Consider the following 144179-nt stretch of genomic DNA (forward strand, 5'->3'; position numbering starts at 1 on the left):
AGAATGGACAAATGGGACCTCATAAAATTACTAAGTTTCTGTAAGGCAAAGGATATTGTCAATAGGACAAAATGGCAACCAACAGACTTGGAGACCTGGGGGTCATCATGCAGAAGAATGCGAATTGATCCATTCTTATCTCCTTGTACTAAACTCAACTCCAAGTGGATCAAGGACCTCCACGTAAAACCAGACTCACTGAAACTAATAGAAAAGAAACTGGGGAAAACCCTTGAGGACATGGGCACAGGGGAAAAGCTCCTGAACAGAACACCAATAGCGAATGCTCTAAGATCAAGAATTGACAAATGGGACCTCATAAAATTACAAAGTTTCTGTAAGGCAAAGGACACTGTCAAAAGGACAAAACGGCAACCAACAAACTGGGAAAAGATCTTCACCAACCCTACATCCAATAGAGGGCTAATATCCAAGCTATACAAGGAACTCAAGAAAGTTTTCCTCAGAAAACTGAATGTGACACTACTGGAGGACCCTGCTATACCACTCCTGGGCATATACCCAGAGGATTCCCGGCATGTAATAAGGACACATGCTCCCCTATGTTCATAGCAGCCTTATTTATAATAGCCAGAAGCTGGAAAGAACCCAGATGTCCCTCAATGGAGGAATGGATACAGAAAATGTGGTATATTTACACAATGGAATACTACTCAGCAATTAAAAACAATGAATTCATGAAAGTTGTAGGCAAATGATTGGAGCTGGAAAATAGCATCCTAAGTGAGGTAACCCAATCACAAAAGAATATACATGGAATGCAATCACTGATAAGTGGATATTAACTAGCCCAGAAGCTCTGAATACCCAAGACACAAGTAGCATATCAAATGACTCCCATCAAGAAGTAAGGAGAGGGCCCTGATCGTGGAAAGGCCTGATCCAGTATTGTAGGGGAGTACCAGGACAGAGAAAAAGGAGGAAGGTGATTGGAGTATGGGTGTAGAGAAGGCTTATGAGACATATGGGGAGGGCAGAACTGGGAAAGGGAAAAGCGTTTTGAAATGTAAACAAAGAATTTAGAAAAGAAAAAAATAAAAAAAAAAAAGAAAATATCCAAGAAAAAAAAAGAGAAAGAGGCTGAGAAAAATAATTTATTACAAAATCCTAACATATGGTACATAATAAACGTCCCCCATATTCTGATTACATAAGTACACAAATTTCAGCTAAAATAGTCTTGGTCTTGCAATAAATCAACACAATCACAATATAAATCAGGATTTATATTGACTGAATGGCATATTTAATGTATATAATTTCCTTGCAACAGTCCAAAGTTAAAGCCAGCTTAATCAGTCCATTTCAACTTCTGCTAGTATCTCAATTCTTTTTCAAGGCTAATGTACAGGAAGAGACTTTTTACTTCCAAGCGTTTGGTGAAGCTGGTAATTTCATTTTAAATATGCAAATATTAATTGTTAGAAATTTGTAATCACATTTTACCAAACATTATCAAATTCAAAGCCACTATAAATGCCTTGTGGCCAGTGCATAATTATTTGAAAATGCATTACCTGGTGCCTATCATTTTTCAGTAAAGTCTAGCAAATTAAATTTAATTAACATAGAAGATTTAAATAACAAATAAGAAAGCTTAATAGCACATTTAATTATCCCTATAATATTTAAGATGAGAAAATATTTGCTCCACCAATATTTTATTATGACTTTACCACTACTGGAAACATGTGAATGTGTTGTGGTAAAGAATATATTTGATGTTTTATTTACATTTTTGTCTAAATGAAATTTTCTTTTCAGTGTTTTTTTTTTGTTTGCTTATGTTACACTGTTTTCAAATTTATACCTTTAATACTAAAAATGGCAGATTTGCCTATATGTTGACTGTGTGCATATAGCATTAATTTACCAACTACATTTTACTCTTTTGTTTTCAGACAAGGCTATTGAGAATGTAGCCTAGGCTGACCCTGAACCCATGAACTTTCTACTTCACCTGTAATTGCAGATATGAAGCACCATGCTTGACTAGAAAAGAATATATTCTTTTACTTGAAGAAAATGTAAATCTCAAGAGAAACACCCTCAACCTAGTTAGTGAGAATAGCAAGTCTCCTTTATATTGGCCTACTAGCATGAACATTTTTCAAAGTCTATGGCAAGAAAAAGTACTATATGAACTTCCTTAGTTCTGCCTTGTTTGACCTGAAAAACCATAAGGAAATTATAACCACTACCTCTGGCTATACATGGCCCTGAATCTTCCATGTTTGTTTAAATGCCCTCCAAAACGCAAGCCTGATGGTCCAAATAAGTGAGAAGAACATTACATTGCATATCTTATTGATACATTTTATGAAATGAATATTTAATGAGAAAAGTCACAAAGAATTTAAATATTGAAAAATGTAAGCTTAATCAATTTAGTTATGGGTTATGTGCTTTTAAATGTATTTTGCACCACAAGTCAATGAGATATTGTCTTTCAGGTGAAAAAATCAGATTTGCAGAAACAAAAACTGATCAAGTAATAGAGCTTACATGAGAAGCCATGGCACTTGATCACAGCTAGTCTTGGTGTGTTATTTGTTTGCTCTTTAAAACTACAGCATTCCATCAAAAGAAATAGTAAAAGTTTAGTATTGAGAGGAAATCCACAGAGGCTATGAAAATATTTGTTTTCCTTTGTGGTAAACTCTGAGCATCTTGAAGACTTCAGACATGAGGTCATGGATGTGTCCCATTACATTCATCCCATTTAGTTGAAACTGCTTACAGATTTCTTCCTCAGTGACAGAAAAATTCAGAGAGCTAGCTAGATATGTATCTGCCTGTGTACATGAGGCTGTTTTTACAAATATATGTTTTTCAAAAGCCCATGTCTTCTATATTTTCAATTGTCAGGGTTCTTATTATGGTAAAAATTAAAGGACAGAAATTTTACTACTTCAGCTCTTATTCCCATAATTCTAACAGTTAAAGTACTCATTGACTGTGTGTGTGGGTGTGATATCACATTAACACGTATAGTAATAACTAGAATGTAAGCAAAGGTTGTATATATAAGGAGCTTGTAAGGAGCTAGAATTTGATAATTATAGCTAAGTAACTTAGCTAAGGAAAAAGTAGTTTTGAGTGTGCAAGAATAAAACACTTATTCCAACTCAAGGTTTTTTTTTCTAAGCCTTCCCATTGAAACAATTGTTGAATGGAGTGAAGATTTTTAGAGAAATATCCATTAAGGATAACAGGTAAGAAATATGACATTTGATTTCATAGGCATTACCATGCTTCAAATGTGAAATGCCTCCTACGTGCCTAATCTGAATATTTCATTCCCAGTAAGAATGACTATGATCAAAGTTACGGAGCCCTTAAGGAGATAAGCTCCAATTGGTAAAACTTATCATTCCATGGTCTTTGAAGGTTATCCCAGACCCATGTTCTCACCTGCACTTTCTGATTCCTGAGCTGGGACACCTGAACCGCTGCCAAGGCCAGTTCAGACACCGCTGATGTAGTCAATCCTAGCACCAAGCCTTCCTCCATCACGATGAGCTGAAATTCCCTAAAAGCAATGAGCCAAAACCAAACTCCTTTTCACTTTCATTTCTTCTGTAATGTAATTTGCCATACGGATGCAAAACAAATTAATTAATACATTGCTTTTCAGAAAAGTTCTACCCAAGATCATTCATGAATGAAATTGGTATTTAATATAAAGTTTATGCTCCCATAACTATGTATAGCAGAATTTACAAGTTCATGGGGAAAACAGCAACAAGTTCATCCTCATCATTTCTGAAGGCTAAACAGAAAGCCAGAGACAAATTTCCATTAAAAGATCCATTTATGACCTAATACAATTACTACTTCTGGCATAACTAAACAGTTTCAAATATTTCACTTGTATTAATTTATTCATCCTCCCTTCAAACTCCTAAAGGTTATCAGCCTATTCTTTCCAGACAAGGAAGCTGAAGGACAAAGTTTCAAAACCATTCCCAAGTGTAACTAGTCCCTCTAGTTAGACTTCAAAGCCTCTGAGTCACAAATATGGATTCACCATCAGACTTACTATTGAGAAACACGTATCATTAAGTTTCATCTCAAAAGTCCTACTGCTTTAAAACCAAGATAAAGAAGATTTAAGGAAAGCCCCAGCTGTGCTCCAGTGTTTTGCATACATTACAGGTATCCAAGAGGACTATGACTGTAAGTCAAACAGTTTTCTACCTGACAGCATCTCAGACTCCGTCTGGAATCCGAACATGGAGATTCATCTCCCTCCTGCGCTGTCATCATTTGTCATTGAGAGCTTTTCTTTTTTTTTAATCTTTTTTTTAATTTTTTTTATTTTCTTAGCCTCCAGGACAGTGTGGGAAAATCCACAGGATAATAGGAAGACACCATCTTATTAGGGGAAAGATGTGGATGGTCACACTGATGTTAACTTTTCCCAACACCTTCTGGTTTAGCAGGGGTGTTATTTTTGCTTTGGGGTCTTTCTTCAAGCTGTTACAAGTGAGAGTATGTCTCCATAGTACTATGTGGATGATTTCTTTTTCTATAGTGTTCACATTCAGCTTTTGCCCATCCCCTTTGTCTCAAAGCTTGGATTTTGTCCGTCCATTTATCTAACTCTGTGTGTTGTAACAGATTTCTTATCTAAGGAGTATAGATTTAAAAAAAATAAAAATAAAAAAGAACATGCCAGAATGCCGGACAAGATTGCCATAATGGCCACAGTATGCAAAAGAGATTCCTAGAGTACATGCAGCATTTACAAAGTGATCCCTCAGTAAAAATAAATACTTGAATGAATGAATAAATAGATAAATATTAAATATATGTACTTAAGTTGGAAAAATCAGGTTTAGAAGTCTAAACAGCCCTGAACATGAATACTAATCATTCTTGGAATTATTGCAGAGGTTGAAGCAGGCTTTCATCCCGTTATTCCATTGAAGACACTGAGACTTAAAATAATCACCTGGGAGTAAAATGTGACTTGTATTTGAAATGTCCCCAGCCAGCGTGCTCATGAATTTATAAATCTCATGTTCTAAACTTATTTATTTTATGTTCATGAGCATTTTTGTTTACATGTATGTGTGTGCCTGCATGTGTGTGTGTGTGTGTTGGGGGATACCCTCAAATGGTCAGAAGAGGATGTTGGATTACTTGATCTGGAATTATAGATGGCTATGTGTCACCATAGGGTGTCAGGAGCCGATCCTGGGTCTTCCGGAAGAGCAACAGTATTGTAAATCACTAAATCATCTCTCCAGCCCTTGGGTCACTTTTTTAGATACTTTACCTGTGTAGTAATGTTTTGTAAGGCAGGAGAAGTTTGTAAAGTGGGATAGAGCTTGGTCAGGACTTTAAAGGCTCCATCCTGCCCCCTTCTTTTAGCAAGTCTTTCTTTCTAGTCCACTGTGATATGAGGAATCTCCTCCATATGTGTCTGTATCTGTGGAGTCTGCTGTGAATTCCCATCACAATGGCCTGGGAGCTTCAGAATCCATGAATCAAAATAAATGTTTCCTCCTAGCATTGGTTTTTGTCAGTGATTTTGTCGAAATCACTTAACCAATACTGTAGGATATACTGCTTTGAACTTCAAGGGAACTGCACCCTATCAATTTCTACATATAGTTGCTGACCAGTATGTGCTGCAATTTGCTTTCTTTGATGAGAAATAAGTGTCATTCAATCTTGGGGAGTTTATATTTTGAAGACATTGATGTCCCTGATCATTTTATAGGCATTTTCCCCTTCTTCAGAAAAGAAAAGTAGATTTGGACCATCTAATGTAAACCCTAACTTTATGATTATCATCATCTGTCTTTAGAAGAGAAAGTTCATAGAGCCTTGACTTTGGCAATTAGAAGTGCCACGACAGCTTCCCCTACTCTACTAGAGTCAAAGGATGTATTAAAGTGCTATTATTTCAATTTGCCTGGTAACAAAGCATAGTCTTTTTCTTTCAGTTGTTTTTGTAAATTCTGCGACAGTCTGAGATAGCTATGCTACTGTAGAAAGCTCCAGTTGTAAAACTATTTGAGTTGGAGTTCAATCCTTGAATCCCTCATCTCCTGGTTAGTCTTGTATCTTTAGAGAAATTATTCAATGTCCTTGAACTACAAATTCCTTGTTAACAGTCCATACCTCATATGGATTCAAGAGCAGGTTGAAGTCAGAGTGCCATAAACCTCCTAAACCTTAGATACTCTGACTCTAAAAATCCCTGAACCCAGACATAGAACTTCCTCTTTCAATTCACAGTGTAGTCCTAGTAGATATAATCCAAGTTCTCTACCCTGTGTATATAGGATTCAGCTGTGCTCAGTCAATCATAAGAACTTAGTAATTTCAGCTGAGGAAACTGATAGCATTATCCCAAATAGTGTATATCCCAAATATTGTGCCCACTGGATTTGTCTCTGCTGACAACTTCATGTACTGGAAACATTATACCCGCTTCATCACTAAACTGAATCTTGACAGGTGGACCAAAAGCAACAAGTATCTTTTTATGCTAAAATCACATCTTTAACATAATTGAATTTGCTTAAGCATTTTTGGATGACATGAGGAATGTCAATAATGGTTTGACATTCTCTTTCTATTTAATATATGTGGTACCCAGAGTAGGAGGAAGAAAGGAGCACTTCAGGGGTAGATGTGTCCCTTGGGAGTCTTCTTGTCATTTTTAAAACACACAATAGCCAATATATTCAAATCCCTCTGCTCAATGCAATCAGACACTGGTACACAGAGCATGCTGTTCTGTTGGAACAAAACCCAGGTATTTCTGCCTACTTATTTTCTCTAGGAACTAAATTTTTAAATTTAAACTTCAAAGGAAAAAGTGTAAGAAAATAATTTGCTATGCAAGAGAACAGTTGAATATTAGTTGTCAATTTCTTATAGAACTGTTTTCTGATAATCTCTAATGCTTGATCATTTATTGCTTTCATTACAGAATGTCACATGGGAAAGGAAAGGGGGTCTTCCTTAATTCCAGTGCTGACAAGATTAGCATTAGGGTAATTGCCTATCCACTCCTCCTCAGTTCAGTTTTAAATAGCATTAATTCTCAGGTGTATCGATTTTAAACTTCCCATCTTCACAATAGGGAAGGAAAGAAAGGAGAAAGGAATAAGGGAGCTGGGAGGATGGAGAGTCAGCTGTGCTGAGTCAGGCATCAGGAATTTCATAACATTGTTTCATGTTTCCAAATCTTAAAACATTTCTTTATATTTACATCTTCCAATTGTGAAACCTAATTTATTCACACAAGGCTCAGAGAGGTAAGGTTCTCATTCTCTCCTATTCATAATGTTTTTCTTTGTTCTTTTCTATTGCCTTTTATGGTGGCCATGTACATAGAGATCTGAATACAGAAACTAGCATTCAGAAAATGGACTCAGTCAATGACTCTCCAGAATCTTCCATGGAAATGGAGGGGTGTTGTTATACCATACTCATAAACTATATTCCTTTCTTTGGAAATAATGTCTAATAAAATTAATGCTGTCTAATGCACAAGGACAGATTCTTGTAAGATGATCAATCTCAAACTCCTTTTAGAACTTTGAATAATTTTATACACTCAAGACAGTATGCTAGGAAAGTATCTTCCTAAACAGTACAGTGATTAGACTGGCAAAGATCTTAACTTTCCTGATTTTCATTTAGATTCTTAACATTTGAGTTGACTGAGGCTCCAGTTAAAACCCAGCTCTTCTGGAAAATATCACAGGATTTTTTTTTTAAAAAAAAAAATATGGCTACAAAGAACAAGAGAAGATTTGTGTCTCAAGAGAAAGTTCTGCAGACTGAATATTGCAGAGAAAACCACTTATTCACTTTGTAAAGATGAAAAGGTAGAAAGGCCCTAATGGGTAATAAAACATCTGTTGGCAGGGGACTCTAGGGGCTGTCATGTCAGACCACGTTGTTGGAAAAGTACCTACAATCTCAAAGAATATTCTAAGTATTTTTCAAGGAACATGTTTAAATCTATCTTAAGAAGACACTGGCTTTTATAATTACTTTTTTTTATGTTCAGAGAAAGTACCCATCCATACTGTTTTACTTAAGAGAAATCCATTCAAAAATATAATATAATATAATTAATATAATATATATATTACAGACTTTGTTCTTTTTACTATAACCTTATAACTTATCTTAAAAACTGATTATAATGTAACTGTAATGTACTGAATTGGTTCAAAAAGAAGACCCTGATTGACATCTCGGGAAATGTATCTGGTTAGTTTAAGCACTACATTTTTGCTTCTGGAAGCCTCTCCCACTGAGCAATGCTGATAAGTAGTAAAGGATCTGGTCATTTCACCCATTTTACATCATGACACAAAACTAGTCCATAAACATTTAAATGCTAAAGAGAATCACATGGCTTCCATTAGGGGGAAAAGAAGAGAGGAATCAGAATAAAATATAGGTGTTGAAGAAACATCATGGGTAAGAACGTGAGGAATAAAAACAGATTTTCAACTAAAATATGAGGAAAATAATCCACTCTATGACCATAAAAGTCAAGTTATATTATACTGAAAACAAATTGTTCCTATTATGCTTGTACAAATACCCCACTTAGTTTATAGGAGAAGAGTTCAAGGGAAGGGACGGATAGCCTAGAGAGCTGTTTGCTTACTTTAAGGTTCACGTCAATTGTGAGGGTAGATAGCAGAATGGATGGAACCTGGAATATAAATGATATTCTGGTGAGAAGTCTCTTGGTACTTCAAAATGTTAGCAATGCTAGGAATACTAGCCCATCCAAGTCTTGGCCATAATGAAATGATGTGACGTTCGGGAACTTAACATTAAATAAATGAGGTACTTATGGCTTAACATCATATCCATTTAGGTGTTATGAAAAGCATATATTCGCATAGAACACTAATATGGCAATGTTTTGGTTCACATTCAGAGTTGTAATCAGAATATTATAACAGCCATCAGTCAATGTCAGAAGTTAGGGGACATGAATGAGCACTTTGTACGTGACAGCAGAGGAGGAGGGCAGAGAAGATGAACAGAACGTGCAAGGGTGATTTTGTAGGACATACAACTATGTAGATTCTTTCTCTATTTGCAGAATATGTATTTACATAAGCAAGTGTAGGCCACAGTGTGGATTGATAGTGACATATTAGCATACAGCACGTAGACAAACACAAACACTGTAGAAAAGGAGGGAATTCCCCACAAACCCATTTGCCAGAAACATTGTGACTGAAGAATGCAGCCAATCTGTGGGAACTAAAGAAGTATATGTACACATACACACTCATATACACATGCACCCACTCAAAAATACACACACACACACACACACACACACACACACATACATACACATGCATATATGTGTATGCAAAATGAAACATCAAGAAACTACCTTAATAGAAGACAGCATTTCACACACCTCAGCCCCAGCATCGCCAATGTGAATGCTTGGGCAATTCTGCTTACTAAAGATTTAGGCAGTACCACCAGTATTTCCACAGTAAGTGGTCCCCTCCGGCTGCTGTGCATAAGAATCCCAGCATCTAAAGATCCACAATTAATTCATTGGAGCTTGGGACTAAGCATTGACATTTCTAGGACTCCAGCACCTTCAAGTTCAGAATCACAAATGTGAAAATGTTTGTGGGAATACATTCTGTGACAATGACAATCAGTCCTGCAGGCTGTACTTTGGCCTTTTGTAAAAGGTGTTTGTAATTGATGGCGGCTTCAAAATCCATTCATTCAATGCTAGCTCACCATCAGCCTTGCTTTCTTCCCTCCTAATCTGTTCTGCTTTACTTTAATATGTTGGCTCTCCTGTGGGTTCCCGCCCCGCCCCACATGCTCGCCTGCCTTCCAGCAAGGAGTACCAGCACTGCCTCTCTCTCCTTGCTGTCAGGAATCACTCACAGATGAGAGCAGCTTCAGTGGTCATGCAGCTGAGGATAATTGGATTTGATGCCACCAACCATCTAAATGCATAGAGGCCAGAAAAGCTGCTTCATTCTTGGCTACATCACAGGACAGAAATAGCAATTATCATAGTGTGAATTTTATTCTGTTGCACGTAGAGCACGCAGCCCCCCACCCCAACTCTCAAAGCATGCAACTCTCCTGCATAGGTGATTTGCTTCCATTCTGGTTAAAAATTAGATAGGTATGTAGGTATTAGACAGATGGTAGAAAATAGATAAAAGATATTAGATAGGTAGATAGTAGATAAATAGATGATAGACAGATGAAAGACAATTAGATGACAGATGATAGATAGATAGATGATAGATAGATATATAGATAGATGGCTATTGATAGATGCTAGACAAAGAGACATACATACATACATACATACATACAGACAGACAGACACATAATAGATACTTCACCAGTGAGTCTACTTGTACAAAACACATAAGCTATGAAGAAAAACTAATCTCTCTTTAGTGCTCAGTGAAAGTGATAAGAGAGAAATGGGCAAAGCAGGGGCAGGGAGAGGCACAGAACGTGAGGAGGGAGTGTTACAGATAAAGCCTCTTGCATTTACCTGGAATCCTGTTAGTAAATAACTTTATAAGTGCTCTCTTTTTACCTCATAAGTGCGTCTTTATGTATGAAGCTTGGAGACAGACAATTTTGCTTAAATCCAAATAAAGTGATTTATTTAAAAATGCTTCTTTCCTGCAAATCCACAAAATGGAGTCAAGTGTTCCTCTCTGCACTCCCTCCATCAATTCTTGTTATCTGTATCAGCAAGTAGGTGATGTTTATGCTGCTCCCCCTTCTGTCTCTGCTATAGAAGGAAGAAATCTGGCTTTTATCAAGCTCGCTGACTTTTTTGAAAAGTACAATAGGAAAAATATCTACATAAACTGAGACAGCATATTTATATAAAACCATCTCTCTATATGATAATTACCTTGACATAACTAAACAAACCCCCCCAAATCTTAGGAATGACACCACTACTTTTTCTAGAACCTCTGAAAGAATACTTAGATCAGCTGATATATTTCAGAACTGGGTCTGTGTCTCTTAGGTAGCTTGGTACCAGCCTCTAAGCCAGCAGAGAGAGCTCATAATGGCTCTTGCTATGATTTGAGTACGGCATGTCATCTCCAAAGGTTATATATGGTAAACACTTGCTCTCTAGTTGATGGAGCAAAAGAGAGATGGAAAGCTAACCTTGGAAAGGGATTCTTCTTTTGATGGTAGTATCAAATGACTCTTCTTTCGATAGTGGTGTAACTTAGTGGTTTGTGAAGATGTCTTGAGTAGATGAAAGACATTAATTACTGTGGTTGTGCCTTTGAAACGTGTCTCTGTGTGTCTCTGCCTCTGTCTCTCTGTGTCTCTCTGTGTCTCTGTATCTGTCTCTGACTCTCTTCTCTCTCCATCCTTCTTCCTTCTATTTTTTGGGGAATGGCTGCTAATAGGGTATGTAGGTTTACCCCAAGTTATGATTTTCACTGTGATACCCAACCTTACAACAAGCCCAAAGAGAGTAAATAAACCCTGCCCTACTTGCATTGAGTTTCCTCAGATATTTTCCAGTGTCAGGAAGGTGTTATAGTTGCATACACTTCTTTCACTACCAAAATGTCCCCATCTGAGTATCTAGAGCACATGGCATAGCTGTGCTCTAGATCATTACCCCTGAGTTCAATTAGCAAGTAACCCTATTCCATACAGCTAAGTAAGAGAATAAAGCTCCCAAGAGCATGCTATTGTTACCGACCAAATACGTTGTTCTGAAATGAGTCTGGATTTCTAAGAAACACAGAGAGGAAGCCATTGCACTGAAAGAGATCTAAATTGGTTCTCAGGGGTCCTGGAAGGAGCAACAGATGTCTTAAATACAAAAATTAGATCCTTTACTCTCAGCCACTGATAATGAAGAGAAATGCCTGAGAGCAATAGTGACCTTCGAAAGCATGAACAGACTAAATCCATCAGAGACATAGGAAAACCTGATCCAGATGTAGGAGAGCAAAGGCATATGACACATTAAGGCTGAAGAAAGAGGCATCCAAACCCAAGGATATCCAAGGTGCTGTTCATTGAAGGCTGGTGGAACAAAATGGTACCTTGGCAGGTAACAAGATAGGAATGTGGGTATGCTCCAAACCAGGAAACAGAACTTATATGCTGGCCTAGACAGATTTTATTTTTAAAGGTGATACAGAATCAGAGTATACCTGCCCTACCTTTGAAACTTGCAGCATTTCTGACATCAGTAAAAAATAGTCTGAGCTCTATTTTGAGGCACATGCTAGGGGATTCTCTGTGTCAAGATGAAGTTGAATATCTCCTTCCCAGCCCCAGACTGAAGCAGACAATGAATACAAACTTAACAAGCTCAGAGCCGCAGAAGGAGCTGCTGGAGCCCTAGGTGAGAAGTGGAAAGGTTACGTGGTTGAAATCAGTGGTGGGAGCAAAAATCACAGTTTCCCCAGGAAGAAATGTAAATTGATTCATGGCAGAGGGCATCTGCTGTTGAGGAAAGGGCTTAAAAAAAAACTAAAAAGAGAAAATGCCAGTTTGTTGAAGAGGAATGTATTATAAATGTATTGACTGTTCTCAACTTGGTTATTGTAAAAAAACGGAGGGGTGGATATTCATGGACTGACAGATATTACTGTACTTTGGCCTTTTGTATATGGTGGTCATGCCCCAAAGAACTCTCAAGATCTGAAACGTTTTCAATTTCTCTAAGAAGGGCGTTGTCCACCAAAATGTTGTTAGAGAGCCCTTAAACAAAGAAGGTTAAGAAGCTCAAGACCAAATCACCCGAAAGCCAACATCTTGTTACCCCATGTATCCTGCAATACAAACACCGGAGTATTGTTCTAAAGAAACCATGCCCTATGAAAAATAAAGCAGAAGCTGCAGAATCTGCTAAACGTTGACCAAGGAAATGAAGGAAGCCAAAGACATGTGCCAAAAAGAGATGGCCATAAGGCACAAGGCTGTCCTTGTTGAGAGCATCTATTTCTTAATCTGAGTCCAGTCAAAATTGTCTTTACGAGCACCAAATCAATTATCAGATCTTAAAAAAAGAAAAGAAAAGAGTCTGGGAAGGAATGTCCTGTGCCACATGCTCCCGAAGTAATTGACTATTCAATTAATGGACAAATACTAGCATCATCTGGCAGGCAAAATGGTAGCTGTGGCCAAGATGGTTGTAGTCCCTCTAAGCTGGATCATCAAAGAAACCTAGGCACAATTTTTATCCTGATCATATCCTGACTTAGATCTCCTCTGTATTTTATTGAAGATATTTTCCTTGTGATTTCTTGTAACAAATAATCAACACCATATAAGTCCCCATTCTTTCCCTTTCCTATCTCACTTCCCTTCACTGTGTGGTAAGAAATTTTGTGAATGCAGGGTTTTATCCACCATTTTTGCTGCACTGGGAGAGGTAGCTATGAGAGGAATAGAATAACCCCTTGTCTGCTAAGTTCCTGTTTTTCATAGTTCAGAAAACTATGTGGCTGTATATGTCAAATGAAGTCCTACCATGCCTTCCTCTACTGGCCTATATGCTAGGTTTCCATGTCCAGGTATTGTGGTCTAGCCCTTCACTACACCTACCTTGTTTAGACTTCATGCCCCATCACCAAAGATGGTAACTGCTACTCACAGTAAAGCAAATCCTGAGATGTGGAGCATCTTCCTTTCTAGATGATGTGTGGCCAGAATATAAACACACAGAAAGCAAAATATAAAAAACGCTCTTAAAAAGTAAAGGGGAAAATGCTCTTAAACAAGAAATTAAAAATATGATTTTCTTCTGGAAAAGTAACTTAGGAATCATGTTTAAATTATAATGAAATGTGAAATGGTATTAGAGACAGAAAATAATGAATTTTGTCTTCATATGTACAAATAAAATTCTAAAATGGAGATGAGAAAGCAGAAGAGACTAGACAAATTGGGATGATCTCTAAGAGAGAAAATACTCTGTCAAAAATTAAACCGATTATATTTGAATAATAAAAGACAGGCATTTCAAAAATGGCAGCAAGAAAATGTCTCTGAGATGCAGAGAACTTTGTTACTAGAATTGGAGAAGTTTGAAAAGACAGGCGGTTTTCTGGGTATATAAATTTGATTGCAGAAACACTGCATTATAAGAAAAGGCATGACATTCCCTACCACATTTTCTGTATCTGGTCCTCTGTTGAGGGACATCTGGGCTATTTCCAGCTTCTGGCTATTATAAATAAGGCTGCTATGAACAAAGTGGAGCACGTGTCCTTATTACATGTTGGAGCATCTTCTGGGTATATGCCCAGGAGTGGTATAGCTGGGTCCTCAGGTAGTACTATGTCCAATTTTCTGAAGAACTGCCAAACTGATTTCCAGAGGGGATATAACAGCTTGCAATCCCATCAGCAATGGAGGAGGGTTCCTCTTTCTCCACATCCTTGCCAACATCTGCTGTCACCTGAGTTTTTGATTTTAGCCATTCTGACTGGTGTGAGGTGAAATCTCAAGGTTGTTTCGATTTGCATTTCCCTCATAACTAAGGAGGTTGAACATTTCTTTAGGTGCTTCCTCAAGTTTCCTCAGTTGAGAATTCTCTGTTTAGCTCTATCCTCCATTTTTAATAGGGTTACTTGGTTCTCTGGAGTCTGACTTCTTAAGTTCTTTGTATATATTGGATATTAGCCCTCTATTGGATGTGATATTGGTAAAGATCTTTTCCCAATCTGTTGATTGCCATTTTGTCATATTGACAAAGAGGATGTGGTAGAGGACATATGTGGCAGAGGATAGCCTTGTTGGACATCATTGGGAGGAGAGGCCCTTAGGCCTGAGGGTGTTCTATTCCCCAGTGTAGGGGAATGCCAGGGCAGGAAGACGGGAGTGTGGGGGGAGCACCCTCACAGAGGCAGGAGGAGGGAATAGGGAGTTTCTGAAAGGGAGACCTGGGGAGGGGAAAACATTTGAAATGTAAATAAAGAAAATATCCAATAAAAAACACATTAAAATAAAAGAATCTAATGGGAGTCCAGTGATTCTGAGTTCCCTGACATGGGTAAGAAGTCAGGACTGGAGCAGGAGATGACAGAGGCAATGATATGTAAAGGTGATCCATGAAGCCATGGGCTGGTGGACATTCCCAGAGGTGATTGCTGAGGGCCTCTTAAAGTAGACATTCCAGTGAAGAAAAGAATCTAGGATGCAGTGGAAGATGAGAACAGAGATAAGGCTGAGCAGAGGCCCACAGGCAGACGCAGCATGAGTATGGGGAAGTGTCAGAAAAAATGGATGCAGAATCTGTATTTTGATTCTGGATCTAGTAATTCTAACAAACCTTCTTGGGTGCAGAGTTTTATATGTTTAATAGTGTGTAGAATGAGATCTGCATTTACCACAAGTTGCTCCACATAAGACTTAAATGTAAACAAAATATCCTGTGTTCAAATATATTTAGGAAATGTTTGCTTAGACAGAGTTAAACAGATTTCTGTTTATTCCAGAACTTGCCATTTTTATAACATTGTTGTATATCATGAATCTCCAAGAGGGGAGAAATAGTTCCCGATGTTTCCTAAGCTATTTGCTGAAGGAATATTGTGTATTTGCTCCTCTGTATGAGTTTGTTTATATGTGTGTCTGCTTGTATTCCTATAATGTGTGTTTTGTGTATGGGTGTCTATTTGTGCCTGTGTGTTTATGCATGTCTGTGTACCTATGTTTATGTAAATTTGTGCATATATTCCTGTTTTTCAGTGTTTGTGTGTATTTGTATGTGTATGTCACATGTGTGTTTATGTAGATAAGTCTGATGTATGTGCTTGTGTGTCTAGATGTGTGTGTTCTTGTATATGTGTGTGCATGAATGTATATGTATATTTATGTGTCTGTGAGTGTGTATCATAGGCCAATGTCTAGACCCATATTTATTACTGATATTATACACTGCCCAAATGGAATGTTACCATAGTCCCTAAATGAACTGTGTTCTTATGCAATTTTGTTAGCTTATTTCTAACAAATGTAAGATTGTTGCACATTTTTTGCAAAAAAAAAAGTTTTACATTTTGAAACTTACAGAGGACCAGAACTATACTATATGTTACTATTACTTAGAACTAAGGAGAAATGTGCCTGTAGTTCTAGATATAAACATGAAGGCGGTCACTCTTGCCTGGCCCACATTTGGGTCTGGTTTGTTTTCTTTGACTGCTCCAGTAGATGCCCAGCATGTCTTCTTTTTCAAAAGCATTTCTGTTTCTAAGTGGGATTAAAGGTTCCCCTGTTAGGGACCCTGCTCAGACTGCATACCAATGCCAAATCTCTGGCAACCTCCCCAGTAACATATTTCCAGAAACAATTCTTTGAAACTTCAAAGATTTTGAAAAATTGGGTTAGTTAATTTTTTATTCAGTTAGTTAAATTTTTACATAGGAGTAGACTTTGTATAAATCCAGGAATTTTGGATTCTTTTGTCCCTCCAGTATGGAGGTTAAAGGCTAGTCCTGTCACATTTGCATAATTGGGTTATTTTTCAAACAGAGTTTATATGTTCTGAAAAAAAAAAAAGAAAGACCATTCAAAGCTGGAGGTGCGGCTTGGTGGAAGAGCCTGTGCCTATTATTGATCCTAGTTCCAATTTCCACTACACATATAGAATGCACAAACTTTCAATATTTTCTATATGTGTGTCATTTCCATTTCAAAGATGCATTATTCTATAATAGTAAAAAATATAAAGGCTTTGGGAGAGGGCTTATCACCATCCACGCTATAAAATAAGTTATAATGTATATCTGGGAGAAGGAATGGACATTTAGAACCAGGTGGTCAAACAGCAGTGCAGTCACATAGACAAGCTGGCATTTTCCTTGATGAAAACAGAGCACATTAAGAGCAAGCTTTCCTGTTGGTGTGCATGTGCCTGTTGAACCCTGGGACTGGAATCCTGGCAGTGCAAGCCACCCAGTGTGGTTTCTAGGAACTGGGTTTTCATGGAGACAGTAAGAACTCCGGGAGGCTGGGCCCTCTCTCCAGATCCTGAAGGCATGTATAGATCCTAAAGGGATATATTGAAATCTCTAAATACCTTTACTCCAAGCAAGGAATATGAGTCCTCAAGAGAAAGACCAATTAAAGAGATGTAGCCAGAATGTTAGATGATACAGACACGCATAGCATATTTTAGGAAAGTTTAATCCAGGATAATAAAAATAAACACATGAAATGGTTTGGCACACAAAAGGGTGAGCTGGAGGTAATTGGAAACTGTCAGTGAGCAGAGCCCATTACTAGAATTCTGTAACCATGTACTAAACTGTATAACACATGAGCAGATGTGTTTCTATTGTTTAGTTTTTACAACACACAAAATAAGTTATTGTCAAAGATTAATAAATTTTGGCTGCCTAATAGGATATTTTTTCTATTTTTCTAAGTGTGTGATTTGTGCTTTCCAATCAGGGAAAAGGATGACCTTTTCTACCATGTGACCACATGGTAAGCCATCTGGCTATCTTCTGAGAAACCTCAACTCCAGTAGACTCTTTTTGCTGTAGGATTTCTTCCATTTTTTCTAAAAAGATGTAGAGGATAATTCACATAGAAAACCTGTAATCATGTTTTTTTTTCCTTTAATTCAAAACAACCTTTTATGTAGAGACATTAAATCCGATAGACACTTGAATTCCCCTTGTGGTCAGAACACACACTGTTTTGAAGTCTAGATGTTACAGCTGCATCATGCACAAAAACACAGGTGCCTGGGTGTCCTTGCCTTGTGGACTGCGCAGGTCTCAGTTTACCAACCAAAACTGCCATATTCTGTCTAGTTTACAAAGGAACAAAAACAAAGACCCTTTCAATTGTCTCATAAATACATGCTTTATGGTGAAGAAAAAGATATGTGCCAAGTGCTGCTTAGAGACACTTCATGGACAGTGGTCATTCTTCACCTTAATTTACCCCATGCAACCTGGTGGCCATCTTTCAACTGTGAGATGATTGGACGAATATACTCTGCTGTGGCTAGTAGGAGTAACTCTGAACAACGAACACCTTCACATCTATACTGGGCTTCACCTGAAAGGAAAGCCTGCTTGGTTTGCCTTTAAAGAACACAGGGGAAGCAGCAAAGGATCTCTCTTAGAGAAAAATCTACTGCTTAAGAGGGGAGAAAAAATGTATTTATGGCGAGAAGTCGCATGCATCATCTCAAAAAGCAGTTCGCAAATGCTATTTAAGAAAAGTGCACTACAGTTTTAGAGACTCTGCTAATGCTTAAATCCAAATGAAACTTTTGCATCTAATTCAAGATGAAAATACCCTATGTCTAAAAGCTTTTAATGTAGTGATGCCTTCCCAGTTGGTTTTCTGAAAATTTTGCTGCGCTTTGTCCTCTATTTCCTTCCTACAAACATGTTAAAGCCTTCCTAATCTCTCCCAAGGCCCACCATTCTCCGTGAGGTACACTTTTTGTGCTTAAATAAGGATCCCTCTTTGCTATCTGGAGATGGACTGTGAGCATGAGTGACCTGCTCTATTGGTAGACAAAGCTCTACAGTTCATTCAGGGGAAAGTTACACAGCAATCAAGAACTGAGTGGAAACTGCTTGTATGTGCTGTCCTTCACAAAAAAAAAAAAAAAACCACATAAAATCTTCATTGTGAATAGAAATGAAAAATCTTATTGTTGAAACCTCATTTTCCTAGAAAGTGTCAAAGAAAGATTATACTCAACTGAATTTGGATATTTGGGAAATTAATAAGTATGTGCGATTTGTGACAGCAAGAAAAACATTCTACCATTAAAGGGAGGAATTACGCTGTGTGAATTTAACCGTGCCTTATACAAATAAAGTAAAGGAAACAATTCTAGCACATATTATGCAGAGAATACTCTCGTAAACTAGGCCCCTTAAGTATGGCTTTCTCTGCATCAGAATCTAGTCCTACAGGAACACCACAGTGGTGTGTCATACCAATGAGCTTTTACTTTCTGATAAGATGTATGAGGAAACTGCACATTGGATTGATTGATGGGCTTCTATGCGTTGTTAAAACAGGTCTCCTTTGTTTCTTTGTATACTATTCCATTTTTCCATTACAGTAGTCTGTCCCCTTACCCAAGTCCTGCCATTAGCCAAATATTCAAATATGTGAATTGCTTTTTCCTGTATCTGTATTTCTACTGCTACTCAATTACACAAGCCTGATATCCCTAAATACCTTTTACAATTAATTTGTCAATATAAGTTAATTGAGTGAACTGAGGCCAGAATAGTAAAATAGATAAAGGAATTAATAGTGATTAAGGACTTAAACTAAGTCACATGCCTAGTTTTGTATTCCAGTTTCAGAGTTCATTTTACAGGGTCAAGCACGTGATACCTAGCCCTTGTCCTTGGAAATGAAATACATGAAATTATATGGAGGACTTGGCACTATGCTGGAGAGTGTTTAATAAATACTGAGAATACAATAAACAGTCCCAGGTTTTAGTGAACAGCAAGGCCAGTGATAACCTCTGTGAACAGCAGTCAAGGGAGTGTTGCAGTCCTTACATCTCACAGCTCTTCCTAAGACCCTGAATCAGCTTTTCTATGGAATTCCTTTTCAATTTAACAACACAAAAGTACTGAAAATTTACTATTTACTCTGTGCTGGATAGTAGAAAACAAATAATGTAAAGAAAAAGAAAAAAAGAATAATCATTTCTGTATATCTCAAAGGTATCAAGCTCAGTGTTTTAAACCTCGTGAAGCCAAGGTACTGAAAAGGTTTGAACTCGAATCCTTCTTACTCAGACTCATGTTCTTTAAGAAGAAAACCTAGCCGTAAAGAGACAATGCAATATGATGGGAGACAGAGTGGAGAAATGAATTCCAATTGGACGAAATTAGATTATGCAAACTAGAAAGGAAATAAGAATCTCTGAGGTGCTCAGCTCTAAATGGGGCAGTTAAATCACACGCATCCTCAGGGATCGGGGCTCTCTTCAGAAGACAGAACAGGAAGCGTTCAAGAAGCAGAGGTAGCAAATGACATTGAAGAAACTGTATTTTCAGGTCACAACGAGCCAGATGTGCATATAAGCTCATAGTGGTTGTGGTTGCATGGACAAGGCCTGTACATGCTTAGGCCAGGCAAAATCTAACATGGAGGAAGGAAGAAGGGTCTGAAGTGCTACCCATATCTGAGGCACTATCATAATGTGGTTGATGCAAAGAGAAAGAAAATCAGTTGTTTTTAATAGTGCGACTCCTTGTGTATCAACCACACTCCAGGCAATTCCAATGCACACAATTAGCCAGCCAACAAGCCAACACAAATTGGGCTGGGGGATAAGGAACCTGAAATTGTGTAGGTAGGAAGGTAGAATAGGATCTGGGAGAGTAAAAATAATCAAAATACATCGTGGAAATTCTTAAAAAATTAAAAATCCATTGTTCAAAATAAAGGGCTGACAATGGGCTTGAATATTTAATTATAATAAAGATAATATTTAATAACAAATTAATAATATAGCATATGTAACAAGGGAAGAGAAACATGTTGTGGCAGCAAAGTCAGGCAAAATCCAGTACTGGAATATCAGATGGAAGGAGCTCCTCCCTGTCCTGCATCCCAAGTATATGGGTAAGTACCAAAAGGATGGCATCAAAGCTAGATGTGCAGGTTAAGACCATGCTTTGAGAATTTTCAAGACAGTAAGAAATTTAGAGGTTATCATTGAACTAAAAACAGATTCTGTTGTAGTATTTCAGCAAAATGATGTGATCATGAACACAGGATAAAATCAGTGGTTCTGAAGTAATTTTCAAAATACATAAATGACTCAAATGACTTTTTGTTTCTTCAGTTAAGAAACAAAAGGAAACCCCAAAGAGCATCTCTCATGCCTACACTTGGGAGAAGGAGCATTGTCACCCCAAGGGATAATTTCATTAAAACAATGTCTATACATGCTCTTATATTATTAAATATAATTTTAGGTAAATAAAATAATAATTCTTTATAGCTTTTTCAAGCATCCTTAGTGTTTTTGTCCCCTTACTCTCTTTCTGTATTGACTTCTCTCCTCCTTTCCTAAGCTCCTCCCCATTTTATTTATTTATTTATTTATTTATTTATTTTGGTTTCCTCTTTCATATCAGCTCTCTTCTGCTAGTCACCTCACTAGCACTCCTTTTCTCATCCCCCCCCATGCTGCCGTTTTACTTTCCTGGTTTCTATAGTTACTCCAAGTTATGCATCCAACTCTAAGATTTTTGAGCTAGGAAGCACAAATGAAAATGAGCATGGAGTTTTCCTTTCTGGGTGTGGGTTACCTCGATCAATGCACTATTCTCTAGTTCCTTCAATTTACCTGATAATTTCATGATTTGGTTTGTCTCTAAAGTTAAATAATATTTCATTATGTCTGTAAATACCCCCATTGTCCATTCATCAATTTAAGAACACTTAGGTGTTTTGATTATTTTTGTATAACTATTGTGAACAGAGTGCCAACTAACATTGTTGAACAGGTATCTCTCAGGCAAGTTCAAGAGACTTCTGTTGCCTCCCAAGGGCTGAAGGTAAGTCTATATTGCTGAAGATAACAGGTACATCAGAATTGAGCTAGATCCTTCCTAAGGAATAGCTTTCACGACAACAGAAAATGCTACCCAAGCTGCCAAGGGAGGAAAGCATTCAACAGCCCTACCCAGTTGTGACACTTAGAACTACAGCAGTAAGACATCCCTAAGGTGCAATAGTGACACATCCTGGTAGTAACCAGCAGCTCTCTAATTGGACATAAGGTCTATTAAACAAAATGGAAGCCATGCCTGGTACTGAAAATCTAGGCAATAACCTGTAGCTTGGGAGATCATCTCAGATGAAGACCTACCACCCTAAACCAGCAAATACCTGTTTTCTAAATACTTACACTCGTAAGTGTAGCTCTCATCCATCATCAAATATGCTTTTTGTCCCAGAAGATGGAGACCATCCCAGAAATATTCAACTAGACTGCATGCAGAGAATAGACTATGGAGTTGGGGTCAACCAGCTGCAAATGACACATCTAGAACTAATTCCCATACCTCAGGCCTGGAAAACATCTCAGAAGAGAGGACAAAAAGATTGTAAGAGGTACAGGGCCAGTCTGCTGCAAGATTGGGTCTTCTAAATATGATAGGGAATCTACACTTATCAAATCTCAACAATATGGCTATTTTTCAAAAGTCTGAAATAATGACAGTATGAGTTGACATGCCGATGTGTCAGGGGCAATTGCACAGGGCTCCACCACTAGAAGAAGAGCTATAGGCGATTGAAAACTGCTGAAAGAGGGAGAATTATTCTGCCCCAGGGATGAGCAACTTAAACTGTTACCTAATCCCAAGTGGTCAGCCTTAGCAATGCAAAAGGTACTCAGCAGGTTGCATTTATACATTTATTTGATAATAACTAAATAATAAGAAGCCATGAGTTTGAAAAGAAGAATGGGAAGGGAAAGGGGAGGGGTTTGAGGTAAGTAGGGAAATTGTGTAATTATATTTTAATTAAACATTTTAAAAGAAGTGAGAAAAATAAAAGAAACTGAAACAGTTAAAAACGGGAGTATTAAAAAGATAAATGGGAGTGTGGATGGATCTAGGTCGAACAGATGTAAAAGCCCATGCTGATAATTTGGGAAGGAGCCGGCAGGGAAGTGGGTAGTAATTGTAAGGCCAGGAGACAGGCCTTCGAGATACTACAGTCTTGCCGCCTTTCCATTTTTAGAAATGTGTGCTGTCATTCCAATGAGAGGAGAGAACAGAGTCAGCGACAGATGACAAGGAGCTGGCAGGCCATCAGCAGATGGAGTTCAGAGCACAACCTTCATTGTGTAATCTTAATTTGCCCTCTACAAATGCATATTCTATATGGTTATATGGAGTGAATACATTTCTTCTCTATGAAAATATATAAAAGGTCAAACCAAATGAATAAAGAACGGATTTTTTTTTTAATGGGAAGAAAAGATGGAGCAATAGAAAAGCAGACCTTTAGAAATTCATCTTCTCATAAGGTACAGGACCGACTGGAGGACAACAGGGTCTTCAGACAGAGAAATCAAGAGTCAAGACCCGGGAAAGAAGCACCTCCCTGATTCCTGGAGAAAGGACTGCAAGGATCCACACTCAGTCCCCAGTGTGGAGTACACTGAGTGAATCAGGATGGTGACAACCAGGACGAGGACACTGAGCAGGCTGCCTGAGAGAGCAGAGGTCTAAGAACAACCTCAAAAGCAGGAGGTTCAGTCCTTCCCGCTGAACTGAACAGTGAAGAGAACCATTGCTTAAAATGAAGAATGTGGTTCTAATTCTTTTAGGTGAGGGTAAACATTTTTATATGTAGGAGGAAGAAAGTCAAAGGAAGGAGGGTGTATTTTAATATAATAAGAAAGTACAGAGCGATATAGGAAGGAAATGAAATGGGACAGCACAGCAGGAGAGAAGCAGAGAGCATGAGAAGGAAGGCTTCATCTGACATCAGCAAAGGGTTGCTGAGTGAAGAGAGCAGTTACTGCGATGGATGCAGGAGAGAGACACGGATGGGATTTTTAATTGTGTTAAGACTGGAGTAGGAGAGAAGCAGATTGAATAACTTAGATAATTTTAAGGCAAAGCAAGAGATAAGGTCATATTAAAAGCAGGAAAGTAAGTCAGGGTCCAGGTTAAAAGGGGCAATAAAATTGACAAAGAGTTATCACTTGGGAGGCAGAGAACTCAGTTGCCGAGAGATAAGCCAGCCATCTGGACGGTCCTGCAGGTCCATTTCAAATAAGGGCAGTTCAAATCCCAGAGATTAACTTCTGGAACAAACCAGGATTCAAGGCTTGGCATTGTTTTAGATGAAAAAACAAACAGACAAAAGAAACCAAAATGTTGTTAGCACGGTTGTCAGAATAGCTGGGCTAAGAATCTGTGTTACTTACTATACAGGTGAAGGAATCCTGAAGAAGGAAGAACTTACACATGTTAACCCTTCAGATCCTTGGACAGCTGAGCCACCACCTACATCCAAACTCAAGGAACTTCACGCTCACCCCCTCTCTCAAACTACTTTCTTTGTAAACACATTTGTATTTAACACATCACTTTCAGCACACCGAGGCAATTTGTTCCCGACTTTGGTAATTCATACTCTGGCTGGTTCTGGTTCAACCCTAGAACAATTAGCTCGTCATTTCATTTGTGATTTATGAAGTCAGCAGGAATTGCAAATAAAAATCCCGGTGGATGTTCTGTTGTTTTAAAAACCCAATCCGAAAGGTTCAGTAATCCTTTAAATCTGCAATCACTAAAAGAAAGCCATTGTTACTAAGTCACAGGGAGTTTCAAAAACCACAGAAGGCAGAATTCCCCTCATGCATGATCATCATTAAATGTAATGATGAAACAGGACTGATATATAATGGCAGGACAACTTGCAGATGAGCATCATTTGATTTGAAGTTACTGAAGCTTTTCGTCTCCTGTTTACAATGGTGTGATAGAGAAAACTAATCACATGCATAAAGTTATCAGAGGTGGACAAATGTGAATGTTATCTAGTATTACAAAATGTGAATGTTCATGACTGCTCATAAACAAGGAGACATGGGAGTGAAAGCCTGTCTGTTCACCCACAAATCAGCTCATCTAAATACTTGTTTTGCTGCAAACACTAAATACACATTTGGTTTCCATGTTTGATATTAGTTTCATAGATATATTATGTTGTTTTTATAACTTTTATACTTTACTCTGACCCTCAGAGAAATTTTACTTAGAGTAACTACTGATAATAGTTTAAACTAAGCTCCGTTGGGATGCATGTTTCTAATTGTGCTTGTTCATACTTTTTTAATGGCTCCTCCTCTAATAACCTTTCCTGTTCCAATTTCCATTGTGAGAGAATTTTATAATCTGGATTCTATCAGTAGAGTCTTTGGGTTGTTGTTTTTGTTTGGCTGATTGGTTTAATTTTTTATTTGGTATATTTTGATTTTCAACAACTAAGCTCTCCAGAGAGGTATTCTATTCAGATTTGTCATAGTACAGCTTGGCCTTAGTAACAAGTACTGTTTCTGGTGGATTTTATAGTCCTGTTACTAACAGCATTTCTATTTTCATGGGATCAGGAGAAAAGTAAGGAAGAAGAGAAGGCACAGACAGGTTAATAACTTTCCCAGAGTAGCAGAGCACAATGCTTCAGAATCAGCCCTTAGATGTCCATCCCCATCCCTTTAAACAATCTGTCCCCTTAAAAGGCTTTTTTCCCCTTTCTTTCTGGAAATGTACTTGCAACTGCGGGGAATTTGAATGGTCTTGGAACAGAAAGTTTTTGGGTACAGACATCTATGGAACAGACACGGTCTGTAGTGTGTCAGCATCTTTCATCTTCAGACATCTGCTGTGTGCTAACATAAATTTCTAGGGGTGAGCCCAATGCTGCAAAGCTGAGGACAGCAGCAGACAAGAATGCGAGACAGGAAGATTCCTCCAGACAAGCGTCCTGAGCAGACTGATAGCACTTAAGGGTTTAAGTGACATCTCTTCTCTAAAATCCCCAGAACAAAAACCTGAGAAAAGCCTTCGGATCTCACTGCATCAGGTGTGAACTGCCAGGCATTCATCCTTGGAATTACACCACATCGGCCTGTAAGCCCCTGTTAACAAATCATATAGAGCAGGACTCTGATTCTCTTCCTCCAGAAAGTGATTAGGAAAAACAACATAGCTTGCTGCCAAAATTTTCCCATGAGATATCCAGCAGAAAAAAAAAATGCCTTTCTTTTTATTTCAATTAAAATATAATATTTCACATTAACTTTTGGGCTATATGTTTAATGAAAATACTAAGACATGGGCTACTAGAGGAAATTAATATTTATGCATGCTCTTAGTAACTTAATAAAACTAATAAGTCTATTTGTGTATGTGTGTGTGTGTGTGTGTGTAAGAGAGAGACAGTGAGACAGAGAGACAGAAATAGAGATAGAGAGACAGAGACAGACAGAAAGACAGAGAGGCAAAGGAGGCAGGCAGACCGACAAAGACAAGAGACAGAGAGGTGCGAGGAATAAATAGTATATGAATGTACATGTGTGGCCACAAGAGCATCTAGTGCCCTACTCTATCTATGTTTTGTCCTCAGATGGTGTCACTCATTGAACCTGGAGCAAGATTGGCAGTCAGCCAGTTCCAAGGATCCCTGAATCTCTACCTCTTATTGCCCTAGGGTTGCAGGGATGCTCATGACCACTCTTGACTTTCTAAGTGGATGCTAGAGATTTGAACTCAGCACCTCATGACTTAGCAGCAAGTTCTCTTTCTTACCTGAGTTAGCTGCCCAGTTCTGCACGAACCTTCAAAGAATGAAGATGGGACTGTAGATCCCATTGAAAGCCTTTTGTAATCAACCCCCAGGAGGCCTAAGCTCAAGGCCCATCTCTCCTCTTGAAGATGTTCCAGATTTAACATGACTTTTAGTTCTTGTGTGCTTAATAATGACCATGAAGAGCTAGATTATTTTTGTCCCTGTGTTGTATGTGCAGAGATAACATTCCTGAATATTAATACATAGCCAGCTGTGGAAGGAGGAACAGCCTTCACACTCAACTGAATTGGTAGGTGGCCAGAGTTTTGGCTAAATCATCTCTGGCCATATGGGGATTTTATGAAGAATTTATCTTGCCTTTTTCGTTATTAAAGGGATTCCTGGACCTCCAAGCTGAAGTGTTCTCTGAACATACTGCAGAGAGCTATACACACACAGAATAGAAACATGTGGGTTGAATTTTTCTAGGATATAAAAAACAAATAAAGAGTACTTTATAAAATAATTTTTTAATTTTATCAAAGCAAAACATGTAATCATGCAAGTGTCTCTGTGGATTAAAGAAGCCAATTGGCTCTTAGCTTTTTGACAGTATATATCCCATATCCTCTCTCTCTTTCTCACACTGTGGATAGGGATTGAAAATTTACTTGTGACCTCACTTCACTAAGAAAGCAACATGTCAACCAGTTAGACAAGACTCACCTACCCACTGAATCCAAGAAACATACCTCTCTGAGACATGGACTCAAAGACCAAGAGTCAAAGCTTAGAAGTCAACTTAGAATGAAAACAGGCAATGAGACTTAAGTTCTAATTAAGGCTCCAAACAAAGAAAAGGAGGGCAGAGCATGACCAAACTTAATCTATCACCTGATACCAAAGCCAGATAAGATGCAGTAAGAAGAAATCCATAGACTAATGTTCTTGATCAGCAAAGATGCAGAAATTTTTAGTAAAAGAACATATCAAGAAAATCATATACTGCTTTTCCTTCCTCCAAACCTTCCCATATACCGCTCTGTGCTCTTTCAAATTTATAGCCTCTTTTTACTAATTTTACTGTATGTATGTATGTATGTATGTATGTATGTATGTATACACACACACACACACACACACACACACACACGCACTTCCCCATGTATAACCTGCTCTGTCCATATAATACAAATTGTAAGTATGTTGTCAGGGCTGGCTGTTTGATACTGAGTAACTAATTGGTGTGCTCTTCCATAGGGAACACTGTCTCTCCTGCTCCTGGCTTTTCTCAGTTGTCTATAGCATCTTAAGAAATAAGAGAAATAAAAATAATCAAAGGAGTAAAAATTTTTGTAATGAAATTTTAAGACACTAAAGAAAGGAGCAGAAAGAGAAAATAGATGCAAAGAATCCTCATGTTCACAGATTAGTGAAAAAAAACGCTGCAAAACTCACTGTATTACCACTAGCTACCCCTAAAATCAACATATTCCAATCAAAACTCTAATGGCTTTCTTCATTGAACTACAAGAAACAGTCCTAAATTCATATGGAAACAGGCAGGATCCTAGTCAAGTGACTTTACTGGGAAAGGGTAATACCCTCACAATGTCTGATCTCAAACAATACTATAGAGCCATAGTAGCAAAATGCTAATATTAATGCTATTAATGAAGAAAGGAAATACACAAAAAAAAACAAATAAAGGATTTGCAAATAAGCCAACATAGCTATTGTTAAATAATTTTGTACAAAGATTCAAAAATATGTATTTTTGAAAAGACAGCCCCTTTTTATAATATGCTAGAAAAACTTAACATCCATCTTTAGAGAATAAAAGTAGGTTCACATTTCTCATCTGTACTCCCCTCCCACCAAAATAATGATCAGTTCAAAACAGATCAAAGACTTGAAGATAAGACCTGGAACTTGAAACTGCCAGAGAAAAACTAAACTACTTCAAGGGCTAGGCATAGAAAGGGACTTTCTAAAAAGACCTCCAAAAGCCCAGGAAACAATCCTCAGAATTAACACATGAAATTACATTAAATAAAAAAGCTTCTGCATAGCAAAAACAATAAAACAAACCTAGAATATATAAAGAACAATAATAACTAAACAAAAAATAGGTGGGACAATAATAAATAGACAAAACAAATGACTATACAAATCTGAAGAAAAGACAGACAAGTAGGGCCAGTAGGTGTGTGAAAACACCTCTGAAATCCTTGAAATGCAAATTAAAAACTGTTTGAGGTTCTATGTCACCCCAGTTAGAATGATTAAAGCAGAGGGCACCAAGGACAAAATGTTGCGGCAAGGGGAAGGGGAACACATGCACACTGCTACTGGAAATATAAACTGGTAAAGCCACTATGGTGGTCAGGGTGGCTCTTGCTCAAAAGCCTAAGAATAAAATTTCCATGGGACTCAGCTCTCTGAGTTCAGGATGCACACATAGAAGACTCTATGTCAAGACACTAAGTCAACACACTCGATTTGAACATCCATGTTCTTTGATGCATCCTTTACAATAGTTAGAAAATGGAAGTAGTCTAGATGTCCATCAATAGATTTTACATGTGTACAATGGAATTTTATTCAGCGCTAAAGAAAATGACATCAAGACATTTGTGGGAAATAGGTGGAACCAAAAATGGATGAATGGAACCAAAGGTCATTATATTCTGTGAAATAAGACAGACTCAGAAATACAAACACCATATGGTTTTTCTCATATGAAGATTCCAAATTTAAATGAATCTCTATCCTCTTTATGTGCGTGTGTGTTTATGTATGTATGTGAGAGAAAGAGAGAGGGGGAGGGGGAGAGGGAGGAAGAGAGAGGGAGGGAAGGAGAGGGAGAGAGAGAGAGAGAAGAGGGAGGCAGAGGGAGAGGGAAAGGGAGAGAAAGGGATCATAGGGGAAGGATGATATCGTCATGGTTGGGGAAGTGGGTAAAGGGAGGTTAGTGGAACACTTGAGACATGAAGAAGGAAAGTGTGAGTATTTGACAGAAATGTGGTGACCCACAAAATAGGTAAAAGAAACAGGTAAAATAATGAGGAATGGTTCATCATTCTGAAATATTTCCCAGCAGCAATTGATGGGTACTATAGATAGACAGCAGAAGCCAAGAGCATCACACTTTATAGAGCAACCTCTGGCTTGGACACAATGAGAAGTCAGGTCATCTTGAGCATGTTTTGTAATCTCTTTTGGTTCCAGTTTCCTTATCTGAATAATCAGAATGCTTTTTTCCACAGAATTTAAATTAATTAACAAAAACAAATTCTTGAGAATAGTATCTGACACAGTAAGGGTCCCTTGGTTATAAGGGCCCCTTGGTTAAGGTTTCAGGTTATTGCTGTAATTGTGATCATGTTAATGAGAATGATAGATTCCAAAAATGACTTATTGTCAAAGGTGTTCCCAGGTGACCAAGAGCCTAGTATCCATACTTTTTTATCACCCATTTCTCACTGGATACTGTGATGTCTGTCCTTGGGAGTTAACCAGAAGAATCAGTAAATGTTACATCACTGAAACTTGGGGCCTACAGTCTTTAAAGAGCTGGCCACTTGTCTTGCACTTCTGGGAACTCATTAGCCATCCTATCAGAAGTAAAACTCACCAACAAAGAAAGAACAGGGAAAGCTTATGTGGAAAGACTGCCAAGAAGTATAGCCTTAAAGTCTAAACAAAGATTTCATGAGACCTGGCCTGCCTAGCTTTTCAGCTCTATCCAACTGACATCCATTCCTTCCACAACTAAGAAGCCATCAGGATGTTCTAGTGTGGCAACCATTTACAACAGCTGTAAGAATGATGCTAAGTGAGACTAGCAGAAGATGGCCACCTGAGTCCTAGTCAATTCCCAGATACACAAGAAACAATTAGAAACACGCCTATTAATTGTTGAACAGTAAGGTGATTTGTTATACAATTTGTAAACAAAATTCCTCCTATAAAAGATACTTTCAAAGACATACAGTCAAAGATAAATTTAAAACCTAGTCAATATCGCATATACCACATCCTTATATTTTCCTATTGTAGAGTCTTTACCGTATTTCAGCAAGTCTATTTGACTTGCCATTCTTGTAACCTTTGATAATCTTGCTTGGTAGAGCTGTTATTATTATTTTTATCAAGGAAGCTTTCTTCAGTTCTATTTCTGCTCTTTCTCAGCTCTGATGATATACAGAACATTCAGGGATTAGTATCGCTTTTGCCTCCATCCACTCCCCTCTCTCCTTTTCCTTTCTTTCCTTCTCTCCAACCCCTTACAGGGTTTCTCTGTGTAGTCCTGGCTTTTCTGAAACTCTGTAGACCAGGGAGGCCTTGGCCTCAGATATCACCCTCTGCCTCGCAAGTGCGGGAACTAAAGACATTCACAGCCACCCAGCTCCTCTTTCCAGAGTGCTGATGAATTTGCTTTCTACTCTCATTCAATACTTAGTACACTGCAATATTCCACATTTGGCTGCCTCCCCTCAGGCACATTGATATCACCAAGCTCTGGAAGCAGCTAGCAGAAAAACATTTGTCTCAGTTCACTAATCTGTACCAACAATGGCAACTTGCAAGTATGTTGAAGTCTACACAATAGTTTGTACACATGACATTTTCATCTCTGTGCAATTGGCATAAAAGGCAAATTATATTTTGAGAAAGTAGAGGCAGGAGGATCAGGAGTTTAAGGGTAGATTGGGCTATGTAGAAAAACTGAAGTCCATCTGGACTACTTGAGACTGACTCAACAACAGAAACAAAAGCTTGATCTGGAACGGATGTCACATACATGATCTGAATGCCTAAAGGAATCTAAAAGAATCTCATGATCCCATACACATAACAAACATCACCAGTTATACCCACAGCCAAGCCCGGAATGGCCTAGGGCATCAGACACACTTTCTCAGACTGTGCTAGATAAAACCACTCCTTCATCAAAATCTCATTTACTCAGAAACACTTACCAAGCATGCACTGCATGAGAGCTATTAAGAAGAGAACTAGAGGATGTTATATTCTAGGGAAGGCTAATAGCTTACAGTTAAACTCCCTATGATAAATTTTAAAACACAAAGGATATATTCATAAGGATGTGGATATGAAAAAAATCATAAATTCTTCACTTTCAAATTGTGAATCTGCCATTCCATTGGTAATCAGCAAACAAGTTGAGATTAAGAACTGTAAATTGCCAGACATATAAAATGTTAAGCCATGCATGCTGGTATGTGAGTTCTAAAATATTAAGTCCTTTTTATGAGTACAGAATTATTAAATCTCAATTTTCAAGCAGGTCTACTGTATATTGTGTTCTTTGCTTCATTTTATATGAATGTTTATTTCTCTACAACTTCCTCAAATACCTAAGAAATGAAGGAGAGTTTCATTTGGTATACTGTAACAGACAGTCACCATCCCCCATCCCTCAAACTTCTCAAAAACCCTCAGTAGTGTGAACCCCATCACCACCCCCCAGGAAGCACGCAGCATCTGCATTTACGAGCATAATGGCCCAAGAAGTGCTTTCTATATATTTCTAAAATATATAAATTTCCCTGTTAGAAAACGCATCACCCTCCCCCACTCCAACTCTCCTGAAGTATTTAACCTTCAGACATGCAGTTCCAGTGACCTGAAAATGTCCATAAACACATTTTCTTCTGCTTATCTAGGGCTCCACTCAGTTCATTGGGATCCATGTTTAGATTATTTCCAGAGAGGGGACGAAACCTCATCAATGCCTGCAGAATGTCAAGGGGTCATCTGAGCTTCTATCCAGCCCTGGAGCCTGGAAGGAATGCATTTACTTTTAACGGGCTGCAGCTTCAGCCTGGGAAAAATTAGTATGTCAAGAGATAGCCACTTAAGGGGTGACAGCAGAGTAGTTGTAATGTTCCTCTTCCATTTGGCCCACTGGGGAAGAAAAGTCAGGACTTTAAAGAAGTTTAGGAGTATTACTGGAAAGGAAATGATGGCATCATTGAGGCAAACAGTAAACAAACCATCAGTGACAGGAGAGGTGCAAACAAGGCACAGGGACCAGGACTGCAAGGCTGTGAGGCTGGTTACCACTGCATGAGCTTCCTGAAACTCCATTGTTGTAACACCGGCTCTCCATAGTTAGAGCCCCAGAAGTACACAGAGACTACACTAGCATGTTTTTATTAGCACCTAGAATTTTCTGTTTTAAGTCTACAGCGTATTTTAGTGTCTTTTAATTTGTGTCTCAATTCTGCCCCCTCCCCTGCTTTTCAGCACAATTGTAGAACACGATTTTCTTTGCTGAAAGTCTTTGGCAGGTGTTTTTTTTTGTTTGTTTGTTTGGTTGGTTTTTTTTTGACAGTTTTTTAAATTCGATATATTTTTTATTTACATTTCAAATGATTTCCCCTTTTCTGGCCCCCCCACTCCATGAAAGTTACATAAGCCCCCCTCCCTCCACTGTTCTCCCACCCACCCCTTCCCACTTCCCTGTTCTGGTTTTGCCTTATACTGCTACACTGAGTCTTTCTAGAACCAGGGGCCACTCCTCCATTCTTCTTGTATCTCATTTGATGTGTGGATTATGTTTTGGGTATTCCAGTTTTCCAGGCTAATATCCACTTATTAGTGAGTGCATACCATGATTGATCTTTTGAGACTGGGTTACCTCACTTAGTATGATGTTCTCTAGCTCCATCCATTTGCCTAAGAATTTCATGAATTCATTGTTTCTAATGGCTGAATAGTACTCCATTGTGTATATATACCACATTTTTTGCATCCATTCTTCTGCTGAGGGATACCTGGGTTCTTTCCAGTTTCTGGCTATTATAAATAGGGCTGCTATGAACATAGTGGAGCATAAATCCTCATTACATGCTGGGGAATCCTCTGGGTATATGCCCAGGAGTGGTATAGCAGGATCTTTCGGAAGTGAGGTGCCCAGTTTTCTGAGGAACTGCCGGACTGATTTCCAGAGTAGTTGTATCAATTTGCAACCCTACCAGCAGTGGAGGAGTGTATTTTTTTAAAAAAATGTCAGAGAGAAATAACCTCATTTTAAGTTATGTCTGCTGACCCTGTGGAAGAAGTTATCCTGGGACTCAAGAAAGCAGAAGGGAGGTTGAAAAAAAAAAATCAAGCCTTTGTTAGCTATTTCTCATTAGATAGATACTTAACTCTTATTTCCTCATCCATTAAAAAAGTATCACAAGTGTTACTTCAGAAAGTTGTTGGCAGGCTAGTGTGGAGTTAGTGTGGAAGTCACCAAATCCACAAAGGTAAGCCCACATTTATTAAAAACCGTATCAAAAGACAAGCTATTCTAGCACCTAAAATACTTTCCCATAATGAACACCAAGAACACACAGGCTATTCAAAAGATTTCCTCCAGTCTCTGCCATGTAGATTTTTGTGAAGTACCCTAGGCCCAGAGGCTAAATACCGGTTTGATTAAACAATTCAAAGGAAATGAGACCAGAATTTTTCACAAAACAGAGGGTCAATACAGGCTTTTATACCGGAAGCTCTCTGGCCCTCTCAAGCAGCTCCTGCAGTCTCTGAGGGGCCATGCCCCACCTACAGGACTGTTTGTCCCTGAGTTACAGCAATACATTATAGGATGCATTTTCTGTGAGTATCCCTGGATTTGTGCAGCCAAACAGGGCTCAGAAAGGAACTTGAAAGCCATGAGAAATCTACAGACAAGAGCCAACCCCATTTCTGGCTTGGGTTTTGAGCAGGTTTTTACAAAATTATGGCTGTAGTTTAGCCAGCTTTTGAAGGGCAAAATCTAATATGAAATCTTACTGTTAAAGTCCTTTCTACACTACTTCCATGGAGAAAGAGCAACTCTGCCTGAACAGGTGAGTTATTCCCAGGGAAGAGTCACCAAAGCAAGATATAGCAAGAGGATTAGCAGACTCCTGCTCAGCCCTGCTCCACTTTATTGGGGCTCATGAAGACCATCTGCATCTCTCCACTCTAATCCCAGGATATTTCTCCTTCAGAATCCTTCCTCTGAAATGCTCAGTCCCTTTCCAGTCATTCAACTTGTCAAAGACCTGTTGTTTTGTTTTTTTAAAAACAGGGTCTCTCTGTGACCCTGGCTGTCCAAGAGCTTGCTATGTAGACCATGCTGCCCTCAAACTCACTCAGATCCACCAGTCTTTGCCTTTTCTGGGACAAAAGGCAGGCACTACTGCACCACACCACATCACACCTGGCTCATCAAGAGCCTTTTCAAATACAACCATCCTCTCTAGAATCACTATTGAGGTGTAGTCAAAACCCCTCCTAAGATCTCCTTAACTGGAAAATTAAATTGCCATCCAACTTCACTAAAATATAATTATATCTTATATAAAGATGGTTATGGTGTTAAACATATTTACTGCAGACAGTAAAAGGATGCCAGGGTATGGTTGTCTTTCCAAGAGATTCAAACCCCTCCATTCCTGGGTAAGTCAGACATGTAGAGACAACCACAATTATAAAGTAGGGTATCCAGAAGAGAAACTGAGAACAAAATTCTAAGGGAAACTTTAAAGGAAGATTCATTAGGATGGCACTGAAGTTGAAAGGGGGGAATTTAAATGAATAGAACACACCTAGCAAAAGCATAGTGTTCCATATACTTCCCAGTTTATATGAGAGGGACCTAGTGAGACATCATACAGGGAAATGGACTTGACTCAAACCACAAACCACATTTTATACAAGGTCATGTTGGAAGAAAAAAAAAATCCCACAGTTTGGCCAAAGTGCAGAATCAAGTTCAAGTTCAGAGGATGCTATTAACTTTCACTGGTAAAGTTTCTCGTACTCCTTTCTTCAGCTATAAAGCAAGAATTTCAGTATGCTTACCCTCAAAGCATGTTCAAATTTGTTTGACCAGGCATGTGAGGTCATTGCTAACTCTCGTCGACATAGTCCCAGGACAGTCAGAATTACATAGTAAGAACCTATCTCAGAAACAAGCAAACAGGACCACAAACAAGATCTAGTGGAGTCAGTCAATGGTAGCTAGAGTCTATTATTAATGAAGGTATTAAAATCCAATTGACAACAAACCATTAGGTTGAAACTAATCACAATAAGATCATTGACACACAGAAAACTTACAAATTATGTAACTTTATGTTTGAAGAACCAGTTGTTAATTTAATGTCACATCACTGGTCTCTGAGCTTGAAAGCCAACTGCATGGTATTAAACAACAAGGGACTGGGATGGTGGCTCAGACAGCAGTGTGTTTCCCACATAGAGATGAGGACTTGGATTCCGATCCAGCACCCACTTAAAAGCCAAGAGCAGCACATCTGCAACCCTAGCACTGAAGAGAGAGGGGTGGATGATCTTGGGCCATGCTGGCCAGCCAGGTCATAAACTCAGTGAACTGTAAGATCAATGAAGGAGTCTATCTCAGAAATAAGATTGGGAGAGCCTGGGGAAGATGCCTAATATCAACCTATGAACTCCATACTCCTCATATAAACATGCACACACACAGAGAGAGAGAGAGAGAGAGAGAGAGAGAGAGAGAGAGAGAGAGAGAGAGGAGAGGGAGAGGGAGAGGGAGGGAGAAAATATTAAGCAATACAAATTCTTTTGTAATGTTTGAATTGCTATTGGCTCTATGATACATGTCATTATGTGTGTGTGTGTGTCACTAAACATGTATGCCATTATATATGTATGTTTATATGCATGTCAGTATGTATGTATGTCAGTTTGTATGTATGCAGTGGAGTGTAACTGGTTTTGAGAGCAATTCACAACAAATTGAAGCAATGCATAGGAAGATATCACAGATAACAAAATTTCTACTCTTGCATTTCATATTTTCCATATTGTCACAAGATACTTTCAATTTGTGTAGAGGAAAGTGAACGGGCCTTCATTCCATAGCCCAGTTGGATTCGAAGTCCAGCCTCCCAGACCCTGACAGAGTAACTTGTCCTCCATGCAATGTCCCAGGAAGTACATTAGCTTTGCATTAAATATCACAAGAATAAGCAGAAAAATTCACCCAAGGAGTGCCACCAGGGGCCTAACATCAACCTATAGAAAGAGCTCCAGGAAAGCTTTCCTCCTAATAAATGTCCCAATATTGAATCTAAGGGACTCTAAATTTAGTTTGCAAGATTACCAACACATGTTACAATGCTTCCTGGAGCTCAGCGTCACCCCAGAGCCATTCCAAAGAGAGCCAACAGTAGTGGGTGAAACAAGAATCTTCAATCTGGATTTCATTTTTCATAAATGAAAGAAATGTGTCTTTTTAAGGCTTTCCGTGTGCCGTTGACCAAAAAAAGAAACACCGCAGATTTACAAAGCAAAAAATCTAAAAGTCTTTGTCACCGAGGAGTGAAGAAATGTTTGAAGCTAATTCATTACAAAGTCTTGCCAGAGCATTCCAGATGATAATTGGAATTTACACTGAAAAACATCATTACCAAATCCAGTACTCCAGGGAAGCATTGGCTCTTTAGAATCTTTGATTTCTCTCAGTGCTCTTTTTTTTTTTTTAAATTTTCATCAAAAGGTATTCTACACAACAGTAAAAATAACTTATTAGCAAAGATAATTAACATGTTATCATTTTACATCTTGTCTGATGAAAACTATGAATGTAATTTTAATTAACTTGCTCATCTACTTAGGCTTTCTTTCTTTGCATGTTGTTTTGTTATTCTCGTTGTTTGGAAACAAGTTCTTAGCCTATAGCTCAGGCTGGCCTGGAACTTACTATGTAGTCATAGCCTCAAACTTGACAATTCTCCTGTCTCATCCTCTAGGGTGCTAGGATTGTATCCATGCCTGGCTTTGGGGGATATAATTATGGGGTACGGACATGTGAGGCAGAGAGACGTATACAACTTCACGTGTGAGTGCTTGGGCTGGTAGAGGATGGGAGGGCAGTGGGGGTGGGGTAGGGAGGACTTGGCAAGGTGGCGTTTTCAGTCCCCACCTTGTTTTTTGAGGCAAGACCTCTCTTTGAACATGGAGCTCACACAATTCATCTAGACTGGCTAGCCCTCGAGCTGCTAGGATATCCCCATCTTTATCTCCAAATGCTGCACAGGGATTACAGTGCCTGCTCTTGTCCCCCACTCTTCCATATATACTGTGAATCTGAACCTGTCTCCGTGTTTACAGTGCTAACACTTTACCAACTGGGCCATCTCCGCAGTCACTATGAGGATAATTTCTTTAAGAATATTTTTTAGGGAAAAGAAAGGGACCTAAATGGAAATCACAATGTCACAAAACTCCAAATGTCTATCTACTCACAAGCACGGACATTGATTTGTCCACTTGTGTTTACAGTAAGAAAAGCTTCATTTCCGCACAAACAGCAAACATATAAATGAGCCAGTCACAGCTGTGTGGACTTGTCTGTCTAACAATGAGCAGAGGCATGACGGTCCCCACACTGCACACTGTGGCCACTTAGCAGGACGTTTGTAGACTCGTCCTGTGAGCATCCTCAGGAAATGGAAGAGTAGGATATTCCCAGTGGAAAGAATTTAGCAAAATCTTCATCTCCAAAAATCAAAGTCACTGTCCCAGGCCTTATTCCAGGATCTTCTTGCAACAACCATTTCTGTTGACTCCAGAACTACTAAACATTTCCTGAGATAAAAATGAAGACATCAGCAGAAGATACACACATGTCCTGGGAAGACTATCTTCTCAGTATGACTCCACTGTCCTGTGGTGTCAGAGTTCTCAATACCAACATTTGTTATTACAGTTATTACAATGACGTGGTGATAAACTTCTGAGAAATAAATAAATGAGGGTTTTCCTTGGCTGATGTTAAATCAGTATAAAATACGAAGTTTTCTGTGCCTCTCATGAGACAGAATTCCTGTGTGCAATGATTCTCCTGATTTTTCAAGTAGTTGTGTCTCTGAGTCGGACCATTCATGTGTGTATGAGTGTGTGAAGTAAAAAAGAAAAAATAATAAAGGAATGTTCTTTTGAGATGTTCATGAAAATTTGGCAACCAAAGTGGGGAAAAACCCTATAAACAATTTATGTCTAATGTGGAGGTTCCCAGCTGCTGCTACAAAACAAAAGTGCCAGACCAAATGCATCATGGGTATCACACTAACCAAGCCTGACAGGGCAAGGATCACAAATCAGACATAATCTTATTATTTGGCTGTAGTTTGGACAGTTTCTCGGCATGACTTTAAAAACAGAATTTAAAAGATTACTTTCTCAAAAAGCATTTTCCCCTTCGCGCTTCTGTTTCTCATTTGCAGTCCCTCTGACGGGTTATTCTCTCCTGCACTCTGCCCGCTCACCTCTCCTCTGCCTGCCTGGCGTCTTGGCCAGCTGTTTGCGGAGTAGAGCGGGAGGTAACACACTTCCTAAGATTTCCCGTTTGCTTATTATTGAACTAAATGCAAATTGTCTCAACATTATGCTAACTCTGGAAGGCCGGTCTGGAAAATGGCTTTCACATATGTAGTCATTGTTGAATGGACGAACGTGGGTGTGGAGCCAAATGTTTCTCAAATGAATTTACCAAAGGCCATTATCAAGGAGCTAGATCTTTGGAAACATTTATACAAAACATGGTGATAGTGAGAACCAGATGCCTCTTTCTCAGCTGCAGCACATTTGGGAAGCGGGTCCTGTGTGTGCCCGTGGTAGAGAGAGCAAGTTTTCAGACTTTATCACAGAAATATTGCAGTCGGCTCTATCATGCTTGCCTCCCATAGTCTGTGCCTTTTATTACTATCAATGGAGAAGAGCTATACATTCCACCCTGACACTGCTTCAGTGGTGTGAACCCCAGATCTTCTATAATCCCCAGATTAGATACTGAAGTGCGCCTTCAACTGACCACTGTCCTATGGCTTGGCCCGTTCTCCCAGCAGCATTTATTGGCAACGCCTGCCACGCTGTTGCTAAGTTGTTAGCACTCAATCTTATCTACTGCTCCTTGCTTCTGACTAGCCCTGTTGTCAGAAGCCCCTCTGTCAATAATCATGCCACCAGAGGCAACTGGCTTGATTTGAACCCTGCCTTTAGGATCAAGCCCTCCCCTCCAGCAATAATCATCTTCCTATTTGCTCTATTTTTAGAGTGGAAAGGCCATTTGCTGTTGATTTTGGTGTGGGAGAGTTGGGGTGAGATTCTTTGTTAATTTCCATTTCTCTTCTCTGTGTTCAGACTATCTCAAAGTCACAAGGAGAGGAATGGAAAGATACCTGTGTTGCTATTCATTCTCTCCACACTTGAAATGTTGCTTATGCCCACCTTCCTTATAAAAGATAAATTAAGCATCAGGAAACAATGAAAGCAACGAAATTATCTTGGGATGTCCTAATAGACAAGCATATTCTGATAGGTGAAAATAGACCTTCCCAGGTTTTCTAAATCGTCGCCATTTCACAATATACAATTTCAGGCACACAGAGCACTGTGTGGTGTTGGACCGATTCCACACTGCCACTTAGGTATGTAAGAACCCGACAAGGCTGCTCTCTCTTTTAAGACACTAGGTTTTCTCAGAAGTTTTGCCTTTTCTTCTCTACTAGTAGTTAAGCTTTCCTTATTTTAGTTTTTTCTTTCTTTCTCTCTTTTTTTTTCCTTAGGAGGCGGTCATCTTCTCAGCAGCTGTAAGTATAATTTTTAAAGAACTTTTTAAAAGAATAGAAAAAAGCCCAAGTTTAAAAAAAAATCACAGCACACACACACACCTCATATTGTTTTTCATGAATTGCAACTGTGTTTTACCTTATACCCATACAACAGACGTCCCTGCCAAGTGTTACACACAGACCATGGGAGTGGAGCTTGGCCCCTGTTGTTGTATGTAAGTAAACAGCTGCCTAAGATGATCTCAGCAGAGCACGGGAAGGTGACTGCTCAGAGATGCAGCCTCTTGCATTTTATTAGTTTTCCTCCCTTTCTCCATCTACTTTCTCCTCTCCTTCCTCCTAGTCCTAGAAGTAAGACAGTTCTCTGTGACTCAAACTGATGGAAATTCTTCCTGGATTTTGATATTTAAGTGTACATAGGAACAAAAGGAAAATACAATAAGGACGATGAAAGAGAAGCCAGAAATAAGATAAGTGTAAATAATTGCTTACTGGGAGACAGCTAACATCTTATCCATTTCAGAATGGAGATTTAATCGGTTCCAGGATTTTTTTTTTCTTTTTTGTTGTAAGGTTAACCAAAACATGCTTCTCAGAAGCTAAACTATCCATAGTACTAAGATTGAAAAAATGCCTTTTACCCCATTAAAAAGACACTCTGAAATGGAGTGATTGGAATTCTTTTTTAAAAAAAGACCTCTAAACTAAATAAAACAATCAGTAATATACGTATAAAAAATCCGTGAGTGTAAGAGCTACAGGCAGTTAAATAAAACCAACCCTCTGGGAAAGAGTCAAATCCTTGATTTTGCAGCCACATCAGTAACATGCAGAGGAGTAAAACTCAACATTAATTGAAGATGTTTTTGAAAATTGAACAAGTCACTACTGTTTCTTTGGTTTTGTGGTTATTGCAATCACATTGTGGTCTTCCATGGATATGTCAACACAGTACCAAATTATAGTTAAAAAAAAAAAAACCAATGTAATAGTGCTAACTTCATCAATTTGAACCTAAAATACCTAATTCTTTAAAACTGTGACATATAAAGAATAATAATACACAATCAAAGAGAGTTATTATCTTAGTCATTGGCCTATTGCTGTGAAGAAACACCATGACCATCGAAATTCATAAAATAAAGCATTGAATTAGCAGCCTGCTTACAGTTTCAGAGGCTAAGTCCATTTTGATCATGGCACACATGAAGCTGGAGCAGTAGCTGAGAGAGCTACCTTCTGATCTGCAGAAAGCAGACAGAAAGAACCGGGGTCTGATATGGGCTTTTGAAACCCCAAGGACCATCCCCAGTGACACACTTCCTAATCCTTTAAATCCTTTCAAATAGTGCTACTCCTTGGGAACTACACATTCAAGTATATGAGCATATGGGAGCCATTCTTATACAAACCACCACATTTCAATCCCTGGCCTCCATAGTCTGGTATCCATATCCATACAGGAATTCAAGGTCCATACCTAAACATAGTAAAGGCAATATACAGCAAACAGGTAGCCAGCACCAAACTAAATGGAGAGAAACTTGAAGCAATCCCACTAAAATCAGGGACTAGACAGGGCTGCCCCCTTTCTCCTTATCTTTTCAATATTGTACTTGAGGTACTAGCTTGGGCAATTCGACATCATAAGGAGGTCAAAGGGATACAAATTGGAAAGGAAGAAGTCAAACTATCGTTATTTGCAGATGACATGATAGTCTACCTAAGTGACCCAAAAAACTCCACTAGAGAACTCCTACAGCTGATAAACAACTTCAGCAAAGTGGCAGGTTATAAAATCAACTGAAGCAAATCAGTGGCCTTCCTATACTCAAAGGATAAGCAGGCTGAGAAAGAAATTAGGGAAATGACCCCCTTCACAATAGCCACAAACAGTATAATGTATCTTGGGGTGACTCTTATCAAACATGTGAAAGATCTATATGACAAGAACTTCAAGACTCTGAAGAAGGAAATGGAAGAAGACCTCAAAAAATGGGAAAACCTCCCATGCTCATGGATCGGCAGAATCAATATAGTTAAAATGGCCATTTTGCCAAAAGCAATATACAGATTCAATGCAATACCCATCAAAATCCCAACTCAATTCTTCACAGAGTTAGAAAGAGCAATTAACAAATTCATCTGGAATAACAAAAAACCCAGGATAGCTAAAACTATTCTCAACAACAAAAGAAAGTCTGGGGGAAATCAGTATCCCTGACCTCAAGCAATACTACAGAGCAATAGTGTTAAAAACTGCATGGTATTGGTACAGTGACAGGCAGGAGGATCAATGGAACAGGACTGAAGATCCAGAAATGAACCCACACACCTATGGCCACTTGATCCTCGACAAAGAGGCTGAAAACATCCAATGGAAAAAAGATAGCCTTTTCAACAAATGGTGCTGGTTCAACTGGAGGTCAACATGCAGAAGAATGCGAATTGATCCATCCTTGTCTCATTGTACTAAGCTCAAATCCAAATGGATCAAGGACCTCCACATAAAGCCAGACACTCTGAAGCTAATAGAAAAGAAACTGGGGAAGACCCTTGAGGACATCGGTACAGGGAGAAAGTTTCTGAACAGAACACCAATAGCGTATGCTCTAAGATCAAGAATTGACAAATGGGACCTCATAAAATTACAAAGTTTCTGTAAGGCAAAGGACACCATCAAGAGGGCAAATCGGCAACCAACAAATTGGGAAAAGATCTTCACCAATCCTACATCAGATAGAGGGCTAATATCCTATATATAAAAAGAACTCAAGAAGTTAGACTCCAGAAAACCAAACAACCCTATTAAAAAATGGGATACAGAGTTAAACAAAGAATTCTCACCTGAAGAACTTCGGATGGCAGAGAAGCATCTTAAAAAATGCTCAACATCATTAGTCATTAGGGAAATGCAAATCAAAACAACCCTGAGATTTCACCTTACACCAGTCAGAATGGCTAAGATTAAAAATTCAGGAGACAGCAGGTGTTGGAGAGGGTGTGGAGAAAGAGGAACACTCCTCCACTGCTGGTGGGGTTGCAAATTGGTACAACCACTCTGGAAATCAGTCTGGCGGTTCCTCCGAAAACTGGTCACCTCACTTCCAGAAGATCCTGCTATACCACTCCTGGGCATATACCCAGAGGATTCCCCACCATGTAATAAGGATACATGCTCTACTATGTTCATAGAAGCTCTATTTATAATTGCCAGATGCTGGAAAGAACCCAGGTATCCCTCAACAGAAGAGTGGATGCAAAAAATGTGGTATATCTACACAATGGAATACTATTCAGCCATTAGAAACAATGAATTCATGAAATTCTTAGGCAAATGGATGGAGCTAGAGAACATCATACTAAGTGAGGTAACCCTGACTCAAAAGGTGAATCATGGTATGCACTCACTAATAAGTGGATATTAATCTAGAAAACTAGAATACCCCAAACATAATCCACACATCAAATGAGGTAGAAGAAGAAAGGAAGAGTGGCCCCTTGTTCTGGAAAGACTCAGTGAAGCAGTATTCGGCAAAACCAGAACGGGGAAGTGGGAAGGGGTAGGTGGGAGGACAGGGGGAGAGAAGGGGGCTTGTGGGACTTTCGGGGAGTGGGGGTCTAGAAAAGGGGAAATCATTTGAAATGTAAATAAAAAATATATCGAATAAAAAAAAAGTCCTCAAAAGGTATCATAGTCTCAACACTTTTTAAAAATTCAAAGTTCAAAAGCTAGCAATCTTTTAAATGTAACTTCCCCAACTTCACTAAAATCAAAATCAAAAAGTATATCACATACTTCCAACATACAATGTCACAGAATATACATCACCAGTCCTAAGGGGACAAAAGGGAACATAGCAAGGAAATACTGGACAGAGGCAACACCTAAAACCAGCAGGGCAAACTCCAAACTCTATCTCCCTGTCTGATGTCAAAGCATTCTTCAGATCTCCAGCTCCTCTCAGCTTTGTTGACCTCAATATAAATTTTCTTTTGTTTTTTTTTTTTTTTTTTTAAGATTTGTTTATTTATGTTACATGAGTGTACTTTTCAGAAACACCAGAAGAGGGCATTGGATCCCATTACAGATGGTTGTGAGCCCCCTTGTGGTTGCTGGTATCTGAACTCAGGACCTCTGGAAGAGCAGTCAGTGCTCTTAACCACTGAGCCATCTCTCCAGTCCAACATAATTTTTCTTCTAGGGACTGGTTCTACACCTGATCTGCAGCTCTTCTTGGCAAGTATCTCACATCTCTGGCATCTCCAATACATTGGAATCACCAACAAAATCCATGCAATGACATCTCTGAACCTGTATGTATGTACACCTCTGATATATGCATGGCCAGCAGCTATCCTCAGCCACAGAGAGATTCCATAATCACTTTCCTGTATTCTTGACTCTAAAGCCAGAATCCCATAGCTGAAACTAGCAAGTTCTACTGCTTGATGGAGCTGAAACTTGGCCCCTTAGTTCAATTACATTTTCATCAGCTTTCTATTGTTGATGGTTTCTGTTACACTTTAAGGTTTTCTTTGATCATTTTCACAAGTTGGAAGCTTAGCTGGCTGGGATCATACCCTGAGGTCATCATTTCCTTATTCCACCTAGCATTAGGTTTTTCTTTAAACTTTTTATCTTCTTGAAGACAGTTTTGCCTCCTACATTTTATTTCCTGGTGTTCTACTTCTTCTCAAACTACATTTTGCATTCCTTTTTGTCTAGTTTGCTCCTTTTCACTATAGACCTACATAAACCCATTTCTTGGTACTTCTGTCTTAGTTACTGTTCTACTGCTATGAAGAGATACTATAACCAAGACAACTCATAAAAAAAAAAACCATTCAATTGGGGGCTTGCTTACAGTTTCAGAAGTTAGACCATTGTCATCATAGTGGAGAACTTGGCAACATATAGGCAGTCATGGTGCTGGAGAAGCAGCTAAGAGCTCTACATCCTCATCCACAGGCATGTGAGATGAAAAAGAGAAAGAGGGAAGGGGAGGGAGAGAGATGGGGGGGGGCGGATACTAGACTAGGCATGGTCTTTTGAAACCTCAAAGTCAACGACCAGTGACACACTTCCTCTAAAAAGGCCACACCTCCTAATCCTTCTAAGCCTTTCAAAGAGTTCCAGTTCCTAGAGAGTTAACCATTCAAATATATGAGCTTATGTGGGTCATTCTTATTCAAACCACCACAGTTACAATGATTTTAAAAAATGGAGAGTTTGGTTTTATTTTTATGAGATATAATATAGATATTAAGATATGTTAAGATTTGTTTTCTTCATATGAATCATTTATACAAAGAAAATTATAGTGAGATGAAAGCTGGGGTAAAATTAGAAGCATAAATGTGCATTCACCATCAAAGAACTTACAAATAAAACCGCTAACCCTGGATCGGGCACCATGATGAACAGAAGGTATTATTCCACCCAAGTAGTCTTTTGTGAAACAATAACTTGGCTTTACTCCCAGGGGGGAAAATGGATTCAAAATTTTTTACCAGCACATGGACAATCAACATCACTGAAGAAAAACTACTCATTGTTATCTATCCTCAGGTGATGGTGGAACCTTGTGAACCCCTCCATGGACCTAGGAAGACTATTAATGAGCCACATCTTATGTAGGTGCTCTGAGAATGTAAGAAGGCAAGACCAACTTATGCCCAAAAGATAACATTCCATAACACTCATCACTTCCTTAACCTCTTCCATTCCTTCTGCCCCTGCCTTCTGAAGTGCTCACTAAGTCTTATACAGTGTGATATACATGTCCCTTATTGTTTCTGAACATTTAACAGTCATTTATTTTCAGCACTTTGACCAGAGTTAAGACTGCAATAGATGTTGGCCACTGCAAAAATCAACTCCCTTGACTAAAGCTAAGAGCAGCCATACTGAATGTTTAGAAATCAAACATTTAGAAGGTAATTTGTCAGGGACATTTTATCAATTGAACAAAGAATCAGCAATACCTTCTCTTCTAGAGCTTAGGTTCTCACAGACTTTGACTAGGTTTATGGTAGGAGATATAAATTTCTTCTTGTGCAATGGGCCTCAAATCTAAGCAGTACATAATTGGTTGCATGCATATAGTTGACCCACTGTTACACCTTGGCATTTCGATATCTATATCTCAGCAGGATATTTGTTCATTCTTTTCTTCTCCTCTTGATTTCTTTAGTATTTAATGAATCTAATTTGCATGTCTGCATGTTATTACTAATTAGCAGAGCATTTCCTAATTCGTAAAGATCATGCCCTTTAGTGGCATTCAGCAAAGCTACTGAAGTCCCATATAAGTTCTGAAATCCCTGCTGAATTAAATTTTTTCTTTTTCCTTTTATTTATTTACTTGATATTGGATACTTTATTTATTTACATTTCAAATATCCCCTTTCCTGGTTCCCCTCCAGAAACCCCTTATCTCATCCCCACTCCCCCTGCTTCTACGAAGGTGCTCCCCCACTCACCCACTCATACCTCCCCGCCCTAGAATTCCCCTACATTGGGGCATTGAGCCTTCACAGGACCAAGGGCCTCTCCTGTCATTGTTGTACAACAAGGCCATCCCCTGCTACATATGTAGTTGGAGTCATGTTTTGTTCCATGTGTACTATTTGCTTAGTGGTTTAGTCCCTGAGATCTTGGGGAGGCAAGCTCTGGCTGGTTGATGTTGTTGTTCTTCCTATGGGGTTGCAAACCCTTTCAGCTCCTTAGTCCTTTCTCTAACTTCTCCATTGTGGAACCCCTGTGCTCAGTCCAATAGTTGGCTGTAAGTATCCACCTCTGTATTTGTCAGGCTCCGGCAGAGCCTCTCAAGAAACAGCTATACCAGACTCCTGTCAGCAAGCACTTTTGGCATCTACAATAGTTGTCAGAGTTTGGTGTCTATATGGGATGGATCCCCAGGTAGGGGCAGTCTCTGGCTGGCCTTTCCTTTAGTCTCTGTTCCACACTGTGTCTTCATATTTCCTTTAGACAGGAGCAATTCTGAGGTAAAATTTGGAGATGAGTGGGTGGCCCCATTCCCCAACTGCGGGTCTTGCCTAACATCTGAACTTGGTCTCTACAGGTTCTCCCTCCCCTTGGTTGGGCATTTCAACTAATCTCATCCCCTTGGGGTCCTGGGAACCTCTTGTTTGCCTGGCATCTGGAATGTGCTACCACCAGTTCTCCATCCCCTATTTGCTATACATTCCTGTTCAAATTCCTGACCCTCTGTATATCATCCCTATCTCCTTGAATACCCCCTTTCCCCCTCCTCCTCCTTTCTTCCTCCCAAGTCCTTCCCACCCTCTACCTCCAGTGAGTATTTTGTTCCCCTTTCTAAGAAAGACGGAAGCATCCACACTTTGACCTTCCTTCTTCTTGAGCTTCATACGGTCTGTGAATTGTATCTTGTGTATTCCAAGCTTTTGGGCTAACACCCACTTATCAGTGAGTACATAACATGTATGTTCTTTTGTGACTGGGTTAACTCACTCAGGATATTTTCAAGTTCCTTCCATTTGCCCAAGAATTTCATGAAGTCATTATTTTTAGTAGCTGAGTAGTATTTTGTTGTGTAAGTGAACCACATTTTCTGTATCTGTTCCTCTGTTGAAGGACATCTGGGTTCTTTTCAGCTTCTGGCTATTATAAATAAGGCTGCTATGAACATAGTGGAGCATGTGTGCTTATTACGTGTTGGAGCATCTTTTGAGTCTATGCCCAGGAATGATATAGCTGGGTCCTCAGGTAGTAGTACTATGTCCAATTTTCTGAGCAACTGCCAGACTGATTTCCAGAATGGTTGTACCAGCTTGTAATCTCACCAACAATGGAGGTGTGTTCCTCTTTCTCCACATCCTTCCCAGCATCTGCTGTCACCTGAGATTTTGATTTTATTCCATTCTGACTGGTGTGAGGTGAAATCTCAGGGTTGTTTTGATTTGCATTTCTCAGATGACTAAGGATGTTGAACATTTCTTTAGATGCTTCTCAGCAATTTGATATTCCTCAGTTGAGATTTTTTGTTGTTGTTTAGCTCTGTTCCCCACGTTCAATAGGGTTATTTGGTTCTCTGGAGTCTAACTTCTTGAGTTCCTTGTATGTGTGGGATATTAGCCCTATATCTGATATAGGATTGGTAAAGTTTTTTTTCCCAATCTGTTGCTTGCTGTTTTGTCCTATTAATAGTGTCCTTTTCCTTACAGAAGCTTTGTAATTTTATGAGGTCCCATTTGTTGATTCTTGATCTTAGAGCATAAGCTACTGGTGTTCTGTTTCAGAAAATTTCCCCTGTGCCCATGTGGTCAAGGCTCTTCCCCATTTTCTCTTCTATTAGTTTCAGTATCTCTGGTTTTATGTGAAAGTCCTTGATCCACTTGGACTTGAGCTTTGTACAAGGAGATAAGAATGGATCGATTTGCATTTTTCTAAATGCTGACCTTCAGTTGAACCAGCACCATTTGTTGAAAATGCTGTTTTTTTTTCCCCACTGGATGGTTTTAGCTCCTTAGTGACCATAGGTGTGTGGGTTTATTTCTGGGTCTTCAGTTCTGTTCCATTGATCTACCTGCCTTTCTCTGTACCAATACCATGAGTTTTTATCACTATTGCTCTGTAATATATCTTGAGGTAAGGGATGGTGATTCCCACAGAAGTTATTTTATTGTTGAGAATAGTTTTCGGTATAATCAGATTTTTGTCATTTCCAAATGAATTTGCAAATTGCCCTTTCTACCTCTATGAAGAATTGATTTGAAATTTTGATGGGGATTTGATTGAATCTGTAGATGGTCATTTTTACTATATTAATCCTGCCAATCCATGAGCATGAGAGATCTTCTTTGATTTCCTTCTTCAGAGACTTGAAGTTCTTGTCATACACATCTTTCACTTGGTTGGTTAGAGGCACACCAAAGTATATTGTATTATTTGTGACTATTGTTTCCCTAATTTCTTTCTCAGCCTGTTTATCCTTTGAGTATAGGAAAGCTACTTATTTATTTGAGTTAATTTTATATCCATCCACTTTGCTGAAGTTATTTATCAGGTTTAGGAGTTCTCTGGTGGAACTTTAGGGGTTACTTAATTATACTATCACTCTCTCCTTACCTATTCAAGATAGTACTTGATGTCCTAGCCAGAGCAATTAGGAAACAAAAGGAGATCAAAGGGATACAAATGGGAAAGGAAGAAGTCAAAATATCACTATTTGCAGATGATATGATAATATGCTTAAGGACTGCTTTTCTTAATACTGCCTTAGATGATACAATCTGTTCTTTTCAAAGAGGACTTGATAGGTAAATTACTCAGTTTCTCTGCATCTATGGTATTCAAACTGATCCTATCTCTTCCTGTGCTTCACAAGCCAAGCTGTGAAATTCTCTTACATGTCTTATTTCAAATGCTTTCCCAATTTAAATGTTACGAAGGCAGATAGATCCACTGTTGTCATAGTTTGTTTTCCTTGGCTATAATTAGGAATGTATATGACATCTCTTGGATTTATCTTTTGTATTAATATACCTGGAAGATATCTTTTATCATTTCTGCCTCACTGTATCCCACTTCTCTCTCTGATTTTTCTCAATGATTCAATTCTTTTTAAGATCTAAGAGAAGGCTATTTAACTAAGACTGAATCTGCATTCATTTTTTCTCTCAGTACCTCCTCAGTCAGAGGAATGACAATCCAACACTTCCATTTCCATAGTCCCTTATTTTCACATTTCCTGCTAATCAGAAGCTAAAGTAGAGACAACATCCACAAATCCCCTTCTCTTTGTATTTCTCCTCTCCCCTGAGCAAGGTCTTGTACCAATGGATCATTCTCAGTTGAAGCATGCAACTGATTGCAGAGCATGCTTGTGAATCTGAGTCATGCATGCTACTTTAAGGGATTATAACTTATTTTCTAGTTCAGCATCCATTGAGAGTGCATCCCTGTACTTATGAGACAGATCCTACTTATCAGTGAAGCAGGCCAATCAATATTACATAAAAGAAGACTACCCTGAGCTTTTCTTTGTGAACACTACACTCCCAAGCATTTCAGATTTGGTTAGATGTCTTCTCATCTATTACAGAGAAATACAAGAAGGCATACCCATTCACATCGAGAATGATATCCATATTAAAATTGCCCTTAAGGATCTGTGGGCACATCTGATGTAGCTAATCACAGCTGCTGAGAGTTCAAGAAAGCAATGGTCATTCATGCCTGGAGAATACCATTCCACAATAATTTATTTGCACTGCTTGAGAAAAACAGACAACAGGGAGCTAGAAGAATGTAACCCTGTTTCTAAAGCTACATCAGCATCTATAGCCCTTTCTAAGATGCTTTTACATTATTATAGAGTAGTATAAAAATGGGATAGGGTATTTTCAGATAGGAAATCAGGAAAGGATTTTTTCCTTGATTTCAGAGAGGAAATCAAGAAGATCCTTAAGGATAAGCCTTTATTTACATTTGAAAGGTAAATAAAGAAAATATCTAATAAAATGTCATTATATTCATTGACATAATTTTATAGCAAAAGCAGTTCTTGGATTCAGTTTTCCTGTAATGTAAAGATTTAAGCATCTTAAATATTAACCAAACATCAAATTTATAGTTTGCAGATATGCTAAGATGTTAACACGTGTCTAATAAATGGAAGTAAATGTAATTATGTTGAAGGATATTAGAAGCCAAAGGAGACATCAACCTACAACTCTGCACTGAGAAGTTGGCAGTTAAGGAAGTTACTATTTCAAGATGGATCAGTGACTCCCAAAACTCCATCAAGGCAGCTTTGAAATGGAGAAAGGAATGAAGGGAAAACAACTATAATAACTGGGTACTGCGCTGTAAGGCTTTAATGATGTTCTGTGGGTGAAACAAGTGTTCTGGCCACCTCTTTTATGACCTTTCCCATGCATGTAGCTTTAATAGCCATCAAAAACTAGAAATACTTTAATTAAAAAATTTGGCTGTTCTGCTTGGGGAGATCCAATTGTTGGAAGTGAAAACTTTTAGTTAGTCTATATGTTTCCAGGATCATCTTGCTTTTGACAATTATTCCACAGGAAAATATAAAGTTCATCAGCCAATTGTGTCTCTAGGCTGAATCAAACCTTTCAACTATGGAAATGGTTAGCTTCTCAGACGTATCTTCAGGCATAATTAAAAAGAACATCCCTCAGGAGTTGTGTGGGATGCTTATCTTGCTTGTCCTTTTCAAAACTAGATAGAGAACCAAAGACCTCAAGGCATCAAAGCAAAACAAGTTGGAAAGTCTGCCTTTGATAGAAGAAACAGATAAGAGCCATGCACACTTAAGACACTTTATTCATTCTTCCTGGGAGTAAGCTGCCATTCTAAGTGCAGATCCAGGGTCTTTCTAGATCTTCAGTTTGACTTTCCTTGTTCATTCTTCCAAACCCATTCATATTCCTTTGTAACTCCTCATTGCCTGCAGGATCTCTAAGTGGAATCCCTTAGCCATGTAGGATACCTGTGCCCTCCTTCTGCTCTTTCTTTGTGCTGTCTCTGGGGTATTCTTAGATATGTTGATGTTGAACATCTCAGTGCTTCCTCACATTACACCTCCATCCTCTTGGTACCTGGCCACTATTCCTAGTGAGAGCCAGGGTCCCATATTTCTTCTTTGCTGTGTTCTTCAGACATTGCTCTGAGCCCGTTTCCTTTCTCTTAGGACTTGATGCCATTCATAGCTAGAACCAGGGTATTCCTACTTCTGTCTCTGCCTTCCTTCTTGGAGTCAGGTCCTGAATCTTGCTTAAGAGACTTTTGGAGTCAGCCCAGTTTTCCTATCTGCTAGCCTATCATCCACACCACCCACCACCAACAGGGAAAATTCAAATGACTTAAAGAGAAGAAAATATGGAACTACAAAGAGATGATTGTTCCTCCAACTTTATATCCATAATATACACAACTATATTACACATAATAAAATGCACAGCAAGAACATGAATGCAAATGAGAGTTCAAATGTTAAATGCCAAACTAACTCCAGAATAAGACTGAGCACTCAGCGGTCACATAGTTTAGAGACCTTGTGTAATTACAAATCTCTACTCAGGAGATGTCACAGGAGAGGGGTCAAAAGAGTGTAAGGGTCAGCAAGAGCCAAGACAGAAGAGCAACAGAATGAATTTTCTAGTCAATACACAGTCATTAAAATCACTAATCCTTCATAGTTAATAATGACTGAGCTAGGTCTGCACATCAGCAGGCAGTTATGGATGGAGGAGGGGACCAAGGAGTCCCACATATCAGTGCTAAACTATTTGTTACTTAGAGATTCAGAGGCAAGGGAATGATTTCTTTCAATGTGTGTCTGCCGCAGATCTGATTATCCTCAGTGGACTCTACAGATCATCTCTCCCTAGGAAAGCTTAGGTATACTTCTAAGAGATGCTTTTGTCTGCATACAAATGTGGAATGAGCTACAATGTGTTACAGAAAATGGAGACACAGCACAGACCTGGGCCATTTTCCAATGCCCTTGGCTTCCGTACGGGAGTCAGATAAGCACACTCAGGCAAGGGTGGCAACTGTGAAAATGCATGACTGGGTTCTCCTGTGATGTGTGACATCATAACTGAAGTGCAACCTTCACTGCTGCATCTGTCTGTGTAATCAGCTCTAGGTCCCCAGAGGTCACCACTTCCTCAGGCTATTCCTGAGCATCAGCGCACCTCTGGATCCCTGAAAGACCGGGTTCTTTAATGGGCATCTTTGGCTCCACATCCCTAGTCAGTGTGGCCAGTCTGAGATGCAGTCCACTCAAATATCATCTCTTTGTTCTCTTCCACCCCACGCATCAGACCTACAGTCCCACCTTGGCCTAGAAAATATGAGGATAAATATCTGAAATCCGCTTACTTATCCACAGAAGACCAGGAACAAAGTTCCCACAGACTATTTTCAATCAAAAGGAAGTCTTATTATACTATAGTCAGCTAAGTTAATTGTTTCCCTACTATTTCAATCTGCATCTTCTTTGGATATCTTTGAAAATACAGACAAAACGCATAAATATTCTGCCTTTGATTAAATATGAAATAAGTCTATTTTAATAAATGTATTTAATAAGATGAGTTGCAATTTATACATTTTGTGGATATTATCACAATTTTATAAAATCTTTGAGATATTAGAGCATGATCGCATTTTATGTATGAAGGGAATGAGTCACAGGTTGAGTAGCTTCTTGAAGGCCAAGCCATCAGGAAGCAATAGGCTGAGACCTATCCTGGCTCTCTGACCTCTCTGACCTTGAGTTTTGTCATCAGGCCCTGCTGTCATTTCCTGCCATTTTATGAACTGGAGAGATCTAGATATCCTTCTGTTGATGTTCAAATGAAGTGAAAGCTACTTCATGTTGTATTTAAAGCCCAGCACGTTGACTTTACATATTCCTCTGGCTTGTCTTATCCCTGTGGTTTGTGACCTTTCATCGTAGACAAAAGAAATTGGATCAGTTCATTTTCCATGGGTAAATCCCTCATCCATTGCTGTGAGATGCTTTGTCCTCTGGCTTCCTTCAACAACAATGAAAATTACCTCACCAAGTGCACACAAATTCTGCCACTCAGTAAGAACTATAAGAACAAGACATACTGCTATTAAAATAAAAATAGGCAAAATTTTTAATACTCAGTGTAGTTGATTGTCTAGTATCACATACCATGTAAATTGGGTAATATTTATATTTCAAGCATTGCCATAAATAAAAAATATAATAGAGTGTTATGCTTTGAATATGAAAATACACCCCTTAGGCTGATCTACTGGAGTCTGATAATGGACTTCTAGAAGCGATCGGATCATGAAAGATCCTCTGGGCGAAACTCTGGGTTAAGTGATGGGTTCCTAATTTCATGACATTTGTAGGCAATGCAAGAATTAAGAGATTGGTCTGCTTGGGAGAAGCATGACACTGGCTTGCTTTGGAAGGAGATGTCACCTCTCCTGCTCTAGTATCCCCTCAGTCTCTGCTTTCTGTTGACCATGAGGTAAGATGATGTGTTCCGCCATGGGCTCCCCACCTCATCACATCTACTCCAGAGGAGCCAGATGGACATTGGTACCTTGGAAACTGAGTCAAAATAAGAGCTCTTTTCTTTAAATTGTTTTGGCTAGGTATCTGTTACAATGTCACTTAGAAACTACTCAAACAAGGAGGAAACACAGAATGACTGAAACAGAGTGTCTTAACACCTCCCTGTAAGCTGGCACTCAGGACATAAGTCAGGTGAATCATGAGTTTATGATTACCCTGGGCTTCATAGTGATGTCTTGTCTCAAAAGAAACATAAATTGGAGGGTCATACTGCAGAAGAAACTTTTCCTGGTTGGATAGCTTATTTTGGGTGGCCTGAAATTCACTATGTAGCCTAAGCTAGCCATAATTAACAGAATTCTACCTGCCTCTACCTCCTAAGTGTTTTGATTAAAGTCTTGCTCTGCCATGATCAGCTTGGTTAGATGGCTTTGATGGTGAGAAAGGGGGAGGTGGGGAGAAGGGTGGCTGGGATGGGGAGGAGAGTGGCTGGAGGAAGAGAGGAGGGTGACTGGGGGTGGAGAGGAGGGTAGCTGGAGTGGGGATTAGGGTAGCTGGGGTGGGGAGGAGGGTAGCTGGAAGAGGAGAGGAGGGTGGCTGGAGGAGGAGAAGAGGGTGGCTGGGGTGAGGAGGAAGGTGGCTGGGGTGGGGAGGAGGATGGCTGGGGTGGGGAGGAGGGTGGCTGGGGTGGGGAGGAAGGTGGCTGGGGTGGGGAGGAAGGTGGCTGGGGTGGGGAGGAGGGTGGCTGGGGTGGGGAGGAAGGTAGCTGGGGATGGGGAGGAGGGTGGCTGTGTGGGGAGGAGGGTGGCTAGGAGTGGGGAGGAGGGTAGTTAGGAATGGGGAGGAGGGTGACTGGGGGTGGGGAGATCCTACCACAGAGAGATGAAGACAGTTTCAGCTTTGCTATAGCTTCCTTGGATAGAAGAGCATAAGACAGAGGGAAGATGAAAACCTGCTTTCTGTGTCTATAACTTAGACAACAGGAAAAGGCTGGTACTCTTTATGAAGATAAAAAACTGAGAAAGATCCAAGGTGCTCATTTTAGATATACGGAATTGCTAATAAGCATCTAGTTGATGGCACAGAGGAAGAAACACGAGGCTGCAGCCTGGAGTCCAACACAGGGAGAGTTTGGCCTTTGTCCTCCTAGAAAGTTCCATATGTTCTTCAGATTCTCCCAGCTCTAACAAATGTTTTTATTTTGTTACATATTACATACTGAAAGATTTTGAAAATAACCACAACAAATAGGGACTTCTCCTTGAGATAAGATGACACAATGCCAAAACCAACACAAAAGAAAGTTTTCAGGTCTAAATCTTTAAAACTATCCCCATCTATAAGAAGTTTTTGTTATATGCATTTCACACTTAAAATTTAACTCTGTGGAAATGTTGTTTAGTCATTCAGTAATTTAGTAATTCAATAATTTAGTAATTTCTGGAGGGACAACAGTTTTGCTCATTTTTCATAGAGTGCTGAATATTTGGATAACCACCAACCATTAATGACATTCACTAGAAAAGACGATTGACTGTCAAGTTCTAAAGATTGCACAACTGCATTGTGGAAAGAAAACAGGGACATCCCTGCTACAAGGAGCAAAACACAATGCTCCTCCGTGAAAAGATGTGTTTCTAGTGAGCTTCTGGGAGGCACCAACACAAGAGGCTGATGCTCAAGAAACTGCAAAAGTCACAGTGGCCTAAGCCACTCCGACACTAAATTAACAGGACACTTTAAATCCATGTGGTAAGGGCTGAGGAAATGGCTCAGGGCGTTAAACACTTACCATACAAGAGTGGGAACCTGGATAGGAACCCAAGAGCACACAAAAAGCTAGATGCAGTAGCACGGGTATGTGATTGCAGCATTCCCGCCGCAAGATGGGAAATAGGAAAATGAGAAATACCAGAAGTTCTCAGGCCAGCTGGCCTGACTATCATATCCTTAGGGAACAAGAAACAACATCAAACAAGGTAGAAGTTGATTCCCAGCACCTGGAACTGTCCTCAGACCTCTATGAGCATGACATACAACATGTGTATGCAAACCTGCATACACACACACATCATTTTTACCATTTTCAGAGATATACCTTAATAATATTTTCAAATAGTAAGTCTATGTATTTCCCTTCTGATGAACAGTTTCATTCTTTAAAAAGTTCATCAACATCTACATAATTATGGAACCAAGCACAGTCTTTCTCTTTCTCTTCACGTGCGTGTGTGTATGTGTATGTAGTGTGTGTGTGTGTGTGTGTGTGTGTGTGTGTGTGTATGTGTTGTATTGTGAAATATATTTCAAAGGTAGTCAAGAGGCTGTGCTCTTTTGCAGGCTATATATTGGTTCTGAAATTACAGGTTGATTTTAAAGACTGAGGGACTGTCTCTTTGTGTTTTCGATGCTTGTGCAAGCGCAGCACAAGGCTGAGATGGGAACACTGATAAAAGTAAACTCCTTGCCCTGTCGGGTTAGCACATTTCAGTGTTGCTGCCAGTTGATTTCCCATGACATTCCGTAACAGGCTTCCCCAGGGAGACTTTAGTATACAAGGTGGGGGGTGCGGGGGGGGGGGGGGCTTACACTCAGCTCCTGCCTGCTCCACTCCCTCAGTGGCTATCAAGCATATTTAATATCAATACAGAAAGTGGGCCAAATAGCTTCAGGGGCTCCTTCAAACATTTGGAACACTTTTACAGACCTATTGGTACAAATAATAATTACTAACATGAACTAATAAAATAGAAGTCTTTTTTTTTTACTATCAAGAATGCCATCTCACATAGGAATGGGTTCCTGCTCCTCCCCCCATGCCCCTTCGAGTTTAATTTCTTAAAGCAAGAGTGAAACTTCACCTTTAGCTTTTTGCTTCCCCACCAGTAGTAAGTACTAATCCAGAGGGCTCCTTTGCCTGGGGTGGCCACACCTTTACACTGTGCTCACATGGCCCCCCTCCACCCCACCCCCCACCCAACAGCCTCCTGAATCAAGCTGGGTAGCTTTGTACATAATTATATAGATCTATTCCTTTCAAACATGACATCGAAGCCAGACGTGGATTTCTGGCTAATTGTCAATACCAATCATAATGTTTTTAAAATGCTACTATATAACAAGTGATAGGTAATGTATCTATGAGTAATATACCTATAGCACATATATTAGTCATTTGTCTAATGCTGTAAAAAAAAAATTCCTGACAAAAGCAACTTACAGAAGGAAAGGCTCATTTTGGCTGACAGTTGGCCAGACTATTCCATCCTCGTCAGGAGTTTACAGTGGTGAGAGTTTGAGGCATTTGGTTACCTTGTGTCCATAGTCAGGGAGCAAGAGAGACACGTGCTTGCTAAACCACCTTCTTCTTTGTATTCAGGCCAAGATCCTGATGTAGAAATCTCCATGCTCACATTCAGGGTGCATCTTCCCACCAAGATTAACTGTAGCAAGACAAACCTTCACCAGTGTGTACAGAGACTGGCCTCCGGGATGATTCTACATCTTGGGAAGGTGAACCGTCACAGTACAGACATAAGATGCATGTTTGTGTTATTTTATTCTTTCTGCCATCATACAAACCAAATACCATGACACGTATTTTCAAAGGGGGACAGCCTCCTCCTTCATGACAGCAGCTAAGTAGTAATGGAGCTAGACTACAAGTCAGGCTTTTAGATTGCAGATGTTTTCACTGTATGATAGTCTAATGTTCTTCTCAAGCTCAACACTATATCATAAAAGACCTGGTGATGCATAAGGTAAAGTTGTCATTTTAAAAAATCAATTGAAGAGGTTCCTGTTATTAATGATACCTAAGATGCATGTGTGTTATTTTATTCTTTCAACAATCGTATAAACCAAATACTGTGGCACATATCTTCAAAGTAGGACAGCCAAAGTTACTCCTCTATGTGCACATAGAGGTGTAGAAATTATGAGAACTAGGTTTAAAAATTACAAGTATTTGTGAAATGATAGCTCTATTGTTTTAAATGCGATATGATTTTGTTTCCTGAACCAAAAAGAAATATGGTTGACTTTCAGTGTGAAGTGCAAAGGCGGCCCATACATGCATGCCTGAGCACACATGCATCCCATACATAGATGCAGAAGTTGACTTTGGATGATGACTTTGGATGTCTCCCTCGATTACACTGCACCTTGATGTTTTAGAAAGAGTCTCTTATTGACCCTGGAGCTTACCAATTTGGCTAGGCTTAATGGCCAGAAAGGTCCAGGGTTTCTTCTGCTTTGATTTCTCTAGAACTGAGATTACAAGTGTGTGCTACTGTGCCCTACCTCTTTACATGGGTACACGGCGTCATACTCAGGGCCTCATGTGTGCACAATAAGCACTCTATCAATTGAACCATCATTGCATCTCCCAGTAAAATCTCAGTGAATAACAAAACACCAATCCCAGTGTGACTACGTTGATTAATAGTCTTAATTTTATAAATAGAAAATAAAACTCTAAACTATAAAACTATAAACATGTCATTAAAATATACATCTCAGCAGTGATTGAAATGACACAAAAAAAGGAGAGTGAGGAGATGTAGATAAAATTCCTGCTGAGCTAACTCTTCTGTTATATGTCTGTGCAGTAAGCCCTTAAGGTTCTTCACGGGCATAAGACTAGCCACTGTAAAGTAGGATTTCATTTATAGTCACATCACAGAATAAGATTACTTTCGTTGACTGTGAGATTAGGGCCTTTCCCACAAATGTGTATTTTATAGCTACTGTTGGGTGTAAGCAATCATAGCTTAAAACATAGCAAACACACAGAAACCACGCAGTTGATTCAGACAAGAGGCTCTTAGGCCACTCACTCTTCATTTGCCCACGTCAAGATAAGCAGTGTTAACATTCTTATTAGTCATCAATAAAACAAGAAGGATGAAAAGAATGGGAGGGAACTGCATATGATAAATGCCAAATAAAATGTTTGGGAAAGTGAATGAAGGAGTCAGGTGAGGATTAAAAGCAGCAGATCTCTGGGTCAGTCAGTTAAAAGGCTGAGTACATTCGTCAGGGAATTCTATAGTGCTCGGTGAGTGTGTTAATTATAGACCTAAGGGAATCCTGACATGGCTAATATAAACACCCAACCCTTATCATATATCACCACCAACTATTATAAACTAAAACCAGAAAAACTATGTTTTTCTTCCTAGCATTAAAAAAAAAATGTGTGAAATTCAGGGTCATGGTACCAGGCTTCTAAGGGGGTTTTCTCAACCTAATAGTACACTCGTCAAGTAAGACTTTCTTTAAATACTGAGCTGAAGAAATTAATCAAGAAAGTACATTTTATTCCTACTTTTTACAGTATAGGTACAGTGCTCACATCAATTGACTAAGATGGAAAGCATCCTACTGAGAATGCAGTGTTGTTTTTTAAATTCAGCTGTCAAAATACGTAGTGTTATTGAAGCTAAAGGAACGCAGACTGCAGGTGGGCCTTCATGCTTCTGCAGCATGCAACACATTCATCCCCATGCAAGCTAGTGTGCTAAAGTGACTCTTTAAATACTGGATGTTATCAATAGAAATGCATAAGACAGGCAGGGCACTCAACAACAGGTATGCTCACTCATTGCAGGATAATCCAAATTTGGAAGAATTCAGCAAAAAAATGAAGAAAAACAAATACTATTCAGGCTCTTCCTTGCCACACTTAATAAAATGCATAGAATGAAATCACCAACAGTGAGGGGACCTGTTTCGAATCATAATGCAACACTAATTTCTGAATGTATTAGCAGCCAACAAACTATCCAAGTGTATAATTCAATGTGGAATACATCCTGTTCCAAAGGAGGCAAGATAGGAATGAATACATAAATCAGACCATAAATTAAATATCTAAAAATTATGGGTGAAATTTAAACTTGTAAATAGCCTCAATAAAAAGTCTGAATTCATACTTTCATTTAACATTGATGTTAAGGTATTTCAAGGTCAAAATGAATGCTTTTGTTTTTTAAATGATAGCACCAGAGACTCAGGTAGCTCTAGGGCAAAGCTGTGGAAACATCTGAATCTTTCACTTGCACCAAACCCTTGCATCAAGGGTTATGCAGTTTTCATGGCCAAGCAGTTAGGATCACTGACTAGACTTCCAGAGGAGCCATGTTCAATTCCCAGTGCCCTCGTGGAATTTACAATTGTCAATAACTCCAGTTCCAGGTGATCTTGCACACCCTCCCCCCCAACATTCAGGCAAAACACCAATACACATGAAATAGAATTAAACATATTTTAAAAAGAAAAGAAAAATATTATAAAGTAAGGTATTTGATCTTTATTTTATTTTATTTTATTTTTTGGTTTATCGAGACAGGGTGGAGCTTAATTTTATTAAGAAATTAGTCTATTTCATCTTTTTTAAGTTTATATTAAAAATGTATATGGTACATAAAGTTTAAGTTATATATAATGAGATACCACATGATATATGTTTGTGTGTGTGCACATATATCATAATAATTATAAACTTAAATATAGCTAGGTCATCAAATATTTATCATTTCTTTGTTCTGAAAACAATTAAAATACTTCAATTTGAAATAGGCAGTGCATATTGTCATGGGTTGCCACTCTACTGGGAGTACGACAGAACTTCATGCTTTTATCTGACTGTAATTTGGCCAATTGCTCCATCTTTCCCATCTTTTCTTTTCTTCTTCCATCTCCAACCTAATGAAACCAGCATTGTCTTCTGAAGCTCTGTGAGATCTGCGTTCCACGTATGAAGAGAAGCTCAAGGATCTCATCTGTGTGCATCTGACTCACTGCATGGCACACAAACCCCCTCAGTTTCAACCGTGCTCTCAGAAATTCCAGGATTACATGAGTTCCTTTGAAATACTGATTTCACTTCTTCATATATGTTTATTCATATGTGTGTGTGTCCATGTGTGTGTGTGTGTGTGTGTGTGTGTGTGTGTGTCCGTGTGTGTGTCTGTGTGTGTGTGTGTGTGTGTGTGAGAGAGAGAGAGAGAGAGAGAGAGAGAGAGAGAGAGAGAGAGAGAGAGAGCACCAATGGTTGTTCTGCTGCATTATATAGTTATTCTACTTATAATTCTTCTGGGAAAATTCCATGGAGTCTTATTTACATCCTCACTGATGGTCACAACTATCCCTTACTTTCTAAACCTTCACTAGCACTTCTTCACATCAAGCAACCAAGGCTGGGGCATCACACATGTATGTGGTCTGTATGTACATTGTGTGCAAGTATGAAGCCAGAGCAGGAAAGTTACATGCTATCCTGGTCTATAGCTCTCCTTATTCTTTTGAGGTAAGAGCTAAGCTGAGCCACAGAGGATCCCCTGCCTTTCTCTCCCAAAATGTTGAGGTGACAGGTGCCCATGTCCACTCCTGGATTTTATGTGAGAGCTTGGGAGCCCAGGTCCTCAAGCTAAGACAGCAAATTCTCATTCCACTGAGCTCTCTCCCCGGAAACCCAAGGACAATTTTATATGAAGTTAAGGAAAAATTACCTGAAAGATCATTTAGTTTAGATTAACTGAAATATATAGTTTGGATTTCAGCAATGTCTGTGCACAGTTAAGCTATTATTAGTCATAGGAATGTCTCATAAGTCCTCCTACTCAAAATTTACAGAGCCAGATGTAGCACCATGATATAAATAAGTCGTTCAAGACTAAACATGAAAAATATGTGCACATTACAAAAGGCAGAAAAGAGGAGAGAACACATGAGGAAAAAAAGGGGGTGGGGAAAGGGAAGAAAGAAGAAAGAGAGGAAGGAAGGGGAGAAGAAATGGAGAGAGGGAGGGAGGGGAGAGGGAAGGAGGGAGGAAGAAATTAAGGGAGGGAGGAAAGGAGGAGCCTCCAGATAGATTTTGATTGTTTCCCAATCACTACACAGAGTTCTGGTCAATGCCAAACAGAACCTCCATCCTCTCCATCAGGAAAAGGGTATGCTCAAAACTACAGCTCATAACTGTATGGTCCTCAGTTTCTGTCTGAGAATGATGTTAGATGCCACCAGGAACCCTGTTTGCAGGACAGTGAGCAGTGCTGCTTCAACTGGAGTGTTTCTGACTGAGATCACTCAAGTTCTGCATGCCAATATATTGGATCGTGTCTAAGCATATCTGAATCGTGGTGGCCTGATGAAATCCGGGGGTTCCAGATGGAAATGGTGTGAAGATGCTCCGACCTCTGCAAGCCAACGTGCACACATGATTGGGCAGCCACGTTCCTCATGTAGTCTTCAACTGGGCAATGCATGGAGCACCAGGGTGTGGTTTCCTGGTTACTAAATCAAGGCTTCAGATTTCAAAATAATGAATGGCAGCAAGCTTAGTGATTTAAATTTATTCATAGAAGTCTGATTAATAACTAGTAGTGTAGGCCTTTTGCACTACATTCAACCCTCTCTACTTAGCCAGACCCTGGAATCTTAGGCCAGTGTCTGAATAGTGAGTTATCCAAAAATCTCCCAAACCCTGCACCTTCCTCAAGTCCCCATATTTAGCAGAGTCCCACATTCAATTCCCTGTCCTAGTCTGACCAACCTTGCTAACATTTCCCCCACCCCTCAGTCTGTCCAATAAATACTCTACCAGTCACCAACCCGTAGACCTCTCGTGCACCTAAACTCTTAGTCCAGCATCTAGTCAAGTGAGTCTAACTGATCTTCCTCTTCCTGTATCCTGCCCAGCCCCCAATCGACCCCCTAAACTCCTGCTCACATTAGACCTACACACAATGTAGATCCTGCACGGCAGCTCAGCACCCTGTGTCCACCTGAGTTGGTTTCACCTAAGACACATCTAACCCTTATTGAGGCCCAGCCGAGACCGTGTTTTGCCCCAACCTACTTTATACACCAGACACAGAAACTACCAAAAGTGCCCAGTTCCCCTCATTAAATACAAACAGTGTGGAAGACCAAGGCAGTGTGCTGCCCACCAAATGTTCACCAACGAGACGTTCCTTGATGAACCCCATGGCACAGAACTCAAAAGAACACTCATGAACTATACCGAAGGACTTGAAACATTGAAGGAAGATACAAAGAAACGGCTCAGTGAACTCAAAGGAAATGAAGTGACCAAGGGATGTCCAAAAACTATTAGGATACAAACCAAATAAGAATAATGAAGAACATTCTACATAGACCATGCTAATGGCAGTGATATATTAAGAGGAAGATAGAAATTTTGATAAGATAGATGTTTTGACATCACTAAATGAAGAATAGAGCTATGTAGGCTTTATAAATGGTTAAGTATTTATTGGATCACTGCACATGTTAAGTTCTAGAATAAATCTTAGAAATACATTGAGAATGATAGTTGTCTGCCAATTCAATAATTTTAAAAAAGGACTAATATAAGTGAAGTAACTGCAAAACTGATAGCAAGTCTTACAGTAAAGACTCGGGTGAGCAAAACCAGATGATACCATGGTTGGCAAGATCACTCCATGTGTCTGCAGCTAGGAAACGACATGAAATCTGAAAGTTGATCTCTTTTCCAAACTTGACCATAGGCCTGAAGTTTACATGAAATCACTAAATGGGCAAGTAGAAGTTTTCAGATTCTTTTTTTTTTCAATGATTCCTCTAATTTTTTTTATTCGATATAATTTATTTACATTTCAAATGATTTCCCCTTTCCTAGCCCCCCCACTCCCCGAAAGTCCCGTAAGCCCCCTTCTCTTCCCCTGCCCTCCCACCCACCCCTTCCCACTTCCCCGTTCTGGTTTTGCAGAATACTGTTTCACTGGTCTTTCCAGAACCAGGGGCCACTCCTCCTTTCTTCTTGTACCTCATTTGATGTGTGGATTATGTTTTGGATATTTCAGTTTTCTAGGTTAATAACCACTTATTAGTGAGTGCATACCATGATTCACCTTTTGAGTCTGGGTTACCTCACTTAGTATGATGTTCTCTAGCTCCATCCATTTGCCTAAGAATTTCATGAATTCATTGTTTCTAATGGCTGAATAGTACTCCATTGTGTAGATATACCACATTTTTTGCATCCACTCTTCTGTTGAGGGATACCTGGGTTCTTTCCAGCATCTGGCAATTATAAACAGGGCTGCTATGAACATGGTAGAACATGTATCCTTATTACATGGTGGGGAATCCTCTGGGTATATGCCCAGGAGTGGTATAGCAGGATCTTCAGGAAGTGAGGTGCCCAGTTTTCGGAGGAACCGCCAGACTGATTTCCAGAGTGATTGTACCAATTTGCAACCCCACCAGCAGTGGAGGAGTGTTCCTCTTTCTCCACACCCTCTCCAACACCTGCTGTCTCCTGAATTTTTAATCTTAGCCATTCTGACAGGTGTAAGGTGAAATCTCAGGGTTGTTTTGATTTGCATTTCCCTAATGACTAATGAAGTTGAGCATTTTTTAAGATGCTTCTCCTCCATCCGAAGTTCTTCAGGTGAGAATTCTTTGTTTAACTCTGTACCCCATTTTTTAATAGGGTTGTTCGGTTTTCTGGAGTCTAACTTCTTGAGTTCTTTATATATATTGGATATTAGCCCTCTATCTGATGTAGGATTGGTGAAGATCTTTTCCCAATTTGTTGGTTGCCGATTTGTCCTCTTGATGGTGTCCTTTGCCTTACAGAAACTTTGTAATTTTATGAGGTCCCATTTGTCAATTCTTGATCTTAGAGCATACGCTATTGGTGTTCTGTTCAGAAACTTTCTCCCTGTACCGATGTCCTCAAGGGTCTTCCCCAGTTTCTTTTCTATTAGCTTCAGAGTGTCTGGCTTTATGTGGAGGTCCTTGATCCATTTGGATTTGAGCTTAGTACAAGAAGACAAGGATGGATCAATTCGCATTCTTCTGCATGCTGACCTCCAGTTGAACCAGCACCATTTGTTGAAAAGGCTATCTTTTTTCCATTGGATGTTTTCAGCCTCTTTGTCGAGGATCAAGTGGCCATAGGTGTGTGGGTTCATTTCTGGATCTTCAATCCTGTTCCATTGATCCTCCTGCCTGTCACTGTACCAATACCATGCAGTTTTTAACACTATTGCTCTGTAGTATTGCTTGAGGTCAGGGATACTGATTCCCCCAGACTTTCTTTTGTTGCTGAGAATAGTTTTAGCTATCCTGGGTTTTTTTGTTGTTCCAGATGAATATGATAATTGCTCTTTCTAACTCTGTGAAGAATTGAGTTGGGATTTTGATGGGTATTGCATTGAATCTGTATATTGCTTTGGGCAAAATGGCCATTTTAACTATATTGATTCTACCGATCCATGAGCATGGGAGGTTTTCCCATTTTTTGAGGTCTTCTTCCATTTCCTTCTTCAGAGTCTTGAAGTTCTTGTCATACAGATCTTTCACATGTTTGGTAAGAGTCACCCCAAGATACTTTATACTGTTTGTGGCTATTGTGAAGGAGGTCATTTCCCTAATTTCTTTCTCAGCCTGCTTATCCTTTGAGTATAGGAAGGCCACTGATTTGCTTGAGTTGATTTTATAACCTGCCACTTTGCTGAAGTTGTTTATCAGCTGTAGGAGCTCTCTAGTGGAGTTTTTTGGGTCACTTAGGTAGACGATCATGTCGTCTGCAAATAATGATAGTTTGACTTCTTCCTTTCCAATTTGTGTCCCTTTGACCTCCTTATATTGTCGAATTGCCTGAGCTAGTACCTCAAGTACAATATTGAAAAGATAAGGAGAAAGGGGGCAGCCTTGTCTGGTCCCTGATTTCAGTGGGATTGCAAGTTTCTCTCCATTTAGTTTGATGCTGGCTACCGGTTTGCTGTATATTGCTTTTACTATGTTTAGGTATGGGCCTTGAATTCCTGTTCTCTCCAAGACTTTAAGCATGAAAGGATGCTGAATTTTGTCAAATGCTTTTTCAGCATCCAATGAAATGACCATGTGGTTTTTTTCTTTGAGTTTGTTTATGTAGTGGATTGCATTGATGGATTTCCCTATATTGAACCAACCCTACATTCCCGGGATAAAGCCTACTTGATCATGGTGGATGATCGTTTTGATGTGTTCTTGGATTCGGTTGGCAAGAATTTTATTGAGTGTTTTTGCATCGATGTTCATAAGGGAAATTGGTCTGAAGTTCTCTTTCTTTGTTGGATCTTTGTGTGGTTTGGGTATCAGCGTAATTGTGGCTTCATAGAAGAAATTAGGTAGTGTTCCTTCTGTTTCTATTTTGTGGAATAGTTTGAAGAGTATTGGTGTTAACTCTTCTTTGAAGGTCTGATAGAATTCTGCACTGAAACCATCTGGTCCTGTGCTTTTTAAAAAATAAAAAAAAAATACATAGAGGAATAGTTACTCAATGAAAGTGTCTTTCTATCATATGAATTTAGGGATACTATGAATTATTTAGCTTTTATAAAAATGTATTTGTGATCATTTTCCTTGTTTTGAATAAGTGCTCCCTTCAAAAGCTAACTTTTTTTTAAAAAAAGATTTATTTATTTATTATATGTAAGTGCACTGTAGCTGTCTTCAGACACTCCACAAGAGGGAGTGAGATCTCTTTATAGATGGTTGTGAGCCACTATGTGGTTGCTGGGATTTGAACTCAGGACCTTCGGAAGAGCAGTCAGTGCTCTTAACCTCTGAGCCATAAAATTGTTATATTGGGATGCTTTTGTGAGGAGTACCCAGAATATTGTATAATTTAAGTTTTATGCATCATAAAAATCATCATTCACACTCAAAATTCAGAATTAAAAAGCATCTGGATATTGGTGGTACATACCTTTTATCCTAGCACTCATTGTACAGAGGCAGGCAGATCTCTGAGTTCGAGACCAGCCTGATCTACAAAGTGAGTTTCAGTACAGCCAGGGTGGATACACAGAGAAACCCTATCACAAAAAAACAAAACAACAAACAAATAAACAAAAAATTGGAAATCATAAAAGATAGTTTTAATTCTGTGTTTACCAAACCCAAAGTGAGATGAGGTGAGGTTTAATGACCTCACCTCTAACCTAGACTCTTGGAAAGATTAAACACACATGCTATAACACATCATAATGTATTAAGTTTCATAATAAAAGGATATTACTTGTCTTAACATATGTCTGCCTTTCTTTTTAAAACAGTGGTTGCACAGGAAGTAAAACAACACTTCTATTAAAATGTGATTATATAATGGGCTTATACCTCACAAGTTAATGTAAACATATAGGAGACTTTCCCAACAGAAAAAAAGTTAAGTGTGGCCATGGGAAATTATAGGAAATCATCAGGTAATCACATGATCACGCGAAATTAACTCTGTAAATTCAAGGTAGATTATTTTTTACAAAATGGATCTAAAGTTTTGCTAAAGGAATTAGATTAATTTTCTTCTTGTCCCAGGCGCTGCAGGAGCCACTGGTTCCTGTGCAGCCACAGCCAAGTCCAAGAACCACACTATAGACATCAGTCTCTCAAATAGCACAGAAATGGCTTCAAGAAACCCCGGTCACAAAGACATGAATCTCTTGATGGAGTTGACCCCAAGTTCCTGAGGAACATGCACTTTGCCAAGATGCACAGAAAGGTCTGGAGAAGATGCAGGACAGCAATGCAAAGGCAGTGAGCGCATGCGCAGAGGCCATCAAGGCCCCTGTGAAACCTCGGGCCACCAAGCCCAAGATGCCAAGAGTCCACAGCCGCAAACTCAGCCATCTTGTTTTCATCACTCACCCCAAGCTTGGGAAGCAGATTCAAGGGGCGTCAGCTCTGCCAACCAAAGCCCAAGCTTTAAACCAAGGCAGAGGTGGCAGCCCCCGCTAAGGCCCAGGCTTCAGCTCCAGCTCAGGCTCCCAAAGGTGCCCAGGTCGCTGTGAAGGCCCCATGGAAAAGACTTCTGTCTCCTGTGACATGCCTACCTCCATACTATTTACAGATTAGCAATGCCCTATGCTGTTTGTACAAATAAACTCGAGGCAAGATCTTTTGAAGTTGGGGGGGCAGAATTAGATTTATTTCAAGTTACTCCATTAATTTTTCCTATAAAAATAATAAAGGGCTATTTGAAAAAAAGCATAAAATAATAAAAAATGAATTACAAGCATATGTATACATATGCCAGTGATTTTCACTTACACAGCAAAAAAGGCGTAAGTAACTCGTGGAACATAAGTCAAACTCATGTCGCGATTTCACAGTACGAACAACCAGCCCCACAGACCTCATTACAGTCAGCCAGCGCCCTCCGCATGTGTGTTGCCGGTTCCCATGTCCCGCCCGCTTTGTGTTTTATTATAGTCCACTTCTGTGCCTTCATCCTCGTCTCGTCATCTGCTTCCCATCACCAGCATATTTTAGTTTCTGCCTTTGTGCCGTGTGCAATGGAATTCTCACTTTATATGTATTTCCTAAGGGGAAAAAGATTTGATACCTATGGTAATAGAATAATAATTTAATATCATACCCGTTGACATATAGCTAAGCAATTTTTTGTTATCTCATATATTCATATTCCTTCACAACTCGATGTAAAACGTTTTGACTTAAAGTGTGTTTAAGACTACTACTATAAGTAAGACCCAATTATGGTATAATCCAATTCATACTATCCTGATATTACTGCTCATGGATGCAAATTGTGCTGGAAGGGTCATCTACAAGGTTGCTGTGTCCTACAAGGACCTCAGGGAACAATTTGCAACAGCATCTGCAATGAAACAACCCCAAGGGGAAACTCTTCATGCGAGCTGTTGTTCACTGGTTTACATAGCAACACAGGTGCTTTGACTCCTCCATTTTGGGATGGTCTCCTACTTATGACAAAGGCAGCAGCAAGTTAGAGGCACTAATAAAAGGACAGAGACTGCATCCATCTCATTCTCATAGCCCATTGGCTCGTGCACTGAACTTCTATGTGCTCACATTTATCCTGAAGGAAAGTTGCATCGTGCAGTCGTCTAAGCCTGTGGTTCTGGACCTGTGAGCCACAACCCATTTGGGTTGAACGACCCTTTCACAGGAGTCATCAAAAACCTCAGAAAACACAAATATCTACATTACAATTCACAGTGCTAGCAAAATTACATTTTCAGAATAGCAATGAAAATAATTTTATGCTTTGGGTTACCAAACCATGAGGGTCACAGCACTGAAACACCATTGATCTATTCTATGTGTCAATGCCAGGTGACAGAAACAGAAGTAGAATGGAAGAAATGAAAGCAACCTAGAGCAGCATTAATTATAAAAGCAACAAAGTAAATGAGACTTTGAGGAACAGGGAGGGGCACCATCTCACTTTGCTTAGACTCTGCATTGCTCCAAAGGCTAATTAGAAAATTAAACTTTTATATGAGGTAGAATAATATATAGTTCATAAGAAAAAGACATTTTTCCATAACGCAGGTATGTTTGCATATGGATGGTGATTATTCAGAGGACAAATGCACTTTTTTTTTTAACTTTCCAACATACAAAGCACCTCTGGAGTGTGATCTAAGTGCTTCTTCCAAGGATGAGATTGTGAATGATTCTCACAGGAGCAGGAAGCTGTGTCTCACACTATCCATCTTCTCGACTGTGTGACCAAATTTCTGCATCTTCCTCGGTGCCTAAGAAGACAGCTCTGTACTGAGGCAGCAGACCCAAGTGGATATAAAACAGTATGTGGAGAGGGAGTTTTGGACTCTGGTACTGATGTAAACTACTCTGCAGGTTCAAATATCTCAGAGGATAAGGGGAGGAAAGAAGATAAATAATGTTTTGATGTTGAGAAATAAAGTATTCTTTCCTGTCATCTATGCTTTTCTCTCTAGAATTCTGAGAATGGAGTCAAACCTAAAGCCAGAGAAAGAGAGAAATCACCATAGTCTTCCACCAGCAAATGGTCCATGTGCACCCGGGGAGCATCCTTTCTGGACTGCAAGCACTTCTGGGGCATGTTCATTGTGAACAGTCAGAATAATCCAAGGAAAGAGTAAATTCTTATACAAATTCAATGAATTTAAACCCACCTCATGTCGAATAATTTGGAATAGATTGAGCTAGTTCCAAACCACAGTATCTCGGCTTTAGCATGATCTTGTCTGGTAATGATTTAAATTTGATTACAAGCCAAAATTCCAATTTTTTTTTACCTCTTCCCCCAAATTGATGTAGAGAGCTATGAATTTATCATACACTGAAATCATTTTATATTGCTGTCTTACTATTTTATAGACAGATCATGTTTTCAAGAAAAAGAAAAACTGATTTCATGTCCATATTTTCCATTTGTAGAACCCATAACAAATATTTAACTTTCTGATGGCTAGCTTTTGACTTTTTTTTTCGGTTAGTAGAAAGAAATGTGACTCTATCTGTGGCTCAGAAGGGCCCCATGCATAGCATAGCACAATTTTGAAAAGAGACAGATGGAAAAAGTTTATTCTTAGTGTGAAAAGCTATAATTTATTCCTTGGTAAACAAATAAATTAAAGACCATTCACATTTGGATTTGACCAGAAACAAATGTGAAAGGCCTCCCCAGGGGTATGATGATAGCTTTGGGGTCCTTTTGAGTAAACAAAACTTGAGCCTACCATTGACATTGGTATTTGGTATGTAATAAGCAGGGGAAGGTCGTGATCCTCATTCTTAGGCTGTGACCATTCCCCAGTACGCAAGAACCATGTGCCATATTCTACTAAAATAGTTAATATTGCCTTTGCATCTAAGAAGAGAACAGTTGCAGACACTTCACCTTGAATATCATGATATTGCATGAAACATGGAATGTAGGGATGGATGAACGTAAGTCTACTGACCTTTATTATGAGCAACTCTGTTTCTCCAATCCCTTTGTCCATTGCCCACATAATTTGGCTTAAAAATCTCCCCCGCATCTTGGTCATTTCACTGTAAATTGTAATGCATGTTTTCATTAAAGTATAAAGGCCCTGAGTGGACCCAGTGATTCATAACTGTAATTCCAATGAATTGGGAAGTGAGGCTAGAACAGCTTCAAACTGGGAGTTTAAGGCAGCTGGCATGCCACAACAGATGAATAAAGGTTATATACATACATAAGTACATTCATACATAGATGGCATAGAATAGCATAATGTTTCAAATTCAATGTCAAGGTTTAGGCATGGTTTGACTGTTGTAGAATACTGAGTCTAATAACCTTTTTCTGTATTTTCCTCTTTCTTAATTTGCATTAGGTGTCATGGTATTTGTGGTGTACAAGCACTATCATCATAATCCTCATTATCTAAAATAAATTATGTCATTTATGAACTTATATAATCAAGAAATGATGTGGACTCAACTCCTTCCTTGGCATCTATATCCTATACGGGCTATAGTCAGCATACAATAAATGTTTGCTTATGATTTCTCCTATGCAATAGTGGAATTGGATACAATACATCATTGAAATGTCCAGAGAGTTGGTGAGAAATCTGTAGAGAAACAGGTTTTGAAGAACAGTCAGAAGCTGACAGGTGACAATTAGTCACAATAGCTGTGGCTAGGCTCATGTCTTCTAGAGTGAACACATGGTCATATTCACAATGATCTTGGTACATAGACCAGGAAAATGCAAGGTTTATAGAAATCCCACTAGAAGCAAATACAGTTAGAGGGCTAGTGCACAAGGCTCTACATGTTGAATATGAGAACCGGCCTTCTCAGGCAGATCAGCCATTGTCTCTGTTCCCTTACTCAAGAGAAATCCAATTGACATTTGTAGCATAAATTCTTTTCCAAGTCTAAAAATTCTCTGCCAAGTCTAATAACCTGAGTACAATCTCAGGATCCACAAGGGAGGAGAGTACTGGAAGTCGTCCTTTACCTCCACACAAATGCTATGCCATGTGTGCACAGGAACACACACACACACACACACACACACACCACATTAAATAAAAAATAAATAAATTGCTTAATATTTTAAAGGAACTGATGATTTTATTTAAAGTAGTTAGAAATATATTTCATTCTAATACTATACTTTGTGTGTGTGTATGTGTGTGTGTGCCTGTGTGTGTGTGTCCTTATGCTATATTTGTCTATCTGTATGTCTACCCATACAGAATATATAGCTTGAATTTCTGCTTCAGCTCAGAGATATTGGTCAAATTTAAAAAGTAAATTTTGTTTTTCTTTTCAAGGATGGGAGAATCTCTTTTTGGATTCTCTCTGCATACTCTCATCCTAAACGTCAGTTACATTAATATACACCTATGTTTCCTATAAAGAAGCACATAATTTTTTAAATGTTTTTCTAAAAGAAACATGTAAAGAAGAAAAATGATAGAAAAATCTTTAACTATAAATAATGAAAATTAAAATGCATCAATTGAGACAAAAGGAAATTTAAAAATTGTACTAAAATGAAATAAAAGCAAAACTTCTTGTAAGCAAATGAATAAATGTCAAGTGATTATCAAGATGGAACACAGATGGTTAGATATATATATATAGAGAATAAAGACTCTAATATACAATTAGGTGAACAGGGTTAAGTGAACTGGTATACCACGTACCTGTAGAAACTAAGCTCCCATAAACAAGTCAGAACATATGCTAACATTTCAGATGTTACATATACAATACTAAGAGACAAAATATAGAAGCCAGAGTTAATTCACAAATCTAGAACCCTGAAAGAGATTCTCTCGGCCTTGAAAAGAAAAAACAAAATTTATATTTTAAATCTGCTCAATGTGACTTAGATGAAGCAGAGACTCAAGCTATATTTTCTGGACTACGGCTTCCATCTAACATGGTCAAAGAAAATCGGCACACAAATTCACATTTGCCCTTAAGGATAAAAAAAATACATCAAGAGGAAAAAGAAAGTGGTCAAGAAACAGTCACATTTCTAAGGTAATTTCAGAAATAAACTTTAGGGTACTTCAGGTTTTATGTCCCCTGCTCCTAGGGGTCTCAGCTGGGGTCACCTCTCTATCCTTCCAGGAGCCTTACCATCCCAGGTCTCAAGCTTGTTCCAGAGACGACCCTCACACACACTCATTTCCCTTCTCTCTCCGAGCCCTCTCCCCCACCCCCACTGTCCACATACCTGATCCACATCGCTATTCCCTCCCCAACCACTCTGTCACCCAGTTCCCTCTCTCTATCCATCTTCAATGTCTATTTTATTTCTACTTCTGAGTGAAACACAAACACCCTCCCTTTGGCCCTCCTCTTACTTAGCTTCCTTGAGTCTGTGGACTATAGTGTGGTTCTTGTGTACTTTATGGCTAATTTCAGGCAGGACTTCCAGTGGAGGGAGGGGGACGCCAACACACCCACAAAACCTTCCACTCAAAATTTGCCCTGCACACAAGATGTGCAGGGACAAAGATGAAGTAGAGATTGAGGGACTGGACAACTAAGACTGGCCCAACTTGAGACCCATCCCATTGCTGATAGCCAGCCATGACACTATTAATGATACTGTGCTATGCTTGCAGACAGAAGCCTAGCACAACTGTCATCTGAGAGACTTCATCCAGTAGCTGACAGAAACAGATGCAGAGACCCATACCCAAATATTAGGCAGAGTTCAGGGAGTCTTGTGGAAGGGTTGGGGCAAGGATTGAGGGAGACACAGGGACCACAATAAGACCCTACAGAGTCAACTGACCTGGGCTCAGAAGGGCTCACAGAGACTGAACTACAAACCTAAGAGTCTCCTTGAGGTGAACCTGTGTAGCAGATGTGCAGCTTTGTGTTCATGTGGGTCCCTTAACAATTGCAGCAGGGGCTGTCTCACACTCAATTCGGTTGCCTGCCTTTGGATTCCTTTCTCATAGCTGGGCTGCCCTGTCTAGCCTCAGTGAGAGAGGATGTGCTTGATTCTGATAAGAATTGATGTGCCTGAGTGGGTTGCTATCAGGCATGGGGAGTTGGGGGGTTCCCCTTCTTTTTAGAGAAGAGGAGGGGGGATGGGACTGGGAGAAAAGGAGGGAGGAGTCTGTGATTGGGATATAATGTGAATAAACAAATAAATTAATGAAAAGAAGAAAAGAAGAAAGAAAGGGAGGAAAGTTCTGCCTTCACAGCTTTGGGCAGGATGCCTGGCTTCTTTCACTTAAGAATATACAAGTGCCATATGGCGTGGTAGCTCCTGCCCACAGTCCACTGTAATCAGAAGGCTAAGGGAGAACCTACACAATTTCAAAGTTGCATTCATGAAACAGGAAATATCAACACAGAGAAAGAAAATATCAAAATGAGAAAAAACAATAAAAATCTAACACATCTCTCTCTCTCTCTCTCTCTCTCTCTCTCTCTCTCACACACACACACACACACACACACACACACACACACCTTTCCCAGGTTGTATATATCATTGTCGCTATCACACTGAAACAAACTTGTGAAATGAAAAGAGCAAAGACTGAAGAGAAGAATGCAGGTTTTGTAGTAAATGGAAGGATAAAGAAAGCACAAATCAAGTTAGCTTAACAGAGCGGTGGAAAATATGATGAGCAAAACAGTCATCTCAGAAGAATTAAATAAAAATATAAGGTCTCTGACAGCAGGACTGCCATTTTCTATTGGAGTTAGAGTGCATTATATGCTGTGTTTTCAAACTGCTTTCTACTTTGGGAAGAACAAATCAAATCCAAGAGGATTGGATAAAGCCAGGACGAGTGAAATGGCCCTGTGCTTCCCACCCCCACCCCACCCCCACCCCCACCCCGCACGTCAGAACCTTCCTCACATTTTGAAATGGACATTTGGTGATTAGTTATCAATACTGAGTTAATTTATCAGAAAGAAGGTCAGTCAATGTAATTTATCTTCTTTTACCATGCATCCTTCTCACATTCCAACTCCTCCAAAGAAAATAATTAAAACCTACCACCTTTCAGATTTACAAAAGGTAAAGCAAGAACAGACTGCTCAAAGAAGGGTCAATAAGCAAGATGGTTGCTTCTCTGCAAGCCAAGCATCATGGGAAAAGTTAGAAGCTGCTGGCTTGAATCTAGCCTCCCAGTCTTTGGGTACATTTTACCACAGTCTTCTAACTTAGAAACATCTTCCACCACGTCTCTCCATTTCTCATAGGAAGCCCTCACAGGTACCAGGTGTTAGCTGTGTTTTAAAATCGCACTGATTTAAGACACAGGTTTTTGATTCAGAAACCCTTGAGAGAATATTGTTGCAACATTTGTGCTTACTTTTCCTTCGACCTCCATAGAGGCATGTAACCATATTTAAACACTTTAGCAGTTTTCATTCCAGTAGTATTTTTTCCCAACACATCCAGAAAGCTTCCCCTTTTAAACAGTAAAAGTTGATGTCCTAACTTTCTTCCATGCCTGTCCTTTAGGGGACCTTAAGAAGAAAAGCATATGATTTTTTTTTTCATCTAGGTCAGTGGTTTTCAACTTTCCTGTGATCCACTAATGGCTCCTCCTGTTGTGATGACCCCAACCATAAAGTTATTTTGTTGTTATTTTATAGCTGTAATGTTACCACTGTTGTGAATAGTAAAAATCTGGTGTGCAGAATATCTGATATGCAATCCCTGTAAATAGTCTTTTCAAACAGGTACACACACACACACACACACACACACACACACACAAATACACACACATACAAACACAGACACAGACACACACAGATATATACATACACAGACACACACAGATATACACACACACAGACACACACAGTCACACACACAAACACACAGAGACACAGACACAGACACACAGACACACATACAGACACACACACAGACACACACACAGATACGCACACACAGACACACACAGTCACACACACAGACACACAGAGACACAGACACACACATATACACACACAGATACAGACACGCAAACACACAGACACATACACAGACATACACAGTCACACACAAGCACATACAGATACATACACACAGACACACACAGTCACACACACACAGACACACCCATACAGAGACACAGACACAGACACAGACACAGACAGACAGACACACACACACACACACACACACACACAAAGGCATCATGACCCACAGGTTGAGAGCCATTGATCTGTACAGTTGTCATATCATTTGCGATTGCCCGTCCTGTCCTCAACTCTTCTACACCATTGTGCAATGCTGATTAAGTATGAGAACTGAACAAAGAATTCTATATGCTCCTTAAACCACCCTAGATTATCAACTGAAAAATATATCATAGAAAATATGCGACCACTAAACTGTTTGTTATATAACATCCCTATAAAAAGAAAACAATTTAGATTTAAGTTGATAGTTGATGGAGCCAAAGAAATGCCTGTGTGTCCTCTGGGATTATTCTCTTCAACAAAGTCTGTCATGCTCGATAAGTTCCAAATGACAGTGTGGGAACATGTGAAACTGAAATTAGATTGTTGGAGAAATATGAGAGGAGACAGGAAAATCAGAACATGCTCTGCACACACTATCATTTTCTCTGTTGGCCACCTGATATAGCTCCTTCTCAAACTACTTATTCTTTAATTGCATTTTACTAAGTTAATCACCAGCTGAATAAACCCAATACATTATTAGAAGACCTAATACATATAATGGAATGCTTTTAAGATATTAAATATATCATAATAACACCTCATGACTCAAAACAACTTAAATAACACATATCCATTTTTCGCAGCATATAAATATGGTGCTGATGCTTCTAAATATCCATATTACAATCATTTTTTAAGGAGTACAGCTTTAGCTAGAAATTATTGTTGCTTTTTTTTTTATTCTGGAGTCTTCTATTGTTACACAAATCCATTCTCAAATGTGAAAATTATGTAATGCCTGTAACCTTGGAGATGTCCGTTTGAATCTGACTAAAGTGTGTGTTTATGCCACGATGCTATGTTCATATTCAATTCACTTTTTCAAGTCTTTAAAAGTGGACTCTTCCTTCTGCCGCTGGAGCCTCGCCAGCTCCACGCTGTCCCCTTTGGCAGCAGCTCTGCCCACATGCAGACACACTTATGTGCTCCTCAAAAGGGCCCTGCCTCCCAGGGCCTGTGAGAAAGCAGAGATTCATGGCTGCTGCCCCTGCATAAATAACTCACATGAAAGAAATGCCAGGAAAGCTTCTATTATCTGAAGGAGTCCCACATTCCAGAAAGATGAATTTACTACAATTTCAGCTCCCTTACTGCAGCCCCTGATGGTCTGCTGCAGTGACAGCTATAGCACCTCGTGTCTATGTGGTGTGTCGGGTTGGGGTTGGTTGTTCTTTCCAATTAGTGATGAAAGAAAATAATCACAGTGATTCTATTTTGTTTTCTTTCCAGAAGAGCAATCTAAAATTCTGACAGAATTACATAATCATACATTGAGAGTTCTGAATTAAGCTTTAATTCTCAGCTCAGGACTACTGTTACTAAATCATTAAGTAGTTGCTCTACTAAACAGTGGCAAATAGTCTATAGATCAAGATACAAGTTAATAAAACTCTTCTCCATAACCACGATTGAAAGATTCTTAGCAAGTGAGGCTTGAACAATTACCTTGGATCCTCACTCACATTCATACTCATCAACCCTTTATTTTTCACATCGGAAGGAAAGTCAGGACATACAGAACTACCTCATGCGTTAGAAGTATTTTACAGGGGCTGGAGAGATGGCTCAGAGGTTACGAGCACACTGACTGCTCTTCCAGATGTCCTGAGTTCAATTCCCAGCAATCACATGGTGGCTCACAAGTACCTGTAATTGCCCTCTTCTGCTGTGTCTAAAGACAACAACTGTGTACTCACATACATAAAATAAACAAATAAATCTAAAAATAGAAATATTTTACAAATACATTTCTCTGCATTCCTCTATATTTATACAGTTTTAACTTCTTGTTTAATTCGACCTGACACTTGTGTTGCTTTCCTTAATATTTCATCCAGCCTCTCCAGTGACTGTATGAAATAGGAGAACACTAAATCTCTTTCATGAGGGCATAGCTTGGCCTGGAAAGACTGAGAGACTGGCTCCTAGGATAATAGTTTCACTGCCTTTTATACAGGATGATGTTTCCTAACATTGCTAAGACAAGTGACTACACACATTAACTCTAAGAAATTTGACCCACGTTGTGACACATGATTAAGAATAACAACAACAAAGACTATTGGCAACAAAAGCAATACCAGGAAACTTCACAGATGAAGCTTCTCTTCATTGACCTCGTTGATCAGCTTCCTTCAGACCAAATGCTTCTTGGTTATGCCCTAATATCTGTCTCTATCAGCACAGATATCAGCACTAATAGGGACGGCGCCTCTCGCTCACCTGTGTCTTTCCAGGACCATATTTAATTAAGGTCAATAAATAACCAATGAAGTATTAGAAGAAAACCAACAAAATTTAAAATGTTCAATTGATAAAGATAAATCTTTATCTGGAGAAATTAAGCAGCATAACCTAAGCAGCCAAGGTGGCTCTCCTAGCTGCCTGGGAAGGCATATCATCCTATATTACTCTTAACCTTCTTATTTTCAAACTTTTTGTAATAAAAATTGTTTCTACAGTGTCCGCATTAACTTTAAAGGATATCTATTATACCACTGTTAGTTATTAAAATAAAGTTACTATACTCCACAGAAACCACACTTCGCCTCAGAAGGTAAGAGTTAAAGTTTCTGCTATTAGACGTTATTAGAGATGAAAATGAATGATGACCTGCTGAGGTGAAGAAGGAAGGAGCTCATGACCGGAACTTCCATAAACCACTTTTATCCTTGAGTTGTGTAAATCCTCCAAAGCCCTTCCATTCATAATCATGGAGTGACTTTTCAGCTTCAAATACCACCAGCACAGCCAGGGAGCAGGTCTAGACCTAATCTGTTTCCGCCTAAGAGCAGCTCTGTAGGATGAATGGGAACGGGAAAGAAATGTGATCTGCAATTGATCCCGTTTGGATTTAAATTAAGATACACTATGTGTTAAGAGTCAATCTCAGAGCTTAAAGGACAAATGCCTCTGTGTTGGCTTCCCAGGGCTTCCTCTCTAATGCATCACTGACAGCAGGCCAGCATCTTAAGGACTGTGTAACCGTGCTGATTCACCAAGGACAGGGCTAGGTCTTGAACAACTGCTTAAGTTTGGGACAAGATATTCTGAGAATGGCTGTCACAGGGTGCCACACCACTTCCTCAATCTTTAAACTCCAACTTGTGAGGTTAGAGGGAGAGGATAATCGTATTCAGGTCTTTCATAGGACTGGGTAAGGGTCACAGTCAGTGACCTTCAGGTCAGTGGGTGCTATAGTAAAGGCAGTTTTGGAAGCAGGTAACATCCAGCATTGTACAAGTCAACAGAATGGAGCAACATAGGCAAGAAAACAGTACATGGCCCTGCGCCTGCCCTTAAACAGTTTTCTGAAATCTGTATGCTATCTGTAATGGGCATACGCATGCAATTTTGCTGAAAGCTTGGATAACATTAATCAAATAAGCTCCCTCATCAGTTTTCCCAAGAATCTAAAGACTAAGAAAAAAATGGCTTGAAGAACCAGGGCATTCCTGCTGACATGTGGTTGCTGAATGTTTTATGGACTGCTGCTAACAGCCATAAGTGAATATGAAATACATTTCTTTAGGTTTTTCATGATCGTATCTCCCAAGTTAAAAGTTAAAAGAGAATGATATAAAGTTCAGCGAGAGGCACTGACTCCATATATAATTGGGTGCGGACAAACAGCAGACTAGCAGAGATGTTTCATGGGACGTGATAAACCACAACACAGGTAAGCTAATCTCCTGGATTCTGGACCGAGTCCTCTAGGGAATAAAAGATTAGTAAATAAGATGACTGAAAACAAGATGTAGGGGGAAAAAGTATTTTCAAAGTGTTAAGATAATAATCCTAATTACTGAGTTCTCTTGTATAGGCAACTTAATAGATGGATATGCTACAATAGGTCTGAAATAAAACTTTTTAGCTATCTCTGTGATGTATGTTGCCTTGAAATTAACCTTTCAATGGATCTGATGTCAAAAAAAGATATTAGAAAATTTCTTGCAACAGCTTGAAACAAAAGAGGAAAAATAGGTCGGCTTGGTTGGGAGAGTGACAGCCAGGCAGCCATCAGTCACTCTGAGCCTGGCTGGGCTGCCTGCTCTCACTTTAAATGCTAAGCTGCTTTCCAACCACCCTTGCCCTAGAACCCCAGGGAACCTGTTCATGTATAGCATTAGTTTACTGTTTCCACATGTTTCCAAGGTCTGTTTTCTCTTTTGAATAGAAATCTAGATAGATAGACTGGCAGACTGGCAGACACACCCTTTCCACAGTATGGGAAAGCAATTTAGCAAGGGTTACCAAGTGAAACTTGAATTTTCTTGTGTTTGGTAAAATGAGAAGACAAAAAAAAAGTAAAAAAAAAATTAAAAGAAAATTAAATATTAAATAAAATGTTTACTTTTTAAAATTTAGTGTCTTGATAAAAATATCCTTTAATAAGCAAAGCATTCCAGTGGAAGAAGGCAGTTACTTTATTTATTAATTTGTCTTGATAAATAAAAAGGACAGTTTTTTTGTGTGTGCCTATAAGAGCCAAATGTCTTGAAATCATGGGGTTTATATTTCACATGGAAATAAGTATGTCGCCTTTGGAAAAAGTGCATTTAATTCAGATTATCTTAGTAATGATAGCTTTTCTCTGCCCATATGTATATGTATATATATATATATATATATATATATATATTCTCATACTAGAAACAACCTAAGAGATTTTATTCAGTAGTAGTTTTGACTCTGTGTACCTATGTGTGTTGTCCATCTCAACTTTCCCTCCTGTCTCTACCACAATTACAAATATCGGTTCATATTTCCATAAAGAGAAAAATATTTTCTTAACTAGAGAAAAAAAGGAGCATAGCAAAGAAAAAACAGGTTTCTTTGAGAAGAAACTTGAGGGTCCTAGTTACCTGGATTTGTTTTGGCAATTATTCAGAAACTGGCTTTGGAATCATAAGAATGACTGAGGAGAACTTCTTAAAAATCACTGCTATACCACTCCTGGGCATATACCCAGAGGTTTCCCCAGCATGTAATAAGGACACATGCTCCACTATGTTCATAGCAGCCCTATTTATAATAGCCAGAAGCTAGAAAGAACCCAGATGTCCCTCAGCAGAGGAATGAGTACAGAAAATTTGGTATATATACACAATAGAGTATTATTCAGCCATCAAAAACAATGAATTCATGAAATTCTTAGGCAAATAGATGAAGCTGGAAAATATCATCCCAAGTGAGGTAACCCAATCACAAAAGAACACACATGGTATGCAGTCATTGATAAGTGGATATTAGCCTAAAAGCTTGGAATACCCAAGACACATCTCACATATCAAATGATGCCCAAGAAGGAGGAAGAACAAAGTATGGAAACTCTGGTCCTTTGTAGAAAGGGGAACAAAATACCCACAGAAGGAGATACAGAGACAAAGGGTGGAGCAGAGTCTGGGGAAAAGACCATCCAGAGACTACCCTACACATTCCATATACAGTTACAAAACCCAGACACTATTACCAATGCCCACAAGTGCTTGTTGACTGTAGCCGGCTATAACTGTCACCTGGGAGGCTCTGCTAGTGCATGACAAATACAGAGAGGGACACTCTCAGCCAAACACTGAACTGAGCACAGGGTCCCCAATGGAGGAGCTAGAGAAAGGACCAAAGGAACTGAAGGGGTTTGCAGCACCATAGGGGGAACAACAATATGAGTCACCCAGAGCTCCCAGGCACAAAACTATCAACCAAAGAGTACACATGGAGTTACCCATGGCTCCAGACACATAGGCCACAGAGGATGGTCTTGTTAGACACCAAAGGGAGGAGAGACCCTTGGTCCTGGAGAGATTTGATACCATAGTGTAGAGGAATACCAGGACAGGGAAGCGGGGGAAGGTTGATTGGGGAAAGGAAGGTGGCTTATGGGATTTTGAGGGGATGGGGGAGCCAGGAAAGGGTACAACATTTGAAATGATAATAAATAATATATCTAATAAAAATTTTTTAAAAAGATTTTAAAAATCACTAGAAAATGACTCTAGTTACCTAGTTCATGTTTATATAATAAGTCCTCTGTGTAGTTTCAGATTCCTTTTCAAATATGTGAAGGGCAGATAACGTATCAAAGTGACTAACTATGCTGGCTATTTATGAGTGTTTTTGGACTTGGATAATGGTCACATAGGTAGATATATGCTTCAACTATGGCAAGTCCTGGAATGCAAAGAGAAAATAATTCAATCTCTTATTCTACTGGTATTTTTTTTAATTGTCTTAATTTCTTCCTCTGAGAATAGTATGGTAATCATATTTGTCCAAGAAGCCTCAGACACATTAATTCATTAAAGTAATCAAAAGTTAAAGAGCTTTGAAATTGTTCATCGTTCATATGTTTCAGGGAGCATTGTGTATAACTCTAATTCCTATGTGGATAAAAACTACGATTACCGTCACTGACCATTCCAATTGATTTCCATGCCTGAGCCTAATATCAAAGTTCACTTAATGCTTGTAAGTAGAGAGCAAGAACCCCTTTAAGATGAGGAAATTGCAGAGGAAAGATTAACACCAGACTTCAGGTGAGAAGGATATCAAATTCTAGGCCTACTTCTTGAAATCTTTAGACTTTTGAACGTGACCACCAAGTGATCTCTGCTCAGACAAAATTCTCACATTTCCTTTGAATTAACAAACAAATCTCCTTGTGGTGGTTAGAAGATGATTTGTCCCATAGTCTCTGGCATTTGAGTGCTTGATCCCCACCTGGGTGACACTGTTTGGGTAGGATTATGTGCCCTCCCCCCAGCCTTTAAGCAGGAATTTCAGATGCTAGTCACTACTTCCTACCTAGGGCGGAGGTCTAGCCCATTTTTCTCCAAGGACCTGCAGTTTCCTGAGGACCTGCAGTTCCTCCCCAGGCCCCTCCCCTATATATTTGGAGAACCCCATTAAACTTTGAGCCTTGAGCAGAAACTTGTCTCAGCTTCATTTCTTCTTGTCACCCCGTTTCTATCCCCAGCTTTCCTTCCAGGTGACCCGGCAACCAGGTTCGACTTAGCTTCGGGCAGCTACAGGATTAGAAGATGCTGTGTTGTTAGAAGAAGTACATTACTAGAGCATAACACTTTGATGTTTCAAAAGCCAAATCATATCCAGTTTGTTCCTCTAATTCCTCCTTGAGGTTTGATGTGAACTGTCAGCTGTTCTTCCAAGTCACACTACTTCTGCTTCACCATCTTTGACTAGAATCCTTCTGGAGCCATAAGGCCAAATAAATCACTTCTTCCATAACTTGCCTTAGACATATGTGTTTTAGAAAAGTGGCTAAGACATCCTTCTTTAGAGAGTATCTTAAGTTAAAGAAAGTCATCAAAAGAAATAACTATAGCCTAGAGGTCAATTTCAGATCATTGTCTTTCTGCCTATGGACTACAGGCTAGAGAATGTTTCTTACATTTTTAAGTAGTTGAAGGAAAAATGTAAAGAAGAAAAACTATTTTGTAATTGTACTGACTGCTTTTGTGTGTCAACTCGACACAAAGTGGAGTTAGGACAGAGCAAAGAGCCTCCATTGAGGAAATGCCTCCATGAGATCCAGCTGTAAGGCATTTTCTCAATTAGTGATCATGGATAGAAGGGCCCATTGTGGGTGGTGCCATCCCGGGACTGGTAGTCCTTGGTTCTATAAGAAAGCTGAGCAAGCCAGGGGAAGTAAGCCAGTAAGTAATATCCCTCCATGGCCTCGGCATCAGGTCCTACTTCCTGACCTGCTTGAGTTCCAGTCCTGACATCCTTTAGTGATGAACAGCAATGTGGAAGTGTAAGCTGAATAAACCCTTTCCTCCCCAACTTGCTTCCTAACCATGATGTTTTGTGCAGGAATAGAAACTCTGACTAACACAGTAATGTTAAGTAATATGTTAACAGTACAACTTCAATGTCTAAAATGTTTACTCTGTAGGTAATGAAAATCTTTCCTGTAGGCTATGTCAATGGCTGCTTTCAGGTGGCAGTAATCAAAGTTATCTGCTGGAAGAGAAAGCACTGGCTAGAAAACTAGCCAAAATATATAAAGTAGTGAGGATCTGATTTTACACTTTGCATATGGACTGTCTGTCACAGGCAATGTGATGGACTGGCGGTCAGTTGGTGGGTTTCCCAACTCTGACTGGGTCCTGAGAACCTGGACCTAATCAGTGGAATAATCCCATGCCCAGCTCATTAATTGCTTTGCTGGACAGACAAAAGCAAGAGGTCATAGAAGAGTGTCTTTGAAGAGGTGACTTGTCCACTGCTCCCCCTCCTCTGCTTCCTGCCCTCTAGGATTAAGCATCCTCTGCCACAGCCTGCCTCTCCTCAGGACCAAAGTTTAGAATGCAAATGACCTGGGAAGAAACCTCTGAGACCATGAGATCAAATATCTTTTTTTATTTAAGTTGCTTCTCTCAGGTGCTTATCACAGTAATATTTAGCTGACTAACAATACAATTATCTATGGTTTCCCAGCCCAGAATAAGGGAAAGAAAAGGGCATGGTGCTAATAATAGCACAGTTATACAATATATTCCTAATTACTATATTCTTAATATTGAAACATGTGATTCATAACCATAACTGTATTTTGAATCTAACAAAATGGTCTTGAGAAATTTATATTAAAACCTGGAAGTCTAGTTTATCATTTTAGGAATACAATAACAAGAGATCTATTCTTGAGGCTGGACAGATGATTCAGTGGTTAAGACTGCTTGATATTCTTCCAAAGGGCTTGATTTTGGTTCCCAAAAACCAAGTTGGATGGATCACATCCTGCTGTAACTCCAGCCCCAGGGATCTGATGCCTTTGACTTCTATGGACCCCTTCACATATCCATGCACACACACACACACACACACACACACACACACATGCATAAACACATATGCATACAAACACATAAAATTAAATTCTTTAAAGACATAAATCTATTCTTAAGAATATACTGTTTCTGTACTAAACCACAGTGGTGATCTTTAAAACCTAGAAAATGGTATATCTTTTATTCAGATAATAGGTTATGGTATACACACAAATAATGAAATAGATATGACAGATACCAGCTTATAATAAAGCTTCAAAAACATTGTCTAAGGGCCTATCATCCATAACATAAACATCTTATATTTTCTAAAGTCAAAGTTTAACTTTAGACAAAAGTTCCATGTGTTAAATTCCCAGGACTGCATGAACTTTAGCTCTTGGCTAAATGTAACAGCCATGTCTGAAAGATGAAGAGGACTCTCGTGCTCTGCAGTGCTGGTAAGTAGAGACTAGCAGACAGTGCCTTCCTGCTTGCTATTATTAGCAAGTATACACTTAGGCAGAATCATTAAATCACCGGCCACACTCCGAAGATTGGATGTATGGCTCTAAAGAAAAATTTTTGACTAGAAATATTCATTTCACAATTTTGTCAAATAAAAGTGAATCAGCACTACATCCTACTTAAGATGGGAAAAGATGTTATGTAATGCAAGCTCAAGGATTAAATTAGTCTATAAAGTCTATAAATTAGTCTATAGTCTATAAAGTACAGCATATAGTGTTGACCTTCACAGTCCACACCAGTGTTCTCTGGATGAGGAAACAAATCCTTACATCCCACAATGCATGTAACGTATGTGAGTGGGACAAGAAAAGGCTATATAAGTTTCAATTCTATTTTAAGATAACTTTATTAAAGTGTGAATTAATACAATATTTTATATATTGCTCATTAATGAACAAATGCATCTCTTATGACAGAGAACGATCAGTATATTTTACTGATGGGCATACATATAGAAAAAGTCCCTGAAAATTACTAATCTAAATTATTCTAGATTGGTGCTAAAGTCTAATAAAGAGCAATATTGTTAAGAATTTTGAAATAGATTGTGACATTCAGTCTTAGAGAAAATGCTTGACTCCCTAACATTCTGATTATAATTTCTAAACATAGGTGACTATCACAAGTGAGGGCTCTTTGAGAAAAGAACTTATTTCACCTCCAAGAAGGAGAAGGAACAGATTTTTGAGTCTGGTCCTATATTAGGAAGGGTTCAGTGACTATTGAAGAAGACACATCCTACAACCCAGGAGATGAAGGACAGGAGGAAATGCAATGTTCATCTTCAGAGCAGACCAAGAAGGTGAGTTATTTTTGAAAATTGTTAAACAAAAGAAAATAATGAAAGCTTTTGCAATGCTTTTATAAAATAAAATATAAAAAAATATATAATAAAAATATACCAAGCAGATGTAGAAAAAAATAAAGGACAAGTGAAATTGTGCATCGGAAGTTTAAAAAAAAAAGTTACAATTTTATATTTTCTAATTATCGCATAAATTTTTCTCATGTTCTTGCTATAAAAACACTCAACCAAATGTACAATAACATTATTTTTCACAAGGAATTCTGAGTTTCATGCTTTGAATGATTTATTTTATAAAGATGAACTATCTCTACTATCTAATTTAAAACCTTTTGGAATCTATAGCTGAGATTGATTCTCTATAAAGATGGTACAAGTGAAGAACTGTTTTTCTTTTCAGTGGTTAATCCATAAACTCTGAAAAAAAAATCTCCCTGAGCTGATAATGTTTCTTTTCTTTTCTTTTCTTTTTTTTTTTTTGCCAGTAGAAATAAAGCCAAATAAAACACCCTATCCTGCAGCCCTCCTCAAGGGTATAAATGAGCTAACAGTGTCCTGGTCGCTTGCCTATGCCTCCTAAAGTCTCTATAGCCATTCGGTTATCTAAGGGGGAACTGTAGCTCCTTTTCTTTGTGTTTTCTGTGCTGTATCCTCATGTCTTTAAAACTGTGTGAGCAACAGTAAAACAAAGTCTCATTCTTTATGAAAAAGAAAACATTAAGATGAAATTGGTCACATCTCCTGGATGTTTGCCCACAGTGTCAGCACTGGAACATTGCTTCTAGTAGCTGATACTATGCCTTTCAGGGTATAAAAGGAGCTAGGTATGTTAGCCATAGGCTCTAGAATTATCAACATGGGTTTAAAATGAAGACAGCAGAAAAGAGAGCAGTGGGAGGGAGACAGCACAGGGAGAGAAAGGGGGATGATGTTGTGTCATGATCTCCTTTCTCACACCCAAAGTTTTTCCACATCACAGATGAAAACCCTCAGTGGCTTCCAAATAGGCTACCAATCTCAATCTTCATCCTGCTACTGTGTAGTCGCCAATGATTTAAACTCCTGGGCGCTCAGTTTTCTCTTCTATATATGCATAATAATAATAATAACAATAATAATAACAATAAACCTAATCAATAAAGTTGCAAGTATAATAAAGATACAAAACAGACTATTACACAGTTACCACTGTGTAATAGTGAAGAATTTAAAAGGTTATTGATACCACAAAATCTTCATGTCATACACTTGGTAAGCACCTAATGTTTCTATATTACTCCACTAAATTTTCACTAAGACTGAAGTGTGTGCTAATACCCTCAGATTCTTAACAGTATAACTTGGAAGAACATTGCTGTCTGTGTGCCCAGAGACAGATATGAAATAAGTACCTGAGGTTAAGTGTGAACCCTGGTCTTATTGACTGGAAAGTTATGCTCTCCCTCATGTCTTTCCTCTGCAACCTGCAGGAGTCAAAGCGGGTGGGGGGGGGGGGCAAGAGACTGAAAACTAGGTAGTGCTATTTGGAAACAGCAACAGTTGTGCTGAAATGATTGGTACCTCAGTCTCTGTAAAGTGTTTATATGAAGAAGGTTGCTTCATAGTCAATGCTTCTCTTTGTTAAGCAAATTGTTTCTGTATAAATGCAGTAAGGTGAACTCTACTGCCCATATGTGGTCCGTCATCCTCTCTCTTCCTGCCTCAGGATCTTAGGATCCACAGAGGAGATCCTTTTCCTGCCTGCTTCATAGGGATTATTTCAAGTGCTCTAAAATTGTCATACGCTGAAAGCCTTTTTGATACAAATGCAGTTAAATCCTCTTACAGTCAACCTGAATCCAGAAAATGAGTTTCTGTTTCTCTGAAACTATGGGTCCTGTAGGGTCTTATAATGCTAACATACTATCTCCAAACCAAAGTGCACAGCTGTTTGCTTTCTCTCTCTCTCTCTCTCTCTCTCTCTCTCTCTCTCTCTCTCTCTCTCTCTCTCTCTCTCTGTGTGTGTGTGTGTGTGTGTGTGTGTGTGTGTCTCCACCCTGTGCCTGCCCCAAAGTCTATACCCTAGGATCTCGCATATGTTAGACAAGAGAAAAAGAAACCTGTGCATGTCGTCTTTCCAGGGATAACAAAGTGAGTGGCCCGTCATGGAGTAGGAGGTGGAGTATTGGCCTGAGAGGCAGATGGAAGGTGACAGAGACAAGTACCATCTGCCCATGTCTCCCTCTTGGAATTGTAAAGTTGTGATTCTGATACAGTCTAGAGGTCTTAATATGGTTCATTTGTTATGCCAGTTAAAGAATTAAAAGGCAAGAAAAACCTCAAGTGCCACAGGTAGCATCAGAGAAATCTCAAACACCTAAACAGTAGCAGACAGAATCAACAATGGAAAAAAACATTTATTGGGAGTGAGAAAACACAGACACTCTGCAGACATACAGAGAAAAAGGCCCTCTGTCTGCTGCGGGGAGGAATAAAGGAGAAAATGCAGAGGACAAACAAAAAGAGCCCAAAAGGCCAATCTCTTCTTGAGAGTTGGTTGTGTTTGTCTATTTGTTTTTGTTCTGTTGTTGTTGTCTTTGTGTTGTTGTGTTGTATTTTATTTTGTTTTAAGCCTCTAATGACTTTTCTTTCCCTAATCTAGAATTGGTCAGTTTGAAGAGAGACCCAATGGCTGATTAGCCCTCAACTGTTGTGTGTTTTAATCAGTCCTATAATGTGACAATCTGCCAGTTCATTTGCCTGGACCTAATGGCTAGCTGGAGAAAAACTAAGTCTACACAGCCTTTGTTTTAAGCTGCCAAGTCAGGAGGACAAGGAACAAGCCCACCATCTTGGAAATCCAACTCCCTTATTACCTTACCATAGCCCTTCTCTCTGTTTGTCTGCCCACAAGGCTAGTTGTCTAATTCTGAGTCTCTCACTCCTATCTTTACCATTCTGGGAAAAAAAATCTAGATTCTACAAATAAGAGAGAACATGCACCATTTGTCCTTCTGGGTCTGCATATTTAACTCAGTAATATTTTCTAGTTCCATCCATTTACCTTCAACTTTCATTGCCTTATTATCTTCACAGATGAAATGGAATTCCATGTGTGTAAATGCACCACACTTTCATAATCCATTCATCAGCCAAAGGGCATTTAGCTTATTTCTATTTTGTAGCTATGGGGAATAAAATGGCAGCAGGCAGAGTTGAACAATTAGTAAGGCATTGGTTCCTTTGAGTACTTGCCAAGGCATGATATAGCTGGATCGCAGATCTGCTTCCAGCATTCTGAGAATTCTCCATAACGATTTCTATAGGGCTTTACCCTACCAGCAATCCCAACAGTGAATGGATACTTCTTTCCCAGGACCCTCATAAGCATTGTTTGCCAGTTGTTTTCTTGGTTTTTGCCCTTCTGATAGAGGAGAGATGAAATCTCAACACTGTGTCTGTGCTTGTGTTTCCCTAACTGCTAAGGATGGTGTCCACCTTTTAATATGCTTCTGAGCTACTTTCTTTCTTTTTAAAAATAATTCTTTGTTCAGACCTCTAGCACATTTTTTAAATTGGGTCATATTTTTTCTTTAATTCTTTTTTATTTTGAGTTCTTTGTATACTCTGGATATTAATCTTCTATCAGACATATAGCTGGCAAAGATTATCTTCTACTCTGTGAGCTCTCACTTCACCAACTGATAGTTTCTTGCTCCCAAATTTAGTTTTAGACTCAGATATCAGGAAAGAAGAAATGGGCCATGATGGGGAAGGGGCTGTAGACTTCTGCTATAACAGAGACTGTGTTTACAAATAACACACAGTGTGTTTCAGCCAAGTTCACACCTCATATTGTTTTGTTTGCTGTGGCCTGGTGGTATGAAGCCCAAAGGGGCTGCATTGGCACTATGCACCCACTTTTTCAGTAAGATTGCAACATGGGGTTAAATGACAGAATCCTCATACACCTACCTCCCAGAAGAAAGGCAGAGTCATGGAGTGTCCCTGGCCTGCCTAGCATGTTATCAGTGCATTTTGAAGACTCTGGAGTTAATATTCCTTATAGTTCAACAGCAAAGCTCAGCTAAGCCCAGGTCAAAGTTCCTGTATAAATGACTGATGGGAACATTTAATAAAAACATTAAGGTTATTTGTTTTTGCAATGGAAAGAGAAGTTATTCCTAGAGCTGACAGGCCTGGGTTCCCGGAACTCAAGATCATTTGCCTCATCTCACAGCAAGCTCATTAGCTTCCATTGGCTCCACTTCACTCTTAAAGAAAAGGCTGTGATGCCTACCTCAGTGGGTTCTGATGTCAAAGAGATTAAGTTTGCGAGTCATGTATGATAGTGTAAAAAACAGCTGCATTAGATAATAACAATGATATTAATTGTTCTAAGACAGATGACAACAATGCCAACCACTGTCCTGAGACAGCCCGGTCTCAGCCGCTCCCATTCCCATCTGGAGAAGACTGAGCCTCAGACCCCACTCCAACCTACAGGGTCTTACCTCACACCAGTCCTGCAGACCCTGATCACAGACTCACTGCCCATGGAACCGACTTGCTCTACTGAGGCTGGCTCTGGAAATGTGTGAGTTTTCCATTCTTAGTCAGTAGCACCAGGCTAGTAATTTTAAACCTATACATTGAAATATCACACAAAACAACTGTAGAAAATAGAATGGCAATTCTTCAAAAAAGAATTTGTGCTTCTGTTTTGTTGTGTCTAATCTACATGTTCTTCAATTCCATTCCTGTTCCTAGGAATGTGTACAAAATAACTGAGAACATGTAGTCAAAAGTGAACATGCAAGTATTCATTGTGGTATTATTCACAATAGCCAAATGGGGGACAGACATCAAATGCTTAACAATAGATAATTTCATTTTAATATGTGTGTTATGTGTTTATGTTTGTGTATGCATATGGGTATGGTGTGTGTGTATGTGTATATGCATATGCAGTATGATGTGTGTTTGTGTGTGTATTTATGATATGTTGGTGTGTGTGTACATTTATGTGTTGTATGTGTATGTATGTGGTACACACCTGTATGTCTTTATGTTTTTGTATGTGTATGGGTGGTGTGTGTGTATTTGTGTAAGGTGTGGTGTAGGCTTAGATTTCTCAAAGCCTACTTTAATAAGGGTTCTTAAAGGCTTCGACCTCCCCCTCACCCATCAAATGTAGGGGAGAAAGATGGATAATAGGATTAAGGGGGTGTGGACTTGTTTAGAAGTAGGGGTGATTCCAAACACAAATCAGTAGCGGCAGCCCAGTCCAATCAGCAAACACCAAATATGAACCAGTAATAGCAGCAACTCAATCCAGAAGAAACCACGAGGCTCCCCCAAATTAGAGTGCACAGAAGCAGCAAGATGCAGCTGCAATGCCACAGAAGCCCTTTGGCACATGTTTCTCTAGGAAGTTAATACAAGCAAAGACAAACAAAGACCAACAAAGTACTGTAAGTCAAACTAATGCAAGAGTGCCAATCGCTGTCTGTTGGACTCTACTTATACTCTTTCCAAGCATCTGAGTCCTCTCAAGTGACTGCCTCAGCAAACATCCTCTCATTAGACAGCCTCCAGAACATCATATGACACGACTGAGACCCCAAAGAAACCAGACGTTTCTACATTAGTGGTGTGTGTGTGTGTGTGTGTGTGTGTGTGTGTGTGTGTGTGTGTGTGTGTGTGTATGTGTGTGTGGTGTGTTTGTGTATGCGTGTGTCTTTCTGTGCTGTGTGTGTTCATGTATGTGTTTGTGTGATGTGGCATATTTGTATTTGTGTGGGGGGGAGTGGCATGTGTGTATGTGTGTGTGATAAAAAAATCATTCAGCCATAAAAAGAGAATCAAGTTCTACTCTACACTATATCATGAATCAAACTCCAAGTTAAGTGGAAGGATCCAAAACAACAAGGTTACATATTACAAAATTCCATTTATTTTAAATAGCCAAGATAGATAAATCCTCAGAGACAGAATGCATTCTAGTGATTCCCTAGGGCTGGATAATAAAAATGATTTTAACTAGATGTGTCTGGTACTTATATAGCACTTTGAATGTGGTATATGCTGCTGAATCAATGTCTTTTGGTTTGTTTTAAATTATATCAAGTATTAAAGTTTAGTTTTGTAAGTTATTTGAAAACTTTAAGGATATTCATTAAAGTTGATTACTTAAGAATAAGGTGAAGGTAAACTTATAAAAGTTTATATACTTATTAAAAATAGTAATGGCTTTCGTTTTCACAAAAATCTTAATTGGTGCCACTCTGAAAGCAGAAAAATTGGGTAGAAAATGTCACTCAGTCCAAGTATTTACATACTACACCCCCTACACACACAGTATTTACATTCTACACCCCCTACACACACAGTATTTACATACTACACCCCCTACACACACATATACACACACTCGTGTACCGCAAATAGAAAAAAAAATGTCTTGTTCTTAAATTTAGTTTAACATATATTTGATTTTAAAATTAGTCGTATCTAGAAGAGTCACCCCACAAAGACAAGTCAGTTCAAGGTGAGCGCATGCTCCAAAGTGTGTGGATCGCCCTTACCAGATTTCCATACCTACGTGTATAATTCAGTGACATCATGTCCCGCATCCAAAGTGTAGCACATGTTCTTCCACATTACAGAATAGGATATGTGTAACCCCTACCTATTATCAGTCAGTAACTAGAACTTACTGTCATGATCTGATATAATGATGCTACAGATAACCAATGCAAGTCAGAAAAATGTTTGCTAGGAAAATTTGTTTCTCCCGAGAAAACCAGTTATTCTTACAAACTATGTGGATTTTTCCTTTAATATTTTTAAACACTTGATTGAAACCTACTGAAATTCTTTATAGCTTAAAATTTTCCTGCTTCTAAGAGAAATTTAAACTGTGGGTCTGCACAGATCCCTTTGGTGGCTCCATATTTTGACATTAAAAATCACACAATGCCTCGAAATTTTTCTAAATCAATTTCTCAAACTACGTTATCCAAGGCCACACGTTTATTTTAATCAGCACTTACCCTGTCACTCACTGTGTAAACTACAGACTCTAGCTGGTATGCCATTTTGACAGTCCCCATTAAGCTTCATAGCACTCACACACACCTGATATCACAGAAACAGTTGGGACACAGCATCCCTTTTATTTTCATCTTAACAAAGGACTGAGTGTGACCCGTCTTGACAGCTCACAAGATACCGTGGCTCTCTGAGGTGTAAACAATGTTCACAACCAGGCCTCTTCATTCTGGGGGTTAAAATCATTGGTTTATCAAAACAAAAATCAATGACACTTTGAAATGTGTATGGAGACCTCATGGTAAGTTGAGAGTGTAGCACCTCTGAGCCTGCTACTACCAGTGGTGCCCAGCCTTCCTCATTCCAGGTTATATGATGGTCTGATACACACCAAACCATCTTCATCCACGCCCCAGGAGGGTGTGTGTCTGACATGCTGAGGGAGGGTTAGTGTCTGATCAGTTACTCAGTATTATGAAGATTCCTTCCTTCCCCCGAAATGAAAATCAACATTTGTATGACTTATAACCATGTTTCCTGCTCTAGCAGATAGTATGTCAAACATCTCTGGGAACAAACTTTCCCTTTGAAGACCCCTATTCCCTTGGACTGCCCACGTGATACAGAATTAGTAGGTTGGGTGAGCCCATTACACAAACAGGCACAGTTGATTTTGATAGTTAATTTCTAAGTAGACCTTACAACAACTACTATCTAGAATTTGGTTTTTTTTTTAATTGTTTCATTGAAGTACTTCTAAAAATAGGTGTTTCACACTAAATACATTTTTATTATATTTCTGACAGCAATGTTTTCTGATTTTAAAATGAAATATTGGTGAGACATTTTGAGGAATAGACTCTGTAGGTAGACATGTGGTCTAATTAAGCATCTAACTGAGCTTTGATATTTCATGATGTCTTAGCATTTCTATTCCTGCACAAACATCATGATCAAGAAGCAAGTTGGGGAGGAAAGGGTGTATTCTACTTATACTTCCACACTGCTGTTTATTACCATAGGAAGTCAGGACTGGAACTCAAGCAGGTCAGGAAGCAGGAGCTGATGCAGAGGCCATGGAGGGATGTTTCTTAACTGGCTTGCTTCCCCTGGCTTGCTAGGCTTGCTTTCTTATAGAACCCAAGACTGTCAGCCCAGGGATGGCACCACCCACAAGGGGCCCTCCCACCTTGATCACTAATTGAGAAAATGCCCCACAGCTGGATCTCATGGAGGTGTTTCCTCACCTGAATCTCCTTTCTCTGTGATAACTCCAGCTGTGTCAAGTTGACGCACAAAACCAGCCAGTACTCATGATTTCTGAAACTTCATCCAAAGATATTAAGTGCATAAAAGGTCTGAGTAGCTATAGAGGATGTATTTTCTGAGGGAAAAAAGTAAGGACTATTTAAAGGTCAGACAGGCAGCATCATTGTGTCCAGCACAGGCTCGAGGACATGTCGGTTTCTAGGGGGCATCTGGGAACTCTCAGGTCAAGAAATCTATAGAGGCAGAGTTCACATCAGAGATGTTCCTTCTCACTAACCACACCCACCTGATGCCCGGCATCAGGCCATTGTGTTGGCCAGCAATAGAGTAAAACCCTTTCTGATCATTATGCACTTCTCTTTAATTGACTAATTAACATAATCTATTATGAGGAACAAAAGGAAGAGAAGAAATTGTACATTTCCTTCCTCAAATACCAGCCTCTGAGGTCTTCCTTCCACAGAAATTTCCCAGCTCTTTTGTAGTTTTAACTCCGAGAGCTCTGAGCTCATCTCCACACATGAATTTTATCTGAACTACTAATTGTGGTCTCTAGTATTACGTTTTTGTTGGTTTGTTTGGAGTTTTGTGTCTCTTTGAAATAAGGTCTTTTTCTGTAGCCCAGGCTGGTCTAAAATGCACCATGTAGCCCAAGCTAGCTTTGAAGTCATGATCTCCCTGTTTCAGTCTCCTGTATTTGGGGACTAGAGTTATATACTAACACCTTGGGAGGTGTTTTGTTTTGGGTGTTTTGTTTCTTGTCTTAGCTTGTCTGTTTTGTTTTCTCATGGTTCTAAGGATTGAACCTAGAGCTTTGCACATACCAGGCTAAGCTAAAGGCCCAGTCCTCCCTGTACTTTGTTTTTCTTTATCTTTTCCATCTGGAATGTTCCCTCTGGTGAAGTATTCTCTGCTTATGAATATGTCTGATGCTTTTCCTCATCTTACAGATTTCAAACCTCCCAGCACAGGTTAGTCATTTACAGAGGTTTATCACCATTATAAATACAAAGCTAGTCCAAGTCAACAGACATATTAACCAAAATACTTTAAACTTTTCCTAGTCACAGCCCACGTCTCAGCTTACTATTTCTGCAACGTTCTGTCCAGCTAATGGCTGTGCATATTAATCTCACCCACTTGGGCTGTCATTTAAAATAAAGCACTTCCTCTTAAGAGTAATATTTAAGTCTTCCATCTAAGAATTAATACATTTATAAATTCCTTCATTACAGGAAAATAGATGACTTCAATGCCCAGTTGGTCTAGACACAACTAAAGCCAATAGTGTTAGTGACATAGGCACTGTGTAATCACACAGTCCCACATCACAAAGGCAAATGGTCTTTGTGTCTTGTAATCCCACGGGATTCTGCTCACATTTCCTATTATGGAACAAGTGAAGACACAGAGGCAAAACCCAGCGTGTGCATCAGTCATCTGACAATGCCAGTGTCTACTCCCCACCTCCGTTTGCGTGGAAGAAGCCGCTCTCCTTTCCCTGTGGTTGTGTTTGCATTTTCTCAACAACATTGATGTCACCCTCTGTGTAGCTGTATTTGTATATTTGCATTTATTCATATTTATTTATTCACATCAACCTCAGGCAAGCACCTGCTTTGCTGATAGTGTTTGATACCCTCCCTCTGTTGACCTTTAAGCACTCACCTAACATTCACTGGATGATTTAGGTAACAATACTGGGGTATCATCCATGTTCCCTCTCCCAATTTTGTGATATTAAGCTTTTTTTTTTTCTTATTTTCCTCCTACAACCACATCCCTTTTTTGAATTAAGTTACTTTCCTGTTTATTGAAAATCAACTCATATGCACATAAAAAAGGATGACTTTCTATATCCTTGTTCACAGAAGTTAGTTCTGAATTGTTTTTAACTGTATATAGTTGTAAATATGCTGAGCAAAGACTGCGGGTCACCCCTCCAACTTCCCACCAGATTTCTTTATAGCACTAACCCATCACGCCTCCAACTGATGTGTAACAAAGTTTTACTCTGTACCTCACTCCATTACATGACAAATAAGTTTAAGAAAATACCTTTCTCCTCTCTGGAGTCTTTGATCAACAAGGAGGTGTTAGAAAACTTCATCTCTATTCTAGTTGTGTCAGGAACTTGTTAATATCTCCCAAGCTGATTTCTGAGCAAATAAATAGATGATTTTTAATAACTGAACAGACTTGATACTTGAAAATCCCTTATGCATATGGAGTCCGAGACCCAGACTTATTCAAGATGTATCTCCTTAAAACTATATGTCAGGTAGGAAGGTAAATGCTAAACAGTACAGGCTCAGCTGTCACATTGCCTGGATTGGAATCTCCAGTCCTTTAATTACTGCACACTGAACCTTGAGCAAAGTCGGTTTATTTCCCATTTGCTTCTTTTCTTCCCCCAACCCCTGCACATAAAGTAGTGGTGTAGCTATAGGTCTACTGCAAAAGTGTTATAAAAAGTAAATGTCACCACATGGGAGCCATAGGGAGTAACCAAACCAATCCTGAGCAAAACCAAAAAAGCTGGAGACAGCCCATTGCCTACTTTCAAAATACATTTCAATGCTTCTATAATTTTGTAAAGCATGATACTGGGCTGTAAAGAGAAACTGTAACAAACAGCATAGAGCAACTATCATGGAAATAAACCCAAGTATTGGTCTGGGCAATGACTTTATGGCTAGGTTTCACAAGGCCCAAGCAAAAATGAACAAAAACAAACATTTCATCACACAAACAAACAGAAGGTTCTGCCCAGCAATGGATAGCTGATAGAATAAATACAGAAATGTAGGAGAAGATATAACATTTGTAAAATGTGTGTCTTAAAAGAGACCAATGTGTAAACAAAATAAGAAACTCAAATAACTTTGAAGCAAGACAACAAACAATACTGTTCAGTCACCAAACTCAGATACTATTGTAGATGCCAACAAGAGCTTACTGACAGGATTCTGATATAGCTGTCTCCTGAGAGGCTCTATGTACCTGACAAATACAAAGGTGGATGCTCTCAACCAACCATTGGACTAAGCACAAGGTCCCCCATAGACGAGCTAGAGAAAGGATCCAAGTTGCTGAAGGAGTTTGCAGCCCCATAGGAGGAACAACAATATAAACCAACCAGTACCCCAAGAACTCCCAGGGACTAAATCACCAAACAAAGAGTACACATGGAGGGACCTATGGCTCCAGATGCATATGTAGTAGAGAATGGCCTTGTTGGACATCAGTGAGAGGAGCTGCCCTTAGTCCTGAGAAGGCTTGATGCCCTAGTACAGGGGAATTCCAGGACAAGGAAGTGGGTGTGGTGGATTGGTGAACAGAGGAGGGGAGATGGGATAGGGAGTTTTCAGAGGGGAAACAAGGTAAGGGGATAACATTTGAAATGCAAAAAAAGAAAATATCTAATAAAAAAAGATGCACTGATCTGGAGTCAGCCCTCCTGCGAAGATATATAAGTAGCCATAGGAGTATCTTCAACATTTCCAGTTGCCAGAGAAATGCAACTCGATGAGATGTTACTTCTCTCTGAGTCAAAATGGCTCCCATAAAATATTAGTGAAAGCAGGTGTTGGCAAGGATGTAGAAACATCCATTAGTATAGATTCTGGAAAATAATAGCAAGGTGAGTTAAATGATTGAAAATATTATTACCAGCTGTTCTAATTTTGCCTAAGTATCTACAGGAGCTGTAATGAGGATGTAATTTAGTATCTGTATTTCATGTTCATCCATTATAACTCATAACATTGCATTGCCATCACGAAATGCATGATGGATGGGGGAAAGTGGCATTTGTGTCCCATGGAATGCTTTAAAAAGAACATGATGTCTTTCCCCAAAACTTGGATTGTAATATGGGATATTATGCTAAGCAAGCTAAGCCAAGGAAACAAATATTCAAAGATCTTATAAACAAAAGGCCCCTAAAAAGTGGATTTTATGGGACAGAAATTAGAACATTACCTGCCAGAAGCTGAAAAGAGATAGACAAAGAAAATAATTAATCAAATGGTACAAGATTTCAATTACACTGAAGAATATTTTTACTGATCTATCACAGTGCATGGTACCCAAAACTAATCATAATGCATTACAAATTTGATAACTGCTAAAGAATGGAGTTTTGGCATGGTCACCACAGGAAGCAAGTTGATGTCAGAGTGGAAGTTACAAAGATTGCTGTGAGTGAGTTCCAAGTTACCTTCAGTTATATAGTGAGTAACAGATCAGCTTGAACTAGAGAACCTGTCTCAAAGATAACTCCAATAAAATTTAATAATAGTAAGAAGTTGATGGGCTATATTGATCATTGGAGGTTTAAGAGTGTTTGCTGCTCTTGCAGAGAATTAAGACCAGAACCCTATCAAATGTCTATCACTCCAGTTCTAAGAATCTGCCGCCCCTTATGTCCTCTTCAGGTATTGCATGCAGGTGGTGCATATAGACAAGTAGACATAGACACATATATAACCTGATGAGGAAATTGGTATGTTAATTGCTTTGATTTACTCTCTATATAATGTATGGGTAGATGGAAACATCACTTTGTACCCTATAAGTATACTAAATTATTATTTGATAATTCTTTTAAAAAGCTAAGTATTTACCAGCACAATTGTCCCAACTACCTTAGATGGTGTGTCCTCCTTTCCCCGCCAAGTGTGCTTCTGTGTGCTAACTCTCGGTCTCTGCGATGACATTGATGGAGACAGGTGCTTCTGGAAACCTTGAAAAATGGGGTCTGAGGAAAGGCTCTTAAGTCATTGGTGTTATCCCCTTGGAAGGTTTTTAGAATATCACTCTCTCCTAGGCATCCTGTTTAGTAATATAAGGTCTTATATACATACTTTAGCTATAATGTCACCACATAAGACGATTGCCAGTGCCAAGTCAATATAGCTAGCCTCATTTTGGACTCTGAATATCTAAATCAATGAGCTAAATTTATTTTTCATTGTAAAAATAACTACCGGAGATATGTTGCTCTGGTTTTGAAAGCATAATCAATACATTATATAGAGAAGTTCTTTATTATTGTACTGTGTGTGTTTGTCTCAATATGTTCAAAAGTAATTCCAAAGCTGTTTGTATATTTCTTTTTCCTTTGTTACCAGCATCTACCTATTTCATTCACCTTTATCTCCCCCCTGATAAACTCAGATCCTTCTCCTGAATGTGTCAGGAATTTAATATGCACTTTTAAATGGATTAAACAAAATCAAGAGATACTTAATAGTGTATCTGCACATTCTTTTTGTATAGTGGAGATTGATTGTGTCATTTTCTTATTATATTAAAGTAAAACTACATTAAAAAGTTCTTCAAATATAGCTTTCTTAAAATGCAGATGATAAAGCTAAGGATTGTCTCAAAAGTTCTGCTGTGTTCAATACTTGCAAATATGCTGCTGTGTGGAAACACAGCATTAGAGCTTTGACACTCAGTCCTGGACAGTTCCATTTTAGATTCAGTGTCTCAGAGCACAAAGAGGTACCCTAAAACTAAGGCCCTCATGTCAACACTTCTTTCCAGTCCTCTCCTCATCAAATAAGACTTTTACCTCTGTCACAGTATCGCCCTCGGATTTCATAAGGACAAACAGGACACACGGGAACAGAAATGTGTTTAAAATAACTCACAAATCAGGGAAAAATAATGTGTCAGGACTTAGTTTTTGTTCGTCTGGTTTGAAGTGCCTCCTGATAATTATAACTGAACCAGAAATAAATAACTTGGGCACATACTATTCAAGCTTTGTAATTACTATAACAATTCAGACAGATATTTGTTCTTCTGGAGGGTCAAATCCAAAAACAAAAGGACTTAATAGGGAACCCAAAACTTAACTTAATATTATGATAACTGGCCTGCTACAGCCCTCAGCACAGCTCACTGGGCACAAAGCAGAATTGGCACTTTCCTAATCTAAATTCCTAAGCTGACATGTAAGCCTGATATATTGACGATGGGAAAATCTCAGCCTTCTGGCTATCACTGGGAATTCTCATCCTTTAGAGCAGAACATCTGATAAATCCCCACCTTGCCTTGCTTTGGCTTGCTGATAATTTCATTTCTCGGAAAGCGGAGGAGGCAAGAATGGTGAAATGGTATTTTGAACCTAATTTTACTAAATCCATTCAAGTCAAAGGTGATGTTCAACTATTTAATAAGCAGTAGTGAGTGGGTGCCCACAGTCTCTGTGGCTTTCTGAGGCCCAACAGTTAGTCCTTTAGCTGCTGGAATGGAGGAGGAGTGGGACATGGGCAAAGGAAATGGCCTGGGTACCAACTGAATTGGGCAGAGTCACCAGTTTTTCAAAAGACACAGGATTAATCAAGCAGCACCCCAGCAGCAGCTGAGCAACAGTATAACAGCTTTGAATGTATCCCGCTGCGTAAACTGTAAACTGTCAAGTCCCCATCACTTAGTGTATACCGGTCACCTATAAACTGTGAAGCCTTCACCCCTCCCTGCTTGTTACTTCAGCCTCCTGCATTGGTCCTAGCAACCCACGGACATTTTCTTTAACCACAGCTCTTATGATTTTCACTCCCCCCCCCCCAAAAAAAAGGCCTCCTGACTCTTCTTGTCTTCCAGGCACTGTTATTAATCCATGTAATACTCTCGTTGCAGAGTGAACTTGAATGAATTTGATACTAAATCAAAATCTCCAGTATATTTCTCATGCCTTCAATACAAAACTGAATAAGCTTAACTGAAGTATTAGGGGATAGTTCTCAATTACTTTAAAATTTTTTAAAGTTTTGTAAACTTTTTTCCTTAATTACTTGGGTGTGTTGCTGTTGTTGTTGTTGTTGTTGTTGTTGTTGTTACTACTGCTGCTGCTACTGCTGTTGTATATGAGTGCGTGTGTGTTAGCATGGAACATTGAATTCTCTCAGAGTTGGAGTCATGGGAACTTTAGGATGCTTATGTTGTTAGCAAATGCTGGTATTGAACACCAGTCTTTTTGACCAGGAGGCAGGTGTCCTTAACCACTGAGATATCTCTCCAGGCCCCGGTCCATTGCATTTTTGCAAACTGTTTACTTGATATTTCTTCTTATTCCATCTACACTAAAACTCAAATGAACAATCTATCTATCAGTAAATATAAAATACACTTTTGTACTCCTGAGATTTTTTTTTCTGCTCTTGCTTTGGCTGACCAGAATGCAAGAGCCTTCTGTGTGGAAACACTTTAAATGTAATCTTCACCTGGTTTAAAGGTGTCTATTTCCATATGGCAATGTCTGTACTGAGATGGTGAAACCAACATCTTTGCACAGTTTAGCATATAATAGCACATGTATCTGATCTCCCCTATAGACACTCCTCAGGTAGGATTCAAGGGGGATTTTACTCTGTTTACTGATAGCACTTAGAAATAATGTGCATGTAACTGCCTCCTAATAGTCATTTGGTAAATGAAGAAGTGAATATCTCATAAAACAGCAAAATAGGGGGAATAATAAAAATCTGGCAGACATGTTCTCATCCAGGAACTTACCTACAGAGAGAAAGGAATGTTTTTTTCTTGCTTGCTAAAAGGGAATATTCTTAAGTTTAGTGAAGGGTGAATGAGAGTGGGAATCCTAGCATAGTAAGTGATGGCAGCAGGGGAGGATTAGGGGAGTGAGAGTCCATAGACAATAACTCTGTATTTCAAAGGCAACTGAAGCTAGGGCTAAGAGAACTAAAGAAGCTGTGAACAGAAGGGAGGCAGTGCTCTGGACTGGCCTTCTAAGTACCAGCACAGAAAAGTCAAGCAGAGATAAGATTTCAACTGTGTCCACAGCAACAGTAACAATGACCTGAAATTTCAGTGGTGTCCACAGAAACAGTAACAATGACCTGGGATTTCAGTGATGTCCACAGCAACAGTAACAAGGAGCTGAGATTTCAGTGATGTCCACAGCAACAGTAACAATGACCTGAAATTTCAGTGGTGTCCACAGCAACCTTAACAACAGCATAGAACTTGTTATCCAGAAACCAGGGGTTTGTCAGGGTTCTATTGTTTGGACGGTTGATCAGTTAGATAGGCATTGTGTAGTAGACTTCAACTTGGAGAAGAAAGGCACCTAAAATGGGTCAGACCCAGTCAGTGAGAAAGCACTAACACAATGCTATGATGTGATCCCGCTGTGGAAGAGGTACTGATGACAATGCCAGGGCTTTCATACTGAAATCAGAAAAGGAACCAAAAGCAAATGATTCTGCTCTGTTTAGACCAGGGCTGGTCACCAGGCCTAGGAAAACTCACTCCAAGGAACTGCCATCAGTGGGCATTGCTGTGAAGCTACTGAAGCATCCTTGGAGTCACCAGAGGAAGAGACAAGTGTGAGAAGGGCAAACACAAAAAACTATGTCCCACTTAAAACAGCAGTGGAAAGTGGCTCGAAAACTAGCCTTTCTTTATACACTTTCAGTACTTCTTAGAAGTGGAACAGTTTCAGAACATAAATGAAATCTCATCAGTCTTTTGCTATTGAAATCTTCTGTTGGCTTTTTACCTATATATCATTTTAATTTTGCAAAATTGTACAACTCTCCTTAAGTCTTTGGAAACCTCTTTAATTAGTTTTATACAACATTGATTAGTAGAAGTTGGAATGGTATTTAAAAAAAAAAACAATGTTTTGTTTTATATTTGAAAAACTATGGTTCAAGTTCAAAAGCCAAAAGCTACAAACAGAAACTATGACATGCACAGAACTCTCTGTTTATTTAACAAATTTTCTTTAAAGCTAAGGTTATAGAGAAAATAGAATAATCATTTGAAAATGAGTGATTCACCTTCCTCCCATTCATTTTGTGATAAAATAAATAGCCAGCTAATTAAAAGTTAATATGTGCCAGGCATGCAAGCTATGGCCTTCTATGCATCTTGCAAAAATGTAATCTATGCTACATTTTCTGAACGGAAGCATAGTTCTAATAAAAATTGTCATTCTTGTGTAAACAAGAATGTTGGCATAAACATTCCTTTACTACCAGCCATGGTATGCATTGCTAAAACTCTTGTTGGAGATCAATATTGTGTTATTTTCCAAAGCTTAAAATGTCTTTCTTATTAACTCCACTTCCCTATGTTATTCTTTACTAAAACTTAGGCAAATGCACAAAGACCTCCATTGCCATGTGTAAAAACTTAAAACTGTTCTCAACAGTAAGGACTTGGATCATCTTTCCACATGCTATCACTTTAAGAATCAATTTAATGCAATACCCTTACCTATGCTCTACTTCACTGCCTCTTTTCTAACACTGCCTCAGTGTTAGGAGTCAGTCCCAGGAACTTTTCCTGCCCTCTAGACATGGTCTCTGCTGGTAAGTCACACATCCAGTATGATGTAGGAAAGGGGCATAATGAGCATAGTGTGTGGGATGTAGGCACACTGGGACAGAGTGCAGTCAAAAGGATATGACTCTATCACTGGTGGCCATGTTCCTTGCCACAGAGGTACATTCATGGCATTCAGTTGTTGGTGGCATCAGGGGCCATGGCCACAATTCTGGTAATCACTTTAGGGGGCTTAACCTCCAGTATCACCAGGTTCCCCAAATTCTGTGCGGTATATATAATCCTTCTAAGCTGCCTTCCTTCCTTTAAAATGTCCAGAATGCACTTTACTGTATGCAATCAAGAACCTTTGATAACACAAACCGAGATCAGAGATGAAGGTTTTCACCATATAGTAAGTCTTCTCCATAGACTTCAAACTTTGTAAATATTGAGCCCGCGTCTTACTATCTACCCCAGGGTGATTCACTGTGAGGTTTATGGTGTTTCAAATTTTCTACCTTGAGTGGTTTTTCTGGATTGAAAAATTTAAACCGTAAACTGCACAAAACCCACAAAGCTCATTTTCATGAATTTCAAAGAGGTTATGTGTGTAACCCCTTTCATGCGATTGGAAAGTTAGCAAGAAGAGGGGTATGATAACTGGTAGCACAGGCAACCTCTACCCATGGTGGTATTCACAGACCTCTTCAATGCTTGTCTTCCTAGGAAATACATCTAAACCTCTTGCTCCCATCTCTATCATCATTCTAGTTCCAAAAACACTAAGTCTGTCAACTTGCCCTGATAGCTGTCTTTATAGGAAATATCCTATTACTCCTGAGGCAAGAGACAATTATAAGAGAGTTTAGAATTTGGGCTCCTTACGTACTATGAGCAGATGAGAGGAAATAAACAGGGAAGCAAATGTCTATAGCCCTTCCTTGACTTTTCCGATGTAAGCCATCTCTCTGGGCCGCCATTTTGGAAATGAGAGAAAACTGTGCATGGGCATATTTTCTTTCACTGCCTGTCTTTTATATAGTTATTCTCCATCCGGACATGGCAGCTTTCATACATCTGCTCATTAAGTCATTTATTCAACTAGCATTTGTCGAATGCTCATTATCTGCAGTGCATTGCCACCTTTCTAAGACCCAGAGTCACTGTAACAAAAGTAATCAATAAAGGTTCCTCAGCCCCATGCAGCTTGCATGTGATGATTGCTAATACTATGTGCCCCAAAGGTTATGCACTTGATAAGATAATATAGATGTGCAATCAAAGCTGAAGACAATTAGCCTATGCGCTAATGTGAACATCAAGGGGAGACCTTAACTAACATCCAAATTACTGGAACATTTGAACCATACAAAGGACCTACATACAGAGTTTTTAAAAAGAAATCAGCACTATTATGAAACCTAAACTAAACTCATAGATGTTGATACATGTTTTGGGAGGAAACCTTGGGGCCTTGTTTTACTTCCCTATAGTTGAATACATTTCACTGACTATGAGTCTATCAGGAAATAGATGCCCAAAACACAATATACAGTTTTAGAGTTCACTAAGGAATGGGTCATAAATGGCATCAATGTTGGTCACACAACACACAAAGCAACATGCCCACTCAGAACACTGCATATAATGTGGAATATTCAAACAGTGGCTCATGTTCTTAAAGAAATATTTTTGCACAAAGAACATTTCCCCCTGAACAATAATCCAAGTAACCAGAAATTTTCTAAAAATAGAACACACACCTTAGGGAAATTATGATGTCTTGAGAAGGTTTCTTAACAAAGAAGAATTCTGCCTCTCATGTACAACACTAAGGTGCCAAGCTAGAATAAGAAGGCCAGAATTACAGAGATGCTTCAGATCAATCCTAGGTGAAACTGAATAAAGGGAAAAGCCCCTCAGAGAACCAAAATGCCTCCCCAACACAATGAGATGCATAAAAATGTGAGAACAGTGGATCATGAACTAGAATGCAAAAAAAAACTTTAATTCTAATATGTCAACACTAGTTCTGAAAAGATATAGATGTCTTCAGATGGCAGGGATGAACACAGGAGACTCTGTCTTCTGGGTAAGTTAACAGTGTTTTGAGTCTGTATGTCTTGTGGCTTCAGACATGCCCAAAGCACATTCTCAGACATCAGTTCCATTCATCTGTTTCATCTGTAGCCGTCGACAGTGAGTAGCCATCTTTTCCCCAGAGTTTTCATCATGCTCTAAAAACTAGCCTTAGCTGACCTCCAGCCGTGTTTTAGGAAAAAAAGTGATACCCAATGGATTCTGGGTCGTTTGCATCCATGGATATTGGACCTTCAGTCTGTTCCTTCTCAGCTCTTGGTATAGTAACTGGACAGTAGCAATTTGTAAATCTCTCAAAGAAACATGCAAATCAGAGAGGCAGTGATGCTGGAGCCTTGATGGTTCACAGATTAGTGGCCTGCCATTAAGAAGTGCCTGGCATCGGGTCGGGGAGTTGGAGCCATAAACATTATCAGCTAACACTGAGTTTCCTGGAGCCGCAGAAAGAAATGAGTTTGTTACTGCTTCTGGTATTAATCATAATAAGTGCTTTATCTAAGACTGTCATGTTTAGTTTCTCCGTGCAATTTACCTCTCAGGCACACTGTTCTTGGTATCAGCTGGTCTTATCTTTTAACTTATAGTCTTCAAGTGCCTAAATGTATTTCCTCCAACATTCCCACAGTTAACACGGCAAAGTCAACATGTGGTATTTTAAGACAATGCTGTACCACATTATGAAAGACAGAGTTGTTGAGGCTGTGATACACCTAGCACCTGTTGAAAGCTCACCAGACAGCCCTGATTCTTTGGCTAATTGTAATTGTTAAATGTGGGAGTACGAGTATGAGCATAAATATATTCATTTATCTCATTTGTTACCTTTCTCAGGAAAACAAAATAGAGATCCTCTGATCCTATATGCTACTTAGGATTTATTATCTGGTACTCCTTAGCCAGTGCAGTCAAGTCGCAGTCAAGTGAGGGACTGTACAATGAAGCTGTGATTCTACAAAGCATAGACTCGAAGAAGGGACACAGCCAGTGAGCAAAAGATTCGAGACAGTAGCAGTGCAGAGATGGACATTTTGGCAAATGTGTCATGAGGAACAAGGGTTATGTAGTCTTATAAACCTAGTCCGCAGTTCACATAGGAGAAAGATGTGTCCCTAGAAGGAAGATATGGCTTGAAGCTTAGGCAGCTAATAATATTCCACTCTGCACAACCCTATTTCATTGTAGTCCTCTTATGATCTGCTAATAATCCTTTATAATTAAGCTTCCAGGATAATATTAAAATGTAATCCACATGAACACCAATCGCAGTGTCTTTCAAGGGCTGAAGTGGTTCTTGCTTCCGGCCCTGCATGACAATCACCAGGCAGCTTTAATTTCACATTTTTAAATGGTTTGCCCCAAGATTTAAAGAAAGTTTATGACTTACTTCAATCCATAAACGCAGTTGAAATAGGCCTCAGTTAAACCCACACTGTTAAAAGTTTGTTGAAGGTGTAGGTCTCATGACTTCACATTTTTTCCCTCTTTAGAGCTAAAAACATCTGCAGCATCTCATGAAAGAGAGAGAAGTCTCCTTCTAGCAGAATCTGATGGAGTATTCGTGGTAAGAGAACCTGTTCATACCAGGCACTGCAAATGGGTGGCATGAGGCAATAAAAAAATGTGATTATTATATGTGAAATTGAACCCTATTCCCACATTTGAATGTGGGAGTAGGGTTCAATTTCACATATAATGCTTAGAATATTTTTACTTCTTCTCTTTTAGCATATTATCCTCCCTAAAACCATTATAAATTCATTTTTGCCCAATAACTAACAATTTGAATCAATAATAATTGCTAAAAGTATCATCTTCAAAATATATTACTTTAACAGATGTATTCATATATTCCAGTACAGATTGCTTATGAACATTAAATCTACTTCAGAGAATTGTTCTTAAAATATTATGAATATTGATGCTAGAATTAGTACAGTTTTTCAAAATACAGCATCTATTTAACCTGATAAAATTTAACTTATAGCAAAAGTATAAGTCAATTCACTAACCACAAAAACAGTGAATTGGGGCTGGACAGACACACAGTGAATGGGAGCCAGAGAGACTATCAGATAAGAGAAGAGTCTGTTCTGATTCTTTGATTGCATGGTAATAAAGGAGCTGGGGTGACAGCCACAGTGTTCTAATTTAAAATCATGGTTTTGACACTTGCAAAGAAGAAAGGGGCCAATTATTATATAATCTTGTAAAAGGTTACATTTAATTTATAATTCACAGATAACAAAGTGGCATTTAAGCAAACTATTGTCAATGTCAGTAAGGAGTAGGAAAACGGTATGTTTTCAGATACAAAATAATGCTTTTATGATTTTAACTAGACTTGTGAAATGCTAGGAAAAGATGGTTTCTCCTCAAGTAGCTGTTTGGAGAAGATTACGATCACACAGTTGAGCAAATCCAAACAACTCTGTTGAGGAGGAAAGTTTATTTATATAGTTTTAAACAAAAGCAATAGACAAAGTTTAAAGGGCATTCATTATGGATATCACCTAAGCCATCTAAAAGAGTTCACATCCAGTCAATAGTAAGAATGACCTTGCAAGTTTTCTAAGAAATATTGAAAGAGAACACTTCTATTTTTATAGGCATTTTATATAATATAATCCTAAGTATAAAGAATATCAGCCTATGTACTAGTAAAAGTCAAACTTGTCATACAATGCTAACATCATACTAGGATTGTGACAAATACTGATGACATTTAAAAGAGGAAAGAAGAGGAGATGGAGGAAGAGGAAGAAGAAACAATAAAGCATCTCTCTTCTTAGAGCTGTTATTCTAAAGATCTGCAGTTGTAGTACAATGAAGAAGAAAAATAAGAACAGGGAAAGATTAAACTAAACACACGACGCAAAACTCAGAAGCAAAGGTTCTTGGAGGGACATGATGTGAACTCTGGGTTAGCTAAGTGAATGGAACTGGGCCTGCAGGAACTGTACATAACCATAGAGCACACACTTTCTAGAGATGTATTTGAATAAAACACTTTAAAATTTTGTACATGTAGCACAAGATAATCAGTCCAGGGAAGTATTCAGTTTTCAGTCCAAATCAAACAGAACACAATCAACTGTGGTATGGCATTTCTATAACAAAATTAAGTTGAAAGTCCAAACCACTCAAAAACATACCTAGGAGGCCATCAGAGTCAAGGAAAGACCTAATGGAATCTTGACTAACACATGGTAAAAGGTGGCTACTATGTGATGTGGTAGTGACATACTTGGCATTTAGAGTCACAATGCCTGCCATCAAATTCTAGATCTGATACTTCCCAGGGCTGTGATCAAGGCAAGAGATGAAACCTCCAGAAGCCTTCGTTTTCCCACATGCAAAATGGGTTGCTTAAGAGATCAGATGTCAAAATACATGTAAGTTCTTGATTTATTGTACATGCAGACATAGCCATGTATACCTCATTTCTAGAACTTAGCAAATGCTTTAAAATCCATCCCAGATTTCGGCATTCATGCTATTTTGAGGCAGTGTAGCTGTCCTGATTGAGAGTAAACAGAAGGGCAAGGATGAGCATTGCAAATTTGCCGAAGTGCCAGATACTCCTGCTTAAATACACTTCAGAAGATACACAAGTCAGCAAATGCTCGCTCTTCTCTGCCATTTGTCTCCTAAGGAGATGTAACTGCCTTTTCCCACTGAAAGCTAATGGTGACAATCTTCCTTAATAGAAACAAGGTTTTGAGCTGAAGCAAATACACTGAGTGTGTCAACAAGGCCAATTTCTCTTCTTTGCTTCATGTTTCTTGCAGCCACTGGGAAATTGACTGAACCACTGAGTACACTGCAGTTGGAGACTTCCAAACTTGAGCTGAGGCTCTGCCCTTTGCTCTGCCAGAGTCTCCCCAGGCCCCAGGCCACTCCACACCCAACTCTCTTGTCCTCTTGCCCTACTCTGGACAAACCTTTCCCTTCATTGCAGGCCAGTGTTGGAGTTGATATGTGTTCCTTGACTGCTACAGTATAAAATGACCTCTCTCTGTCTTTCTCTGTCTTTCTCTCTCTTGTCTTTGTGCCTCTGTCTCTGTCTGACTGTCTCTGTCTGTCTGTCTGTCTGTCTCTCTCTCTCTCTCTCTCTCTCTCTCTCTCTCTCTCTCTCATTCCTCTTACAGTTGAACCTGCTTCTTTACATCCTATTTGTTCACACCCAATCTTATTTATATCAGATACAGACATTCAATTCTACGGTGATTTTAGCAGTTTCTGGAATTTGCTGGTCATGTGCTCTCTAGAATATTTGTTAAATGTTCCACTCAATTTATTTTTAGGTGTTTCTATAAAAATACATGCCTTTGTAACTTTAAAATTTTGACTTTCAAAATGTTTAACCAACTAATAAAATTACCAAATAACACCTAGTACAATTTCAAAGTGGCTGGCTAATAAATAGCACTTATGAAATAATGTTTCTCTTCACAGCTTGACTTTAGTGGTTTCTTTAGCTCAACAGTCCCACATAAAGGCTTCCTGGTATATTCCTTTGCCTGTTCTCAAGACCTTTATTGATATATTTAAATTAATGCATTTTTACTCTATTCAATTCCTTTCTTTTTATCATAGGCATATTATATATCATACTTTTGCATTCTAGTTAGTTATTACAATTATTTATTAAAATGAACACTAGGTTTCTTAACAAATTTGTTTTAATAATTGACATGGTAAGTAGTATTCATTATTCTCTATTTGGTAAGTAATGTAGCATTTAGAAGTAAGTTTGTTTCTCTAGTGATGCAAAATCAACCTCATTTCTCCTACTAGTAAAGTTAGTCTTAAGTTGTTAACAAACTGAAATTTGTTTCTTGATCCTCTGTGTTTATTATTTTAAATACACAGGCAACACGGATTATATTCTAATTATTGAGACACTTGTTTTTAAATGGTTGCATATTAAGTTACAAAAAGGCTGCATGAACATTCTAGAAGCAGACATTTCCTAGACCTGTTAGTGATCACAATTTAATAAACTTATAAGTAAGAACAATAAAAGTTAAAATACCAAAGGATAAGCAAGTAGAATAAACAATGACAATATTTGTGCTTAGTGCATACATGTAAGCTTTTATCGTCTATGCAGTAGAATACAGTTGCCACATAAAAAGCTTTCCCACGTAAATAAGAAAAAGGATTTGCAGCTTAAGGAAGTAGTAAATGATGGCAATTGGTCAAAGAAGTTCGAATAAAGTAATAAAAACATGACAAACTTTATTCATTTTTAAAGTCACGCAAATATATATTCATGTATATTAAATTCAAAAACAACTAAACGAATGACAGGTGGGTAGTGGAGCAGGCCGTGTGGCTAGAGACAATACTCAAAGGGAGTGAAGACATAAATACGTGTGCCCCTTTTAAAAGGCAACTCGGCACTGGGTGCACAAACGCAGATATTATCCAAGCTACTCATCTCACCTCTAAAAATTTATCCTGAGATAATAATAAATGTAAAAAGAGTAAAATCAAAGGTGAAGACAGCTGAAAGTCAGTGTGTCGATCCAAAGGTTAAATTACTGTGAATGTGTCCATTTATAGAAGAATGCTCTTACAATATATAAGCAATTGACTTTCGGGATAATTTTTTAAGAACATGCTACATTAGGTACTATATAACCCTGTTAAGAAAGTCAACTGTCGAACTGGCGGAGGCTGATCAAAAGTAGAATTCCATTTGTTAACAGTCCTTATTTGTTTATCCCTTCTACTCTGTTCAAGGCCCACCCCCATTGCATCTATTTTTAGTTTGTAATTTCATTTGTAATTTTAAATACGAATATTAGTCACTTAATAAAAGGGTGACATATTTGTTTACTGGATAAAGCATGTTGCAACTGCTAGGTAAATCTTCATGTGAAAGCCCAAAACCACAGAACTTCACTGGGGAGATTTCATTTCAAACTGAAAGCGTCTAAATCCTGTTTCCAGTGGTCTAAAGTTGTCCCATTACTCATTGGGAGAAAGAGACAAAAATCTGCATAAAAATTGGTTTCCTCATCTTCCTTCTAACCAGCAAGTACGGGTTTTTTTCCGAGCATTATTTATGCCTTGGACAAAACACCCTATCTGGTTTATTTTAGGAGCTCTAATTATTTATTTCAAATTTCGAGAGCAAATGAGGCTCTCTGAAGACTCAAGTGCGGTCAGTCCTGTTTTACCACCATTTAGACCAAGGCTTCAAAGGTCCATGAATTAGGCCAGTGCTGTTTAGATTTTGTTCTAACTACAAACACACCATAATGTGCAGAGCTGATAAGAGATGTGATCAATAGCCAGATAACACCTTACAGCTGGCGCTATAGAAAGGGGAGATGGGGCAAAAATGACCTGATGTTCCCAGCATTTGTTTATAGCCTATTGATCAATGGTGAGAGCAGAGTCAGTGTGTTCTAAACAGTGTGACTGCTCAAGCCAGGGTTCCTTACAGCATTATTAGCAAACCAAATGCCAGACTGGGTAGAGGATTTTAGTGTGTGTGTGTGTGTGTGTATGTATGTGTGTGTGTGTGTGTGTGTAATTTCAATTTAATAAGTATTTTCAATAATATATTCTGCCATTCACCTTAGTACTATTCTAAAAAATGTTCTTTGCTGCCTAACTCAAGAACAAATAAAAAGGTATTCAATTATATCTCTTAAAATTGAATTTTAAAATCAACTCACTTAGTATCTCAAAGAATCAAAGTCACCTGAAACGTGATTATTTTGTGTGTGTGTCAGAAGACAACTTGGAGGAGTTTGCTTTCTCCTTTCTACCAAGTGGTTTCTGGGAAATCAGGCTTGGGGTGGGGGGCAAGTACCTTCATCTATCAAATCACCTTGCTAGCTACTCAAACCTATTTTAAGCAAACAAACAAATAAAAAACACTAAAGTTCTAGATATAATTCTAATATGGAGCCCAAATGTTCTTTGTCATATGAATTTAAAGTAGTCTACATTCCTTTAAAAAATTATTAGCCCCTGGTTCACCATTGTACAGCTTAACACTGGGAATTTAAATGAGGTTTAGGTATGTTTTTATGAAGGAGTAATTGCTGGGCTGCGCTGATCTTATCTGCGTGCCAACTCCACCCTAAATTTTACACCAATAGTATCCCCAGGAATAAATGTAATACCATCGTAGTCACGATGTTCCCCATTGTTGAGGGACAGGGATTAAATATAAAAAGTGAGTTCCAGCCAGAGAATGGTAGGGTTGAGTATGAAACTACAGTTTGTCTCAACATCTCAACAGTTCATGCTTTTTTACCCCTTTGTAGAACCATTAAGAAAATTTTCTTATACTTTGAATCTCTGTGTTAAGGTATGCATCCTTAAAATCCTATGTTCTGAAAGTATATTCTAAAAAGTTGTAAGTACAACACAGGTAATGCAAAGACTGCTTTAAGGTGAAAAAACTATTTTTTTAATCATTTATCCTTATTTTCTGGCCTCTGGCATCAAGGGAAAGACTCAGCTATCATCCACAACCCATTCTCAGATTATATCCCTGAAGCATCTCTGCATAGAATTTACATTCATTGTGGTAATAAAGCTAGATTTCAGAAAATAAAAAATACCTTTAACTGATGCTAGATACAAACCCCTAGAAGACTTCCACTATAAAGGTTGAATTTTGAAATTTCGTCTTGTCTCTCTGATTTTAAACTTCATCAGCTACCAAAACAAACATACACAAATTGGTCAGATTTAAAACAAACTTTATCTGACATGTGTTGTTTGACAATCAGTCCCTGGTGTTACCTGATGTGAAGAAGTCAGCCCCCGTTATTAAGTTACAGTTTCACAGAGTAGTGAACTATAACAACAGTAAAACAAATACTCTATTTAAAAGGAAAAAAAGAAAGAACATAGGCCATGGAAGAAGAGAGAGGAAGACTTGAAAGCAATGCCAAAAAATAAAATGTTTAATGACAGTCCCCTTTCTAAGAATATTCATTTTACCTTTTAAATAAGAAACAAGCCAAATTTTTATTTTTAAGTCTATTTACTTGCATTTATTGCATAAACTGTAAGCTACAATTAGACATACAAAGTGTGTGTGCACGTGTGTGTGTGTGTGTGTGTGTGTGTGTGTGTGTGTGTGTGTGTGTGTGTTATATCTTCAAGTCCCCTTACTTCATCCAAGCCACATCTGGGTGTTTGTTTTGTGTAAGAAGCATTCCTGTCTTTCATCCTTTGCTCTGTGGGTGGGAGTTGGGGGTGGCTAAGCCTTGCCCTTCTTGTTCTTGTAGAAAAGCCTGTGATTAAATGAGAGAAAACCAAAGTTGCTCATTAGAAGTCATAGTGATTCCCACCACGCTTTGAGGAAGAGTTCAGATTGCTTACCCAGAGACTGAGCAGAGCTCATCCCCTCCTGGAGAAACGGAGATAGCTCACCTTCTCCACCCTCAAAAGAGCTGAGTGAAGTTTCATTACATTTCCTAGGAAGCCAAACTTAGCGGAACTCTAAATGTGCCTGGGAACAGTGTCTTCGTGCAAGATCTTCCCTGCTGTGGATTCTCTTGAAGCTGCAGAAGCAGGCAGACCCAGCAATGCTTGGCAGGTAGTGTGGGTGTTCTTTCTGAACTAAGAATGAGTGAGCGTAAGAACTTTTTCCACCTTCTTAATTGAATCGCTCCCTTTAAATTCTTGCTTAATTCCGTGTCGTTTAAATGCCAGGCGACACCAATTTACACACGCTCATTTGGAAATTTCATCCAGTTATTTGTTCATAGCAGACTCATTTGAGACCTGTCTGTAAACAATATTCAAATTCACTGTCATGCCACAAGAATTAGTGTGTGTGTGTGTGTGTGTGTGTGTGTGTGTGTGTGTGCGCGCGCATGCATGCGTGCGTGCGTGCGTATACATGTATTGGGGGAGGCAGGAGATAGGGAAAAGGTAAATTAGAAGAGTCATCTTAGAAATGAACAAAGAGTGAGTCTTTGTAGCAATCAAACTGGGTTTTCCGTTTCTCCTGCTCTTTCGTCTCTGCGTTGGTTTTTACCTCATTCTGACGATTAGGAAGCGTTGGTGTGCAACCCTGTGGCTCAAGGAAGAGGTATATATATTTTCACAGAAGACTTTGGAAGATTAAGACCTCTCAGTGTTGCTGATCCATCTGCTTCTTTAGGGCCCATATTTTGGAGGGAGTGCCATGTGATTTCATATCGGGATGTTCATAACCCGAGTTCTTAAGCTGTGTATGAAACAGATTTCAAGGGATCCAGGCCTGATTAAAACAGTTAGCCTGCTCACATCCCCCTATTTACTGTGGATTACTGGGAGGGAAGTAGGGGTTAAATCCGCAAGTCTTCCAGCTTCCCCAGAGGTTAACCTGGCAGCCAGCTTGGCACCCACAGGAGAGCTGACAGGTAGCAGGATTTGTCTAAGCAGGCTGCCTGAGAGCCAACAAGGCAAACTGAAGCTCTGGATTAGTTCTGGATTATGTTGTCAGGGTGAAGGCTGATGGACAAACTGCAGAGGAATAAAACGCAAGCTGTTTGGGGAGAGAGGCAGCGTGCATAGCTTCCATTTTTCAAGAAATGACAAGAAAAATCATTAATAATTTGTAAATCCGTGTCCATTAACTTTTCTCTTTGTTTCCCAAGACAGCCTTTTTAACATGAGTCTGCCACTGTCCTATATCTCTTCTGCCTAGTGACAGATGGCAAGATAGATATGAAATTGGATTCATAAAATAATACCTCCGTCTCTATGAAAGACACTTTGTTCTCCTAATACCATGCTGTCCCCCACTCCACACCCAGGATGAAAGGCAACTGAGATAGCCAAGCACACATGTTCTCTCTCTTCCCTCTGTGATAAATTTTTATCATAATGGCATCACTTAGTAAAATAGCCAGAATAAAATAAATATCACAACAATATTAACACACTTATTATGGTGATCAAATGTGGCACATTGCAAGCTTTCCCTACCCTTCTCTTTCTTCATGAAAGAAGTTGTGAATTAGTCTCTGGAGCTACATGAGGTAGTTAATAGTTATGAATATTCAACAGGCTTAATTGAAACAAATTTGCTCTCTGTGCAGATGTGTGTGTGTGTGTGTGTGTGTGTGTGTGTGTGTGTTTCTAATACAGGATTCAAACACTTTCCTCAAGAATTGTGAAGTATTTTTGGTGACAAAAATTCAATGTACATTGTATAGCAACTTCTGGGTTTTTGTCTCTCTCTCACAAATTGAATAATGTACATTAGCATTTCTTAAAGTAAAAATTAACTGTTCTCAGACAATAATTCTCTGATAAAAGTGGCACTAGGAAATACTTTCTAAATTCTTCCAAAGAATCAAAACCACCAGATGTTTCTGAACATCTTGGGTTTGGTCTGACTTATCATTACCAATTTATAAGAGTTAAAATCAATGGAGCTTTGAGGAAAATGAGAATAGCTCTCAAACACTTATCAGAAATACATGGGATGTTTATTTATCTTCCCAATGATTTCAAAACACGTTTTCTAAGTAGAGTGCCTTTCTGCTTCACATGAAATATTGTAGAGTTAAGTTCCAGCTCTTCAGCCTGGGTCCTGCACCATACATAAAGAGAGGAAAGCCATAATATAAAGAAAGGTTATATTTCTCTTGGGCAAAGCTTCATCTGGACTGTCCATCACACACAGTAAATATTCCACAACTTTGCAAATGAATCAGAAGAAAAACAATGATGCCAAAGTCTATTGAATTCACTTTAAGTCCAAAACAAAGTAAATCCTGGAAATCTTATTTCTCTCAATTTGCTCTCCTGGATAATGTTAATATGTGAAGCACACTAGAAGAAAAACCAGGAAGATACATGGACTACAACTGTTTTTAGGGGATTATGGCTTTGGGCCTAAAGATATGCAACTGTTTTCTTACTGTCAGTTAATCCAGTGTGCTCGTAAACAAATGCTCAGGTCTGTGCTTACCTGTAAACAAGTTAGTTTAGCACTGATCATCATTATACAATGCATTATTCAAACACGAGTCAGTGACAGCAGTCATGTCACCTTTAAGGATGTTCATGATCCACCCAAGCCTCTAGACAGACACACACAGCCTTTCCTTACCCATTAATGATCATTAAAAACAACTCTGGCTTCTTTGTTTTTAAGGAGACCTCATATTGATTGTATATGTGTAGAACTGAATACAACTTCAGAGAACTGTCAGAGCTTGCTCTTCCCCTGACAAGAAAGTGCTCTCCTTCCTTGGGAATCAGCATTTCCTGTTTCCATGCTGTGTTATATAGAGAAAATATTTCTTTCTTGGACATTGAGAAAGCTTTGGTTGCCTTGGATTCCACCTTGTTTCCTTAGGATCCAAAGCCTCAACTCTGTTGAACACCTTTAAACTCTAGGCAGGAGCCACATATTCCAACATACCCTAAATCATCAAATTCTGCATATCAGTGTTCATATTATGATTCATAACAGTAGAAAAATTAAAGTTATGAAGTAGCAATGAAAATAATCTTAGGGTTGGGGGGGAGTGATCACAGCAACCTGAGGAACTGTGCTAAAGGGTTGCAGTTCCTGGAGAACCACTGCTCTAAATGGAAAGATTTCAGGTTATATATTCACTTTCCTTACAAACCACTGGGAACAGGGGACAGCATTTGGCATATAAATAAATAAATAAGTCACAGAACAAACTGGCCACAAATTTAGTTGTGAAAGTGCAGAAATTGAGTTTTTGTCTGCTTGCTTGTTTCTAAAAAATATGTGAGCACTGAAAAAAACAGCAGTTAAAATATATTTCATTCTAAGTCATAAAATAACAGAGAGTAAGCAACCCTGTGTATAACTCCTAAGAAAACCATGTTGAAATAGGCGCAAAGCTTATGGACAACCTCAAAGGTTGTTTGTAGAATAAGAGAACGTTATTTAACTGCCATTCACTTTGCGTACACAGAAGAAGCAATGGAAAAACAAACAGGCGGGCTATGGTTTGGAGTTGTATTAAAAACTCTGAATGTTTACAGTTTTAAATATGCTAAAAGATTGGCAGAGGAAAGAGACACTTCAAAAGGTATTATATGGGCAGCCTTACTGAATCACTCACTGAACCCCCTGCAGGAAAGAATTCTTAACAAGTTGTTCTTCCCTTTTCCATTTTCTCAAAGCTAACTGCCAAATAGTCTAGGCCAAAGGCTACCTGCCTTTTCCATGCCTATGCTAATTGGTATGACATATTGGATAAATCCTCAGTGTTGAATAAAGAAAAAAATGAGAGGGTGAAAGAGGAATTAAAGAATCTTGGAACTTCTTAAACTGACTGGTTTATTAGTGGCTCCAACTAATAAACTATAACACTGTGCTATATCACAGTGCCATCACCCACTCTCCATTGTGATTGACCTCACCCCTACAGAAAGCAACAGAAATCCTTTCTGACCTGCAAGAGTCTAGTTGGAGGTGTGAATCCTGGCTTGATCAGCTGTCAAGCATAATGACACTTGAGATGGTGACAGACTATAAACATTAAGAGTGCCTTTTGACTATGAATCCCTGGAAGTCTTTCCACCCTCTCACAGGGAGATATTGTCCTGGAGGAAAGACAGCAAAAGACCAAGAAACAACAACATCTTGGTTCCAGAAACTCTTTGGAAGCCAGCCAAAATGCCAAAGGTGATGAAGGAGGCAGAAGCAGAGAGTATAAGAACACCAGTTAATTATTGATGCTATTGGCCTACATATCATAGTCAAGGTTGAGAGAATAAACTAGCTCACCAACAGAGAGAGATCAAAGAGTTTTCAAAACTCATGGGCAATATAAAATAAAGATTCACAAATGAGACCAAGGACAAAGAGTGAGCATTAAAATGCAAACAGAGTTGGAACCAAAACATTGTACAAATCTGAAAGAAATGGGTCTTAGGACAAAGTGTAGGAACAGCAACTCAAAACTCCTAGAACCTTTTTTGGCAGAAGACAGCAGGAGGATTGCTCTTACCACAGACCTTTCTTCTTCTTTATGTCATAACCAATACAAATATCGTGTCCACTTCCCCAATAAATCCTGCTAATCTGAGCAATATTAAGAGTACATAAGGACAAGCTGGGTCAGGAGAAACACATGTTCTCTCCTTTGCTTTCGCACGCACTGGTAATCTTGCACTTTGTACCAGAACAAATTACAAAATCTGTACTTCTCCACTCATTTTTTTTATACTATAAGCACTCACCATCTATGGGCACAATTCCACATGCTGACAGAAAGATTACAACCTATTTTACCTATTAATCTGTTCCTGAGCTGCTAAAAAGCAAGCGTAACTAAGAGTCGTCTATCTACAGAAACATCTGAAGTCCAAGCTGCCAGATGTGACAGAGTCAATAGATTTGACTAATGGGATCTCTGAAAAATGGCAGTTTTGTCTGTTATTTTTTCTTTTTCCTTATGCATCTCTATACATGGAAAACAATGACACTCCAATGTGGTGTGCACTTGCAGAGATAAAATGGCAAAGCCATGCAGACTCTCAGAAGAGACTTTGTTATTAATGAATAAAAACATCTGAGAACAAGGAAAGGAAATGACTAATAGTGTTGAAAAACCAGAAGGCAAGAAGTCAGTGAAAGAGCTGTCACTGTAGCCACCATCCATGATGGTTCAGAACCTTGGTGGCAGAACTCTTAAAGCATGCTTTTAATATATATCGAGTTGTGAATGTAAGTACTCCAAAAAATAGTCTGCATGAAATGTCATAGCTATTATCAATTCTAAAAGTAACAGATACTATTTTGTGCATGTTCAGATGATGAAACTCAGTCATTAGAAAAGCCGTCAATTTCTTGGGGCCATTCACTTTAGCAAATGTGCAAGGAAGGAAACTGTATCTTCCTCCAACCCCATCTCCAGTGCAAGAGTCATGCCCAGCACAGTCAGCCCATGCAGCTCCAGGTAGATGGGGTTTCCTTTTTACCAACCCATTATTTCCTAAGAATCCGTGATACCATTTTTAGTTAAAAGCAATGAAATTCAAAGAAGGTCATTGCAGAATATTTAGTTTAAAACTCCAACTGGGGTGAGATGAAACACCCAGGTGGTTTTGATCTGTATTCCCCTGTTGGCTAAGGATGTGGAACACCTTCAAATGTTTCTCAACCTTGTGTTTTTCACCTTTTAAGAGTTTTGCTGAGTTCTATACTCGACCTTTTAGTTGAGTTGTTTACTTTCTTGATGTTTAGTTTTGTAAGTGCTTTGTATATGAACCTGTTGTCCTAAAAACAGCTGGGAAAGAATTCTTCCCATTCTGTAGGCTGCATCTTCACTGGAATAATGATGTCCTTGGCTATACAGAAGTTTTAGTTTCGTGTGTTCTCATTAGTTGGTCTTAGTGCCTGTGCTACAAGGGTCTTGTTCAGAAAGCCATTTTCTAAACAAGTCAGTTCATGTCTTCTGCTGAGATCAATGTTCCATTCAGATAATTATTGAGTTTTACCAGTGCCATTTGATGAAGGTGCTATCTTTCCTCCAATGTGTATTCTTGATTTTTTGTCAACAATTGGATGGCTGTAGAAGTAAGGGCTTGTATGTGAGTCAATAAAGAAGTACCCTAGTGCACTATTTATTTAGTAACATTTATTGATTATGCTAGTAGTTTTCATACTACTAGTGTGAGTACAATTTGTGTAGCCTCTATGAAAATCAGCAAGACTGTGCCTTTAAGAGATTGAAATAGATCTTTCACATGATCAAGCTATGCCACTCTTGGGAGTCTACTCAAAGGTCTTTATATCTCATCTTTGTTAACTACTGTTCTATTAATACCACGAAGGAAATGGAAGCATCCTATATGTTCACCAACTGATGAGTGGACACTAAAACATGTGGTTCATTTATTTACACAATGGCATATTACTTGAGTTTAAGAAAAATGAAGTTTCCATGTAAACGGATGGAAGTGTAAGCAATCTTTCTGAGTGGGGTAGCTAAGACCAGAAAAATGGATGCTCATGTTTATCTCATTTGTGGACATTAGCTTTGATTCTTCAGATATGTATGTTTCATTCCAAACATCATACAAATTAGTAAGAGGTCATGGGATGGGGGAGCTTTCAAAGGAGGGAAGATAGAATGCAATAGTATAAAAAGTTAAAAGAGAAATAATAGAACAGGAACTATTAAATTAGAGTTGAGGGTGGGAGGGAGAGATGAGACTCTACCCACACTTGTTGAACTATGGACTGCTGATGGATTCTGGAACAGGGACAGACACTGTCTTCAGTTATGCAACCACTGGTGACCCTACCATACACCAGTGAAATCATTCCAAATCCATGGGCACCCAAGCATTCCTGGTTACACACAGCAGAGGGTGTAACCCATTGAAGAATCTTTTATACTTTTATTACTTGTTATAATTTTCATACAGTTCCTTAAAGGCACTCATTTATTTTGTATTTCATGGGTTATAATGGATTTACTCCAGACTCCGTGGATAAAGAAGAATTTATGTGCTTTATAGTTATCTATAAAGGAAAAAAAGAGTTAAGACCACTACTTCTATTCACAGTAATCAGTTTGTTAAAAAAATATCGTTCTTAACTCTCAAGAAATTATGACCAAAATTATATAAAACAATTAAACATCCAGCCAGTGACATAGTCACATGCAATCCCAACACTGAAGAAGTAAGATCAGGGGGTTGTGAACAGGAACCCAAACTAGGATCCGTGGTAACAATTTTTCTGGAAAAAAAAAATAAAAGCAAAGATTATAAAGAGACAAAAAATATAATTGGAATGTATTTAGCTGTTTCAAATTTTTACATGTAATAGGAAAATGCCTGACACTTGCAGGCAATTATGCAATATTTTTTTTTAAATGACAGTGTGGAGTTCTAATAAAAATGCCTTAAATGCTTCCAGACAGTTTGTTTTACTAGCCAATTAGCACATTCGCTTGACAAGCAGAAGCTGGACATATGTAATGTGCCTTTGGGTGCGTTTCCCCTTTGCAAGGTTCTGAGCACCATGAACAACTGAACTGCTTGAGAAAGTGCCCTGCTGTGCCTTTCTCTGCTGGTCACCCACACACTGTCCAAGTAGCAGCTCAGAAGTGCCCCAGCTGAAGAGGGCCTGGGGTTAATTCTGTCTTTACTGAGTTGGCATGAGGCATGTTGCAGCCTCCAGTGCAAAATGTTACTGGTAATCTTTTAATCCCAAATTAGGTCAATATTTTATCAAGTTAATCTAGCGTGAAGATTAATTGCATTAGTTACACATACATGCGCGCACACAAGTTATTTGTTCTAGAAAGACTTTTAATCACAGAGCAAACCCTTGGTTATGATGGTAATTTTTCACTCTGTCCAAAAAAAAATATAGCACACATCTTTAAAAGTTCATCCTTTATCAATAAGTATTTGTCTTTATAAAAGAGACATTGATTTTTTTCATTGATGTGTAGCCAAGACTTATACAAGGCAAAGCATGAGGGGTTTGTAATTACTGTAACAATCACCGTCAAAAAGCTGTTTGGAAAGAAATTGCTTTTGATTGAAATGCTTCTAATAAAATAGCTCAGCTTTGGTCTTCTATTTCAATTTATTTCTATTTATTCTCTTAAAATACGTGGTTAGACCGTACAGAGACTGCCTCCCCTAGGGATCCATCCCATATACAGTTACAAACCCCAGACACTATTGTGGATGCCAACAAGTACTTGCTGACCAGAGCCTGATATAGCTGTTACCTGGGAGGCTCTGCCAGTGCATGACAAATACTGAGGGGGACGCTCTCAGCCAACCATTGAACTAAGCACAGGGTCCCCATTGGAGGAGCTAGAGAAAGGACCCAAGGAGCTGAAGGCCACAGCAACCCCATAGGAGAAACAACAGAGCTCCCAGGGACTAAACCACAAACCAAAGAGTACACATGGAAGGGACCCATGGCTCCAGATACATAGGCAGCAGAGGATGGTCTTGTTGGACATCAAAAGGAGAAGAGGTCCTTGGACCTGAGAAGGCTAAATACCTCAGTATAGGGGAATGCCAAGACAGGGAAGCAGGAGTGTATGGATTGAAGAGCAGGGGTTACAGGGATGGTTTGGGGGATTTTTTGGTGGGAGAGGACCAGGAAAGGGGACAACATTTGAATTGTAAATAAAGAATTTATATAATAAAAAGAAAAAAACAAAAAAGATGTGGTTGGTCCCATAAGAAAGTTGGTGTTATTTTTGGTTGATCTTTTGTATCGCCAGGAATGATTTAAAATACCATATCCAAAAAAGCACAGACACTTATTATTTTAGAACAGTTCCCCATGCTTTCAGCAGTTTTGAAAACTGAGATCAGACTTCACTCCTTACCCATTGGCTTCTGGCAGGAGTGCAGGTGCAGAAGGGCTCAGTTTTCCCTAAGGAGCTGGCCACTGAAAGTTGGACCACGCTCCAGTGAGTGTATAGGTGGCACACAATGAATGGACTTGGTTTTGGGTTTTTTTTCTCTCTCTTTCTTCTTTTCTCTGGAAGAAGGTCACAGGGTTGGCGGTGGTGGTGGGCTGATGGGATTGGAAAGTGAATGTGACTGGGGTGCATTGTATGAAATTCCAAATAATCAATAAAAATATTATGTTGGACTAAAAAAAAAAGAAAAGAGAAAAAGAAACACCAAAGTAAGTCTGGGGTGAGACTATATTGATCCAAAAGGCAGATCTACGAACAGAAAACAAGATAGACAAATGCCCTCCTTCCTCTCCATCTACCTGGTCATCAAAAAATCCCTGACACCATTCTAAGTAGTTTTAGAGTCCCGCCCCAGTGCCACTGTGGTGGCTTTACAGACCACTGTCCACTCCCATTGTTCTGGTGGCTTTATACTCCCACCCCACCCAACTCTCTCTCTCTCTCTCTCTCTCTCTCTCTCTCTCTCTCTCTCTCTCTCTCTCTCTCTCATCATCATCATCCAGCAGAGTTCACATCATCCAATGGCATCTTCCAAGGGTCATGCCAATTATCAGGTTTTCACAGACATTGTTTGAGAATAGTACATGTCAGAAATTTGGCTTTTGTCTTCAAATATTGGTTTACTGACATTCATCATTGGCGAAAATTATAAGTCAAAGGATCCAGGAAGTTTTTCATATGACTAGTCTTTTGAATTAATTAACAGATTAAGATCAAATCTCTCCTGTGAAGAATAGATTCACATCAGCACTCTCAGGCAGCATGGTTGGACGCCTTGGGAGGTAAAGTTCATAGTCCTGAATGTCAGCCTCACAGTTATTATGAGGAAGTGACAAGCTGTGCTGCAGAGATGTGCCAAAGGGTTCTCTAATCTCCACTTAAAACAGTGCAGCGTTCTCCCATGAATATTAAGAAAAACCTACTTCAATTTGCTAAAAGTCAACTAAGGGCATGGTGCACCTAAATAAAAACCATGTTTCAGAAAAGGGTCCTGTAAAATATTCCAGATAAAACCAAAAGAAAGCCAAGCCCAAACTGGCTTTCAAGGGGGAGGGTGGGTGCATTTCTTTACTTTTCTATACTAATCTTTTTATTATATGTATGTGTGTATGTACATATGTATGTATGTACGCATGTATAACATCATGTTGAAGTGTCAACTGTATACCATAAAATCTGTTTGTTTGTTTGTTTGTTTGTTTGTTTCTTTCTTTCTTTCTTTCTTTCTTTCTTTCTCTTATACAAAGAAAATGTATCTGGGTGTGGAGGCTCACACTCCAAATCCTGGCAACTGACGATGAGCTGAGGCAGGAGAATCATCATGGATTTCAAGATAGCACGGGTGACACAGCAAACTCCAGGCCAGCCTTAGATACACAGAGAGGTATTTTTGTCGCAAAAAGAAAAACTAAAATCAAACAACTACCAAAAAACCTTAAAAGTATAATTAGATTTATGTTTCTTAGCTTTCAATCTCAAAAAACTTCCTGTGTGAATAATGAGCAAATCCTCTATCCCGACCTTAGATTATCATCCTGATGTCATATTAAAAATTAATGTTAAAATGTAGCATGTCACCATCTATTTTCCTTTCGTGTTGACCTTAAGAAAACTAATAAAATATAACTCATACATATTAAGTGCATACTCTGAGGATAATTTTAATCTTTCACTTAGTATTACAGACACAAAAATAATTTTTTCTTGGGTTTTAAAATTTCTGCATAGATATAAATATACACACAGTTTATTGTAGTTTTGCACATTTTTGTATTAGTAAAACTGTACAGACTTCTTTCCTGACCAAGACATTTACATCCACCTCGTTATGTTTAACCCGTTGTATTTAAGTGTTCTGGGCAATATGGCTTCATCTTAAACAATTGATTCTTTCTGATTGCTTACACTTACCTGTGAAGCCCCAGGATTAGATCTGTTTGATATTCAAGGAACATAAAATGTAATTTTAATTGCCAAATGCAGCAATAGCAAACAAGCAAACAAATACACATTAAACAACAGCACCCTTAGTGGTCAGTACCCTTAATGGTCAGCACCCTTAGCAGTGTGTTCTGGTCCTTAGAAATATGAAGCCAAGGATCAGAAAGACCTGGAGAAGCTAAAACACTGGGTGCTATCAGAAAGACCTTTGGTGGGTTTTATTATTATTATTATTATTTTTTTTAATTTTGGTCTCTTTATCCACAAAACAAAGATAACAAAAGTTTAAGGAATGAACTATGTTCAATATTTGATAGGAATTTCATACATTTATCTGATGTATTGTCATTAATATTTACACAATCCATAAGTGCAAAAGGTGAAAAATGTAAATGTAAGATCTAGAATGCCCTGTTTGTTCACTTTATGTTAAATTTATGCAAATTATAGGCATCAGAGAGGACAGGACCTCAACTGAGAAAGCTGATCCCTAAGATTGGACTGCAGGTAAGTATGGACATTTTCTTAGTCAGTGATTGACGGGGTCCCATATCATCAAGGGTGGCTCCATCCCTGGGCTGGTGGTCCTGGATTCTATAAACAACTGAACAAGCCATCGTGAGCAAGACAGTAAGCAGCACCCCCCCCCTCACGGCCACCGACTCAGCTCCTGCCTCCAGGTTCCTACCCTATTTGAGTACATATCCTGGCTTCCTTCAATGATGGCCACAATGTTCCTCCCCAACTTCCTTTTTAGCCATGGGTTTTATTGCTGTAATAGCAAGCCTGATTAGGGCAAATATTTGCACTTTAAAACATAGAGGAAGTCAGTCAGTGGTGGCGTGTGCCTTTAATCTCAGCACTCGGGAGGCAAAGGAGGTTTTCTGAGTTCGAGGCCAGCCTGGTCTACAGAGTGAGTTCCAGAACAGCCAGAGCTATACAGAGAAACCCTGTCTTGAAAAAAACCAAACCAAAACAAAACAAAACATATAGGAAAAGAGTCTAAGGATGAACCATGAGGAAGAATTTGAAAGTGGGGTTGAATGATAAGGGGCAAGAAGGAGTGTTGTTTGTAGAGCGAGGGGAGGTGAAAACGTACTTCTAAGTGGGTCGATGTGAGCATGGTGAGAACTTATAAGGAAGTATTGGCAAGAAACATTGTTAGGCAAGAGCATCAGATATGCCAAGCTGTGGGAAAGCTGCCTTTCACCTTGAAAACTTTGCACTGACTTATGAATTTTCTGCATGCCCCTTAAAGGAATTTGGACTTGATTCAACTGGGCAAGCATCCATCATCGTTCAGAGGAGGGCTGACTTCTCATGTCTGTTGTATTTAGATCATGGAGAGAAGACAGAAATGACTCTGGTGGGAAGCAATGAGTGGCGGACAAACTTAGGTTTGAGATAAACTCATCTGTAAAACTGCAATCTTTCTTTACAGACAAATGGAATTTAAGAGATGGAGGTGCCTTTGAAATACACTGAACTCACTCTTGTGAGAGGGAAATGGCCTCTTGTGAGTTGGCTGGTGGTGCGTGACCCAAAACCACACCCTGGGTCAGATGCCCTGGCCCCAGCATACCTCCCTCTGATTCATCTTCCTTTCTTATAAAGGGCCGAAATGGACATCAGCAACATGTTAAGAAGGTTCCCTTCACAGCTTAAGAAGGCTGAGAGACAGGAGAAAGCCAAAGGGAAAGGGTGAAGAGGAGACTATATCAGTGACAATGTCATTCAATAGGACACCTCAGTGAAAACAGACACAACATGCAGGCTAAGGAACACACCACAAGAGAAGGGAAGCCAGCCACTCTTCCCACAGCTCAGGCTCAGGTCTTACACAAAATGTGTGGTGCTATCAGGTAATTGAGCGAGGCTTCTGAGTATTAATCACTGCAACTGTTCCTCCTACACTTCATCCATGCAGCCCTTGACACACAAGCCAAGGCCCTTACATTCAAGATTAGACTAACTCATTGCTACGTCATCTAATATTGCCACCTTCATCTGGTTTCTCAATTAATGGGACACAACTCCATAACTGGAGAAGTTGAACTTCTGCCAAATTTTACTTGAGTGTATTTTTTATTTTTGGGGGTTTTTTTTTTTTGGATTTGGTTTTTTCAAGACAGGGTTTCTCTGTATAGCCCTGGCTGTCCTAGAACTCACTCTATAGACCAGGCTGGCCTTGAACTCAGAAATCCGCCTCCCTCTGCCTCCCAGAGTGCTGGGATTACAGGCGTGCGCCACCACCGCCCAGCTGCTTGAGTGTATTAATGATAAGCTTGTAGCTTGGAAGGCATCCTGCACCAAATTATCATTTATTATTATTATTATTATTATTATATTACCTTTTCTCCCAAAAACAGAAAGAGAAAGTGACATTTTGAATAGTCCAGCCATAATCCAAGGCTAAGGCTATAAATATCTAGCTATATAGTCAAGTTAATACATGTATTAAAGGTGATAATATAAGTTATTTACATGATTCATATGCAAGATAATTTAAGGAGTGAGATACATGGCAGACAAAGTTCTAGGAAAAATACTCACAGGATTCTAACCTCTAGTCTATATACACTTTCTCCGAATTATTTAATCAACGACTAATCTAGACACTGAGGTGAAGGGATTTTTCAGATATAATGAGGGTCCCAAATCAATTGACCCTAAAACAAAGTGATTATGTAGATGGCCCTGTGCTAACCACATGACACCTTTTAAAGCAGTCTGTCCTCACTAGCTGGCTAAAGAAAAGGAAGTTAAGGGGTTGGGCAATATAAAAGGCTCCCACGAGACTGCACCCTTAAGGAATCTGGGCAGCATGTTGAAGATGAAAGGGGCCTATGGGAAGTAAATGATGTTCCCAAGAAAATGTGGATGATTGACACAGCATGACCATGTCACGGACCCAGTGTCTCAGGCCCATGGGAATAGCAAGGCATTCCCTGGGTCAGGCACAGAGGAAGGGCAACACCAGACCCTGGTCTGAAATCAAGTGTTGACCAATATTGACTCAGATAAAAGCAGTGATCACAGAAAGTATAAAGCTGTGGTTTTCTTTTCCTAAGGAAATCCACCAGCTGTTTCCTCCTCTGGGGTGAGTCCAACCTGAGACTGCTCCCAAACAAAAACCTCCTACCATAATTAACTAACCCACCCACCTTCTCCTGGTTCACACTCTGTATAATAAATGGATTTTCTTAGCTAATGATGTTCCTTCTCAATCTTGGTGTGTAACCCACCAGATCTGTTTTTCCCTGTGTGCCTTTCGTTTCTTCATTACCAGTTGCTCTAGTCAGCCCAATTGCCTAAGTCACAGAGTGCCCCTGCAGGTCACTTAGACCCTGTGGAACTGAACTTACAAATAGTTGTGAACCCGATGTGTGTGTGTCAGGAACTGAAGCCGGGTCTACTGCAAGAGCATCGACTGCTTTTTGCCACTGAGCCTTCTCCTTCCTGGAATCTGGTTTTTAAAGTAGTGCACAGTTCTATTCCACTGACCTACCTTCCTGTCTCTGTACCAATACGATGTGGTTTTTGTCACTATTGCTCTGTACAGCTTGAGGTCAGGAATGGTGATTCCCCAGTAGTTCTTTGATGGTTAAAAATAGTTTTCACTATCCTGAGTCTTTTGTTATTCCGGATAAATTTGAGAATTGCTCTTTCTATCTCTGTGAAGAAGTTGGAATTTAATGGGGATTGCATTGCATCTGTAGATTGATTTTGGTATGCAGATGCTCATAACCAACCATCAGACTGAACACGGAGACACCAATAGAAGAGTTAGGGTAAGGTGCTGAAGGATTTTGCAACCCCATAGGGAAAACAATAATATCAACCAACAGACTCCTCAGAGCTCCCAGGAACTAAACCACCAACCAAAGAGTACACATGGAGGGACCCATGGCTCCAGTCACACCATATAAAGCAAAGAATGGCCTTGTCAGCCATCAGTGGGAGGGGAGGCCCTGGGTCCTATGGAGGCTCAATGCCCTAGAGTAGGGGATGTAGGGTGGTGATGTGGGAGAGGGACACCCTCAGAGGCAGGGAAGAGGGGATAGGATAGGAGCTTTGTTGAGGGGAAACAGGGAAGGGGGACAATATTTGAAATGTAAATAAACAAAATAATCAATAAAAAATTTAAAAATTAAAATAAAAGTAGTTAACAGGTTATATGCTACGCAATGACTTGGTTTCTCTCCAATGGTCACATCCCCCTAATTTAAATGCACATATTTCTTTGTAGCAAGTTTTCTCACATTAATTATTTTAGCAAGTAAATGTGGTTTCCTGGTAGTACTCAGTAGTACTAAATGGCAAAACAGTTATCTAGAATATGTCCAGCTCTTCAAAACGAAGTGATCTGATTCATTTTTATTGAATTTAAATTAATAGACTGTAAATACTCAAGTAAACAACTCCAGGGCACAATTCCATCTCCTTTAAATTTTTATCATAGTATATTTATTGAAGGAAAAGTAGGTTTTGAATAAATGTGCAATAATGACTCATTATTTCCCTTCAACAATTTTAAAATATTCCAAACCTACAGAAAATTTTCAGCAACTATGCACAATAAACCATAGCTCTCTAACTGGGTTGACCAGTTGCTCACATACAAATTTGGTTGTTTGTATGTTCAAGTATCTCTCTCTCATGTTCTGTTGCCTGTCCATACTCACCTATGCAATGTGTATACACCTACTTCCTGATCTCTGCACATATCTGTGTGTTAGTCTCCGTACAGTATCAATGTACAGCTACATACACACATGGTACTAAGTCATGTGGAAACCACTGAGCTGCACAATTATAAGCTAATAGATAAGGCTAGTTCTTGCCCAGGGGGCACCAACAAAATCACATTTAAACCTCTAATACTTAACACACTGACTTTCTCATGAAACATTAAATTAGTTCATACAATATAATATTTATAAAGGAAATTTTAACATCTTTGTCTCAATTATCACAAAGTTAAACACATTTTAGCATTTTACTGAGCCTAACGTCAATAACCAATCTTCCTTCTGCCATTTTCCTTTCCCTGGTCCTTATTGGCAAGTATATTCTCCACTTAAGCCAAACAACCAGGTCAGGCCAGAGTATGCACATTACGAGATTCCTAAAAGCCACTGGCAATTTTTCTGATGACACTGTTTGAAAGTGGATAACCTGGGTACGCAGCCTGGCTTCACGACATTCTAAAGTGTGCCATGAGAACTGGAGTCACATTGTTACCTTCAGTTCATCAACATTCATCCTGTGATTCTTAAAACAGCAAAAGAATTCTAATGTTGTTGAAATGCATCTCTGATAAAGAAATCCACAAACAGACAAAAAGAAACAAAGAGAATCCCTTCCATTTAAAGTCCAGGTGCCCAGAGTGATTCCTGAGGCATTGAATGCCTACAACCCCTACAAGCTAAGTGTATTAAACAAACAGGGGCTGACTGTTACTAATAGTCAGATACTCAGAGACAGCTGGCCATTTAGTCTAGCCAGTAGCTGATCTCTTAAGCCCAATGAGATACCTTGCATCAAAAAAAAAAAAAATGACATGGACAGAATGATTAAGGAATTCCCCCAATGTTAACATCCAAACTTGGCCCCAGCATGCATACATACACACATGCATGCACAAACACTCATATACCACACACACACACACACACACACACACACAATTACTTCATTCTGTTTACTAAGGAACAGTGAGAAAGAGCACACAAGCTGGTGTTGTGTTCAAATCAGGTCTGGATAGAATGTTCAATGTCTGACTGTAGTATTCTTAGACCAATGCTGTTGCCTTCATAGCAGGGATTAGAAAGTCACACACAGAGACTCTCATCCAGTGCTTGAGAAAGACTATTCCACCTCCCTTTTGCACTCCTTCCAAATGGCAATAAGTCACATCAGAGGACACAGTTTCTAAAGCACGATTGCACTTCTCGAGTAGTGGCACACACTTAAGACAGACATGCAGTAATCCCAGCACATAACGCCTGGAGTGTCTTATTGCTTAATTAGAGCTGGCACAGGGCCACTTCTTCTCAGCCTTGAAACAGTGCAAGAGCCCCAGAAAGAGCCACGGCCGTGAGAAGTGTCTTCCAGGAGGACAGAAGGCAATGGCACCATGCCAGTCTACAGAAAACAAAGCCAAGTGCTCTGTCTGCTGCAACAAAAAGTCCAAATGCCCGGTGTTATTGCAGCCAGAGATTAAATGTACTGCCATGCCCATAGCTTGGGTTTAAGCATGTGTTGTAGTCAAAAACTTTATAATCCTCACTCACAGGACAACAGGCCATGAAAGAACCTATTAATTCGAAAGATATCACCAAAAAAGCAAGTTTCAAGGATCTAGAAGCTGTATGCTGAAAAATTTCAGATCAAGATCACATACTAGCCATTTATAACAATAAATATAATTTTACTCCAAAACATTCATTAAACAAAGGCAAAGCAATTATTAGAATTATGCAAATAAATTTTTTTCCTTAAATGGCTTATTGTCTTTTCTGTGGAGGAAGGGAAGAAAACAGACCTCTCTAACTTAATTGGGACAAATGTTCAGAGAACTACATAATCCTGCAATATCGTCATTGTAGGGAGTTCATAGAAAGTACTTAAAAATTACATGGGTTTTTTTTTCCTGGAGTTCCAGAAATGGTTATGTTTTTTTAATTAACTAACATTTGTGAAATATGTAAACATTTCATATTATGTCTGAATGACAAGAGAAAGAAGAAAGCAAAGTTTGAAAATATTCCTGGTGCCTGATTGAGCCTTGGGTCCTCTCAGAAACAACTCCCCAGAGTATGGCGGGGCACGGTGGCCCCTGGCAGAGCTGTAGCACCCACTATGGGAAAACTTGGAAGCTTATTGACATTTCTCTAAAATATATTTCACCAGGCGACGAGATCTCCAGACAACAGGCCCAATGACATCTCCAGGTGATCTCATCTCACATGGCGATTCCCCAGTGGTGGCATCTTAAATGTAAGTCCTGTGAGGTGTCACTCCAGGGGTGGCCCCAAGTATTCTATCAATGTGATTGGAGTCTGGGCATTGTCATCTCCAATGGCCAGGTAAAGAAAACCCTGAATCTTTAATGGTGAGGACCTGAAGGATTTTGATTATTCATCAAAATTTCAAAAGAATTTACTTTTTTTGAATATGGTCAATGTCCTCTTAAACAAAAGCCCACATAGGCCAGATAAAGACTCCTAGAACAGAGGTTTTAAAATCAAAATATTTTGGCTCCTCAAATGTAACTCCAGGTAGATATTGGAAGCTACAAAGAATTTCAAGAGACTCCAAGAAACAGAAGCAATTCTAAGAAACATGTCAACCTATTAGTTATTTTAGAAGGACGCTGGCCTGTTTCAAAATGCAAAGAAGTGGTAGAGCACTTCAGAGATAGAATCAAAAAGCAGAATGGCCTTGGAATTTCTGCTTTCTGTGAACTGCTGTCTCTCAAGCTTTCTTTGATAAGAACTCCTTATACATACTGCCTTATAACTCTCAGAGGACTCAGGACTCTGACAAAAACCAATCCAAGAATTGCTTAATGCTATCTTTGCTTTCCATGGGAAATAGAAAAAAAACATGCTAGGTACTTTGCCTCTAGGGTCATAATCTGCTTGTCTCTGCCTTGGCTTTGCTCACTGATGGAGTGTGATCAGGGCATGTCCCGACTCCCTCTTCCTCATGTTGTTTTGGGTCATGGTCCTTAGTCACAGAAATAGAATGCAAAATAGCACCTTGTGCTCTGACTCCTCCAGGTTGCCTCAAAAAAAAAAAAAAAAAAAAAAAAAAAAAAAAAAAAAAAAAAAAAAAAAAAAGCTCACGTAGTGAGTGGTCCCTGAGCCTCAGGTGCAGAAACTGTGCTAGGCTGGATCAGCTATCACTGGGCTCCCCATGATCATTCACTCTGCATTTTAATCAGCTGTGGTTTTCTGAAATAGTCACCATCTGTGACAAAGGGAAGTTTCTTTGATGAAGAGAGAGGATTACATTTATCTGTGGGTACAGGCGTATTTAGAGTGTAGCTGGAAATTATGCTGGTTTAATAAGTTCCTGCACCTAAGGCTCAGAGATCACTGCAGAAGAGGAAACAGAAAGATTGTAAGAGCCAGAGGCATGGAAAGTTTGCTGTGAGATAGTTTCTTCTAGGAATGTCAGAGGTTCTACACCCATGAAGTCTCATCAACATGGCCGCCTCAACAAGGCCTGCACAATGAAGAACCCAGGGGGCATGCAAACATGGAAGGGGAAAATTTCAAGGAGTTTAAACCCCAGACAAAGAAGCACAGTCAAAAGGGGAGTTCTGAGAGAAAGAGAAATGGTCTTCCCCAGAGAAGACCTAACTGCTTATTCTCCATTGCAAGTACCTTTTCCCAAAATGACTCCAGCTTGTGTCATGTTAACACACACACACACACACACACACACACATACACACACACACACACACACACGCACACGCGCACACGCACACACGCACACACGCACACGCACACACGCACACGCACGCACGCGTACCCATATAGATATATATATATCCTACCTAAAATACGAATCCTAAAATATGACCATGAATGTCAAACCAAAAGGCTCATGAATATGTGAAACCTTTTAGCAACAAAAAGAAGAGGTAAGAAAAACAGAAAGAACATGTGATGTCATGGACATAGGGATGGAGTCTATGAAAGCATTAATGGGAGAAACTGGCAGAGGACTGTCTTTCCAGAATCAGCAAAACCCTAATAGCCTTGTGTTATATAGTTTGATTCAAGTTCAGACTTGACTGTTTACAGCGATGACATCCAAAAACACATAATCCTCCACAGGCATGTCTGCTCTTCTTTAACTACTGTGTGTTTCTCTGTCATAGTCAGTAGGGAAACTGTTGACAAGGATCCTGGCAGTGTCCAAGTGTCCCCTTACAAAGCATCTCTGGGTAAGAGAAGCAGAGCACAGGTGATGCCAAATTACTTCCTGGTATCTGCGCAGAAGGGTTAGTCATAGATTTATGTACTGAGACATCCACTGATGGCTGATGTTCTGGAGAAATATCTCCAAAGCTTGGATTTTCCTGGATCCTATCAACTGAGGGAGAAGAAACAGATGTATCTTCCCAACTGGGAAAAGAAGACAGGGTTGTAAGTCAGAAAGAAACTATGTATGATGCATATGTGTCTGATTATGCTCTGAGGCCTTTCCTTTGCGCATATATCTAGAATATGCAGTTTACTTCAATGTTTATGAATTGTGGACATTCTATCAGCCTGGGAGAAATTTATAGACTGCTCCTATAAATGTCAGGGTGGAATAGAATTATAACTTGTTTGTTTAGCTGACTAGCTGTTTAATCTCTGTGCCTTATCCTGACGCTGACTAAATTCCCTGTCCAAACCCCAGAGGCAAGAATGACTCTTAGCAATTTTTTTCTTGCTTGTTTTCTCTTGGAACATCTTTAAAACGTGGAAGATGTTTTAAAAACAATTTCCTGGTTATAATTGTCTTGTATTTCAAGAGCATTTTAAACCTTCCACCTCTCTTTTCTTTTGAGCCAGTCACGTAAGACATTACTATACGTGAGAAGGCGGCATACCTGTCCTTGTATTTTGGTATCCATTCAGAGTTGTAAACTTCTTGAATGGAAGCTTTGCCTTTCGATTCAGGTGAAAAGCAGCCAACAATGGAAACTGCCAATGCTCTCCTCTCATATCTGACCACGAGGAATGTGGTCTTTGTGTTTAAGATGGCGGGTGGGGGGCGATTATGTGAATCTGATTTTCAAATTTACCACTGTTCTGTGTAGGGTACATCCTTCTAGTGGATTCATCTTTAAACACAACCCACTAGCTCAAAGGCAGCTATATACCATTCAAGAAACAAACATTTTTTTAATCTTCTAGTTAGACTTCTGTAAACCTATTTCCTTTATATTCCTATGAATCCCATAGGCCAATATACAGAGAAAAATTTCTTTTACCCTTCTCCTACACTCCCAGTTTCCCTTTGTTTCTTCCTTCTTTCCTCCCTTCATCTCTGTTCCTTTATTTATATGAATATATCTTTTTAAACAATTTAAGTTCTTGTACAAACACATTGCTCTAAGGACCACATGCCTTGATTGGACTATACCGATTTATCTCCCAACATGTAGGATTGTTCTAATTATAGAAACCATTATTCTTTATCATCTTTATGGCTGTATATTAAGTGCATTGCCTTATGATTGGTGAAAGCTATTGAATTGCTTATATATGTTCTCACCTTGTTAGATTTATCCAACATCCAAAAAAACTCAACCACTACTATCTAATAAAAAATATTATTTAATAAAAATAAGGTGAACTCACATATCTCTAAAATTAAGCTGACACTTCTAACCTTAGCTTTCTTGGATGGTTTAGGCAATTTTGATGAGTCACGTGTCTGTATACATTTTGTTCTATATTACTATCTCATTATAAAATAAATGTGGCATATTTTTTCCAAAATAGCCATAAATTAAAGTTGATTTCCCTTTAAAAGTTTGTGGAGAATAATCTTAGCATCCTGTTTAGTTTTCTCTTCTTTCTTTTTTTTCTCCTCCTTTCACTTCTCAGAGATTGGCTGTCTTTGTTTCTGTTGTAAAAACCACATCTTCCCTGCACGCTCCACCCATACCCACAGCATCTGAAATGCTTCATCCCGTGGAACATAAAAGAAATGCATTCAGATCACTGCTCTTGCCTTCCCACATTCAATTTCTGGAGGCCAGAAAGGCGCAAATACACATATTTTAGAAGGAAGGAAGGAAGGAAGGAAGGAAGGAAGGAAGGAAGGAAGGAAGGAAGGAAGGAAGGAAGGAAGGAAGGAAGGATAAGAGGGAGGGATGAAATATTCTTTTTTCCATTCCAAGAACCACTCTTTTCCATTGACAAGAACTTAGAAAACTGTCCCCTGATTTTGGAAAACGGACCTAAAAGGTTCAAGAAATGTCAGTGAAGTTCTCCATCCCACCACGGGTGTGCAGACAGCTGGGTGCTCAGCAAGGTGGCACTAATGCACTTCAGTCTCTGCCCTCGAACTGCTTCTTGGTTGACTCTACACTTCATTCGTAGCAAACAAAGTATCTACAAAACTGTTCTGTCTCAGAAAGTAGTTTGATGGTCAAACTCAAGGCCAAAAGCATGCCACATAGCTACTGTACCACTCAACCACACCCCCGGCCCCTGTTGCCTTCCTTCATGGAATCATTCTTAATCTAAGAGGTTCACTCTTACTATAAATATGCCAAGAGCAACAACCTGACAAAATAAAAACGCCAGACCCCCCCTTGTTCAAACGTTGTCAGGGGTGCTGAGGTTGTTGCAGCAAAGTCTGGATCCTTCTGAATGAGAGCCCCCATGCAGCAGTGCTGACCAGAAACAGGGAAAGAAACCCTGATGGACCATAGCCCAGCTCCTTCCCAGTCCTGTGCTAGAACCATATTCCCTGCCGCCTCTGCCTTGAGATGGGCAGTGTCCAAACACCTGGAGCCATTGTTTCTATGTCTACATAACGAATGGATGCTTCTTTCTATTCAGGGATCAACATGGAAGGAAATGAGGGGCTCCTGTTTTTGTTTCTGTTTCTACTTTTTAAGCATAACATTTTCAGTTATTTGTGGAGGCTCCCATCTTTGCAAACACGATGTTGCTCTCTTTTCTTTTTAAAATGTCTTGAGCTCCCTGGTTTTGATCCTAACTGCTGACTAATGTTCTTTTTTTTAATTTATTGATATATTTTTTATTTACATTTCAAATGATTTCCCCTTTTCTGGACCCCCACTTTCCGAAAGTCCCATTAGCCCCCTTCCTTCCCCCTGTTTTCCCACCCAACACTTCCTACTTCCCTGTTCTGGTTTTTCCCTATACTGCTTCACTGAGTCTTTCCAGAACAAGGGGCCACTCCTCCGTTCTTCTTGTGCCTCATTTGATGTGTGGATTATGTTTTGGGTATTCCAGTTTTCTAGGTTAATACCCACTTATTAGTGAGTGCATACCATGATTCATCTTTTGAGTCTGGGTTACCTCACTTAGTATGATGTTCTCCAGCTCCATCCATTTGCCTAAGAATTTCATGAATTCATTGTTTCTAATGGCTGAATAGTACTCCATTGTGTATATATACCACATTTTTTGCATCCGCTCTTCTGTTGAGGGAAGTAGGATGCTAGGCACCAGGGTGAACACGAACAGGGTGACCAGGAGCTGGCCAAGCCTTACGATCATCTCCTGACGCTTTTCTTTTGTGTATCCCCACTGTTCCATGAACAGATGTAGACGAAACACAGGGACCTGCTGTGGAGAAAGAGCCGGGATTCATACAACTCAGCTTCCTGCCTTACCTATGAGTCTCTCTGCCTGTCTCTTTTACTAGCGAGTCAGGGAAGCACACATGGCACCTTCCTAATAAAAGGTGGCCCCCCAAAAAGAAGCCTAGGAGGCTGTCTGTAAGGCAGATGCTGCCATCTAGAGAGGCAGTGTGAACACAACAAATCCACAGACAGACAGGGAGTGTGGAGGTGAGAAGATTCTCCAGGGAGGCCTCATCCCATACAGGAAATTGGCTTTTCATTAAAGGTATCGTCAAGGATCTCCTGACATGACAAGTTTATCCCATAATAATCATAGAGAATGGGAATCTCTAAGATCTTTTAAATGTCTTAAATAGAAAAAGAAAAGAGATTCTGAGGTTTTATATGAAACTCACTTCACAACTATTTTAGCTATCTAAAAAAGTAAATAAGGCACAGGTCTGCTTCTAGTTTTTCTTACGAGCCATAAGAAAGCTGAGTTATCTGTAGATATTGGTCCACTTTCCTTGTGTGAGATACAGTACAAAGGCATTCTGCTCCCCCCCCCCCCAAGTGGCTTTAAATGAGAACAAATTGTGAAGCATCAGAGACACACAAAAGACTCACTAAAGATACTTCAAACTACAAGGGAAAGCCAGGCTGTCCTTACAGGTTACACACAGACACTTAAACAACTGGAATCTTACGACAAATGGTACATAGGAGATGGAAATCTCCACACTACATACCTCATACCTCCCAAACAACCCCAGTGTCTGTAATTTTCTGAATTCTAATTTAAGGGAGACTCAAACACATTCCAGGTTCAAGTAGCACAAACTAAAGGCCATGCAGATCCTTATTTGAGCTTCAAAACTTAATTGCTCTAGCAACTTTGTAATTTGCTATTATATTTTGATGACAAATGATTCAGAACTATAGATTTGTATGGTATATACATTTTGATAACATGTGTACGTATATAGGTATATCATCCTTATATTTTAAAAATCAGAAAATTATGCACAGATTGAGACGTGCCATTTAGTTTTGTCAAAGGGCCCATTTCTACTTAGCCGTGATAATTTTGAGTGAGGTGATGGGCATTCTTTACTTGTTCGGAAGCTACTTCCCCACCATCTGCTACAGCCAAGGTTCCACTGTAAGTGGTAAGGAAGCAGCAATGAACAAATACAGAAACACAGCTCAGTGAGTATTCTTATCCCTGTGGGCAGTAAGTGGGTCCCAACTTAGAGACTATTGCTCAGGGCCACTGCTTACAGGCGGGATACATCATGTCACATTGTCTTGCCTTGGACATTGTTTACTTGAAGTCCAAATATTTAGAAGCTCTAGATGAGACTATTAGTGTGGGTAGAGGGTTTGTTGTAATTTCCTGAAAGCACCTAAATGTTTCATAGACACCATCACTAGTCATTAGGGAGAGCTAAGATGAGATAATAACATTTCACACCCATTAGGAAAGGTGTGAAGGAAGAAACGAGGGCAAAATGGTACGAAAGGGAAGAATAAAAAGTTTAATAGGGAGGTGGAAAAGTTGAACCCCTGTCTAGTGCTAGAAGGGATACAGAGTTATAAATCCACCATGGAGAACAGCTTGAGATCATCTCCTCAGAAAGTTGTTTACAGAGAATTATTTTAATACAACTGCACTTCTAAACATGTATCTAAATAAAATCAAAGTAAACACTCAACACACATCTTTGACTCAGCATGAATGTTGAAAGTAACAGCTGAAGGTGAAAATAGCTCAGATGTCCATCAACACAAGAATGAACAAAACAAGAGACACACGTGTCATGGGATATTACTCAGCCTCAGAAATAGAGAATATTTGGAGAATTTCCAGGATAGTAAAATCCTTGATAACATTGTGCCAGGTGAAATAATCCAGGCATGAAAATGTTAAAAAAAAAAAAAAAAAACAAAAACATGATTCTGCTTACATAAAGGATCTAAAGTAGATTGACTGAATGGAAAGTAAAAAATAATTAATAAATAAATAAATAAATAAATAAATAAATAAATAAATAAATAAATAGGCCTTAGAGTCTGGGGGTTAAAGGGAGTGGGAAAGTGCTCACTTTATAGAGTTTCTATATGGGCTAATGAAAAGTCTACCTAGTGGTAAGAATTACAAACTAATAAGAATACATTTAATCGCACTAAACTGTATACTGGAAATGGTACATTTCATGTATATATTAGCAATAGTACACTTGTCTAGCATGTGTGAAACCCTAGGTCCAATCTTCAGCACATATACATACAGAAATACATACAAATCCATATACATACATACATACATACATACATACATACACACACACACACACAGGAGAAGGAGCATCAGTGCACATACCACAGGAGATGAAAAAGATCTTTTTAAGACATGACAGAGTACTTTTGAGTCCTGAGAACACTTGCGACCAGAAAGTCTAGGTGGTGGACACGCACAGGTAAGAGCAGCTGAGAGGTGCAATGTACAGTCTTTCTCAGCAGCCACACATGTTGCTGTCTTCATACTTCATAGCTTAAAAAACTATACCTTCCAAATATGTGTCATAGGATCAATTTCTTTACTATGATTTATGGCTCATAGACATCAGAAACACGCACACATATCTTTGGTAATGTTTGGCAATATTTAAAAAGCCAGATCAATTAGAACATGTCTGGGGTGATGGTTTATATTTGGATAACCTCCTTCAAGCTATTTCTTTGAAGACCGCTCATTGAGTTTATTTTCTAAATTTTTAAAAAATCACTCTGTAGAGAAGCCTAAAAGCAATGCTACCCTAATAAGAATTTTATACTCTCAATTATCTTAGGAAGTTAACACCAAGATCCACATAAATTTGGCAATCTTAAAGCAACTTCGTCTTAGACAAAAATGAAAAACTGTGAGACGAAAGCAGTAATATTTCTATAAAACTAACTATAGAACATAAATTGTAAAGTATTCCTGTCAGAGACGTTAAAAATTGCCTATACACATGTTTCTCATTAAAAATCCGCTTCTGGGGCTGGAACGATGGTTCTGTGGTTGAGAGCACTGACTGCTCGGTCCCCAGCACTGACATGTTGCCTCAAGACCAGGGCATCTCCATTCCCACGGGATCTGACGACCTCTTCTGGCCTCCTCAGACGCTGCACACATATGGTGCACAGACGTATGTAGGCAAAACACCCATAAACAAAAAATAGAAATAATTAGTTTTTAAATCTCTTTCTACATAGTATTTCTATACATATTGACTTGGAGCCAGCATAGAAAAGCCTAAAATAAATTATTCTGGCTGGAGAAAAAATATTGACTGCCTCCTCATTTGAGAAGGACTGTATTTTTCCATATATTTAAATTCACCAGCATAAATATTATATCATTATATAATATGTACTTTTTAAATTCAACTGAGAATGAAAGGAAATTATAAAACGTTGATTGCTTTCCTGAATCTTTATGTACACAAAGGTCTCCGTGGTTTCTGCTGGTGTCTATCTTAATCTTCAATTCACACTTCGAACTGTGCTAATGGAGAATGATCCCATAGTTGAGAAGCTCAGGGGTGCTGAGGCAGAAACACGACTGAAATAGAAACTCCTCTTCCCACCCTTGCCGTGCCTTTCACAGCCATGACCTCAGACACCACAGACCTCTTTCCCTTTCTTGACCCTGCTCCCTGTGAATGGGAATAAAAACATGCTGTCCTCACGCCATCTTTCTAAAGCATCCATGAAGAACTTGTAACTATGTTTGATACAGAATAAGTAACCAAGCGATACTTCCTGTCAGTGTTATTCCTCTACTGAAAGTCAGAGAGTTGTGGCAATGGAAAAGACTCTTTGCCAGCCAAAGTTACAAACGTGTGATATGTAGGCTTTGGGTCTCATACCCATCCTTGGCTAAATGCTAATGCCTGGAGGAGAGATGTTTCATCATTGAGAAGCAAGTTAGTAAAATGACAACAACTGCATTTATTAGAAAAAAATGTAAAGATTAGTCTTATTGCTTCTACTTAGGATTATGGTAACAAAGTTTTATTGGAAAAAATGAATTTTTAAGATGAAAATATTTTTCTTCATTCAGATAACCAAATATGAAAGATATATTTTGCTAGTTGTTCATATAGTCAAGGGCTTTTCTTCTCTTTGGAACGTTCTTTGTAATGATGTGACTACTGTGCCCAGAAGCCAAATGGACAGTAAGTTAAAATAACCAGATGGACATCTGGTTTATTCTGTAAAATGTTTGTTGTTTTTATGAGAATGAAATTTTAGGAAAAATCTCGTAGTTGGAGACATCTGGGCCTGATATTCAGAATATCTAATGCCTCTGTAGATTTTATGGAAGCTAGCCTAAGCCAAATACTTTTAACACTTTACAATTACTCTCTGCAAAAATAAGTCTCACCTAAATATTACTAATAACAATGAAAACTACTGAGATGTGGGGTGGAAGTTTCAAGAAAGATAGTGAGGGTAGTCTGTCACAGAGAGGGTGATTCGGGGTTTTACACAGCAAAGCCCAAGTAACTTCACCCAAAGCTAGTGCGACTTTATTTTCTGATGTGATCAATCATGATTTGGTTGTGTTTGCTTTTGTGCTGAGTGAGTGTGATGTTTGTTTCCTATCTATCATGATTTTGTTCACCTTCCAGTAGGTAAACTCTGCATTCTCCTAATCATATAAGCTACAAAAAATTAACCAAGCTAACTTTTATGGGCTTGTGTTCTTGGACGACAAACATGAGGGCAACCTGACCCCCCACACCATGCAGCCCTGACCGGTGACTGGAGTGATTAGAATCTTTGGAGAAGTTTGTTCTGGAGTCGTTGTTTAGAGACTGGCCGAGGAAACATCGCTCACCTGCTCTAATGAGTGAGTTATTGCACTGTTTAGTCAGGGCCAACAATGTTTGCTTTTAAGTTTTAAGTTAGTTAGGGTTATTTTTGTAGCCTTTGAAACTTTTAAAAATCTTTTGACAAGTCTAAATAAGTTTTCATTTTCTTTCTTTTCTGGTTTTTGCTCCTTTCCATGCTTTTTCACTTTATCAAAGTTTCTTTTAAAAGAATCTTGAAAGAATATTGGAACTGCCAATAGAATCAGTCAAACTTGGGCCCAATGCTGTCTCTGAACAAGCCCCTTCCCTAGGGCACGCTGCCTGACATCATGGGGCCAACATCACCTTGTTTATTTATGGACTTTGGCTTAGGAAAATTTTACACTTGCAAAGACCTATCACATTCTGAGTTTATTTTTTTTTTTTTGAAAGTGACTGGATTTTTTCCAATTGATACCTTTCACCAAAAAATCCTCAGTTGTGTCATTGATCAATAGCTAACTTCTACATGAGTGTGTGTGTGTATGCATGCATGCATATATGTGTGTGTATGTGTGTGTGTCTGTGTATAGTATGTAAATTTTTGGACTAGTTTAACAATGTTAACACATATCTGCCCAACCATGTAGACATAAGTAAATCAATTTGTGGACACAGTTGTTCAAACTGAAGGAAAACTGTCAAAATCCACCTTGATCAATGAATTTCCTATACTCACAACCAGGTCCAGGGAATAACTGATAGATATACAACAACTTCAGAAACCAAATAAAATGGGAACAAAAGAGAAAGAGACCTGTCTTTTGGGCACCCCTTTATTTGGACAGCATCACCCAAAGTTCATCAGCCACCTGGAAATGCCTACAGCCTTGTTAAATCATGAGCACAGTCCTTTGGTACGCTTCTTCATGTGAACTATATAAGAAACCTGTCAAAAATTCACAGGCATGGAGAGCTTACATGTATTGAATGCCTTCAACCAAGCTTGTTAAGACAGACCATCAAATACTAGATGTCGCATAGGGCCAAGACCAGATGCTTTTGTCCATACTCTACCTTTCTGCTTTCTTCTTAGAATCTCTCTGAACATAATAAGCCATACAGCATGCCACAATTACCAAATGACCACTTACTGACACCCTCCATGCATCAAGTGTGCTATCATGAGATGCAGACAGTTAAGGCATTAAAATGTCCACATGAAACTCAAACTAAAGCAAATGGAGATAGTAAGATTTTTATTTCCTCTTGATAAGATCTGGTTCCGAGTGTGAAAAATAAGATATGTTAAATAAGAAGACCCACAGACATTATAAAATAGTATAAATGTGCATCACAATCTTTTCTGAACATATTCAAGCTAATGGTAAGATAATTCAAGTCTTTATTCCTCACTTCCTTTCCAAACAATCACTTGAGGAGCCAGTACTGGCCCAGCCTTCCCTCATCACTAAGGAACACTTCTGCAGTTGGGTGCACTTTTGCAGAGAAGGATGGACAGCCTGCATCAGCAGCTGACTCTATCCACTGACACAGACTGACTGATGGAAACTTCTCACAGCCCTAAGACTTTAAGCCTTGGTACAAGGGTTTACATCAGGCCCTTCACAGAAGAGGAGCCACTTAATCCTAGAATCACACTAGACTTCCTATAAGACAAACCGGGTGTTTTTCTCTGTAGTCT

Source organism: Apodemus sylvaticus, chromosome 4 (assembly GCF_947179515.1).
Source record: "Apodemus sylvaticus chromosome 4, mApoSyl1.1, whole genome shotgun sequence".
Taxonomy (NCBI): Eukaryota; Metazoa; Chordata; class Mammalia; order Rodentia; family Muridae; genus Apodemus; species Apodemus sylvaticus.